Genomic DNA, 141,872 nt, shown 5'->3' on the forward strand with positions numbered 1-141,872 from the left:
GAAGCAGAAGTTAAGTCTTCCCCCAAGGAAAACGAAGTTACCTTAAATCTCAGATAATTTTTACTAGAAACTTGAGATGTGGTGCTGAAGATCTAACCCAGTGCCTGGCACATGTAAGGCAAGCACTCTACCACTGAGCTCCAGCCCCAGCCCCTTGAATTATATTTTTTAGCATACAATCAAAAGTAACCAGGCCTAAAAGAAATATGGTCATGTGAACAAAAATCCCCAGAAACGACGGACAATGCAAATGGTCTTACATGGATTCCAGATATTGGAGTTATTAGTCATAATTCTTAAAACAACTGTGTTTACAAAATTAAAGGAGATATAAAAGAGAAAATTAGGAATCTTGCCCTAAAACTGAGACTATAAAAAAAGACATAAGCTTTAGCAAACTAATCTAAATTGAAAACTGAAAAATACAAAAATGGAAATTAAGAATTCAAAGGATATGTATTTTTAAAAGCTGGGAGAAAGGATTTTGAATGTTTTTGCCATAAAGAAATGATAAATATTTGAGGAGATATGCTACCCTGATTTAAACATTACACAACATATACATGTATCAAGACATCACATGGGACATACGTATAATTTAAAAAAATTTTTCTTAGTTGTTAATGGACTTTATTTATTTATATAAGGTGCTGAGAATTGAACCCAGTGCCTCACAAAAGTTAGGCAAGTGCTCTACCACTGAGCCACAGCCTCTGCCCTAATTTTTATGTTTATTTCTTTACTTATTTTCATTTTGGGACAGGGTCTTGCTAAGTTATCCAGGCCATCCTTGAACTTGCAATCCTCCTGCATCAGACTCCCAGGTAACAAATATATTCTACAGCATCCGGCTAACAGGTACAATTCTTATATTTTTATGCATCAGTTAACAATTAATTAATTTTTAAAAAGAATTAAATGAATATTGTCTCATGCCCCAAATCCCAGCTACCAGGGAATCTGAGGCAGGAAGATCACAAGTTAGAGGCCAGTCTCTGCAACTTATTGAGACCCTGTCTCAAAAATTTTAAAAAATTTTAAAAAGAAAAGAGGGCTGGGATTGTGGCTCAGTGGTAGAGTGCTCACCTAGAACGTATGAGGCCCTGGGTTCAATCCACAGCACCACATAAAAATAAATAAAAGTATTGTATCCAATTACAACTAAAATAAATAAAATAATTTTTTTTTTAAAGAAAGAAAAACGTCTGGGAATATAGCTCAATGGTAAAGTGCCCCTGGGTTCAATCCTCTGTACTGCAATCAATCAATCAATCAAAAAATTAATGAACTAGGGGCTGGGGATGTGGCTCAAGCGGTAGCACGCTCACCTGGCATGCGTGTGGCCCGGGTTCGATCCTCAGCACCACATACAAAGCTGTTGTGTCCGCCGAAAACTAAAAAAATAAATAAATAAATATTAAAAAATTTTTTTAAAAATTAATGAACTAGAAGAGACAAAAGAAGAGAAAAGGGTTGGGGTGCAGCTCGGTGATAGAGTGCATACTTGGCATGTACAAAGCCCTGCATTAGATCTCTAGCACCACACACACATGTACACACACACATAATAATCATGATACATAAAGAAGACACAGACACAGTGAAAAAGCTCTAACACGAGTATAGGTTGAGTCATAGAAGAAGAGAAAGAATAGGAAAAAGCAATGTTTATACAGAAAAAACTCCCGAAGCTGATGAAAGACGGTTAGTCACAAGTTCAAGAAACTTAGCTGCTAGGCAGGCATTTTTAGGTGGAAGCCCAGAAGAAGGCCCTTCAGAGAAATTTACAAGGAACCAGCCTAAATTCTAGAGTCCTTTAACTCAACACCACCCCCAAACCTCTCACCCGGGCCATAAGTAACCTGGGAATGGAACCCAGGGCCTTGCTCATGCTCTTGCTCTACCACTGGGTCAAATCCTCACCTTTTTATATTCATTCTTTTTAAGTGACCTAATATGTCTTTGCTCATCATAATACTAAAGTCTCTGCTCAGAGGTGTGACTAGGGGTGGGGGGTTGCACTTTTTTTTTTTTTTTGGCAGTACTGGGGATTAAATCTAAGGATGCTCTATGTCTGAGTTACATCCCCCTCTTTTCTTTTCTTCCCTCCCCCTCCTTCCCTCCCTCTCTCCTTCTCTCTTCCTTCCTTCCCTCCCTCCCTCCCTCCCTCCCTCCCTTCCTTCCTTCCTTCCTTCCTTCCTTCCTTCCTTCTGAAGTGGTCTCACTACATTGGCAAGCTGGCCTCCAATTTGCAATCCTCCTGCCTAAGTCTCCCAAGTTGCCAAATTGCAGAGTTCCTGACTACAGCATGTACCACCGTACTCCCCCCTTTCTTTTTTGTATTAGAGATTGAACCCAGGGGTACCTAACCACTGGGTCAAATCTTAAGCCCTTTTTCTGTTTTTTTATTTTGAGATAGAGTCTTGCTAAATTGCCCAGGCTGGCCTTGAACTTGCAATCCTCCTGCCTCAGCATCCTGAGTCACTGGGATTGCAGGAGGCACCTCCACATCTGGGGGCATGTTTTCTTTTAAATATGTAGTATGATCTCAAATTGAACACGCTAAACAATGTTCCCAACTCTACAAGGGATGATGAATCTTTCCTATATGTGAAAATGTATAATTTTCCCTAGTAAAAAATCCCTTGCTTTCTAAAATTGTTTGGGTAGAACACTGCTTTGAGAGTTGTCTCTAACAATGTCATTACTTGCTGCAAAAAGTCTTTGTTTATCTTTTTTTTTCTCCTGGTTGTGCTTATTGGCTTTGCAACTCACCCTAGGGTGAACTTGGGTTTCAAAACTATTCACCCTAGTATAAACAAAAAGTTTACAACCAGTCACATCAACTGTCAGTCTAATTGTTTGAATTTAAGAGGTCCCTTTTTCCTCTGGCTGGCTATAAACAATTCTTTAGATGTCTTTAGAGCCAGTTTTATTACCCTGCTGCATTCTTCATTCCTGGGCTAAATAACCTTTGATTCTGTGCTTATTTAATATTTATATGAATTGTTTCTTCTTTGCAGTCCTGGGGATTGAACCCAAGAACTTTGCTTAGGCTAGGCAAGTGCTCTACCACTGAGCTACATTCCTAGACCTTTTTATTTTGTATTTGAAGACAAGATCTCCCAAAGTTGTGGAGGCTGACCCGGACCTTGTGATTCTTCTGCCTCAGCCTCCTGTGTAACTGGGATTACAGGAGTGCCTGGCTGAAAACCATACTTTGAATATGCATGAAACAAAGGATTCATTAAACAATACTTTTTCTTCTTACAGTTTTTTTTTTCCTTTTTGGTACTATTTTATTCTTTTCATTTTATTGAAAGTAATCTTTATCACAACCCACTAATGCTGGTCTCAATTTGTAGTTTGAAACATCCTGCTTTAGCGGATGGGCTGGGGAGGTGTGCATTTTAAAACTTCACTAATATTTAATTTCTTTGTTCGTTTTCCCAGCTCCAGGGGTCAGATGACCTTGGCCGCTGGACCTTTTTGGCTTTTTCCTAGCTCAGCGCTCCGATTCCAGGATCTCTGCTGGAGACCAATAGGAAAGGCCAACGGGGCAGCCGAGCCTCGGAGCCGGTTCCAGGTCGGTCCGGGAAGTGCGGACCGCTGGGGCGATGGCGCCGGGCCCGCCGGCGAAGGCGGATCTCACGGGGTGGGGCCTGCGGCTCTTGGAAGTGGAGGGCAGGACTCCCGCCCACGGTTCAGAGCCAGCGAAAAGTTTTCCTCGGGCGTCTGCGGCAGCGTGGGCTAGGGAGGAGGTGGGGGAGGCAGGCAGCGCCGGAGCGCGGTGGGTCCCGCCAAGTCACCTTGTCCCCGGGCCCGGAGCTTCCATCCGGAGAAGGTGGCTGCAGTGTGTTCGCTAGGCTGTCTTTTGCAAGGGTGGGGGCCGCGACAAAAGTGAACAGGAAGGAGCCTGGCCCGCCTTTCCTTGGCCCGCCCCCACCCCCACCCCCGGGTCACCCCTGCCTTTGAATCCGCCCCTCAGTTCAGCCTCCCAGGCTGGCCCGGGTGCCCGGCCTCCTGAGTACCCTCCATGGCTGCGCTGGGCTGCGCGAGGCTGAGGTGGGCGCTGCTGACCACGCAAGCGGCTGGCCGTGGCCTCTGCCCACACGGGGCCAGAGCCAAAGCTGCGATCCCTGCCACCCTCCCGGCGGACGAGGCAGCCGAGGGACCAGGAGCCAGTCCTGGCGATCGGCGGCGGCTGCGAAGCTTGGAAGAGCTCCCAAGGCAAGGGCAGCTGCGCTTTTTTTTCCAGCTGTTCGTGCAAGGCTATGTACTGCGCTTGCATGAGCTCCAGGTAACCAGGTGGGGACAGGAGACCTGAGGGTGGGAGTGGGCAATGGGACCCAGAAGCTGAAGGTGAGGGAGACGTTGGACAAAAGTAAAGGAGACTTAGTTAAGGAAGTTAACTCTGGGCCAAAAGAGGCGCGTCACCAACTGGAAGTTTGTAGGGAAAATGTGCAGATGAGTGGTATGCATAAGAAGGGCATCAGCAAGGAGGAGACTTGGAGGTTAAACTTCAAGTGGATAGGCAAGGTAGCCTGTAATGCCAGCCTGTAATGCCAGCTACTCTGCAGGCTGAAGCAGGAGGATAGCAAGTTCCAGGGCAGCCTCAATCATTGGTGAGAAACTGTCTCAAAATACAAAATAAAAATGTCTGGGGGTGTAGCTCAATGGTAGAGCACTTTCATAGTATGTGTGAATGTTAGGTTCAACCCCTAGTACCCTCCAATAAAAGAAGGGGGACAGAGGTTGGGAGTGGGGAGAGCTGTCTTGAGAAGAGAATGACAGATGGAAGTGTACAAACTGTCAGAGGATGCAGAATCATCTGCAGTGATGTTGGCTGCCACAAACAGTCTTCCAAAAGCAACTAACTTAGGGAGGATCACAGCTGCATCCTCTGCACTTGCCCATGTGGCTGTGTCTCTCTTCAGGTCCCTGTTGGATTCACATTTCTAAGGCTTGGTAAGGTACTGAGAGAGGGTTAAGAAATTACTCCCTGTGGATCTGACTCCTTTAAGCCCAGAAACCAGAGTCCCATGAAGTTCCCCTGGTCAATTCAATCTCTAGAAATATGAAAGGCCCAGTGAATGCCCAAGGCTATGGACTGAGAATTTCTCAGAGGGAGATTGGCTCTAGATGAGCAGCTACCAAAGAAATTCTAGATGGCCTTGGGACAAGGAAGAGGAAGCTGGAGAAACCCCAAGATGTGTGGTCTTTTAAAGGAGAGCCCCCAAAGATCTTGGATCACTCAAACCTGAATTGCCCCATGGAAAATAAATTAGCCCTCCCCATTACAAAGGCTGGTGTAAGTAAAGAGCAGAGTGTTGTACATCTGCAAAACCCAATTGCTCTACTGAGGAAGAGGATGTGTTTCAGTGACATACATGATACAAATCAATTAGAATTGGTTTGGTTACTATTCATACTGGCTTAAAATCTGAAGCACTTTTATATGCTCATAGGATGAAAAACTTCAATAGTTGAATGTCTTTCAAGGGTAATTTCTCTAGAAATTTGTCTTTGTCTTGTGTTGTTGTAACAAAGTATCCAAGTCTGGGTACTTTGTAAAGAAAAGAGGTTTACTGAGCTTGCAGTTTGGGAGGATAAAAGTCCAAGGTCTGCAGCCCCATCTGGTCAGCTCTGGTATCTCTGTGTATGCCACGGCAGATGGCATTACATGACAGGAAGGGTATGCCAGAGAGAGGTCAAAGAGTGAGAGGATGCAAGAGACTAGGAAGGAGCCAGGCTTCCTCTTTCATAAAATCTCGCTTTTGTAGGAACTAATTCCCCCTGTGAGAGCATCCCCCTGTGATAGTCAGGACCCAGACTTCTTCCACTCAGCCCCCCTTCTTAAAGGTCCCACCACCTTTCTGTACTGCTACATTGGGAACCAAGTTTCCGACCCATAAACCTTTGAAGGGACAAAGCACACCCACTACTGGCCCGTGAAGTTCATGTCCTTTGCACAATGCATTCATTCAGGCCAATAGTTCTCGGAATCTTAATTTGTTTTGAGTCAACTCAAAAAAGTCTGAAGTCTCATCTGAGACACAGGCAAACTTCTTCCAGATGTGAACCCATAAAATAAAAAACAAATTTTGTCTTTCTCCGATACAATGGCAGGGCAGGGATAGGATAAACATTTCTATTCTCTGGCCCCCAGCAAGACTGAAACTCTGCAGCACAGACATTAAATCTTAAAAGCTCCCGGTCCTGTGTCCTGTGCACACTGGGGTGGGGAATGGGACTCTTAGGCAGCCCTGCTTCCCCCTCCCCCTTTCCTGCCCCAGACTTCCTGAATTCCAGAGGCTGAGGCCTGAGGACAGCTGGGTTGCAGGCAGGCATTTGTGACCTTCTCAGGTGAGTGCGGCAAGCCACTGGTTGCCCTGGCTGTCTTGGGTCCTGGCGATGGCTTCATCACTTTCGTGGCTCTGTTGAGCATTTTTTTGAGGTACTGGGGATTAAACCTGGGCTGTTCTACCACTGAACTACATCCCTACCCTTTTCCTTTTTGATTTTGAGACAGGGGCTTTGCTAAGTTGCCCGGGGGGGGGGGGGGGCTTGAACTTGCAATCTTCATGTCTTAGCCTCCCAAGTAGCTGGGATTCCCGGTGTGTGCCACCACCCTCAGCTTCTACTGGGCATTTAATGGAGATTCTCTGTGGTGGTCCTGCCCCTGTAGCAAACTTCTGCCTGGCTACCTAGGTTTTTTTTTTTTTTTTTTTTTTTTCTACTCTTGGTGGCAGCTTGTGTGGCCTCACAGCTCTTGCTTTCTGTGTGCCTATAGAATTAGCACCACGTGAACTCTGCCAATGCCTATTGCTTGCATCCTCTGGAGCAGCAGCACAAACTGCACCAGGGCCCATGTGAGCAGCAGTTGCAGTGGGCAAGTGCTGCTCTGGGATAGGAAGAGCAGGGGCCCTGGGTGGCAGTTCCTGAAACCATTCTGTCCTCTGCGTCCTCTGGGACTGTGATGGAAGGGTGTCCTGATGCCCAGCCCCCTTTGTCTAATAATCTCTTTAACAAGTGGTGGCTCACTGCACCCCTATACCCTTTTTTTCTTTTTACCTTTTTTTTTTCTCTTGATATAAGTAGGCTGTGACTTTTTCCAAATTCCCACACTCTCCTTTTCTTCGTATTATCCACCCCTAGGTCATTGCCATTGCTCCTGAATCTTACTGTATATATATTTTAAAGTACCCACACAGCTCCTTCTGTATTTTGCTTAGAAATTTCTTTTGCCAGATACCTATAAAGTCATCACCCTAAATTTGGCCTTTCACAAAGCTGTAGGGCATGGATGCAATTCAGCTAAGTTCCTTGCTACTTAATAACAAGGATGGCCTATTCTCTGATTTCCAATAAGATATATTTTTCCTTTTTATTTGAGACCTTGTCTGCATGTTCTTTACTGTCCTCATTTTTATCATCATTGCAGTCACAACAACTTAGGCAGTCTCTAAGAATATCTAGCTCCTGGGCTGGGATTGTGGCTCAGTGGTAGAGTGCTTGCCAAGCATGTGTGAAGCACCGGGTTCGATCCTCAGCACCACATAAAAACAAATAAATAAAATAAAGGTATTTAATCCATCTACAACTAAAAAATTTTTTTAAAAAAGAATATCTAGGGCCTGGGGATGTGGCTTGGGGCTGGGGATGTGGCTCAATCGGTAGTGCGCTCACCTGGCATGCGTGCGGCCCGGGTTCAATCCTCAGCACCACATACAAAAAAAACAAAGATGTTGTGTCCACTGAGAACTAAAATAAATAAATAAATTCTCTCTCTCTCTCTCCTCTCTCTCTCTCTCCCCCTCTCCTCTCTCTTTAAAAAAAAAAAAAAGAATATCTAGCTCCTTCCAAGTCTCTTTGTTTGCATCCTCACCAGAATTGCCCACAGTGCTTTGTTTAAATAAAAGACCCATTGACTCCAAGCTCTTCCAACCCCTGCTCATTACCTAGTTCAAAAACCACTTTCATGTTCTTAGGTATCATCATAGCAACAATGCTACTCAGTAATAAGTTTCTGTCTTAGTCCATTTTGTGTTGCTGTAATGAAATACCAGAGGCTGGGTAACTTTAAAGAAAAGAGGTTTATTTGGCTTATAATTCTGAAAAATCCAAAGAGTATGAGGTACCGGTGTCTGGTGAGGGTCCTCTTGGCTGTGCCATAACATGGCGGAGAAGTAGGAGAGGAGGTAAGTATGTGTGCAGAGAGAGGTCACATGGCAAGATAAGAAGAAATAGAGCAGGGAGAGGCCAGCTCTGCTCACTGGAACTAAGCTATTTCCATCATGAGGGTGGTTATGACCCAGTCACCTCCCGTGAAGTTTTACTCTTTTTTAAAAAATATTTTTTAATCGTCAATGAGTCTTTTTTTTAAATTTATTTACTTATATGCATTGCTACGGATTGAATCCAGGGCCTCACACATGCCAAGAAAGTGCTCTACTACTGAGCCATAACTCTAGCCCATGAAGTTCTATCCTTAAAGGTCCCACCACTTTTTAATACTATGAGTTTCAGGACCAGGCTTCCAGCACATGAATCTCTGGGGAGCAAGATATAATCGAATCATAGCAAGAGGCATGAAGTCATCAAGCTACAGTTTATTTTTCTGCAGTTCTTTTGGCTCTGCTGTCTTGTAGAAGTTGGTTGACTAGGTTGGCCTGGGTTAATTGCCCATCCTGGAGTCCATCATAATGGCCAGAACAGAGACACATTTTAATTAGCGTAGCCCTATGCAGCTTCACTCCTAAAGCCAGGGTTGAGGCCCCCCACCCAAACTGGGTGGCTCCCACCCAAAAGGGAGAAGAGGAAGGGGTTCAGGGTAGCCAACTTATGAAGTCCTCTGCATCCTTATTTTTTTTTTAAAGCAGAGGTGCTGAGGGCATAGCTCAGCATGTTCCAGGCCTTGGATTTGTTCCCCAACATGGCTGAAAAAAAATCCCCCCAAAACCTCACAAAACAAACACAGACAAACTCTCCACATTATCACACATAAAAATAATACAGTCATCTTCGGGAAGCACTGAAACATTTAAGGGAACTGCCAAACAATGATGTTAACAGTGCCAGAGGGTCAGGGATATAGCTCAGTGGTAGAGTGTTTGCCAAGCATGGGAAGGACCTGGGTTCAATCCCAACACCAAAAAAAAAAAAAAAAAGTAGAAAAAAGAAACATTGACATATGTTAAATCTCTACCAAACTTTTGTCTTTCAAAGATGTTGTTCTGAGAATTGTGAGATTTATCTGCTCTATAGCTCTGATTGTGGGATTGTGGACTACCTGGACTGGACCCTTCTGTGGACCCCAATTGCCTGAGCACATATTTGTCATTTCATGTATCATGTTTCTTGTCATCACCTGTTTACATGGCTTAGAGACTGGGCTGGTAAAGCTCTGGGAGTTGAGCCTACATCTTTTCCACCTCTGTCCCTGCAGCACCAGGCATGGTCTTAGGTTTCAGGAGTAGCAGTGGGCAGTGGACGCTCCTAGTGGTAAACTTCTGTGACACTTGTCTTCCCAGCTCCCTGCTCTGGGTAGTTTGACCTAAGATAGAGTGAAGGAGATACAGGGAAGGAGGAGGGCAGACCGGTTGAGCCTGGCCCTTCAGTTCTTAGTGTTTCTAGTGCAGAAATTAAATTGTCGGGGTGGGGGTTGGGGAGATTGAACCCAGGGGCATTCTACCAGTAAGCTATACTCCAAACCCTTTTCTATTTTTTTTGTTTTGAGTCAGGGTCTCACTAAGTTGCCAGGGCCAGCCTCAAACTTGGCAATCCTCTTGCCTTGGCCTCCCTAATAACTTGCATTATAGGCACATGCCATCACACCTGGCTCAGAAACTAAACTTTGTCAGCACAGTCAGCATGGGCAGATTATTGGGGATTGACTCACATTGACCAAACCCACAGAAATAACTGTGTGGACTGGAGTGCCCCCGTGTTTATTTTGTGAGGCGATCAATCCCCTCAGGGTCATATTACTCTGTCATGCAAACATGCCCTGTTCTGGTTCTGTATTATTGCATAATGAACTATCCCCAAATATAGTGGCTTAAAATAACAAACATTTTGCTGGAGTCATAATCTTGTGGGTCAGAATTTAAGCAGGGTACCATGAAGAGGACTTTTCTCTATTTCATGAGGGAGTCGAGGAGGGGTTCAGTTCAAATGGCTGAAGAATTGCTCAAGTGGAGCCTTATGTCTGGACTTCCAGTCTGACTTTTGGCTGATATGTCACATCTCCTGTGGCTGGAATGACCAGGAAGCCTTCTTCCATGGCATGATTGGTGGCCAGGCTGGTTCAGCCTAGAACAGCTGGGTCTCTGTCTCTCTGCAGGGCTGGCTTGGGCTTCCTCAAAGAATGGAGGTGTTAAGATAGTCTTCTTACATGGTTCTAGCAGTCCTGAGTAAGTGTTTAAGAGACAGAAAGTAGAATTTATCCATTTCTTAAGGCCTGGGCCTGGAAATGGGCACAACAGCATATTCACTATATTTCATTCATCAGAGAAGTTACAGCATCCAAGACTTTAGAGAAGACGTAGACCCTACTTTCTAAGGGAAGAGATGTCCAAGAATCTATAGCCATGTTTAATTCACTACATTGTCCCAAGGATCCAGGTACCTAGGGAGAAAAGTAAATGACTACATTAGTAGACTGCTTGCATGCAAGGACCCAGAACTAAAGGAGTGGAATTGTATGGAAGGAAATTCCACTTAGACCATGGAGAAACCTGGTTGAATGAGCTTCTCAGATGCCCCTCCCTTAGGTGAAGTGGGGCTCTCCCTTGGAGAGTGAGAGGTAAATGCTGCCACAGCCTTGCTGTTTGGCTACCCCTCTTCTGCATTTTGTAACGATCACCTCTCTTCTGTTAACACATTCTCTTTTTATTGATTGAATAGATCTTCTTCCCCGACACTAATGTCACCTTTACACCTACCAGAGCTTATAGGTGTGTTTTTCAGTGTCATTTGGCAGACATGAACAGGTTCTCTATTAGGCTGTGGGAGAATAGAGTCCACTGCCTTTAAGCCTCAGGAATGGGAAATTTGAGGCCAGGTATGAAGGTAAAAAAATGCAGGGCTCATACCAGCTTAACAATTGCACTGCCAGGGTTTTATCTTACAGCACCACTGTGGTCAGTGAGGTACTGAAGAATGTTTAAGGCAGCATTCCATGCGGCTGGGAAAGATTAGAGTGACTTAAATGTTCCATAATAGAAGCCTAATTAAATTATGGCCCATCCACAAGATGGGGTTTTAGGCAACCTCTAAAAAGAATGGGGCAATCCATTGTACAACTCTGAATTGCTTGCTAAGACTCGGGAAGAAGGTAAGGTGCCAAAATATGTAATGTGCCATCATTTGTGGATAAAGAAAGAGTATGAGGCAGATGTGATTATAGATATGTTTGTGTATGCATGAAATACCTCTGGAGGGCTGGGGGTATAGCTCAAGGGTAGAATACTTGCCTAGCATGCACTAGACCCTGCCCTAGGTCCTTGGCACCATGAGAACAACTACTAATGATGACAAAGAAAATCTCTAGAAGAACACACAAGAAATGGACAACAAGGGTTGCCTCTGTATAGGGGTTTTGGACTCTGGACGTGAAAGTCAGGAGGAAGACATCCTTGCCATCATACACCCTTTTACATTTTTTGGATTTTAACTGTGTCCACGTATTTATTACCTTTTGTGATTAAAAACAAAACAAAACAAAAACAATAGCAGCCAGACAAAAATCCCAGTGACTTGAGAGGCTGAGGCAGGAGGATGGCAAGTTTGAGGACAGCCTGAACAACTTAATGAGACACTATCTCAAAATAAAATTTAAAAAGGGCTGGGGATGTAGCTCAGTGGTACAACACCCCTGGGTTCAGTACCCACGAGTGCAAAAGAAAACAAAAAAGCAAAGAAATTGAGAGCAGGAGATAAAACATGGTTGACCATATGTATCTCTGTCCAACATAAGATTTTGGGAATCTTTTGACACCCATTCCCATCCTGTATCTCTGTTGGGCTCTGAGTCTTTACTTTTGAATCCTCTTTTGACCTTTGCCTCTGTTGTTGGTCATCCACTCCTTTTTTGGTATTCTCACTGATCAGCCTGACAGGACTTGCAGACCACGTTGTGTTGTTCTAACCCCCTGAAGTTTCCCTTGGTTGCTGTGGGAGCTGGCCGCAGGGGTGGACAGTGCTTTTGGTTTTCTGAGGGTCTCCCTGAGGGCATCCCAGGTGCAGCTCTTCTTGAATCACTTTGGGATGCTCCCCTACCTTCATCCCATTATATCCCATTGTTTTTCTAGGTCACAAAATCAGGGGAAATTATTATTATTTAAAATATTTTTTTTTAGTTGTAGATGGACACAATATCTTTATTTTTATTTGTTTATTTTTATGTGGTGCTGGGGATTGAACCCAGGGTCTCACACATGCAAGGCAAGTGCTCTACCATTGAGCCCTAGCCCTCAGAGGGAAATTCTTACTGTCCACCTCTCTGGTACACATCTTTATAACTTATGGTAGTTCTGTATTCTTTCAGAGAAACAGAAACTTTTCTGAGTGTTGAAGTAATGACATGCACAAAAATGTCTTTTTATAAGCTTTGTTTATAAAATTAAAAAAAATTATGGCTGGGCTGTGGTAAAGTCCTTGTCTGACATGCAGGAAGCCCTGGGTTCAATCCCCAAACCAAGCAAAAAAAGATCAGAAGTGTGAAATGTCCATCAACAATATGGAAAACTCAAAGCAAAGTTGAGTACAGAATAATATATACAATAGAATACCACTTCTATGATTTATTTTTTGTTTGTTTGTAGTTTGTAGTACTGGGGAAATCGAACCCAGGGGTGTTCTATCACTGAGCTATTCTTCCATCCTTTTTTACTTTATTTGAGATAAAGTCTCACTAAACTGATCATTCTGGCCTTGACCTTGTGATCCTTCTGCCTTACTTATATGAATTATAAACCACACAGAAATTCTATAAGTTATCATTAGATACATACATACATATCCATGTGTATCTACATGTTGATATGTATGTGTGCTTTCTGTGTGTGTGTATAATAAAGTTATATAACCAAATTCAGGGTAGTTGTTACTCTGGGGAGGAAGGGCAAAAGGACTAAGGAAGACTAAAAAGGGGACTTTGTATATTAAATTTTTCATTTAAAAAATATTTGAAGAATATGGGCTGGTGATATAGCTCAGTGGTAGAGCCCTAACCAAAAAAAAAAAAAAAAAGAAAGAAAGAAAGAAAAAAAGTTTCCACCAGATATTATTATATATGTATAAACATCTATGTATAAAGTCTTTTTAAAATGTTTAGTTTCTACTATGTAATACTTAAGTTCAGTAATTCATTTTATAATTTTAAAATAAATACATAAGTATTGAAAAATACTTAAAGCAAATATGATAAATATGAACTTGTCTTAATTTGAGAAAAGTGGCTACATGGGTGTTTTTGACTGAATTTTCAACACTAACATATTCATAATAAAGAATAGTGGGCTGGGGTCCTGGCTCAGTGGTAGAGCACTTGCCTAGCTAGCATGTGTGAGGTACTGGGTTCTATCTTCAGCACCACATAAAAATAAAATAAAGGTATTGTGTCCATTTACAACTAAAATTGAAAAAATAAAAAGAATGTAAGTAATTCCACTCATCATGAGTCCAAATTGCGCCACCAGCTTGCTTTGATCTTGGAGGAGCTCATTGACGGCAAGGTGCAGAGCAAGGAGAAGCTGGGAATGCTGTTAATTATTTGGCACCTCCTGTCACTTGGAGATGTGGATTCCACTTGTGTGAGGGGTTGGGGTTAACTCCTGATGACACTTTGGCAGCACTCAGATGGGCTTTCCCTGCTGTACTCCCCTGCCTGTGACCCAGAATGGGCCTTCTTTCTGTCATCTGTCAGCCATATAGACACTGGTGGCCTGTGCCTGGAGTTAGGTCACTCTTGTTTATCCAACTGCTGGCTGCCAGCTAAAAGCTGATTTGTTGACCCTGGCAGAACAGTGAGTTTGCTCTGGTTGTCAGGGCTATTTCTTGTGCTTTTTGTGTTTAGCTGAGATGAGAGCTTCCCCAAGGAGCCTCTTGCTAAACCAAACAAACCCCCAGTTAGTTTAACAACCAGGAGCAGTCATCAGATTTTTGGTGGGAAGTAGATTTCAGGTAACTTAAATGTTCCTTTTTGTGTTTTGTGGTAACAGATTAAGATAATTACATACTATGCAATTCACTCATTTATAATAATAATTATTATTATTATTTTGTATTTTATTTATTTTTTTAGTTTTATTGATTTTATTTTTTAAATACATGACACATAATGCATTACAATTCTTATTACACATGTAGAGTACAATTTTTCATGTCTTTGTATATAGAGTGTGTTCACGCCAATTCATGCCTTTATACATGTACTTTTTTTTGCATTACAATTCTTTTTTTTTTTTTTTTTTTTTTTTTTTTTTTAAATATTTATTTATTTATTTATTTTTAGTTCTCGGCGGACACAACATCTTTGTTGGTATGTGGTGCTGAGGATCGAACCCGGGCCGCACGCATGCCAGGCGAGCGCGCTACGGCTTGAGCCACATCCCCAGCCCCATTACAATTCTTATTACACATATATACCATAATTTTTCATATCTCTGTATATAAAGTAGGTTGACACCCAACTGGAGTCTTCATACCTGTACTTTGGATAATGATGTCTATCACATTCCACCATTCTTGCTAATCCCCTGCCCCCTCCCTTTTCCCTCCCCCTCTGCCCTATCTAGAATTAATCTATTCCTCCCATGCTCCCCCTCCCTACCCCACTATGAGTCAGCCTCCTTATATCAGAGAAAACATTCGGCATTTGTTTTTTTGGGATTGGCTAACTTCACTTAGCTTTATCTTTTTTAACATCATCCGTTTACCTGCAAATGCCATGATTTTATTCTCTTTTAATGCTGAGTAAAATTCCATTCTGTATATGTACCACATTTTTTCACCTGTTTATAATTAAATGTTTTTTAGAATATTTACACATTTGTGCAACCAACACCCTAGAGAAAAACCTGGTACCCCCTTAGCAATCACCCCTCATTTACTCATCTCTCTCCCAGCCGCTGGTGACCACTAATCTACTTCCAGTCTATGGATTTGCATGTCATGAACATTGCATGGAAATGCAATCTTGCAGCATGTGGCCTTTTATGACAAGCTTCTTTTACTTAATGTTTGCAACAAGCTTTATCCATATTGCAGTATCAATACTACATTTGTTTTTATGGCTGGATAATGTGCCATTGTTTAGCCATTGTCCATTGATAGATATTTGGGTTGTTTCCACTTTTTGGCTCTATCACTTCTTGAGTTCTAAAAGCACACAGAATTCAGAGCTCAGTTGTCTAAATTTGGGGTTTCCCAACACTTTGAAAAGCTGAAAGCTTTTTATTTTTTCTACGTCAAAAAATAAATAAATAAATAAATAAATAAATAAAATTTAAAAAGAGAGTTTGTGCGTATTACGTAAGATTTCAGTTCTACTCCCTGACTTCCAGCCTCTGCACCTCTCCGATTACAACCCTTTGCCTTGGAGGCAGATTAGTGCATTCTGGACACCATCCTTATCATTTAGTTAACAGATTCCAGGGCCTGCTTGGGATTATCTACCCTTCACACATAGGCTAGCCACCATATATCTTTGGGGTCCACTAGTATTATAATTCCTTTTTTTAACTGATGAGAAAATATAGGTAAGCTCATACATAAAAGATATGTCAAAGCCAAGGCCTGAGAGATTCAGCCAGTAAAGATACAAAGAGCCACTCTTAGATTTAGACAGTTTATTACCTACATAGATAGTGAAAAACGAATAAGCCAAAGGGGCCACCCACCTTGTCCCACACACCCCAAATGACAACACCAAAATACAAGGAGACAGATGACTTCAGCATGGATTGTAGGGTGTCCTTGCTGCCATCAAGCCCCTTTCAGGCTGCAGCCAAGAAACTATATGCTCTGCAGCTCTTTTCTGAGGCAGGCGGGGTTGGAAGGCTCATGTCTTGTGGGAACTCACAGGGAGGCAATGAGATGCGGTTTCATGACAGTCTCCCAGGTGAGATGAGGGTTGAGTAGAAGAGGTGGCCTCAAGCAGCTCTTTACAGACCTCCCATCTGTCTTGTTGCAGAGGATCACAGTTCCCCACCCACTCACCACTGGGGATTGAACCTAGGGCCTCGTGCAGGCTAGGTGAATGTTTTACCACTGAGCTATATCTCAGACTTGAGACAGGTTCTTGCTAAGTTGTCCAGCCTGGACTTGAACTTGCTATCCTGCCTCAGCCTCCTGAGTAGCTGGGACTACAGCATGCACCACCGCACCCAGCTTATTCTGTTTGTTTTAGGCAACATTAGATGAAAGTGGGCACGGCCATGACTCCATGCAGGTTGGTCAGGCCTATTTGGAGGACAGACAGCAGCTCAGCACCATTTGGAGTGCAACGAAAGCTGTCATCACCTGCACCTAATCAGCCAGGGGGCAGGAACTGGCTGACAACCTTGGAACAACCTGTGACCAGTGTCCAAAAGAGGCCAACAATAACAGGAGGAGACCAAAGAGACCAAATTTTTTGGGAGGGAGGCACTGGTAATTGAAAGTAACTCACTTTACTTCTGAGCTATAGCTCCAGCCCTTTTTATTTTTTTTATTTTGAAACAGGGTGTTCCTAAGTTACTGTGGCTGGCCTTGAACTTGTGATCCTCCTGCCTCAACCTCCCAAGCTGCTGGGACTATAGAGGTGCCCCACTGCGCCCAGTACTTGTTCTGTCATCTTTTGCAAATGGGACATTTTCTGTGGTCAGTGTCTGTAGGAAGTTTCTATGTATTCTCAGATTCAGATTCTTTGTTTGCCAGCAATCAAGTTGAGAATGGTGCCAGAGTATGTTAGATACCCTGTGGACAAGAGCTGACTGAACTCAAGGGTGCTCTATCACTGAGCTACATCTCCGTCCTTTTTATTTATTTTTAATTTTGAAACAGGATCTTGCTAAGTTGCCAAGGCTGCCCTGGAGCTTATGATCCTTCTGCCTCAGCCTCCCAAGTAGCTGGATCACAGGAGTGCTCCACTGCACCTGGCTCAGTAGTCTTCTTGTTTGCTTTCTAGCATCTTAGACGGTCTCCCACCCTCTGATGTGTGGACCACATGAGGATCATCTTAGGAATTATCACCTTCTACACATGATCGTTATCATCACTATCCATTATTGCCCAAGACAGCAAGCATAGCTGGTGGCAAAAGAAGCACCAAGTTTAAGCCATTCACTTCTTAACTCTATTTGCTACTTTGCAAATTCCAGTAGCCTAGTTTCCTAAGGAGTAAGAATGGGAAGAAAGATAGCAGAATGAGAGGAGTTAACTATCTGGTTTGTGTCTCTTACAGCCAATCAGCTTCTCTTTCCACTTCCTCAATCTCATACTTAAAAATCATGCTCAATGTGAGCTACTCTTATGATGAATTGCCACATTCGTATCCAAATCGGCTTTCTTAAGCATGTGATCCAGTGGCAGTTGAGTCTTGGTGACCTAGTTAATCTTTTTTAGTTTCTCTTTTAACTCATTAAGTCCCAAGTTTTCAATTCTGCAGATATCTCAATGAAATTGACATGGATGCATTAAAATAGGTTGGAAATCATAATCTAGAGCGTATTACATAATTTATTATCATTAATTATATAAATTATGTCATTAATATTATCATGTTATGTGAATATTATCATAATCATTCGCCTATTTTCTCAAAAGAATAGAACTCTAAATACATAAATATTTATTTCAAAGTTATTATGTGGTATATTTGTTGCTCATTTTTAAGTTTTTTAGGTGTATCATGAATGAGATGATGAAAATAATGAGTTAAGAGTCTATTTGTAACTCTTAGCTCGAGGAGATAGTACATGGCTTAGAGTCCCCTGACTGTCCTCTGAAGATTCGAGGAGCAAAGGATGGGTGTGACAGGCTCAGGATTTCTGCACAAGTCATGTCCTTTCTTTGAGCTCTTCAAAGAAGAGCACTTGATATGATGATCTGCTTATGCATTTTGGGTCCCTCTGCACTTGACTCTCAAAAGATGGTAGAGGTACTCACTATCACCACTTTAGCAAGGTCATATATGGGTCAAGTTCAGGCATGTTGCATATGTTGTGGTTTGGGGAAAGCTTATAGGGAGGAGTCAGCAGCTCCTTAACCTGGTCATTGGTGAGAACTTTTTATTTCTAAAAAAAAATTTCCCTCAGGTGGAAACCTTAGGAGAATCAGGGTCCTACCTGCTCTGTCTTGCTGCTGCCCAAGGATAATATAGGGCATGGAAGGTGCAGTCAGTGTCTCAGATAATTACCACTTCTGGGTTCTTTTTGCTATCAAGGTGGCACCATCATCTGATTGGATGCTTTTGGAGAATCCACATATGTACTGTAGTCCATCTAAGGGTCTGTGAATAATTTGCCACATCTACTGTGTGGATGAAAATAATGGTGCCATATTTATAACAGTCAATACCCAGCAGTAATCTTGAGAAAATGGCAAGGGATCTAATAGTTTATTTACAGTACAGGTCAATGCCAGTGCCCCTCACTATGTGTCACAGGGTTTCCCTTACCACTGGCCTGTGTGGCTTGCAATCTGGTCAGATCTGCCAGGCTTTCTTGACCTCATGTGCCGTAACCACTAGATTTTGTTTTGGCCCCCAATCTTGAATTGTACATGAGTTACCATACCCTGTGATGGTGTATCCATGTGACTATGGTCTAACCAGCTTGTTGATTCCACTGATGTTCATCCCTAGGTGACTTTTTCTGTGGGCTTCTGTTTAGATCACAAAGGTAGGGAGAGGTGTAGATCACAAAGGTAGGTCTTGTGTGATTTGCTGCCGTAATGTTTATCTCCAGAGAGGCTGAGACTTGCTCATCCAGTCGATCCTGCTGCCAGGCACCAATCCATATGCCATGAGTCAGTGAAAATGTGATAAAGTGCTTTTCAGTGTTTTTTCCTAAAGCTAGTGCTACAGCTGTGTCCACTGAACAGAATTCTCTTTTCCATGCCAATTTTTTTTGGGGGGTGCTGGGGATTAAACCCAGGGGTGTGCTACTCAGCTACATCCAGCCCTTTATATTTTGTTATTTTTGAAACAGGGTATTACTAGGTTGTCGAGGTGCAATCCTCCTGCCTCAGCCTCCCACGCAGCTGGCATGTGCCACTGTTCCTGGTTTCATGCCAGTTTTGAACAGTTTTTGTTGGGACTGTGCAGTAGCAGTAACTCATTATACCCCACATGCTTTCAACTTAGCTGATCCCTCCCTGAATCAGGCCCTGGAGCCATCAATAATTTCAGTGCAATGAAGTGCCCAAGAAACCCAAAGTGCTGACATAGACCCTGAATCTGGATCAGCTCCTAGAAAATGACTAGCTAATGTTTGGTTTACTTCTTTTTTTCACACATTTTTTTTTTTAAAGAGAGAGTGAGAGAGGGGGGAGAGAGAGAGAGAGAGAGAGAGAATTTTTAATATTTATTTTTTAGTTTTCGGCGGACACAACATCTTTGTTGGTATGTGGTGCTGAGGATCGAACCCGGGCCACATGCATGCCAGGCGAGCGCGCTACCGCTTGAGCCACATCCCCAGCCCTTTTCACACAATTTTTATTGGTGCATTATAGTGTACTTAATGATGGGATTTGTTACATATTTGTATATGCACACAATATAACAATATAATTTGGCCAATATCACTCCCCAGCCTGTCTACCTCCCTTCCCCTACCTCTTGATCTCTTTCCTCTTACTGATCTCTTTTTGATTTTTAGGAGATCCACCCCAACCCGGTTTACTTCTTTCATAGACATACCACTTCCGCTTAAGAAAGAGGCTTAATAATAGTCCTTCCTTATCTACAGGTGTTCATTCCCAGACCCCCAGTGGATGCATGGAACCACAGATAATGCTGAACCCTAAATGTACCATGTTTTTTCCCATATGTAAACATCTATGATAAAGCTTAATTTATGAATTAGGCACAGTAAGAGATGAACAACAATAAGTAAGATAAAAATATAAAATTATAATAATATATTGTAAAAAAGTTATATGAATGTTCTTTCCACTTAATGTTTTTGGACTGTGGGTCCACCATCAACTGAAACCTTGGAAAGTATGGCTAAGGGAGAATTCCTGTGTGTGTGTGTGTGTGTGTGTTTTCATCATGCATAAACATGCAATGCCTCCTTTGTTGGTATTCTCATTTCTGCCCATCCCAGATAGTGACATCAGGGCATGACAATACTTGAACATCATCAGTCTCTTGGTGTCCAACAGTGCTCTATAACAAGCCAGTTATTTTCTCTCAAATGCAGCATTTTGTGGGGGAAAGGGGTGACATCAGGCAAGATCCACCTCCACAACCCTAGAGAGCCATTGGGCTACTAGCTACATCTTTTTGTCACAGATTCCAGCCTCCAAGGTTGTTAGTCACTGACATATTAGAGGACAAAACTCTCTGGGGCTGAGTGACTCAAGTGGCCTGAGTCTCTTCACTCTGAGGGAGAGTGTCTCTCTTTAAAAAAAAAAAACACAACTTTCTTTTAGTTGTAGATGGACACAATACCTTTATTTTATTTACTTATTTTTTTTTTTAATGTGGTGCTGTGGATGGAACCCAGGGCCTTACATGCGGTAGGCAAGCACTCTACCACTGAGCCACAACCCCAGGCCTGCTGGAGAGTTTCTTTAAGCATGATACCTCTACCAGTTCTCTAACAAGGTGGTGGTCTTCCTTTTACCCTCCTCTCCCCTGGCATCCTATACTACTTTATTGATAGATACGTTATGGCTGCACTCAGGGAACTGAGTGGCCTCCCCATGGTTGACTTGACCCCCTACTACTGTTTTGTGACATTTCTCCATTAGGAACATCCCTTACAATCAAGTGCTGTATTCCATGTACTTAACATATCCATACTATTATGTTAAGTACATGGAATACCGCACTTGATTGTAAGGGATGTTCCTAATGGAGAAATATTGGCTCAAATACACATATCAGGGCTGGGGATGTGGCTCAAGCGGTAGCGCGCTCGCCTGGCATGCGTGCGACCCGGGTTCGATCCTCAGCACCACATACCAACAAAGATGTTGTATCCGCCGAGAACTTAAAAATAAAATAACAAAAATTCTCTCTCTCTCTCTCTCTCTCTCTCTCTCTCTCTCCTCTCACTCTCTCTTTTTAAAAAAAAAAAACACACATATCAGCTGTGTCCATTGATTTTATGTGTTCACTTCCATGGCAACCAATTTTTTGGTCAAATGCCAGTCTAGGTGCAACTGCGAAGTGTCTTTTAGATGTGATTAACCTTTAAATTGGTGGTCTTTGAATAAAGCAGTTTATCCTTCATAAGGTGGGTGGGCCTCATCCAGTCAGTTGAAGGCCTTAAATGAAAAGGCTGAAGTCCCAGAAATGGAATTCTGCCTCTGGACTGTTTTCAGACCCTGCATGGACTCCTGCTGGAATCCCCAGCCTGCCCTGCAGATTTCAGACCTGCCACCTCCATATCATGTGAGCTCCTTCCTTACAATAAACCTCTCTGTATGCAAACATCCCATGGGTTCTGTTTCTTTGGAGAAGAAATACCCCCAAATTATACCCGTCCATCGACCAATTGGAAGAGTTGATTCCAAATTCAGTTAAAGTAATTTTTTGATGACACCTATGGAAATTTCTTGGCACCCTAGTGACTTGTGCCTCAGTGTCTGAAAAGGCTGAAAAGGTTTTTAACAACCTTGATTGCCAACAATTCCGCAGGATACCTTGATCGGGACATGAGTCCTCTGATCCTTCTTAGGAAAGGACGGACTTGGGCCTTTGCTCTAGCACTGTTCATTTTGAAGGGAATAAGTCTGGGTAGAGAGGGAACATGAAGGGTCAGGTCAATGCCAGTTCCAATAGCACAGGCCTCAGCAAGGGGATCTGGGTCCTCTGGGTCACCTTTTTGTCCACAGTAAATTCCCAGCTGACAGGATTCTCACTATTATGACCCAGAGCTTTACATTGTGGGTCCTTCTCTTGGCCTGATAAAGGGAATTTCCCTCATAGGACCATCAGTCTCCTCTACAGGGATACCCTGGTGTAATGGCCAGGCCCTATAGTCTTGTAGTCAATATTTGTGTCCCCCTAAAATTCATATGTTGAAACTTAACCCCAAGGTGATGATATTTGGAGATGGGTCTTTGTGAGGTAAACAAGGGCAGACCACTCATGAATGGGATTAATGCCCTTTTTTTTTTTTTTTTATAAAAGGCCCAGAAAGCTAACATACCCCTTCCACCATGTGAAGACACAGCCAAAAGATAGATACCCAGGAACCAGGAAGGGGGCCCTCACCAGACACTGAATCTGCTGGCACCTTGAACTTGAACTTCAAGTTTCAAGAAGTGTAAAAAGTAAGTTTCTGTTGTTGATAAGACACCCAAGCTATGATTTATTTTATAGCAGCTCAAATAGACTGAGACAAGTCTGGATCCTCAGTTGGCCACTTTTCTCTTTGTTAATTTGTTCAGGTGGCCCTAACAGTACCACAAACTAAGTGGCTTAAACAACACAAGTGTGTAGTCTCCCAGTTCTGGAAGCTGGAAGACAAAAATCAAGGTGTTAGCAGGGTTGGTTCCTTGTGAGGGCTGTGAGCAGAGGGTCTGTTTCAAGCCTCTTTCCTTGGTCTGCGGATGTCTGTCCTGTTCCCAAGGCATGCCATCTGCATGCACGTGTGTCTGCCTCCAAATTTCCCCTTTTTGTAAGTGTATTGGTCATACTGGGTTAAGGCCCACCCCAGGGATCACATTTTTACTGGTTACTTCTATATAAAGTTCCTATCTCCAAGGAAGATCATACTTGGAAGTACGAGGAGTTAGGACATCAACACAGGAATTTGGGGGAGGGACACAATTCAGCCCATAATATTCTTCTTATCCTGAGGGGCACTCATTTTGTCCTGTGTTTTCCAGAGCCTATCTCTGGGATCTAATGTAGATTCAACTGTCCCCAATGTGCCCTTTGAACAGACTTGTCAATCTAGCTGAGCATTTGAGTCCTTGTGTTTTTTATTACAAATCCAGGTCAGATTACAGTGGCCTTAAAGGGAAGTCATGGTTTCTGTCTTGACATCCGAGGGGACTCCCCAGGTGCTGGACACTCCTCTCAGGTGGACTGCTTCCTTAGGTGTTTTCCCAGCATTTCTTGAAGCCTCACAATTAAGGGAAGAGGCGGGAGCAAGTGCTGCCCAGTCTCCTGTTCCTCCTCCACTCTCGCTTCCTCAGCTAAGGTGTTCCTGGCCAGGTGTAAAGGGGACCTCAGGGCATCTCTGAGGATCTGATTACCTTTGATGGCCAGGGAGGATTCTACCTGTGGTCACAGCCATGGATCCCAGCAAAGCAGTTTTACTTTCCCAGTGACATAGAAGGGTGCAAAACCACAGAATGCCCCTCCTGACTTTATAAGACCCTCTTTCTTGAACTCTAGACACCAACACAACTTATTGGTCATCTCAAGGACAATGGTCAAGGACTGCTAGCCCCTCTGGTCACTAAAAACATCAGCAACTAGATTTGTGACTACCTGCTAGGATTCTGTCCCCTACCTTGCTAGTTGGTGTCTTGGGTTATGCTGTCCTTTTTCCAAAAGGACACTTCCCTCAGCCTTGGGGAAAGAGAGGGTCAAAAATTCCACAGACTTAATCTGTATTAATCTGTTAGGAACAGGTGGGCAGCTCCCCCCGACAGTGTGCCCCCTTTGGCAGGCACAGTTTCTGTCTGAGGATCATACTAGGGGGTTCTTTCTTTCTTTTGTTTTAGTTGATAAAAGACAGCAATTTTCTTTGTCTGCCAGAATTTCAGTGTAGTGACTCCAGTGTTGTTTAGACAACAAGCCCTGAATCTTGGCAAAAAGCCTCTGTTTGCTAACAAGATATCATTATGCAGTGTAAACTTGGCACACCAAAGGTGTCTTGCCAGCATTTCTTGAAGCCTCACAATTGAGGATTTCAATATTGATCATACCTTTTTGCAAAAGCGCACAGGTGGGATTGGCTCACAGGTCTGTCACTCAAAGACTTGCTTTTCCTTTGGGGTTCCCTTTACTGTTTTTACAGAAAGAGACCAAAGGGCTTTTGCATAGCCCCTCCAGGAGGTCTGCAGTGGCTGGAAGCTCAGGGAATTCTGGGGACCCAGGCAGGGAAGAGGCAACTCAGAGGGAGCAGGTCTACCAGCAAATGCAGATTGACACAGATTTGAAGTGGCAGTTTGTTCAACAAACTTAAGGTGCCATCATGAAGCTGATTTGATGCTCCTTTTGGCTCTGTTGACAGAGTGCATAGGAAGTTGGAAATTCCCTACTCCTCTTCCCTCCTGGACCATCAGGGTCCTGTCTCCTAATCTGGCTTGTGCAGTCCCCGAGAAGGAGGACCCTGGCCCATCTCATTGTTCAGCCTTCCTATTCACAGCATGTGCTACTAGATCCTGGGAACTTATCTCTTAACTTGGCTCATGTCTTCAAAAAGGACATAATAAGTTTATGGGTCCCACGTTGGGCACCAGATATGTCAAGTTCAGACAAGCCAAAGCCTGAAGCAGTCACATGGTAAAGATACCATGAGCACTTTGAGCTTTAGACAGTTCATTATTTACACAGATAACAAAAAGAAGCTAAAGACTAAGGAGATATAGGGAGCTAGTGGGGAGCAAGAAGCATCCTTGAAGCTTCTTGCAGGCCCTTCTCTCCTGTCCTAGGAGGATTGCAGGGCTTCAACCATCAAGACTCAGGGAGGCCTGGGTCCAAGTCTCTGTGTATAAGGACAGGTGCACAGTCCCGAGAGTGCCATGGAAAAGTCACGCAGGCTGGTAGTGCTGGGTTGCAACTAGAACAAAAATCTCATGCCAAGCACTTCCTGACCCTTTAACTGATACTGCCAGCTGTGGATGACTGAGCTGAGATAAAAACACATGGTAATGACACAGGCACTTGTTGTTGTCTATAAAAATTACCCTAGGTTGAGGGTGTTGCTCAGTGATAGAGCCGTTGTCTAGCATATGTGAGGGCCTGGGTTCTATCCCCAGCACTTCAGGGGAGAATATTATCCTTATTTAAAAAAAAATGTAAATGTGAGTACAGGCTATTTTGTGCTTTTGTACCACATTTAAGAGAAAATACTATTTAGACTTATTTGAAATAACTTGCAGAAGTAATCCATGCCTATTATAGAGAAATCAGAAAATATAAAGAAACTAAAAGAAGAAACTCTAATCTTCCATAATTCCAGCCCCCAGCACAAAGCATAGTGCCTGTGTTTCAAGGTGTTTAATAAGCATTTGTAAAATGAATACATAAACACATCCATGGTCTAGCTAACAGTAGTCGTTGCCCACTTCCCATGTATTGTTTTTTTTTTTTTTAAAGAGAGAGTGAGAGGGGGAGAAAGGAGAGAGAGAGAATTTTAATATTTATTTATTTTTTAATTTATTGGTGGACACAACATCTTTTTTTGTATGTGGTGCTGAGGATCGAACCCGGGCCGCACGCACGCCAGGCGAGCGCGCTACCGCTTGAGCCACATCCCCAGCCCGTTTTTGGGGGGTTTTTTTAGAATTTTTTTAATATTTATTTTTCAGTTCTCAGCGGACACAACATCTTTGTTTGTGGTGCTGAGGATCGAACCCGGGCCGCATGCATGCCAGGCGAGCGCGCTACCGCTTGAGCCACATCCCCAGCCCCACCATGTATTGTTGACATATATGTCTGAAGCTTGATAAATACATCTGTCACTCAATATTAATAATTCTCGATTATTTCCTTAGAATAAAACTCCTAAATGAAATTGTGGTAAAGGATTTTCTTTGTGACTTCCATATGTATCACTGCCAAAATGTCCTCCTTAGGAGGAATTTTTTTTTTCTTTTCTGAGATGGATCTCACTATGTCACCCAGGCCAGCTTTGAACCCATGGTCTTGCTTTGGCTCCCCAAGTAGCTGGGATTACAAGCATGCACCACTGCCCCTGGCTATACTTCCTTCAGAAAAGTTACAAAGGGAGTAGTTTAGTGTGTGAGAGAGAGCATGCTCATTAAAAGTAAACCTGCAGAACTGCACATGGTGATGCATGCCTGTAATCCCAGTGACATGGGGGAGGCTGAGGCAGGAGGATTGCAAGTTCAAAGACAGCCTCAGTAACTTTGTGAGACCTAAGTAACTCAGTGAGACTATGCCTCTAAATAAAATATATAAAAGGGATGGGGATGTGGCTCAATGGTTGAGTGACCCTGGGCTCCATCCCTGGTACAAAAATAAGTAAATAAATAAACCTTCGAATATCATAGTTGAAATGCTCTGTCTTTGTGATACATATTCTACATGTTTTTGTGTGAAATTCACATCACCTTCAACTGACTATTTATTGATTGATTGATACTAGGGATTGAACCTAGGGGTACTTTACCATTGAGCTCATATATCTTCTGTTGAAAATTCACTATTCTTACTTTTATATCTACTTTGACAACATGTTTTTCTAATTTTCACATGGATTTCGGCTCCCTCTTTATATAGGAAAGTTATTAATCCTTTCTTATATAAAGTGCAAATATACAGTCCTGAGTCACTAATCACATGGGTACATTCTGAGAATTCATTATGAGGAAGTTTTGTGGTTTTGTGAATATCATAAAGTGTGTTTACAGAAACCACAATGGATACTATCTCACTAGGCAATATAATTTTGTGGGACAGTGTCATCTATGCAGTCTGACATTGACAAAAATAATATGTGGCTCATGAATGTTTTCTTGGGCTGATGTTTTTATAATTTTCTCTCATCAGATCAATCTTTGTACTGTGTTCTTTGAATCTGGGTGTGGTATTGGAAGATTGTACAAATAGAATGCCCATTGGAAGATTGTACAAATAGAATGTTCCTTTGCATTTTTTATGTAGTTTCTTTTTAACTCTTTACCCCATCTGGGATTAATTACCAAGCTTGACCTGAGGTCTGCAGGGCGTAGGCTCCTGACCAAGAGGATAAAGAGCAGAAATGGAGTCTGCCCTGGACTGTGGCCTGGATTACAATGGCATCCTGGCATCGTCTCAGATCAGGTGCCATCCCTCCTCTCCTTTTCTAGTGCTGGGCATTGAACCTAGTAGTGCAAGGTCCTGGGTTCCATCCCAAATACTGCAAAAATATAAAAAAAAATTTAAAATTACATGTCTGTAATCCCAGCTACTCAAGAGGCAGAGGCAGGAGGAGTTCAAGGCCAGTCTGGCCACTTCAGCAAGACTGTGTGTCAAAAATAAAAACAAATTAACAAACAAACAAAACTCTGAAAAATTCTAGGCTTAAAAAATGTTGGGAGTGAAATTCACTTTATATACAACTATTTATTTATTTATTGGTACTGGGAATTGAACCCAGGAGTGCTTTACCACTGAGTTACATTCCCAGTCCTTTTTGTTTTTTATTTTGAGACAGGGTTTTCTTAAGTTGCTTAGGTCTTCCCTAAATTGCTGATGCAATCCTCCTGCCTTAGCCTCCGGAGTTTCTGGGATTACAGGCATGTGCCACATTTAGCAACAGTTGACCCTTTTAGAGCATACAGTTAAGTAGCATTTAATGTATTTTCAATGTTGTGCAACCACAACTTTTTCAATACTTAGAAAAGCATGCCATGTCCATGTTTTTAAAAAATCCAGTTTTTCAAAGAAGAGTGATATTCATCTGGGAAGAGCAGAGTGCTGCAGTAGAAATACTCAAGCCATAGTAAACTAGGTATCTTCAAAGAGGTTGGGGCAAGAGGATTTGTGGGGAGGTACTGGGGATTGAACCTAGGGTGCTTTGCCACTGAGCCACATCCCTTTCCCTTTTTATTTTGAGATAGGATCTTGCTAAATCACCCAGGCTGGTTTTGAATCTGTTACACTGCCTCAGCTTCCAGAATTGCTTGGATTATAGGCATGTACCACTGCACTTGGTCTTTTTGGCTATTTGTATATCGTTGCTAGAGAAATGTCTATTTCAAGTCCTATTTTAATACTGGGTTGTTTGTCTTCTTGTTGTTCAGTTATAATTTTTCTTTATATATTCTGGATATTAAACCCTTACCAGAAATATAATTTGCAAATATTTTCTCCTCTCCTATAGGTTGTATTTTTACATTTTCAAAAATGTCCTTTGATATACCAGTGTTTTAATTTTTTTTCAGTCCCCAGGGATATTTAACCACTGAACCACATCCCAAGCCTTTTTTTTAAAAAAAAAATTTTTTTTTAGTTTCTGATAGATCTTTATTTATTTATTTATTTTAAATATTTATTTATTTATTTAGTTTTCGGCGGACACAACATTTTTTTTTAAAAAAAAATATTTATTTATTTTTTTTTAGTTTTCGGTGGACATAACATCTTTGTTTGTATGTGGTGCTGAGGATCGAACCCGGGCCCCACGCATGCCAGGCGAGCGCGCTACCACTTGAGCCACATCCCTAGCCCCAGATCTTTATTTTTTTAATACGTGGTGCTGAGAATTGAACCCAGTGCCTCACACATACTAGGCACGTGCGCTACCACTGAGCCCCAGCCCCAGGCCCAGCCCCCAAATCCTTTTTAATATTTTATTTAGAGATGGAGTCTCGCTGAATTGCTTAAGGTCTCGATAAGTTGCTGAAGCTGATTTTGAAATTGCAATCCTCTGTCTCAGCCTCCGGAGTCGCTAGGATTATAGGTGTGCACCATCACGCCCAGCCAGAGTTTTAATGTTTATGAAGTCCTATTTAATTATTTTTTTTCTCCTTTTATTGCTTATGCCCTTAGTATCAAGTTTAAGAATCCATTGACAAATTCAAGGTCATAAAGATTTATTCCTGGGGCTGGAGTTGTGGCTCAGTGGTAGAACACTTACCTAGCATGTTTGAGGCACTGGGTTCAATTTTCAGTACCGCATATAAATACATGGTCTATCATATTACCACATATAAAGGTCTATCAACATCTGAAAAAAGTAAAAATAAAAGATTTATTCCTATGTTTTATTCAAAGAATTTTATAACTTCAGATCTTATATTTAGGTTATGTCTTTTTTTTTTTTATGCCTGCTGGATTTATTTATTTATTTTTTCTTTTAGTTGTCAATGGACCTTTACTATATTTATTTATCTGCCATGCTGATAAGTAAAACCCTATGCCTCATACATGCTAGTCAAGCACTCTACCACTGAGCCACAACCCCAGCCCCATATTTAGGTTGTTGATAATTCCATTTAGAGTTAATTTTTACATGTGGTGTGAGGAAGGTTTCCGACTTCATTCTTTTGTGTTTGGTTAAACTGTTTTCTCAGTGCCACCAGTGAAAGAGACTTTTCTTTCCTCATTGAATTGTGTTGGCTTTCTTGTTGCAAATTAATTGGCTAGAAATGTTTGGGTTTATTTCTGGACTCTGAATTGTATTCCACTGGTCTCTATGTCTATCCTTATGCCAGTACCATGCTGGGTTTTTTTTATATATCTTTTTAGATGTGATGAACCTTTATTTTATTCATTTATTTATATGCAGTGCTGACAATTGAACCCAGTGCCTCATACATGCTACAATCCAGCCCCTACCATACTGTTCTGGTTACTGTAGTTTTGTAGTAAAATTTGAAATCAGAATGTGTGGGCATTCCAACTTTGCTTTCTTTTTCAATATGACTTTGGCTATTCAGGGATCCTTGCAGTTCCATATGAATTTGAGGACCAGCTTTTTCCATTTCTGCAGAAAGGTCATTGGAATTGTATGGTCTTTACACTGAATCTCTAGATAGCTTTGGAGAGCCCTGTCATCTTATCAGTATTAAGTCTCCCTGTTCTTTCTTTTATAGTTATCAGTGTATAAGTGTTTTACTTCACTGGCTAAATTTATTCCTAAGTATTTTATTCTTTTGAATGCTGTTGTCAAAGTTGTCAGAATCAAAATGGTGTCACTTTTGTCAAACCCTGACCAAAATAAATAAATGCAAAATACGTGGAGGGGAATCTCATGTACGTATGCCTAAATAACAAGAGCTAGTCATGAAAGAGTCTCCAGAACTATACTGCCATTGCAACTGTATACAAAAAGAATACTTCTATAAGAACGTCTGCCCAACAACTGTCTGTTTAATCTTGGGCTGATGACACTTTATTTGTTTTTGTAGTCAGAATAATTATTTGACAATATCTTATGCAGTCCTCCCTATTTCACACCTAAACATTCACTCTTTCCTCAATCTCTTTGAGTACAGAATAAACTATGTGCAGCCCCATCACAAGGCTGTGCTGTTCCCAAATAGTTATTATTCTTTGGGGATCTCTCTCTGATTATTATTTGGGTTAACACTATGTATTTATCTGCCTGGGCTGTCATAACAAAATACCATGGACAGGATGGTTTAAATAACAGAAATTAATTTTGTCACTGGGGAAGTGACTCAGTGGTAGAGCATTTGTGAGGCATGTGTGAAGCCTGGGTTCAATCCCAGCTCAAAAAAAAAAAATTCTTTTTCTCCCAGTTCTGAAGGCTAGAAGTATAGATCAGAGTGCCAACATTGTTGGTTCCTGAGTGAGATGGTTCTTCCAGGCTTGCACACAGCTGCTCCCATGATCTTTCCTCGGTGCTTGTGAATAGAGAGGGTGCAAGCTTTCTGGGTGTTAATCCTATCAGATCAGGGGCCCTATCTTTATAACCTCACCTAACCACAATGACTTTTTTAGAGGTCCCATCTCTAACTGGAGGTTAGACTTTCAATATAAAAATTTTGAGGGGATACAAATATTTTGTCTCTAAAGAGACTATTATACTCTCTCTCTCTTACTCTTACTCTACCCCTCTTACTCTCTTGCTCTCCCTCTCTCTCTTACTCTCCCCTCTCTCTCTCCCTACTCTCTCTTTCTTCCCCCTCTCCTCTCTCTCCCTCTCTCTTCTCTCTCTCTCTCTCTCTCTCTCTCTCTCTCTCTCTCTCTCTCGACCCCCTTCTCTTCTGCGACTGACCGCTACGGTCCTGCTAATAAAATCTCTCGGAGAGGTAAAAAAAAAAAAAAGAGACTATTATAAAGGGAATTGTTTTCTTTTTTAAAAAAATATTTATTTTTTAGTTGTAGCTGGACACAATACCTTTGTTTTATTCATTTATTTTTATGTGGTGCTGAGAATCAAACCCAGGGCATCGCACACAAGCGCTCTACTGCAGAGCCACAACCCCAACCTGGGAATTGTTTTCTTAATTTCCTTTCCAGATTATTCTTCCAGGTTTTCAAAACAAATGCCCATCCTGGAAGAGCCATTGTTACCAGGCTCCTGGCATTCATTGTCTTTCCCAACTCAAGGTCTGTCCCTGTCTTGCCTATTCTTTGTATTGTCTGCAACTTGGTCCCTCCCCCACTCTGCCCCCACCCTGGTTTACTGACAACTACTAAATATTTATTGTATCTGTTTTATCTATCTATTGTATCTAAGTATTTATTAAGAATCTATAACGTGCCTAACATTTTGGAGTCAAACAATATGGGAGGAAATAAAGAAATATGACGTGGTTTCTGCCCTCTAGGATTTTCAATCTAGTTGAAGGGACAAGACACCCACAAAAATCATTAGAAAATCATTTGGGAGCATATGTAGTCAAATTCTCACCTATCCAACATGCACCAGGATTGGAAACTCTCTAAAGCTAGGTCTTTTCTGTTATGTGCTGTGTCCTTGTCCCCTCAAATGGAATAGAAGAAACAAATTGGGAGTTTAATAAGTAAATGTTGAATGAATTCAGCACTCACTCCCTGGGGTTTCACCAGGTGAGGGCTAGTTCTCTCATTCATCCTAACAGTGGATCTCCATTCCACGGAGAAGCTTGGGCACAATAGTTTTTTTATTTTGTTTTATTTTATCTTATTTTATGTGGTGCTGAGAATCGCCTCGAACGTGCTAGGCAAGAACTCTTCCGGTGAGCCACAAGCCCAGCCCTGAAGCTTGGGCTTCTTAACTGGCTCAGGTTACCACCTAACGGCAGGCACAGAACAAATCTCTCATCGAGTATCCCAGTGTCTTTCTAAAATAACCTCTTACATAAGTTGATCCTTGGTAAGTTCCACCAGTAAACTGAGAAGAGAAATATGAAGGAAGAAGGAAGAAGGCATGGCCTGGACAAAGGGACAGACGTCCTAGAAATCTCCACACTGACAGCCAATAAGTGGTCACAGAGACCATGGATCCCAGGGAAGAAGCTAGTACCCAAGAAAATGAGTCTTCATCCAGTCTTTTTAAATATGACTTTTTTTTTCTTCTGATCCTCAGATCGTGGTAGAAAATTTAAAAAACAAACCACAGTATAAAGAAGAAAATAAATTTATCTACTGATTTACAAACCGCTCTTTGCCACTGCTGAGATCACCAGTGTTCACATTTTTATAAAAAATATTAAATGTTATTTTATTTAAATGTTAAAGGAAAAGAAACCAAAATTTCAGAGAAAGATTTCTTCAAAAAGGCCTATTATTTTCTAAAAAGAGTCCTCTAAAATTAAAAAAAAAATTTAAGAGACATTTTAAGAGGTTGGGTTTGCTGTAAAGATTCTCAAATTTAGGTGAATTGGTATTTTGACAATGTCTAGAGACATTTTTGGTTGGTTGTTGCAACTTGGAAGCTACTACTATAAAGAGGCCAGGGATGCTGCAAAACAGCCTGCTGGGTACAGGAGCTTCCCAGAACAGACTTATCCAACCCCAAAGGTGAACAATGGCACGAGGGAGGATCATGGACACAGTCAATAGGACACAGTCAATTTTCTCAGGGACCAGTGGAGTAAGTGGTTAAGAGTGTGGCCTCCAGCCAGGGGGTCCAAATTTGAACCCCGACTTCCACTTACTGGTAAGTGAGCTTGAGCAACTTCTTTGGGCCTCAGTTTGCTTATCTGCAGATTGCGGTAATATTAAACCCAACTCATGTAACTGTAGTGAGGATTAATGCGCTAATTTAAGTAAGGTTCTTGGAACAGTGTCTGGTTTATGGTCAGCTTCATAGAAATAGGTGCAATTATTATTATTAATGTCTTAAACCAAACTAGAACACAAATTAAGCCTACTTTTAGCATAAGTCTCCTAAGGAATTTAAGAAAAAAATAGATATGTACGTAAAACATTTTTAAGTGGAAATTTTATTTTTTTAATGTATTCATTAGAGCTTTATAGTTATACATAGTGGTTGGGTTCATTCCAATTAACTCATAATACATGGAACTCAATTGCAGTTCATGTTCCCCTCCTTTTTCTGTCCTTTTTCCCTCCTGTCCTCCTTCCCCTCCCAATTCTCCTTCTTCCATTCTATTAGACTTCCTTTTGCTCATCATTTTTTTATTTGTTCTAATTAGTTATACATGACAGTAGAATGCACATCATACATAAATGGAGAATAACTTCTCATTCTTCTGGTTGTACATGATGTAGAGTTACACATATATGCACATATATGCACGTAGCATAATGTCTGATTCATTCTACTCTCCTTCCTCACCCCAAATCCCCTTCCCTCCCTTCACTCCCCTCTGCCTAATCCCAAGTACCTCTATTCTTCCCTAAGTCCCCCATTCTTATTGTGTATTAGCATCCACATATCAGAGAAAACATTCAGCCTTTGGTTATTTGGGATTGGCTTAGCATGATATTCTCCAGTTCCATTTACTGACAAATGCCATAATTTCATTCTTCTTTAAGGCTGAGTAATATTCTTAAATGGAAATATTAAGACAAATAAAACAAAACTCGTTTATTGGAAAATAAATATGGCTAGGGTCTACTTATAGATCTAAGAAGTTTATGTGTGAGTTCAGAGGTTCAACAAGGTTTTCCTGCTTTCTGAAATTATCTGATCAATGCTGGGTGTATTGCTGTTTCAGAAAACATTGTTTTGTTTTCTTTTAGGTTAAAACAAATTTGACAGATAATATATTCTCATAGGTAATATATTCACACTCAAAACAATATAACATGATGTACACTGAGAATATTCTTTGCACTCCACCCCCATCTTCCTGTAGGTAGTCCTTCAGTTGTCATGACTGTCTTCCTGGGAATGGGCAGAATCAGCCTTTATTAGTTCAGGATGGGTTCCGAGCAAGTGGGTGATATATCAAGAGTAATTATGGTCCTAGGACCACGCAACATAAACAATATTGGCCAATAGTGAAAGCCAGTAAAGACCGGCATTTTTCTCACTATAATTTGGGTGACGTTTCCTTCTATAATCTGAATGATAGATCTCTACAACTTCAGTGTCTCTTTATAGAAGCCTTTAGGCCTTATTTCTGTACTGCAACAGACTCTGATTCTCTTAAAAACAAACAAACCCACACACACACACACAAAAAAAAACCCAACCAAACAAAAAGCCAAATCAAAACAAAAAAAGTCTTCAGTAGCGATTATGAAAGAGGAAGTACTTGGCAAACCCCTGTGTTTCTTTTTCTCTCAGTCTGTGGCTATGACTTAGTAAATTTTTGTTTCAGATTTGTGGATTCTGTTTGTTTCACCACCACTCCAAATACCAAAATGTGCTTCTTTCTGTCTCATTCTCAGCAACTATAAGTACATTGTGGCAATGTCAGTTTCATAAATGTGATGAGTATTAGTTACCAAGTGCTTTAGAAATTCTGGATAGTTTTTTGGTTTTGTTTTGTGCTTGGGATCAAACCCAGGGCTTTGTGTACTCTGGGCAAGTGCTCTACCACTGAGCTACATCCCCAGTCCTTAAGACCTGAAGGTAAAATATTTGGGAGTTATGTAATACAAACAATAAATGTTTTGTTTAAAAAATACACACTACATAGTTTACTTCATGCCTTTCTCATCCAGTTTCTTGTTTTTCCTGGAATTTCTCATCTTGTAATGTTCCTTTTTTCTTGTCGATTGCACAAGACATTTTTATTCGTCTCAGAGCTACGAGCTGCAGTAGATTTAAATGCTAAGAAGGAACCATAGGCTTTCTACCTCACTCACTAAAGGGGTCAGTTTTCCTAAAATGCTGCGTCCCAAATATCTATACTTCAACATCCCCCTTTCCCACATATTTTCATTACTTCAAGGTTCTTATTCCTCCAGTTCCACCAGATACACCTTGCTCTCAATATCCTTGCTCCTTGTGTGGCCATTTCCTCCAGAATTACGCCCCCAGAACCACCAGCCCTCCCTCTGCCTGCCTCTTACACACTCCACTCACTAGTGCGCCATGCCCCATCTCCTGCCCCAGAAACCCTGCCTAGTCGGACCTCGGTTATTCAGTGTTGGTTGACTCCCACAGGTGATGAACAAGGCCAAGTATGGTCCGCTGTGGTTATCCAGCATTGGGTCTCAGACCTTGGTGAACCTGGCCAGCGCGCCACTCATAGAGCAAGTGATGCGGCAGGAGGGCAAGTACCCCGTAAGGGACCACATGGAGCTGTGGAAGGAGCACCGGGACCATCAGGGCCTGACGTATGGGCCCTTCACCACGTGAGCTGGGGCCTGAAGGGACTGGGACAGGGCCTCACAGGACCAGGTCAAAAGAGAGTGGACACAGGGCAGCCAATGGGGGGAAGGGCAGAGCTGCATCTCTGCATCCTCTGAACCTGATACTCAGTATGGAGCAGTTGTTGGGATGGGCTGAAGCCCAGGGCCATTCATGGGCTTTTCCTTTAATACATTGTGACTTTAGACAAGTGAATCTGAGAATGATATTGACTCAGCTGCCAATCAAAGTAGATAAATGGGGCTCATTGGTGATAAGCCATTCCCAGTGCCACAGGTTGTAACTGGGAATATTACAGCCATCTTTTTGCTATAGTATGTTAACAGAATTTCAAAAACAGTGGATGGTTTTCCCCATTTATAATCAACTTGACAACCATGTTTTAGTTGCTTCTCAAGGAATGAAAGTTGATCCCGGTGTAGATGATCACACTGCTACAATGGTATATTTGTGACATGGCAGACACCAGGCTGGTCTCTTGACATCCATTGTTTCTTTTTATGTTCACAACAAACCCATGAGTGGGTTGTAATTTTAGATGAAAAAACCGAGGCCCGGAGAGGTTTTACATCACATGTCAGAGGGTGACACCAGTAACCATGGTGGAATAAGATCTTTCTGGTTCTGGAATTCAATAACTTACAACTTTGGAAAGAAAATAAACCGGGTAGAGGGGTCATCTCACCATCCCTGATGGTCACACAATCACTGTCCCATTGAGTGTTATTCTTTCTTTTTCCTGGTTCCTTCATAGGTGGACAGTTTCAGAACTAAAATAACCATTCCTGGGCCCTTTATTCCAAGTTCTGGGAACCGAGCAGCAGATGTCTGGTCTTTAAAAAGACCTCTTTAACTTGACACCTGATCCAGAGGCCAGATTTGGATCCCAGGTTTTCATCATTCCAGGCTACCTCTGATTCAGTTGAGCATCAAGTAGACCCCTTTGTGATCTAAGTACACTTTTTTCCTCTGAAGCCAATTTGCTAAATATATTTAGCAAAATACATCAACTGTATGTGCTTAAGAGCTGTTTTGCTAACCTATGATACTTGGTGTTTGTTTTGTTTGAGCATATACATTTTTGAAATCTCTTTTTATGAAGCATTTTCTCTCAATAAGTGGCTTAACAATCACAGAAATGCTCTCATTTAAATTCTGAAAATCTGATTTCTGCTATGGGGAGAATTTTACTCTTGTAAGAGCACTTACAACCTTAAATTCCAACAAATGGGTTTTTTTGGTTTTATTACTTTTTTAGCAATATTTCTATTTATATATTAATGTATTGATTAATTAATTATTTTATTTATTTTTGCCATACTGGAGATTTAACCCAGGGGTGCTCTATCGCTGAGCTACATACCCAGCCCTTTGATTTTGAGAAAGGGTCTTGCTAAGTTGCTGAGTATCTCATTAATTTGATCAATTTGGCCTCGAATTTACAATCCTTCTGTCTCAGCCTCTCAAGCAAGTCACTGGGATCACAGGTGTGCACCACCTGGTTTTTCTTTTATCGTTTTCTAGCTTTTTCCCAACACAGTAAAGAAAGCTCCTGGGAAAGAGGGTTAAGGTTCACTTAAATAATTTTTTAAATTAAAAAATGTGTTTTATTCCTTAATACTTACTGTAAAAAATTGTATAACAAAATACTAAGTCTCCTCCTCACTCCCATCCCATCTTCCTAAGCTATCAGTAGTGACAATTTGGTGTGTTTTCTGTACTTGGAAGTATGTAGATATACATAGGGATATGTAAGGATCTCCTCTCTTGCTCTTAAAGTTGGACCATATTGCATTTATTCTCTGAAATAGCTTTGGAAAAAAATGGGACTCTCACCCAGCTTGCTTAGGAAAAGTAACAGGTTTGGGCTAGCTGAGGATGAGACAGCCCTGAAAATGAAGCTTCCATGCAGAAAGCATGGTCGGGGCCTGACCATCTACTGAATAACTGTGGCTCAAGGGCTGTCCTCCTGTCCTCTTGACACACTGAGCCAAGCAGAGCATACAGGTCCAGAATCTGAGCATCCTAGAAACATTGCTCCAATTTTATTCCTCAGAATGGGACATCTGCAGCTCCCCCTCATTTCAAATATAGTAGATTCAGGAAAAAGACACTCATTGGCAATATTCATTATGCATTCACCACATGCTGGGAACTGACCTAAACACTTTAATGATCTGCCCAACCCCCCTACGGTGATAGGCATTATTCTTATCCCCAGTTCATAGATGGGAAAGCTGGGGCACACTGGAGTTGAGTCACCTGCCTAAGGTAATCCTCAGATCTGTGATTTGGTCCTAGAAGTTTGGTTATAGATGTCCACCTTATCCACTTAAACTGTGCAGTAGTGATTCTGTCATTGAAAGCTTGGTGATTGTGTAATTCTAAATTCCAGGAGCCAGATTTCCCTCAATTCTGTGGAGGCCTTGGCTGGGAAGATAGCATTTAACCAGATCCCTATCAGGATTACATCTGAGCTGACTCTGTGTCCCACAGGCAAGGAGAGCATTGGTACCAGCTGCGCCAGGCTCTGAACCAGCGGATGCTGAAGCCAGCAGAGGCAGCACTCTACACAGATTCTTTAAATGAGGTGATAAGTGACTTTATGGCTCGATTGGACCAGGTGAGAGCTGACAGTGCCTCAGGGGATCAGGTGCCCGACATGGCTCACCTCTTCTACCACTTTGCCTTGGAAGGTACCCTTGCTGGGACAGGGGCTCAGAGTGGGAAGGGGGCAAGGGAAGGCTGTGCTCCTCCTCTTCATTTCCCCTGGGTTTTGTGTCTCCTGGCTCTGTGTCCTCTAATGGCTTCTGTTCTTCCCAGCTATTTGCTACGTCCTGTTTGATAAAAGGGTGGGCTGTCTGGAGCCCTCTATCCCCAAGGACACTGCGACCTTCATCAGCTCTGTGGGGCTCATGTTCCAGAATTCAGTCTATTCAACCTTCCTCCCCAAGTGGACCCGTACCCTGCTGCCCTTCTGGAGGCGATACCTGGCTGGCTGGGACACCATCTTCTCCTTTGGTGAGGACTCCCAGACTGGGGCCAGGGAAGAAAGTTGGTTGGCTCTCAGGACTGTGCATCTCCAAGTCTCTCCCAGGACTATCTCCCCCATGCCACCAACCATTGGAATGGTTTGACCCATCTTCTGTTGTTCTCCATTGTCCCTGCAGGGAAGAAGTTGATTGATCAGAAAGTCAAGGAAGTGGAGGCCCAGCTACAGGCTGGGGGGCCAGATGGGGTCCAGGTATCTGGCTACCTGTACTTCCTGCTGACCGGTGGACTGCTCAGTCCTCAGAACGCTCTAGGCAGCCTGCCTGAGCTGCTCCTCGCTGGAGTGGACACGGTGCGTGAGCCGGGCTGACAAGGAGACCAAGGACTCCCAGCTCCCATCTGAACAAATCCCCCACTACCCTCTGCCTGATGCTGACCTTGATCCCTCATGTAGCTGCTCTTTCTATAACATGACTGCGACTGTGAAAGGAAAAGAGTCATTTAGCCCAGCTGAGGCAAAAGGGCCGGTCCTTTTGTAAGAGGGATCCCATCACCTCTGGGGGCTCTTTGCTCTCTGACAGCTTGGGAGGGTCATCACACACCTATTCCAGCTCTCTTTTACTGCTTGTCCATGGGCACCTTTGTCTCTAGCAGATTCCTTTTGAGCCCCTTTGTCACATGGGGCTTCTCCTTGCTACAGTCACCTGTAAGGTGCAATTCTTCATTGTATCAGTCCTTATTCCACTCACATTTAGCATCAAGGTGATGAACCCTCATCTGTTTTCCTGCCATGTTTGTGGCAAATTAACTTTCACATTTTGCATGCTCGCACTGTGTAAACCCTCACCTCGCCTCGCTGGGTACTTCTCTAGAAATCCCCTTTCACTTTATCTCCCATTCTACCCCCTAGACATCCAACACGCTGACGTGGACTCTGTACCACCTTTCAAAGAACCCAGAGATCCAAGCGGCCTTGCACAAGGAAGTGGTGGGTGTGGTGCCCACTGGGCAGGTGCCCCAGCACAAGGACTTTGCTCGCATGCCCCTGCTCAAAGCTGTGATTAAGGAAACCCTGCGGTAGGATGTGATTCCCACAAGCTCAAGGTCTTTGTGAGGAGGAGAGCGTGAGAGACAGGAATGGGAAGTGGAGGCTGCTAGTGGGCCAGGGCCAGGTACAGGGGTGAGATGGGAAGAGGGGCTAAGGCACCAAAAGGCGAGGAAGGAGTGGCCACTCTGTCCCTCCTTGGCAGACCCCCGGCATTCTGTTCCTTGCAGCCTCTACCCTGTGGTCCCCACAAACTCCCGGATCGTGGATCAGGAAATTGAAGTTGATGGCTTCCTCTTCCCCAAGAATGTGAGTGGGCCCAGAGTGCCCAAGTAGCCAGGAGTGCCCAGAGCCCTTTGCTGAGGGAGTCACGCTGTCCATTCCTCCCTCGTAGACCCAGTTTGTGTTCTGCCACTATGTGGTGTCCCGGGACCCCAGCTCCTTCTCTGAGCCTGAGAGCTTCCAGCCTTACCGTTGGCTGAGGAAGAGGGAGCCTGCCATTCGTGGAAACCAACACCCATTTGGCTCTGTGCCATTTGGCTATGGGGTCCGGGCCTGCCTGGGCCGCAGGATTGCTGAGCTGGAGATGCAGCTGCTGCTGGCGAGGGTGAGCTGGGACAATTGGGAGCTCGTGAGGGCCAGGGAAGGGTGAAGGAGTCTGAGGGGGAGGAGAGGCAGGGAGGTTCAGAGTCAGCAACTGCAGAGGGGGGCAGTGGATAGAGATCAAGGCTCCAGTCCTACCTGTGCTCTTTCTCTGTCAGCTGATGCAGCACTATGAGGTGGTCCTGGCCCCTGAGACTGGGGAGGTGAAGCCTGTGTCCCGCATTGTCCTGGTTCCTAGTCAGAAGGTGGGCCTGCGTTTCCTGCAGAGACAGTGCTGAGCTGGGCACCTGCCTTTCTGGGTCTGGTCCCAGAGGCCATGTTTCTGGCATAGTAGCCCTCGCACACTGCCAGGTCTTAGATGAGGAGGAAAGGAAGGGGACTGTCCGACTCAGCAAGCTGGAAGAACTCAGCACCTTCCCACAGAACCCGGAGCTTTTGACACATCTGTATCATTGTGAGCAACCCTCTCTCAGATGAAAGGCCATCTCTTACTGCATTGCTATTCTTGGTACAATATAAACTAAAAGGACTTCTAATTCTTTGGAGTCTGTTTTTCTTTTGGACCACTCAGCATCTGAACCCTTTTCTGTTTGGGGAACACCCTTTCTGTACTTAGGAATCATGATGGGAGGCCTTGCTGCCCGCTCCTTGGAGAGAGAGACCCTTGTACGCTTCCCCAGACCTCACAGAGAGGCCTTGGCTTCACATAGTTAGGGCTGCAGCAGGGCGGCAGCAGCGGAATGATTCTAGGTGCCTTAGAGAGCAGCACTTCTATGGTCCTGCTCCCACTGCAGATAATAGAAGCCACCAGCTGGGTGTGGTGGTGCACACCTGCGGTCCCAGCACTCAGGAGGCTGAGGCAGGAGGATGGCTTGAGCCAAGGAGTTTAAGACCAACATGGGCCACAGAGTGAGACCCTGTCTCAAAAAAAAAAAAAAAAAAAAAGAAGAAGAACCCCCCCACACACCCATTTTTAAGGAAAATTCTGAGAGAGAGCCAACAGAATGCCACACGATTTGTTAGAGGAGCTCTGGGCTGGGCTGCAGTGGCCTCTAATAGATATGGAACTGCTCGAGGAGCTGAAAGTCACAATCCAGAGGATGAGAGGCAAGAAACTGTTGCTACAACTGTGCATCGCCTTAGTTGTCCCCAAGCACAACCACCTTGTCATAGACCGACTGTCATGCCTCTCAGTACTCAAAGAACCAATACTGATTGGTTTGCCTCCTGACTGCCCCTGAGAGCAGGAAAAGAACATTATTCGGCCTCATTTTTCACCTTTCAAATCCCTTAAGTACAACTGCCTAGAACCTCAGCTGCAAGGGAGGCTGGGGATTGTAGTTTTTAGATTTGTAGCCTCTGTAGTAAGAACAGGGGTTGGTATCCAGATCAATAACACCACCCCAGCCCCAGCCCCAGCCCCAGCGGTATATTCTTCTGAGTCAGAAAACATAAGAAACTTGATTTTCTTACACTTCTGGGGATAAAACTGTTTTACTGTATTTTAATTTTTTTTAGTACTGGAGATTGAATCCAGGAGTGCTCTACCACTGAGCTACATCCTCAGTCCATTTTATTTTGAGACAGAGTCTCACTATGTTGCTGAGGCTGGCTTTGAACTTGTGATCCTCCTGTTTCAGTCTCCCAAGTCACTGTGTGGGCCACTGTGCCTGGCTTGGAACCCATCTTAAAAATTCAGTCATTGCCTTGATTCAAATCCTTCAGTGGCTCCCCTCAGTCATCAAACCAAATAAAAAATTCTTCCTATGACTTATAAGACGCATCATGCTCGGGCACTGTCCACCCCCACCGAGGACACCCTTGCCCTAGCTGAGCTTGACTCCTTGCATCTTCCAGAGCACATTATGCTCTTTACTGGCTCACAACTTTGTACTTACTGTCCCCTCGCTTGGCAAAACACACTCTTCACCAATTGTCATGTTCTCCTAGGGCATGTACTTAATGTCCCCTCTCTTGGCACAGTCACCTCTTCATCAATGTCACGTTGCCCAAGGGAATTTGCTCTTCCTTGGATCAAATGTCCTGGCTACTGCAGAGCCCTCCTTGACCCCTCCAGGTGATTCCTGTGCCCTCCTCCGTACAGAACCGTGCACCCAACATGTCCACCTCGCTGTAGGCCCGACTGTCTTCCTGGCCAGCTGTGAACTCCCTGAAGGGCACAAATCACCTCCTTTCAGTTTGGACCCAGTCTAACTGTCCAGAATCTAAGAGGTGTTAAATAAGGTTGGTTGACCCTGGTGCCAGTAATCTCAGCAGCTTGAGAGGCAGAGGCAGGAGGCTCACAAGTTCCAGGCCAGCCTCAGCAATTTGGCAAGGCCCTAAGCAATTTCATGTTGCCAAATCCTGTCTCAATATGAAAAATAAAAAGGGCCAGGGATGTGGCTCAGTGGTTTAAGTGCCCCAGTACAAAAATAAATAAATAAATAATATTTGTTAAATGAGAAGAGACTGGAATAGGAGGAAGAAGGAGAGGAGGAGGGAGGAACACAGCACTTTTCACATTAAGTAGAGGAACCTAGATGAGATTGGGAGGGATTTCTGATCACAAGGACATGGCCCTTGACTTTACTGAGGCAGTGGGTTCACCTGTGAGGGCTCTTTATAAATTCAGAGGATGGAGTCTTGGATCAAAGGGTGCTAGGATCTCTGTTACAAAGTCAAACAGAGGAGACTTCTGCCTTCCCCAGTGTTTCCTTGAAACCAGCAGGGCCCAGCTGCTGAAGCCACGTGAACTCCCCAAGTGCTGGCGCTTGGTGGGAGACACATGTGTGATGTGAACTGGGATTGGGGTTTTGTAACAACTGTGCAAGAGCATTTCTATGCTCATGATCTCCAACTTGACTAATGATCTCATGATCTCATAATTTGACTAATCTCACATCAAAATCCATGAAGGTCCCGCCATTACAGAACACAATATGAAGATTCCTCAAAAAATTAAAAAGAGCTACCATATGATCTAGCAATTTCAGAATATATACTTGATATATAGTCAAAGGAAATGAAGCCAGCATATTGAAGTGACATTTGCACTCCCATGTTGCTGCTTTGTTCACAGTAGCAGAGAGACAGTGCTGACCTAAATGTCTACCGGTGGAAGAATGGATAAGGAAAATGTAGTGTAGATACACAATGGAATACTATTCAGCCTTTAAAAAGAAGTATAACCTGTTATTTGCAACAACATGGATAAACCTGGAGAATATTATGTTTCATGAAATAAGCAAGCCACAGAAAGAAGTACTTATTATATGTGGTATCAGAAAAAAGTCAAACTCATAGGAAACAGGGAATAAAATTGTGGTTATCAGGGATGGGGGCAAGGGCAAGGGATTAGGGAGATGTATGTCAAAGGACACAAAATCTCAGGAGGAGTAAGTTCAGGAGATCTATTCTACATTATGGAGACTAGAGTTAATAGCAATATAGTGTATACCTGGGAATGAGTGAGGAATTAGACTTTGAGTGTTCTTACCACACACAAAACATGATAAGGGATAGGGTGTGGCTCAGTAGTAGGGTGCTTGCTTAGTATGCCAAAGGCCCTGTTCAATATCCAGCACGACAAAATCATCATCATCCTGTGCAAGAGCACAGATGTGAAGTGGTGCTTCCACAGAATGAATATCTTGATTTAGCCATTCCACAATATGTCTAAATATCAAAAAGTATTTTACACTATAAATATATATAATTTTCATTTGCCAGTTAAAAATATTTTATAAAGAAAACAAATCCAACCAGGTACAGTGTGCACATCTGTAATCCCAGCAGTTCAGGAGGCTGAGGCATGGGGATCATGAGTTCAAAGCCAACCTCAGCAACTTAGTGAGGCCCTAAGCAACTTAACTCTATATAAAAAAAATATAAAAAGGGCTGTGGGTGTGGCTCAGTGGTAAATCTCCAGTTCAAACCCTGTATGCAGTTCAATAGTATTACTAAAAAAAAAGAAAACAAATCCATATCTATAAAAACCCATAAAGACTGTATATGCATGAATGAATATTTATATGTGTGTAGATATATATATGTGTGTGTGTGTGTGTATCCATAAATAGAATATTATTCAGCCACACAAAAGAAATACTGATTCTTGCTATGTTATGATTCAATCTTGAAAATATATTAAGTGGAAGAAGCCAGACACAGAAGACCACATATTGTATGATTGCATGCATTATGGAATATCCAGCAGAGGAAAGAGAGTAGATTAGTAGTTTTCAGGTGCTGGGAGGAGGGGAGGGAAAATGGGGAGTGGCTGTCAATGGATATAAGGTTTCTTTGGGATGTGATGAATGTTATGGAATTACATAGTAGGAGTGGTTGCACAACCTTGTGAATATAGTAATACTATTGGAGTGTATACTCTGAAAGGGTGAATTCTACAGTATGTGAATTATACCTCAACTTAAAAAAAATCTGTGAAGATCATCTTGGTTAAGATTATTGCAGAATTAGCTTCCAAGCCAGGTATGGTGGCACATGTCTGAAATTCCATCTACTCAGGAGGCTAAGGAAGGAGAATTGCAAGTTGGAAGCCAATCTCAGCAACTTGGGGAGATCCTGTCTAAAAATAAAAATAAGCAAATAAATAAAAATAAAAAGGACTGAGAATGTAGCTTACTGGTAAAGCACTCCTGGGTTCAATCTCTAGTACTCACCCCCCTGCAAAAAAAGCTTCCCATGTAATCGATACCGTTGAGGATCAAGTACCATAGAAAGTTCTGAGGCAACTCTGCCTGGTGTGTATCTCCAGGGCTTATAATCCAAACTCAAATCAAAAATAAAAAATACAAAGGAGAAACACTAGCTAAGTAGACTGGTGAGTGAGTCAAGTCCTTGAGAAGATTAATTAAAGGACATGCTACACTTTCTCACTCTTAGATGTGACATGGGCACAGCTTCAGAGGCTTCCTTCAAAAGCTTTTACCAACAGGGCTAGTTAGTCAGCTTCTCATTACTGCAACAAAATACCTGAAATAATCAACTTATAAGGAGGAAAGTTTTTTTTTTTTTTTTTTTTGCCTCATAGTTTGGGGGATTTCAGTTCATGATCAATTGGCCCCATTGTTTGGGGCCTGTGCCAAGGCAGCATATCATGGCAAGAGTGTGTGGTAGAGCAAAGCTGTTCATTTCATGATGGCAGGAAGCAAAAGAAACTTTCTAACCCCTCCAAGGACATGTCCCAGTGACCTAAAGACCTCCCACTAGGACCCACCTCTTAAAGGTCCCACCACCTCTCAATAGCACCAAGTTGGGGACTAAGCCTTTGAACAACTGGCTTTGAGGGACATTCCAGAACCAACCTACAGCAAGTGCAGAACCCAAGATATAAGTGCTGAGGAGTCAATGACAGAGACATGACACCTTGGCCACAGGGGCTACTAGCAGAAAGCCCACAAATGCAGCAGCAGTGGAGGAGGCGAATCAAAGACTTGCATGCCAAACCAGGAAAAACAAAATACAACGTGGCCAAGAGCTCTGCACTTTATACTTGAAGATTTTTTTCCTTCCCTTTTCTTTCTTTCTTTTTTTTTTTTTTAAGATTTTTGCTTATAGGTAATAGATCAAAAAATACACCCACATTGGGCTGGGTATGTGGCTCACAGGTGGATCACTTGCCTGGCATGTGTGAGGCCATGGATTCCATCCCCAAAACCAGAAGAAAAAGAGAGAGGGAGGGAGGGAGGGAGAGAAAGGCAGGCAGGCAGGCAGGCCGACCCACCAAAAGTGTACATGAAATTCTTTTGCTTATCTTGGGAGTTGAAAATTACCTCTATCTATGCATATTCCATTGCAATGCCTCACAAGACTGCTTTAATGTAAACGAAAACATTACTTTATTTGACAGTGGTTCGTTCAAGCACGCATAAGTGTGACAGGGTGGATGTGATGTCATAGGTAGGTCCCTTCCCTTGCAGCTTTCTCTGTGCAGGGTGAACAGCAGCAGCCCTGTTGGAGGGTTGGCACAAAGCCCATAAGTGGCCAGTAATGGCACCCCCTTCCAGGGTCTGAGAATCTCAGGGTGCCCAAGAGTCACAGCAAAGGGATGTTACAGTGAGGCTCCCTGATGGCCCACCCTACCTGCCTCTATAAGGAAAAATATTAGCAGATGTAGGATAATTGTAGAAAAGTAGACATTGATTCAGCCCAGCAGATACACCTTTAACTGTTACTCCCAGTCCAGCTCATTGGAATTTCTTGGTCAAAGTGGGATCGATATTTTGAGTAAGGTTTTTAAGAGAACAGCTTGTCTTCTTAAACAACTAGCCAACACTCTTGTGATTAAAAATAGACAGGGCGCCGGCATTGCCTGGATGTCTGCTTTATTAAAACACTCATATTCCGTAGACATTTTAGCTCTGAATGCATCTTGGTTTGATAATAGAAATTTTTTTTCCAAATTGTTGTGTATGCTTCTAGTTTTAATATGTCTGTCAAGTAAAAACTTTGACAGCTGTCATCATGGAATGAACAATAATAACATTATACTGAATACTGTTGTGCTTAAGGATGTTGGGAAGAGGATCTGTGAGGAGGCTAATAAATTACATGTCCTTTATAACATGCTGTCATTCTTAGCCATTGCTTCTTGTAGACTTTAGTCAAAATTTAATAATTGATAGATCCCATCATGTGACAATAGACAGGGAACCGCATTGACTTTACTATGCAATGAGACATTCATCCTGCTTTCTCAGCACGCTCTCATGCTCATCATGTGTTAGTAATTGTAAGTTTCTTGTTTTTATAGAAAATAAACAGAGATGCCCAGGCTACACTCCAAAATCAGGAAATGGGTATATCTACGAATGAGTCCCTGGGCTCTGGATTTTACAAAGCTTCCTTGGTGATCCTGAAGCACACCCAGGGCTGAGAACCATTGAGAGGGTTGAGAGAAGAGATGGGGAAAGCAAAGGAGGCCTGAGAGTCCAGCCCTGAGGGCACAGAAACGCAGAGAAGCCTTGGGGGACTGAAGAGGAGCTGGGACAACAATGCTTGACCCCCACCTAGGCATGAGGGGACAGCAGGGCGGACTGCACTTTAGGGAAGGGTTATTCTGAGCTAGGGTGGAAGTGCTTGCAGCCTCCATGGAAATTCTACATCTCTTTTTCTGGTAGCCATGATGGCTGCAAGGGTGAGCCAGAAGCTGAGGGTGGAGCTTGATCAAAAGAGACAGGGAGGTGGGATGGTCCCCCACAAAGCGCCCAAGGAGGGGGTCTGCTGTGTCCTCAGAATGGTGACCCCACACAGGTAGAGAGGTACATATTCTCAGGAAAGTGTGAGGGGAGCCCAAGGGGACCTGATGACTTCCTCAGCCTTGCTATCACCCCTGAAGGCCTGACTCAGGCACAGCAACTCAGAGTCACACCATCAAGGTTGTTATTTACATTCTCCAGAGCCAGCGCTTGCTGGGGGCAGCCCACCTGGAACTCCCCAAGGACGTTGTCACTTGAGAGATCTTCCTTTGGCCCAGACTCAACTGTCGCCCCCTTCTCATCCTCCCACTTGAGCCAATACCTCACACCTTCCTAAGGGACAGAGCAGAGCCAGCAGTGACTCTGGGATCTGGCAAAATGGCTAGTGAGAAAATACCTTCATTTCCTGCCTGACAGATCAAGCACAAATGTCTCCACTCTGCAGCTCTGGGAGGTAATGGGGGCAAGATCATATTTCAGAAATATTAACCTACGCTTCCTGCATGAGACAACTGGAGCTTCGGTGCCCATTGCCACAGGGGAGGGTGACAGAGGAGAAGCCTAGTCTTGGCTTGGAGTTTCAAAAGGCTGATCCTCACAGTGGGTAGCAAGAACTCAGGACACAGACTGTGGATTTGGCCGAATATAAATATGATGGATTAGAGAACCGAGGCCTCCTCTCTGCCCGTTGGTAAAGGTTCCATTGGCTGGGATGGGCTGGAGAAGACAGTGGACATTTATGGGGTCCCTAAGAAAAGGGGAAAAGTCTGAAGGGGAAGGGGTATGTATGATAAATACCTCATACAGGTGAGGAGAGTCTAAGGGTAGAAGAGCCTGGTGCCCCGTGTTCCCAGTAGAGTCTGGAAAAAATGGTAAGATGTAGGGTAGAACAGGATACTAGCTATACAGCTCAGCACATGGGCCTGGAACAGCCTCATAGAGCTTCCAAAGCCCAGAGGGATGGAGGGACTGGAGCTAAAATGTCTTGCTTGCCCCAAGCACAGTCAGGCCCCAACAGGCTTTGGGAGTAAGGGAGCACATGGCAATGTCTGTGACTGTGCACACCAATGATCGACCAACTGCCAACAGGGATGTTTCAGCAGGTACTGGCATGGTGGATGCTGCACTGGGGAACAAAGGCTTATGCTACTTAAAGTTTTCCAAACTTAGTCCCAGGAAAAGATGGGAAGAGACTCCAAATGGACTAGATCAATTTCCACCACCTGGCATGGGGTTCATAATAGAAATTGCATTCAGTGTTAGAAAAATAGCTATTTCTTACAAGCTCGAGTTTTATAGACTGGGTTTTACCTACCATGTAATAAATTAATAAATATTTTATGATTTTTGTTATAAAGAAAAGATTTTTTTAAAAGTCAGTGGAATAACATTCTATGCACAAAAGAAACGCCACTTGCTGCTTTTGTCAATCGTAGACTTTTCCTCCAAGTCTTACATTCAGAAAGCAGAAGGATCTTCAGAAAGTTCGGTTAAACAACTAGCATTTTGAGTGGAATTTATAAAAATCCAAGTTCATGGCTTGTTCTTTTTGCATTTGTGTTTTTGATTGCTCATTTTCAGGGATCCAAATACAAGGCCATCTGTCACTGGTGAGAGATAAGGCATTTTCTGGACTACCATGGAGAGAAGACCCCACACCATCAGACAGTTCTACAAGTAACTGCTGTTCCATTGTGAGCCTAGCAGCCCTGAAATGACCATGCCAAGAGGGTAGAAGGGCAGCGGCAAAGTTATAGGGAACCACTAAAGTGGTCCCCATGGGGAAAGAACAGTTGGGTCTCCCAGGAGCGAGCCAAACACAGTCCAGAAGCCCAGGAATCCAGAGCCCTTGAATAAACCTGCAGGCTACCGGCTCACTACCGCATCCCAACCAGCCCCAATCCAGGTAGGGGAAAGGGATATGAGTGCATATGGGGCACAGATGGCCCTGGGGTAGTCCCAGTGCCTGTGCTTCAGGGACCTCCAGCCTTGACTCAGTTGTTCTTAATTTCATCATCCCACAGTGCACTGGGCATGCCCAAGAACTTTTGGGAGTATAGACAGGGCAAGGACAATCAGGGTGGCTGGAGAAGCCTGTGAGGAAGAGAGAAGGGAAGATAGTGACCAAATAGGGAGGGGAGTTGCCTTCCCAGTAGGAGAGTTGTGCCATCCACTGTCAACAGGTGAAAACTGTCCCCCATCCCTCTGCAAACCTCTAGCCAACGTTACGGGGAAAGAGCCTGCGATCACAACAAATTTACCACGGTGAGCACTAGGTGTAAGCACCCTACTTTAAGTTCTAACTTAGTTCTTACTGAGGATAGAAATTCCATTTGACAAAGGTTTATTAGCTTGCTTCCCTCCAGGGGTTCTGTTCAGCTATGAGAGGGGCCACTGCCATCTTCATGGTGCCCCAGTCTGAGATCTAGGAAACTAAAAAGTTATAGGGGCTGATCCAAGGGCCGGGGGCAAAGCCTACCTGGAACAGAGCTGACTTGGCAAACAGATGGGGAAAGATGAAATCTGGGTCCCCTGCTCCTTTCTTTGTCTTCAGGGTATGGAAGGTGAGGGGAATAGGAGTGAGGACTCGTCTTCTCAGGCACCGAGGGCATCAATGCCAGCAGGGCTCAGCACCAGCGCCTGAAGGATGTCGGAGAGGGAAACCACGCCCAGGAGATGCTGGGTCTCATCTACTAGCACCAGCCGGTGTACCTGTGGGTCACATTGTTCAGTGACTAACCAGGCCCCACCCCACCCCATCCCAAACAAGCAGGGGAAACAGTTTGACATAGCTGGGGGGACAAGAGGGTGTCTCCTGGGAACCAGCTGGCAATGTCTCTGAGCACTCAGTTGACTGGCCCTTGGCAAGAGAACCTCATAGACAGGACCAGGTGCATACTAAGGTGAATGCCAAGAATTGGTCTCGAAATAGGAGGACAGGCCAGGTGTCCACTGTCCAGGGATGGCTGGAGCCCACATGGAAGAACTGGGCCATCTCTATGGGGGCATTCCTGGAGAGGCACAGGGTACCTGTTCTCGAGCAATCCTGTCAATGACTTCTCCCAGGCTCTCGTGGGGCTGGCAGGAAAGGACCCCCTCCAGACACAGTGTCCTCTGTCGCAGGGCTTCTCCCACACTCATGTCTAGGTGGTTGTAGGTTTTCTGGGCAGCCAAATGCTGGGGCAGGGAGAGAAAGAGAGTTCCAAGTCACCGCTTTGCTCAGACTCCCACCTCACTTGACAGCACCCCTTACACACTCGTGAAGTGTGTCCACAGATACTCTCCCATCCATCCTCCTACCACAGCCTCCCTAAGGCACCCCAAGCCCCACAGACACTTACAATCACATCAAAGCGGGAGTAGAGGCCCACAACCTGACCTACAAGGGGAGAGAGGAGAAAGACAGGGAAGAGGGCCGCATCAGGACCAGTGCTTTGCAGAGGGCCTGGGCCAGGTCTTGGAGTGCACTCCTCCATATCCTCCCAGGTTGCAGCTTTATAATGAGGCATCAGGCTGCTCCCTCTAAGCCATGAGTCAGCCTGGCATCACAGAGAGTGAGACCACCTCATCTCCTGCCCCCTGAAGAGATGCAATATGAGAACAGTGCATCACCTATGAAGTGAGTAGTCTAGTCCCCAACGTGTAGGGCCAACTCATCAGGGTTCCAGGAAACTAAAGCAGAGAATAAGGTGAAATCCACCTCTAGGAAGCAAATGGGCAAATCTGGAGGGGAATATTCTCTGGATAACCCATTCAGGCTCTTCAACTCACCTGTGTCAAACAGTCAGGGGAAATGGAACAGTTCTAGATGTAAAGAGACTTAAGGGACAAAAGATAGAAATGCAAAATCTGGACCTTTAGTTGGATACTGGTTTGAACAAATCAATTGTAAAAGAAAAAAAAATCTTGGGAGAAATTGCAAAATGAGAATAAGTATTAAACATTAGATATAACATTAGTAAATCATTCCTGGTTCTGTTAGGGTAGAAAATTATACTCAGAGACATAATATTGTCTGTAATTTAAAATGCTTTAGAAAAAAAGATGAACTGATTATGGCAATACCTTAACAATAGTTAATCCAGGCAACATATATATGGATTCATTATACAATTTTTTCTTTTTTTTTTAAACCTTTCTCTTTTTTTTGAGAGAGAGAGAGATTTTTTTAAATATTTATTTTTTAATTTATCGGCGGACACAACATCTTTGTTTGTATGTGGTGCTGAGGATCGAACCCAGGGCATCGCATGTGCTAGGCGAGCACTCTACTGCTGAGCCACAGCCCCAGGCACTAATTATACAATTTTAAAAAATTTATTTGAAATTTTTCCAAGTCAAAAATAAATTAAAAGTAGTTCTTGACAGGCACGATGGCATACACCTGTAATCCCAGCAACTGAGGAAGCTGTGGCAGGAGGATAACAAGTTCAAGGCCAGCCTTGGTAACTTAGAGAGACCTTGTCTCAAAACATAATAAAAATGGATGGCTGGGGATGCAGCTCAGTAGTGGAGCACCTCTGGTTCAAACCCCAGTACTGAAGGGGAAACCAAACCAAACCAAACACTTCTGGATATCTAGCTTTATTATGGTAAATTTTTTTTTTGGGGGGGGGCTGCTGGGGAATGAATCCAGGAATACTATACCACTGAACAACATCCCCCACCCTTTTTATTTTGAGACAGGATTTCACTAAATTGCCCAGGTCAGCTGGGAACTCACGATCCTCCTGCCTCAGTCTCCTGAGTCACTGGGATTACAGGTCTGCACCACCACACCCAACCAAAGAAGAATTCTTGTTGTCCCTCTGGTCCTTTCTAAAACAGGAAATTGACTCTGGCTGGGGGCCCAAGATTTCATGGCCCATTTTAAGATGAACTGAGACCAAAAAAAAAAAAAACCCAAAAAACTGGTCCTGCTGTTTCACCTCACTGTGCTGATTTTATTGCAACTAATCTTGTAAATCCTGTGAAGTCAGATGTATGGATATTGTTAAGATTGCCATTTCACAGATAGGAAACTGAAGCAAAGAAAAGTTAAGTGACTGGTCCAAGGCTCAAAGCAGGTGACTTCTACCCCACTCCACCCTGGGCACCCAAGTTGGTGCCACATGGACTCCTGCCACCCCACACCCCACCTCATGTTGTCCCCCCACCCTGCTCTTGCTCTAGTGCAGGTACCAGATTCATTGATCACAGGCAGGGCAGACACACGCCGGTCCACGAAGATATCCAGTGCCGTAAGGACGGGCGCTGTTTCCAGTACCACAGCCAAATCTCGGAATGTGCCGATGCCCAAATCTTGGATAGTGCGGTAGAGGAAGGAGGGCCGGGGCAGCAGGGCACCCTGGTGGGGTGGAGACAGGGTGATGATCAGTGGTCAAGCAGCCCAAGAGGGCTCTGGGTTCCTCCATCTCCCATGTCCAGGCTTGAAGACTTAGCCCCTTGAATCACCTTCCTGTGGCTCCCCCTGCCTCCCCCTGGCCCTGGGCTCACAAAAATGTGCAGGAACTTGAGCAGCCGCTTGTGTGTGAGGATGTAGAGCACCGCGCCAGAGACAGGGTCCAGGACTGGAAGGCGATGGATCCGGTTCTTAATGAGGACATAGACGGCTTCGAACAGGCTGCAGAGGTGAGACCAGAGAAGGGGGAGCAGCGTGGGAAGAGACACCTTCTACTCCAGTCCCCGCAGATAGGAAGGAGGATGGGGCACCAAAGTTGTCTCATCTGCCTGCTTCCTAGGATGGGTCAGGGGAAGGGGACAGGGCAAGACAGGGGCTCAGGTAGTTGATGGGGAGGCTTACCTGTCATTGGGAGAGATGGAGACCAGAGGCTTGAAGCAGCCTTGGAGGTAGATCTCTGTAGAAAACGCCAGAGTGAGGCTGAGGGAGTGGCCACTGCCTCACATGCAGCTGGACCCTTTTCTTCCCCCAGGCACCTACAGTACACAATTTCCTCCCTATCGCTTGCACCCTGCAGGAAATCCTCTGAGCTGGCCCTCCCTCTGCCCCAGGCCCTGGGCCCCACCCTCAACCCCACAGCCCCTCTCCCCACTCACCCCTCCAGGTCTCGATTTTATGTTCTTCAATCTCATAGATCTGGACCTAGAGGCATCGGCAGGATTCTGGTTTCAGATGTGGACTTGGCAGGCACCAGGCTCCCTGAAGACCCCCTTCCACCCCAATACTACTGGCACCCAGGGCTCCCGGCTGCTCCTTACCAGGGGGGACCTGTAGTATCTGTGAAGCACCAGGATGAAGTCTGTGATGGTGAGCATCCCTACGGGCAGGCGGGACACAGGGGTGACCATAAGCTTTCTGTCCTTGGGTGTGAGGGAGGTTAAAGGTGCCACTCTCCCAGCGCCCTTGCCATTCCTCACCCCCCCTCCCCAGCCTCTCCTCACCCACAAAACTTTGCTTCTTGCTGTCCCACAGAGGTGCTGCCCGCACACCATTGGCCACCAGGGCAAAGAAGGCCTTCTTGATCTGAAGGATGGGACAGAACAGTGGAAGGGTGAGTCCCAAGAGGCCCTCATACTCCCCTCTTGCTGCCCCTCAGTGGCCACTCCCCTGTCCACCTGCTGTCCTCTTTGCTGTTCCCACCAGAGTCCTTCCTTGGGATCTTCTCCCAGGTTCTCCTCCACAGGAGCCTGCCTGTCTTTCCCATGTCATGGCACACACTAGACCAGATCCCACTTGGGCACATTTACAATTATAGACAAGGCTGCTTGTGGCGGGAGGTACAGGAAGACCCTCAGCAGTTACAGCAGGTTAGAAGCCCTAATTCAGAGTCTCCACTTGGAAATCATGCATGTACAGACACAAGCATAATTTTTTACTAATCTAAATAAGTACTAGAGATAGAATTATTTACATAATATTTACATAGTTTTTGTCTCTGAATAAACTATAAATTGACTCATATTAAACAATACACTCTGTACATGCTGGTTGTATTTTTCTACTACACATTAAAATAAATACAAAGCTACTGAAATGGAAGTATTTGTTTATGAACTACTAGAACCAAATTGTGTACTGTAGGTGACATACAAACCATGCTTTAAGCATTTTACATATACTATCTGCTCATTTACACCAGCAATAAGAACAGAACCACAGCCAGGCATGGTGGTGCACGCCTGTAATCCCAGTGGCTCGGGAGGCTGAGGCAGAAGGATCATGAGTTCAAAACCAGCCTTAGCAAAAGTGCTAAGGTGCTAAGCAACTCAGTGAGACCCTGTCTCTAAATAAAATACAAAATAGGGCTGGGGATGTGGCTCAGTGGTTGAGTGCCCCTGAGTTCAATCCCCAGTACCAAAAAACAAAACAAAACAAAAAACAGAACCACAGACATTTGGTAGCTTAATCTAATGAAAGAGCAGGTACCAGAGATCTTCTAATTTTTTCCATTACCAAGAGTCTCCTGCTCTTCTTTCCTAAACAACTCTGCAATGTCTTAGACATATTTCAAAGTTTGTTTTCACTTTGTACTGGGTTGTCCTGATACTCTGAAACACAGGGGGCAAAGCAGGCATTCCGATCTCCATTTTCAAGATAATGGAGATAAATGGATCAACGCAAAGTTTTGTAGATAGTGAAATTGCAGAGATGGGATGATGGGATGCTCCCAAAGAACAGAATCCCTCCCTCTCCCCACTGGGCTCCGTGGTGCTAAGGAGCTCTTGAAGGGGACTTGGCAGGGCATGCTGGAGGGTATGAATGGTGGTGGCAAGATGGCGTTGAGCATGGAGACCGAGCTCTGGTGTGGCAAGCTGGGTCTCACCTCCAGCGTGGTGTCAAAGATGACCAGCTTGGAGCTGGTTGCCATGGCATCATAGCAGGTGTGCTCCTGCATGAAGTGCATGTAGACCTGGGCCCCAGGCTTCTGCAGCTCGTCCTCCCAGCCCAGGCTGAGTAATGGAGCCTGTGGCGATGGGCATGGGGCAGGCCTCTCTTCCCCAGGGCCTTCAAGTTCAAAGCCCCAGGCTTCTGGGGCTGGGAACTCGATGGCCACCTCCAGATCATCTGTGCTGGAGCTGGCGGCTGAGGCTGCAGAGTGCTGGGGGAAGAGTTCCCACCCTCTGGGCGGGGTGCCCACCCGGGCCAAGGGAGCAGCTTTGGCCAAGGGTGTGGCTTCTGGGAATGTGGCCTCCAGCCCGGTGGACTCAGCAGCTGGCCTGGAAGGGGGACCTGATGGGAAGAGAAGGAGGGTAAGATAGTAGCTCCATCTTCAAGCACGTTCTCATCAGCTCTCGGTGACCTCGTGGCAGCCTTGGGAAGCTTGGATGCTGTGACTTCACAGTGCAGTGGAGAAGCCGAGTCACCCAGGTAGCTGCTTTGTCTGTGGGTCCTAGCTGGCCATAGGGCCCTTGGCTCTGTCCTGCAGTTGTTCTCTCCCATGTGGAGAGACAGAAGTCACAAGATGAGGATTGGGCCCAACTCGGTGTTAGGAAGGGATCCACGGCAGTCCCGCCACCCAGGCTCTGGGCTTCCCCACTGTCCTGGCTCCCACCTCTCCAGAACTGGCCTTGGCCTTACCTTCTTCCAGATCCGGTGGTTCTCCTTCCTCCACAGCCTCCTGCCTCGTCCATCTTGATGCCTTGCCCCCCCGTTTCCCATGGATTATTTCTGAACTGGTGGTCATGGCTGGTGAAGGCCATGAGGAACTGTCTCCTTGCTCTAGGAAGCTCATCTCTGGAAGGGAGAACAGGGCCTGTTTGGTTAAGTGGGCAGTACAACAAAATCAGTTAAAATGTTGTTAATAACACTATTGGCAAACTTCCAGGGGGCTTTTTCTCCATCATATTTCTTATTCTATGCTCATCATCTATAAGGGAGGCATTATTATCATCCCTATTTTATGTGCAAGGGACCAGAAATTCAGAGAGGTTAAGCAATTTGCCACAATCACACAGCTAGGAGGTGGTAGAGTCAGGAGTGGGGTTCAGGAGATGAGAGAAACACACTATGCAGAGGAGGAAGAAGGAACCTCTCCCAACAAAATTCAGGCTAGGGGCTGGGAATTGGCATACCAGAAATGTGGGGGACAAAGGAAGTGGGAGAGGATGCAGACCCGCAGAAAGCGGGCAGTCTACCTACCTTGATGCTCAGCCTCCCCTAGGCTGCTCCAGGACAGGGTCTAGGGGGAGAAGAATGTCTGAAGGGGTGGGAAAAACGCCTCGGGTTCCCGGAACCCCAGGTCTTCTTCCCTCTCACTGTACACATAGGCACACACACAAACACACACACAAACACACACACAAACACACACACAAACATCCAACCACTCCTAGACACACACAGGACTTATACACACTCACACACTATGTATATACACAGGCACCAACATACTCACACAAACAGAGAAAGTGTAGACCAAACAGCACACACGCACACACACCACACACACACACACACATTCACACGCGGTGCCCTCTGTGCTCTCGATTCTTGGGCCCTGCTGCCCCGGTGCCCGCCCCACTGGGACCCCAGTACCCTGCGCAGTGCATGCTCCAGCTCGGGCTCCATGCAGCAGGCCCCAACCAACCGTGAGCAAGTGCCGACTCCCCAGCCGGCCGGGCAGCACTATTCTGGGCCCGGCCTCTGGCGCCCTGCCTTGCCGGGATCGGTTTCTCTGATTGGGTGTCAGGCAGCTGGGAGGGAGGGGGCCACCCACAGCTGCTCCAGCCCAGAAGCCTGGGGGCGGGCTGGGGAGGCGAGGGGCGAACCTGCGAGTCTTGGTGCCTGGTCTTTGGTGGCCTCCAGGTCTCCCAGGACAAGCTAGATGGACCCTGCTGCTGAGGAAGCCGCTTGGCACATTGTGGGGGCATGAGCACTAGGAGAAAGTTGGGTTCTTGCAGTCCCAGGGCCCGGCTCAGCTTTATCAGGCACCAAAGTACTGAAAGTGGAGGCTGTTGAGCTTAACTTTCTTCCCAGTACAAATTTTGGTGGGGGTGATGCTGGCTTAGAAAGAACCAGTGGAGGCTACTGTGCAGGCTGGGGATAAGGCAGGGAGCTCATGGGTGATCCCAGCAGAGCAGCCGGTCTATGCCATGATGCCCTCCATTTGAGTCTGGGATCCTCTCCTTCTCTCAGGTGGAGGAGGTGGAGTGGGTGGGTCAGGCAGGTGGGGAGCTATGCAGGTCACCTCCCAGGCTTGAGGTGGGCTTCAGGCTTGGGGCCCAGGCTTGTCCACAGAAGGAAACACCTGTCGGTGTCTTCCTGTGATTAGGAGATGTCTGGGTGTTCCAGAGCCCCAGCCCCCACAGCTGTGTGTACTGTCCCTATCTCTCCTGGTGCCAACGGAATCCCAGCCTGGCTCTGGTGGCTGCCCACCCCCTTCCTTGGCATTCCAGGAGCCTGAGTCAGCGTCCAAATCAGGAAAGCTGACCCAGCTGCTCCTGCTCCCTTCTCACTCCCCCTCCCTTCCTCCTTCCAGCCTCTTCCATCCCAGTCCTTGGCTCAGGAGTGGACATTCAGAAATGGACTACTGGATTTCTTGCTGAATTTATTAAGCATATTTCCCTCCTTCCCTAGGAGCACCTGCACTGTCTGCGGGGAGGGTAGAGGAGAACAGAGCAAGAAGGGGACTTTACCTTTTCTTGTGGGTCTCAAATAGCACAGGATCCCTGGAGCCTGTCTCTCTGTGGTTCCTGATGGTGGAAACTTCCAAGGCACAGCTAATGGGGACATCTCATACAATGGACAGACCACCAGCATATGATCTATCAAGGCATCACAGATGACAGATATTCCCTGTACTTTGCAGAAATGCAACAATGGTCCACAGCTCACCAGCAGGCAATATTTATCCTTGTCTGATGTTCAATCTCTAATCCTCTGACACTTATTTTAGGATTTTAAGCAGTACCATTTCCAAATATCAAATTCTTCATTAGTTTGCAGACTGAGAAGCTGATAGAGTGGTTCTTCCAAGCATCTTCCATCTTGGGCACAACATGGCCACTCTAGCTCTTGGTGTTACATGAGCATTCCAAGTAGGAAAGGGGGAACTTTTTCTTTTATGCCTAACCTGGAAGTTGCTACCATTATTTACACTCACATTGCATTGGCTGAATTTGGTCAGTTCAAGAGATGTTGAGAATCAAAGTCTTTATTATGGTCAGCTGTGTCACGCAGTCTTTCATTCCTGTGTCAAAATACCTGAGAAAAACAACTTAAAGGAGGAAAGATTCATTTTGGCTGATGGTTTCAGAGCATTGTCAGATGATGCTGTTGTTTCTTGGCCTGTGGTGAGGCAGAGCATCATGGTGGTTAGGAAAGAGAAAAAGAGAGAAAGAGAGAGAGAGTGGGTGGGGGGAAGGGGCTGGGAACAAGATGCAGTCCCCAACAGCACACTCCAAGGGACCACTCCCTTTGACTATCTCCTACAGTCTCCACCACCTCCCAATAGTCCTTTCAGCTGTGAATCCACCAATGGATTAATCCAGTGATGATGTCAAAGTCCTTCTGATTCAGTCACTTCCCAAAGCTCTGCCGCTGAACATTGCTGCATTGGAGATCAAGCCTTCAATATATGGGCCTTAGTGAAACATTCCAGATGCAGATCCAAACTGTAACAGCAGCCCTTTCAGCTGAAACTCAAGCCATTTTATTACTAAAGAAAAAAAGAAACAGACGTTAGGAGGCAACTGGCAGTCTCTGTTACAGAAGCTATTGGAGAAAACACACGTGGGTGTAAAAGAAACTCCCTTTTCATGATTTTCATCTTCATGCTCATAGGAAAAGACTCAGAGAAATCAAGCAAAATTTCCCAAGGTCATAGGCAAGCAAAGGACTGAGCCTAAGCAGGAATCAGGTCTGTCTGTCCCCAAAACAGACTTTTCATCACATCCAGCCAATATATTTTGGCCGTCAAGGGGCCCACAGTTGAACTGGAGATGAATAACATTTGCTTGTGGAACAGCTGGGTGAATGCCAGCTCAACTCTACTGAGATGGACACGCACTGTAAGGAAATGCAACTTGGATAATAGTCAGGGAAGACTTCCCGGAAGAGGAGGCCCTGCTTCTGACCCTGCAGGAAGTAGCACAGAGAATGGAGCATGGCAGTGGTGTGAGCTGAGTCTGCTCTGTGCCTGTGAAGGTGACTCGGAGCATAAGGGGGCAGTGGGCAGAAGTTGGAGGTGTGGGCTCTCTGGGTCCACTGCATCGTGTGTCCTTGTGGATGGTTCAGAGAACCTGTAACTCATGGAAACTGGTAGGAAACACTGAGACCACTGGTGCATGTTGGCTGTAACTTACTGCTTCTAGCAAAGTTCTACAAGAGCTGGCACTAGGGCTACCTATAAGATATGGTTTGGAAGAAGGTGGGACCTGGGCTCCCAGCCCATTCTCGAGCCCATCCTTTTCAGCAGACAGTGGGAACCAGCTCAGTAGGCAGACATCAGAAGAAGGGAGTTTCCTTTACACCCTCGTGTGTTTTCTCCAATAGCTTCAAGATTGCCACCTCCTTAGAGAGAATAAGAATACAGATCCAGAGTATCCCTGCAATAAATATTTGAACCCAATGATAGAAGATGCAGGACCTCCCCAATCCTACCATGGCCTGCCTACCTATCTCTGTCAGTTTTGTGTCACTATAACAGAATACCACAAACTAGGTAATTTACAAAGAAAAGAAATTTATTTCATACAAGATCAAGGGTCTGCATCTGGCAGGGCCCTTTTGCTATATCATCCTGTGGCAGAAGGCAAAAGGCAAAAGAGCCTGCATGGAAAGAGAGAAAGAGAGGGCAATCTGTTCATAACAGATCCACCCTTGAGAAAATGTTTTCCACTCCATGAAAACAGCATTGATCCATTCCTGAGGCCAGAGCCCTCATGACCGAACCACCTCTTAGAGGCAGCATATCTAACACTGTTATTTTGGAGATAAGTTTCCAACATAGGGTATAAATATGTCAAACTAAACTCTACTGTCATCTATAACTAAGACGAACATTTAAAAATATTTCCGACATATGAACTTTTGGGAGACACATTCAGATCATAATCCTCCCCCACCCCCACCTACTTCTGGACTGTTATGTTAAAAATAAACTTCTGTCTTGTGTAAGCCACTGACAAGTGGGACCTTTGCTATAGCATCTTTCTCTAATTAATACATTTACACTGCAGGATTGGTGTAGCACTAGAATTTACATATGTAGATACTGACCCTTGTTTATAGAGAACACTGAACACATCCTAGGCAGTATCCCACATAATCCCTTGCAACATTGTGAAATAATGATTTTATTACTGTAGTTTTACAGATGAGAAAACCGAGGCATAAATAGATTGAAGTAACTTGATCAAAGTATCAAAGCTAAGTGAGATGAATCCAAGAATCAAATCCAGGGTTTCTGAACTCCAGTGCCCATAAGTAACCACTGAACTTTAGGGGGAGCACAGGCTTGGCATGTAATATGTGCTCAGTAAGTGGTTACTATTATTATTACCACCTGCTCCCAGTGACCCCAGACCTCCACTTCAGAGGTTCCAAAGGCAGGCAGGCACGGGAGGGCTTCAGCACCTTAGAGGTCATCTCAATCTCACACTGCCATCAGAGTCGGAGGTGTGCTCCGGCTGGGGTCAGACATCAGTGCTGCTTAGCACTGAGACCAGAATGATTTGCTAGTTTAAAGAGAGTGCTCCTTCCTGCCCCTGCCCTTTGCCTTTCCATCTCCCACACCTGCTCACTGCCAGCCCAACTCCCACCTGTCGCCTCTGGCAAGGCAAATCGGCAGAACATACTGGCCTCAGTTGGAAATGTAGACTTCTTGGGTGATTGATTTTAACCTCTGGTCATGATATTATGTTTCTTGAAATCCTGCTTCATGACTGCCTCACAGACTGTGTGGATAATAAAGACCCTGCACCCTGACTCTAGGGTGAGTTTGGCTGCCACCTCTGGAGAGCCGATTTGTCTAGTACATGGAGTTGGGGATCCTGTTTAAGTGTTATTTTTATATCAGAGAGAGAAAAACAGCTTGAGGAGGCCAAGGGAGTAGCCCGGACGAAACCATGTACTGACAAATCACAGATGGGGTCCCCTTCTGCCAGAGCAGTTGAGAGGCTGTGAGAGTAGCCTTTGCTCAGTGGCCCAGACACATCAGCTCATCCTTCCTGGGGGTGCTGGACACAGCAGCATGTGTGGACTGGACAGAACCAGCACCTTGGTGACAGTTCCATTGGTCCACAGGCCCATTGCTGAGCTTTTCCTGTGAGCTGCTGGGGATGGTAGTGCCCAAATAGTACTTTTGCCTCCGCCCCCCCCCCCTCCATCACAATATCCTTTTGCCCCTTTTTTGGCACACCTCCAAGATTTCCTTCAAAAAACCCCAAACTCCCTGATCTCAGAGCACTTGATTTTTGGAGGGCTCAGCTATGGGTGGGTTCCAAGAAGTAGACCTCCGATTCAGACTAAGCTCATCCCATACTTAGTACCTCTGGCCACAGTAAGTGGGGCATTGGCAGAATTAGTCAAATAAGGGTGAATCCTGGGACTTTTGCTGGAATTCATAGGAACTCTTTCCAACTGGTGAAGTAGGAGGGTAGAGTGTGGAGAATCTGGGGGCTACTATGGAGAGCGGGGCAGATAATAAAGACCAATCCGCGGGCAAGGGTCACGATATGATGGGGAAAGACAGATCCTCCTGGCATTCATTGCATCCTTGGATTAAATTGTACCTGAAGACCTAATGCTCGGCTTTTTCAATTACATAAACCAATAGAAACGTTTGATTATTGGTTGGTTTAAAGAAATTTGAAGTGTGTCATTGGTCATTTGCAGATGAAAGTGTTATAACCAAGAAATAGTGCCCATTTGAGAAAGCAATTAGAGTAAATCAGAAGGTTGTCACGGGAACTTTTACAAGGTGCTTGAAGAAAATAGAATAAAAGGAAGATTGAAATGGAACAGGGTTATTGAAGGAAGACTTTACATAAAGAAGGTGAGTTTGGGCATAGAAACAATAATAAATATTTACTGAGCTGTAAATAGTGTATCTTCATACTTTAAATGAGTTGGAAAGAGTTCCTATGAATTCCAGTATAAGTGCCAGGATTCAACCTTATTTGACTAATTCTGCCAATGCTCCACTCACTGTGGCCAGAAGCACTAAGAGTGTGCTGGATACCAGGTTAAGCAGTTTACATATGTGATGGAAGAGTATGTAAAAATAGGAACAAAATTGGGAAGGGGGTACTTTCTTCTAACCTATTGATTTTTCTCATTCAAACTGGAACGTCTTAGTTTATTGTCGCCAGAAAGAAATAGTACAGTGCAGAGGAGCACCTTCTGGCTTGTGCATTTCTGAGGTCTTCTGGAAGAAATGGAAAACCTTTGATGTAAAAGATTTTGGAGTTGGGGAAGATTAGGTTATTCAGAAAACATGTTCCACTAGGAATAACAAAAAAGACTGGATAAAATATAAAGAGCATTTTCTAAAATAAGATAAGGGCCAACTGAAAGAACGTTAGTGAGAAGTGACTTTTGCTCTAGGGCATCTGCCAATTTTAGCAAGAGCCATTAGATGGGGGTCCAGCAACCCATGCAAGTTGAGAGAAGAGACTCCATCTGTAGAAAGCAGTTATCTCAAAAGGAATGCACCCTCAGAGCAAGTGCATCCAGAAGCAAACTAGCTTTTATGTCCAGACAATATTAAACCTTGAACTTGATGTAAGGTGGGACTGCATCAGTAATGACCCAAGTGCTCAGCAGAAACAAACATAAATATTCTCTGGAGAAACTTACCTTCTCCAAAAATCACAGATTATTCCAAAAATATTTATCACATTGTTGAAGATAATTAGGCACATAAAGAAACAAGGAGCCATGAACAAGAACCAGCACAAAGATGGCAGGAGCAACCCTATATAAACTTCAGAAACTGGAAATATCAGACCTTTTATACATAACATTATACTTACTATGTTTAAAGAAATATAAGGCAAGCCTGAAAAAAGTATGGCACAACTAGCAAACTAAAAAGCAGCTTAGCAAACTGGGCATAGTGGCTCATGCCTCTAATCCCAGTGACTCAGGAGGCTGAGGCAGGAGGACTGTGAGTTCAAGGCCAGCCTCAGCAACTTAGTGAGGCCCTAAGCCTCTTAGTGAGCCAATCTCACAATAAAAAATAAAAAGAGGCTTGAGATGTATCTCAGGGCTAAAGCACCCCAGAGTTCAAAAAAAAAAAAAAAAAAAAGAGAAGAAAAGGCAGCTTGACAGATTTTCAGTTTGAAAAACACAACATAAGTTAAAATTGAACAGATGAATTTAACAATATTTTAGGTAGCACTAAAAAGATTAAACATTGGGTCGGAAGAGGTTACCTAGAGTGTAATACAGAGGGTTGAAAGTATATCCAAAAGACATATGAAAGAGAGTTGGAGAATAAAAGTTAGAGTAGAAAAGACTAAAGCAAATTTCAATAGAGTTCCAGAAGGAGAGTAGTGAGAGAATGGAGCAGAGCATGATGTTGAGGGATTAGCTGAGGTTTTCTGGAACTGATCAAAAAATTACAGTGTCTACGAATGCCAGGGGAAATAAAGGAGAAGCCCACCAGAAGCATCATGCATCAGAGCACCAAAGACAAAGAGAGAACATTTTAAAGCAGGAGGAGAAAAAGACAGGTTATTTTCAAAGAGCCTCATTTTCTTCATGTATTAAATGAAAATAACGACAATGTAATAGCTGACTTCTCAATACAAGGTGGAGATCAGAAAGCAGTAGAATATCTTCAGTGTGCTGAAAATAATCTCCAACTTAGAATTCTATTTATTTAGAGTACTGGGGATTGAACCCAGGGTACACTGCCACTAAGCTATATCCCCAGTCTTTTTCATTTTTATTTTGAGACAAGGCCTGGCTAACTTGCTGAGGCTGGCCTTGAACTTGTGGTCTCCTGCCTCAGCCTCCTGAGTTACTGGGATTACAAGTGTGTGCTGCCATGTCTGTCTCCCAATTTATAATTTTATACCAAGAGAAAATTTACTAAGAGGATTAAAAAATGTATTTTATGACAAATAAAAACAAAGAGTTCATTACATCAGTAAAGAAAATTCTGGAGTTTTGAACAACCAATAAAAAATTTAAAAAATTTAAAAATGAAAAAAAAAAGAAAATTCTGGAGTATATGCTTCAGAGAGGAGAAAAGCAATCTTACATGGTAGATCTGAGCCCTAAAAAGGAATAAAGAGGAGGCTGGGAGGCTTGCCTAGCAGGCTCAGTGCCTAACACTGAAAAAGTAAATATATAATAAAAACAAAAAATAAATACAAATAATAAAATTATAATGTCCTGTGAAGTTACAGAATTAAAATATTGGCAACAGTAACATATAAATTAAGAATGGGGGTGGGCTGGGGTTGTGGCTCAGTGGTAGAGCACTGGGTTCCATCCCCAGCACCACATAAAAATAAACAAGTAAAATAAAGGTATTGTGTCCATCTACAACTAAAAAAAAAAAAAAAATTTAAAGAATAGGGGAGAATGGAGTTAAAGTATTTGAAAAATCTAATGTTGTCTACATGCAAAGAGCAAAAGGTTTTGATTTGCTTTAGATTTTGATATGTTAATCACGCATGCTGTCACACCTAGGAAAAGCATTAAAAGAATAGAACCAGAATTAGTCAATAAAAGAAGGCAAGAAATTGAAGCAAAGGAAAAGAACAGAACAGGTGGGATTAAGAAGAAACACAAAAGATTTAGCAGAATAAGCATGAAACAAGAGGAGATTAAAGTTCTCTTTCTTTGGGGCGTAGTGAGAAAAGTCAGAAGAAAACACTAGGAGCAGCAGATGGGAGGCCCTGAAGGAGAGCGCTCTACCCTCAGCCTCTGGTCCATGTACCCATCACGCCTTACTTCCTGGATGGCGCTCAGAGTAAAAAGGGCTGCAGAGTCTGGGGTGTGGGAATAGCAGAAGCATCCTAGTACCAAGAGCAATACAGGATCACCCCAAGCCTTGGAAACCTTGGGAAGTTTCCTGTGACCTCTCATAGCATCCAGGCAGCAAGATCCTCTGTGTTGTGATCCAGAGTGGGACAGACAGGGGAGGGAAAGAGAAGGAGTTGACCAGAATGGGGACCAACACGACTATCTGTGTGGCTCAGGAACAAGGGCCCCATGGGCGGTGGATGCTGCAGCTGAGACGACGTTTCTCAGAAAGCATGCAGTATTACTGAGGATGATTTCAGACACATGTAACAGAAAATTCCATTCAACTGAGTTTAAATAATTTGGAAATTTATTGGTTCACTGGGTCACTGAGGCGAGGCTGGGCTTCCAAACAATTTAATCCAAGAGACTCTGGTGGATTTTCCCTTGATTTTCTTAGCACTGCTTTTCCAGCTCTGCTTGTCTCTGGTGTCAGCTTCAAGTACTGAGGCAATAGCTGCTCTGAGCCCATGACCTGGGCCCTCCAGAATCCAGAAGAAAAGATACCGTCATTTCTTACACTTCCTTCCAAGACAAGGAAACATTTTTATTTGATTTATTTATTTTTGTGCGGTGCTGAGGATCAAACCCAGTGCCTCATGCATGCTAGGCAAGGGCTCTAACACTGAGCCACAACCCCAGCAGCAAAAAAAAAAAAAAAAAGAAAAAAGTTGTTACAAGGAGAAAGTCTCATTCGCCCGCTCTGAGCCATGTGCTTATTCTAGAAACAGTCCCCATCCTTGGGAGAATATCATGTTTGACTTAGACAAATCAGGGCTCTTTCTTGACTAGAGTCAGTTCTCCCAACTGCATGGCTACTAAAGAATAAGAAGAGATGGAATGGTGTTGAAAAGACAACAAAAGCTCTTCCACTTTAGCTGTCCAACAGTCACACACATCCTCCATGCCAGGTTACATACAACTTTAGAAATGCCTGTGCCTAAGCCAGGCATGGTGGTGCACACCTATAATTCCTGGGAGGTTGAAGCAGGAGGATTGTGACTCTGAGGCCAGCCTCAGCAACTCAGTGAGACTCTGTCTCAAAATAAAAAAAAAAAAATGAAATATGGACTGGGATGTAGTTCAGTAGCAGAGCACCCCTGGGTTCAATACCCAGGACTGCCAAAAAAAAAAAAAAAAAAAAAAAAAAAAAAAGTCAATGCTTAATACGATGTACTCATTCCCTTCTAAAAATGTAGTACCTAAACACCCCATTTTATATGCAGTGGCAAGTTCAGGACCTCTGGGAGAGGTACAAGCCTTGACACTAAGTCAATTACCTACTTGCACCTGGGTTTAAAAGAAACCAGGGGTAGGAGAGATGAGGTGGTTGTTCCCTGCTCTACGAGCTGGGTAAGTTCTAAGCCTCAATTTCTTCCTGAATTTTTTATTAATTAATTAATTAATTTTAACTAGGTATATATGACAGCGGAATGCATCTTGATTCATTGTACACAACTGCAGCATAACATTTCATTTCTCTGGTTGTACATGATGTAGCGTCACACCATATGGGCAGTCATACATGTACCTAGGGTTAATGATGTCAGTCTCATTCCACCATCTTTCCTGCCCCCATGCCCCCACCTCTTGTATATAATGAGAACTGTAATGTCTGCTCTGCAGGGTGTGATGCTGATTTAAAATAAAATAATTATTGATGAAAATAAACCAAAGTGAGCTGTTTACTTGTATCTCAATACTGATAATAAATATGCCACATTTGCAGCTGATATGCCAAATCCTGGAGCTCAAAGTGTTACCCCTTTGATTAAAAGAAAGACCTGTCCCCACAATTTCTTCTTTGAGTCTGAGGACCTTTGACACACAGACCTGGCCGCTGGGACACAGTCCTATTGCCCTGCCGCCCTCTGAACTTGCAGCTCTCTTTTCATTGGCTGAAGTCACTTTATTGTCTATACCAGTGCCTCTGCCATTTCCTTACTTCTCTGACCACAGGCCTCTGTGGCTCCTGACTTTCTTAGGCCAACAGGAATTTTCTTTTTTTTTCTTTTTAATATTTTTTAGTTGTCAATGGATCTTTTGTTTTATCTATTTATTTATATGTGGTGCTCAGGATTGAACCCAGGGCCTCACACATGCCAGGCTCTACCACTGAGCCACAACTCCAGCCCCAAACAGAAATTTTCTGTGCACTTCTTCAGATCAGCTCTTTCAAAGAAGTTTCCCAGGGTTGGGGTTGTGGCTCAGTGGTAGAGCACTTGCCTGGCATGTGTGAGGCCCTGGGTTCAATCCTGAGCACCACATATAAATAAATAGATAAAATAAAGATCCATTGACAACTAAAAAAAAAAAAAAAAAAGTTAAAAAAAAAAAAGTTTCCCACAACCCAGTTGCTGGCTCCTAATAATGCCCTTGTATTACAGAGACTCCTTCCCAGAGTCTCACGGTATATATGTGTATGTGTGTGGGGGGGTGGTGCTGGGTTACAGTGATGGTCAAGTACAACCTCATTTCTCACCTGGATTAGCAGCATTCTCCAACATCTCAGTCTGGCTTGGCTACTAGTATAGCCTCCGCTACCACATTTCTTTCACACACAATGTCTGCCTCAGAGGACAGTCGTATCTATCTCTCCCTCTTCCCCTGCCTCAGTTTGACCTTCAGGAAATCTCACTCCATTTGCTGCATTTGTTTAAATGCCACTCATAAGCCAGGTTCAAGTTCTTTCCCACAGAGCTCCTGGGTAGCCTACAAACTGGAGTGGACACATGTCCTAAGCGGGCCTAGTTCACCAGGATCCCACAGAGAACTTCGGGAGGCGTGTTGCCTTGTTCTTTCAGGATCTCAACAGAGATCTACCCAGCTCTACCAGCCAAAAAATGTGGCTGTATTGCTCTACCCAGCCAAAAGATGTGGCTGTATTCACTATGTGACTTTCAGCAAATCACGTTCATTAAACCTTGGTTTTCTACTTTGCTCAAATAGGAATAGAAATACCTACTTGGCAGGGTTGACATTTCAAATGTAAGACATGCACATTGTTGGAAAAAATTCTAAAGCAATATAGAGAGGTATAATATTAAAAAGAAAAATCTCCCTTTTCCTATAATCTTTAGGCTACCCTTATTAACAGTTTATTGTGGGCTGGGGTTGTGGCTCAGTGGTAGAGCGCTTGCCTAGCATGTGTGAGGCACTGGGTTCAATTCTTAGCACCACATATTTGAAAAAAAAATAGATAAAGGTCCATCAATAACAAATAAAAATATTTTTTTAAAAACCAGTTTATTGTGTTTTCTTCCAGAAATTTACCCCTTAGAGGATTTTTTTTCCACTTAAAGATTTATCCTGGATATGATGTTCCTGCTTTCTTCACTGAAAATATGTCTTGACCCTGTCAGCATATGTAGAGCCTGTATTTTATAGCATTGGCTATAATAAGTGCAATTATTTTCCTACTGATAAACATAAAAATTGTTTTAAGGTGTTTTTTTTGTTTTGTTTTCCTAGTACCATCAATGCCCCAATGATCTATTTTGTTCAAATGCCTTGAAATTACAAATTCACTTTTATTTGTTCTACTTAGTTATACATGACAATAGATTGTACTTTGACACATCATACATAAATGGAGATAACTTTCCATTCTTCTGGCTGTACATGGTGTAGAGTTTCACCTGTCATGTAATCATATATGCACACAGGGTAATAATGTCTGATTCATTCTACTATCCTTCCTATCCCATACCTCCTCCCCTCCCTTTACTCCCCTCTGTCTAATCCAAAGTACCTCTATTCTTCCCTAGCCCCTCCCCCATTGTGAATTAGCATCCACATATCTGAAAAAACATTTGACCTTTGGTTCTTTGGGATTGGTTTATTTCCTTAGCATGTGATATTCTCCAGCTCCATGGCAAATGCATAATTTCATTCTTTTTTAAGGCTGAGTAATACCGTTGTGTATATATACCATATTTTCTTTATCCATTCAGATACTAGATTTCTTTTTTTCTTTGTTCACTTAAAAACTTTTTGTAAGCCAGATACTCAGGAGGCTGAGGAAGGAGGCTCACAAGTTCCAGGCTGGCCTGGAAAATTGAGCAAGAACTTATCTTAAAATAAAAATAAAAAGCTGTGAATGTAGCTCAGTGGTAAAGCACCTCTAAATAAATAAATAAATGTGAAGGACTGGGGGTGTATGTAGCTCAGTGACTATCACGTTCAGAGCCCTGCTTTGGTCTCCAGTACTACAAAAATAAAAAATCCCAACCTTTTTGTTAGCAGAAAGAGAAAAGAAGTCTCATCTTAGTGACCTGGAGGACCTAAAGAGAAGGTGGTGTTGGAACGGAATCTTGCATTTGAATGTTGAGAGTTTTTCTATAATTGCTATTTGCAGAGCGAGAGAAAATGCCTTGTCTGGAGCCAGGCCTCCAGCCTTGGGCTGGTCCTGTCCCTCCTCAGAGCTCTTTTCTCCTGAGCGAATGCTAAGCCACTTTCCCCAGGTCCTGGTGGCTCTTCCTACTTTCTCTCCCATGGGGAGAACTGAGCAGCGCATCAAATCTGCTCCTTAGGGTCTGGCACCCTCTGCTGGTTTCTAGGACTCACCACAATCCTTAGAAGATTTTAGGACTTACAGAGTTTAGGGCTCAATCCTTGTCCACTCCTCCCTGTCACATGGGGAGAGGAAGGCAGCAAGTAGAGAAGAGACTTGCTCAAGAAAAATGCAAAAACTGAGCTCCTGGGCCCAGAACTTGGGTCTCTGACCTTTCTTTTCACATGCCATCTTGGGAGGAATGAGGAAGACACCAAGGGGCTGGGGATGTGGCTCAAGAGGTAATGTACTCGCCTGGCATGCGTGTGGCCCAGGTTCGATCCTCAGCACCACATACAAACAAAGATGTTGTGTCCGCCGAGAACTAAAAAATAAATAAATAAATAATAAATATTTTAAAATTCTCTCTCTCTAAAAAAAGAAGACACCGAATGCCAGACTGGGTGACCAACCTGGGGGAGGAAGGTTTCAACATATGCCTGGGGCCCTCAGGGACTCCAGTCACACAAGGCCCCTGGAATTGGAGGAACAAATGTTCAGCTGGAGCCATCCTTTGATTGCTCAGGGGCAGAGGGCCCTGCTGTCCTCCCTGGTCTGCTGCATTTCTCCCCTCAGAGCGCAGATGAGTTAAAGAACACCCAAGGCATAGGCCATGCTTCTCCAAATGCCAGCTTTGATGGCCCCTTTATGTATTTTTTCATATCCATGTACTACCCAGATTATTATTTACTTATTTTTCTTTAAAATGTCTCACTTTAAGCTTAAAGTTCCAAGGAAATCATCACTCTTCCCAGGTGATGATCCATGCATGCATCTGGTTTCCTGGCAACTGTCTCTGAATCTTCATTTAGTGCGAGAAAGTTGATCCTCACAAAGTTCTCCACTTGAAGCTGGTATCTTTCAGTAGCGACCTTGTTCTGTGCCTTTGCAATGCTATTTAATCCTCATTCCAGCTCTGTGTGGTAGGCATTCTGGTCCTCATGGGAAATTGAGGCACAGACAGGCTAGTTACTTAAATCCCCACAGTTTGCAAGTGGTTGAGCTGAATTTGTTACACCCTGATTATTTCCAATATCAACCAATCTTGCTTGAGTTCTGAAACTAAAAGTAAAATGATACAAAGCAATAATTAAGAAATAATGTCAGGGGCAGCATCTATGCAATAGAGACTCTCTGTGCAGGGGGGACAGAGAGTGGCCCCATGAGGGCAGCAGGTGGGCCATGCTGTGATAGAGGCAGGGACAAAGTTCAAGGTCCAGACACACAGGAGGTTAGGGATTGTGTTGGTGATAAGTCCTGGTTATGGTGGGGAGGAGTGGGTAAGAAGGAGCATCCTGGGTTCTACCCTTGATGTCGCTGATCCTGCTGGATACCCTGTGGCCCCTTTGGTCATCCATCTACAGGCCATCAATAACATTCTCTCCATGGGGGGCCTTCTGGATGGGGTGGCTCACTGGGGCTGGTAAGTGCTGGACCACTGTGGGATAGGCAGGGAAGGGAGGGTTGGGATACAGGCAGAAGCATAAGCTGAGATGATAATACCAAATGATAATGATATTGGCTTCAGTTACTTTATATGCTAAGCATCCTATCCATGTAAACACAGATATGTACCACCCAGGTTCCCCTTCAAGGAAGAACTTGCTGGTCAGCTGGAGGAGCGTGGCCAGCAGGAAGTGTCTAGCTGTTTGCTCCTTTGGGATCAGCCTCAGTGGCAGAAAACACCTCTTATCCTTCCCAGGACTGCCCACATAGCTGATGACTGGATGAGGCACGGGTACAAAGACCTGCCATTTCAACCCAGCAAGGGACACTCTGGGGCCAATCTTCCTCCATGGCTCCAGAACCCTGGATTGGAATTTAGCTCCAATCCTATTTCCTTCCTCTTCTTACCAATGCAGGTGTTGATTCCAAGCAAATCCCAAGCATTATAAACTAAGCCTGTGACATGTCTATTTTATGTGCCTAGGACATAAGAGGCATATAACTAGTTTTGATTAAGCAATTCCATATATGAATTCAAAATGTGAGAATTTCCTTGCTCATTGGAAACCACCTTCTGATTGGTCTTAGATTTAATTTTGGAAAAGCACTGAAAGTAGGCAGCTAGAAAGGTCATTCACAGCTTCCATGTATGGTCAGGCCCTCACAGAACCACAGTGAATAACTTGAAGCCATAGGCCGAGGACACTTCTGGAGAGCAGAAGGGCAATGAGGAAGATGGCCCTTATGGTGGGCACAGCATCATGTTAATTCAGGGGCTCCACAGACATCTACCAAGAGCATATTATGAGCTATGGGTGTGTTAGGAGGGAAAAAATGCTTTGGAGAAACACCTTACAGAAGATCTCTAACACTACTATCCTCTGAGGGACAGTCTTCAGCTCTGTAAACTTTGGGTATTTTCCTAGACAATTCCTTTTTTGTTTGATTTTTTTTACTCAATAGCTGATGTTTTCATAATAAAAGTAAGTATCAACCAAAGAGTCTTTAAATAGACAAAAAATTCCAAGGGCTTCTTCATCCTTTAATAACATTGACTATGAGATTTTCAATCCTCTCCACTGCTTATTGTTGTGCACATGTCTACTTCACAGTCTTTATTATGAAAATAGCATTTGGGGTGCTCTTTCTGTCAATTGGCTTTATTTCAAGAAGTCTGTTTCTTGTTTTAATACAATGAACATATCGCCATTTTAAGGCCTGCACAGTACTTTATCCTGTGGTCAAATCATGCTTGGTTAACCATGCCCTACTTCCAGCTAGTCATTGCAAATGGTTCTAGCTCTGCCCTAATAGAAAAGTTTGTCATGGATATATTTCATATATAGATAGATTCCCCAAACTTTTTTTTTAAAACTAGGGATTGAATCCAGTGGGTAACTTACCCCTAAGCTACATCCTCAGCCCATTTTAATTTTGAGGTAGGATCTCATTAACTTACTAAGGGCATCTCTAAGTTGCTGAGGCTGACCTTGAACTTCCTTTGGAGTCCCTGGGATTACAAGCATGTACTATTGCACCCAGAGAATTTTTTTCCCCTCTTGAATAACTTCCTTTGTGTATCAATCCAGAAGAGGACTTCTACAAAGTAGATAATCAGTTTTGTCAGTATGTTCTCCAGAAAATTTCCAGCTCATCTTCTTTACTAGCACCATCTTCTAAAATGTTGCTAATATTACAAATTAGAGATCAACCTAGTTCTAATTTTTCATGTGCATTTCTCTGTCTTGGAGACCAGCTTTTTCTCTTCAGGAACAGTGTGCTGTCATGCCAGGAGATGGCGCTGTGGTTCTGCACTCAGACTCCCGGAGCCTGCCTTGGAGCTAGTGGTGGTGGTGGGGTGCACCAAGAGAGGCCATGCCAAGAACTCCTGTGGGCTCCCCAGTTTTCCATCTGAGTCCAGAAGACCTGGTTTGGGTGAAGAGGTGTTACTCTGCCTTTTGAATTCCTGCCTTGCTCTGCCCTACAGGCTATCACTCAGTGAGGCCAGACTCGGTTCATGTCCTCCCAAACCACCCAGAACCAATGGGTGGAAATTTACAGACAAAATTCACTCTGGATGCTGTATTTCCTTAAGGAAAGCTATTAGGAATTGGAGGCATTTGCTGCCAGCTATAGGTACCTGAGATCTTGGGGGATGTAGGGGCTGTTTGGTGGGGAGGAGAGCCAGTGTGGGCAGGGGTTGGATCTGAACAAGATCCCCTATCAGCTTGGAGCTCCCGTGGAGACAAAATGCAAGCTGAGGCTAGGAAGACAAACAAGAGACAAACTGGTCGGGTCTCACTTTGGCAGACATACTGAAATTAGAATGATACAGATTAGCTCCACTGCACAAGGATGATACGCAAATTCGCGAAGTGTTCCATATAGAGAGAGGGGAGAGAGGGGGGGAGAGAGAGAGAGAGAGAGAGAGAGAGAGAGAGAGAGAGAGAGAGAGAGAGAGAGAGAGAGAGAGAGAAACAGAAATTGTCTGGATCTCAAGGCCAAGCTTAGAAGTATGGGCTTTATTTCGCAAGCAGAGATGTGCTGATGGAAGACGGAGGTTTTACAGTGAGAAGTTGGTGGGATGGTGTTTGTGCCTTGATAAAATTGGCCCAAGGTTTAGCTAACCCAGTCATGTTCCTCCTGTGTTCTAGAACATGTTTCCCTCTCCTGACTGACGTCTCAGAGAGGCCAGCAGAGTTGTCCGCTTTCTTCCTCCTGAGTGCCCTCTTTTCCTGACTTCTGTGATCTCCCACCACCTCTGCCCCAGCAGCACCCCCTCTGTCTCTTCTGCAGCCTCTTCCCCTTCATCTAGCCATGAAAAACTGCCCTTCATCAAGGCTCCTCTCAGCCTGTCCTCTCCCCTGGGTGATCCAGTTTAATTATACCCTACACAGAGATGACTCAGCCCAGGCCTCCCCTCTGCACTCAGATGCATAGAGCCAACAGCCTGCTTGACAGCTTCTCTTGAGTGTTTCGGAAGTATCTTGAATTTATGTCCCAAAGTTTGCCCGATGCTGGTCCTCTTCTGGTGTTTACTGCTGGGTGGACGACACCAGCATCTATCCTGTTAAATAGGTTAAAACTTTCAGAAACATCCTTGACACCTCCCCTCATTTTCAACCAGTCCCCAGGTCCACTTGACCCTACTTCCCTGACACTAAACTTCCACTTCTTTTCATTTCCTCTGCCACTCACCCAGGTCAAGGCTGCACTGTTTTGCCTTGCCCCCACCCCCCACCCCCGCCTGGACAGTCACAGAGCCTTCTAATTGGTCTTCCTGCTTCCACTTTGGCTGCTTTCCAACCCTGTCTTCACTCTGGGTGGCCTGAACCTTCAAAGCATAGAACTGACCAGTCATTCCCATTGCCAAGGTATGTCTTAAAAAAATCCTTTTAGGGTTAAAATAATGAACCCAGAAAAGAGCATAAAACAAATGTACAATTGAACACCTGTGAAATGACTGACCAAGAAAGGAGATGAAATCTTGCCAGGCTGTCCTTCCCAGGGTGCCCCTCAAAGCAGAACTGTCTCCTTCCCCTACTCCCAGAGCTATGACCCCAACTTTTGTAGCAAATAGCAGTCAGTAGCTACTTAGGGACTGCCCCTGGCTTACTCCACTCACCAGTTGGACTTCATAATGGTGTAAAAGTATATGAATTCAGTAAAACCGTAACTTGACTTTTGACCTTTTCCTGAGCTAGTGATAAGTAGTAAGATACTCTTAGGAGATCTCAGCTCCCAGACAGCCCTACCAGCATGAGGGGAAACAACCAATGCTTTACAGTATAGTACGTTGCCAGCAATTTTTGGATATTGTATTTCCAAACCCCTTCATGTCAATGTCTACAGATGTGTTCACTGCATCCATATATGTTATGGTTTGGATGTGAGATGCTCCCCACCAAAACCTCATGTGTGAAATGATGCAAGAAGCTTTAGAGGACAAATGATTGGGTTATGAGAGTCTTATAGCAATGAATTATCCAATCAATTAATTAATCCTCTGATAGGGATTAACTGAGTGGTAACTGAAGGTGGGTAGGGTGTGGCTGGAGGAGGTGGGTCATTGAGGGTGAACCTTTGGGATACATATTTTGAATATAGCCAGTGGAGCCTCTTCTTTCTGATCATCATGTGATCAATTTCTCTCCTCCACACTCTTCCACCATGATGATCTGCATCACCTTGAGCCCTGAGAAATGCAGTTGGCTGTCTATGGACTGAGAGATCTCTGAAACTGTGAGGCATCATATAAACTTTTCCTCCTCTAAAATTGTTCTTATCGGGTCTTTCAGTCACTACAGCAAAAAAAAAAAAAAAAAAAAAACTAACATATAACAATGCTGGTTTTCAACTTCCACGCTATCTAAATTACTGAAGATATTCAGTGTGTTATTATAAAATAGGATTTGTGTTACAGGATTTTGCCCAGCTCTGGGCTACTGCAAGTGTTACCAGCATGTTCAGGGCAGGGTGGGCTGAGCCACAGTAGGTAAGGTACATCAAATGCATTTTCAGCTTGAGATATTTTCAATTTATACTGGGCTTATCTGTAGCCTTATCATAAGTTGGGAAGCATCTGTATTTTTCTTTGTCATCCAAACATGCATTCCTAAATACTGTAGTTCCAATTTACCTGTTTTGTTCTTTATTTATATGCCAGTTTGGTTTTCTTTAACCTAAAGCTCCCCTTCCTTCTTTTTCTCTTCCCTCTTGAAATTGATACTGTTTTTGTTTCATTGTTTGTTTTGATATTGGGGATTGAACCCAGAGGCACTCAACCACCGAGTTACATCCCCAACTCTTTTGATGTTTTAGAGACGGGTCTCCCTAAGTTGCTTAGGGTCCTGGCTAAGTTGCTGAGGCTGACTTTGAACTTGCAATCCTCCTGCTCATCCTCCCAAGTCACTGGGATTACAGGCATGTGCCACCATATCTGGATCCACTGTTCTTAAAATAAAGAAAAAATATTACCTTCCATGCCTTTTTTGATTAGGTCATCCCAAATCCCTCCAGCCTATCCACCCCACCAGGCTGTACTTTACCCCCTCTTCCAACCTCCTGCAAATCCTGTTTCACCATGTCCCCTGCATGCAATCCTCCCTCCATGCTCAGACAGGACTTTCACAATGGTTATTTCCTCAGCTGGAAATGGCCTTCCCTCTCTGCATCTACCAGTTAACTCCTTACATCTCAGTTGGAGTACTCCCTCCTCAGAGAAGCCTCCCTGCTCCCTGACCTAGTCAGTGCTCACCTCAGCCTCTCAAGGTCCCTCCTTCTTCCTCCCAGCATGTTCTAGGCTGTGGTTTTCCTTCTGTTTGGAAGATGACAGTGTTAATGACTGCCAGCTCCATGAGGATAGGGGTTAAATCTGCCAGCAGCCAGCAATACAACCAGGAGAGAGACTGGCTCTGGACACCTCCTTACACAGAGGCCAGAAGGGGAGAAGCAGCAGGGAGCAGTCAGAAGAGCAGAAGGTGAGGGCTCCTCTCCAGAATGCTGGAAGTCATGCCAGGGCCCTACAGCCCAACAATCAAAACCACAGGAGCTGACCTGAGGGTGTGGCTCAGTGGTAGAGCACTTGCCTAGCACGCACAAGGCCCTGAGTTTGATCCCTGGCACCTGCCAAAAAGAAAGAAGCAGGAGGGGCCAACCACTCCCATTTGGTCCACTGGGGCTGAGCTAATTGAAAGTCAATGTTCCCTGGCTCCCCCCAGCCCAGTTCTGGTGGGCAGCAGTATCCCCTACCTCTTCACCCCTATTCCCTGAGCCCTGCCCCTTCTTTCAAGCTCACCCGGGGTGTGGAAGATGTGCAGGTTGGCTTTGTGGGGAACTAGGTGGAGGTCCCTTGGACAAAGGCTCAGAGGGAGCCTACAGGGTATGGTAAGATGGGCTAAGGGTGAGACACCAGCTGGAAAGGCATAGCCTTAGGATTTCAGGTGGCTGGGGAAGCTTAAGTAGAACTGTCTAGGATGTAGAAGAGAGAGGAAATGAGTCTCTCCTTTCTTTTTAATATTTTTTAGTCAATGGACCTTTATTTTATTTACTGATACGTGGCGCTGAGAATCGAACCCAGTGCCTCACACATGATAGGCAAGTACTCTGCCACCGAACCACAACTCCAGTCCTTCTCCTTTCTTTTTCTAACTTTCTTCTTCCCTCCATCTCTCTAGGGAGTTGGCCTTTCCTCCCTCTGTTCTCCTGGGACTCTGAGACCTGGAGTTCTTAGAATCCTCAAGCCTGTCATCTCCCTGAGAGTGAGACACCCCATCATTGGTGAGGGAGGGAGAGAGAGAAGGAGGGAGGAAGAAGAGAAAGAAAGGTTATTGAGAGGGGAAGGGTCATAAGCCCAAATTCCTGGGCTCCTGCTGCTTTGGTCATTCTGAGAAAGAAAAAGAAGGAGAGAGAGAGAGAGAGAGAGAGAGAGAGAGAGAGAGAGAGAGAAATTTAGAGACAGACACAAATAGAGACCAAATTCTAGCCATGGGAGAAACGTGAAAAGACACAGAAAAGGCAGCTAGAGAGAATCCGACAGAGACAGAGGGCTCTGCTTTCGCCCCGCAGCCATTCCGATGTTATCTGTGTCCAGCTGCTTCTCTCCCCCTCCACAGTCACCACCTCTGCCCCTCCTTCTTCTTCAGCCCCTTAATCAGACACCCAAGTTTCTCCTTCCCTGTCTCTCTTTTGCACAGGGACTAGAAGTGGAGTTTAGAGGTTCCTGGCACTTAAGGCGAGCAATGGGGGAAGAAGCGGAAGAGCTCCGTGCCCAAAGAGGGGTCAGGCTGGCACCTCCCCACTCTTGCTGCCCAGAGTGTCCCTCATGAACATTTCTCTGCATGTGCATTTGTGTAGAAGTGGCATGTGCACGCGCATGCACCTGCATGCAATCTCCAGGGAGGCAGGTATTCATTTCAGCCTGAGCCAGTGCATCTCTGTCCATCTGTACCTGTGGGTGAAAGTTACCCAGCATTGCCTAAGGGGAGGAGTGTGGTTTCCATGGGGTTATCTGCTCGCCTGTGCCAGCTGTCAGTGTGTGAGCGTGCCTACGGAACACACATCTTGATTTATCTTGTGTGCCTTGGTCTGTATCTCCCACTTCCCAGTCCTGCTCTCTAGAAAGGCTACTAGGATGACAGCGGGGAGGTGAAGGCTCAGAAACATCTGAACTCATGTCTCTGAAAATTTGTGGACAGAAGTCATCAATCTGGCTCCACCCAGATACCAAGCAACCCCAGATAAGAATGCAGAGAGGGCAAAGGGGAGTGGGCAGAAGTAAGGTTGCTGCTGGAACCAAAGCCCTGGAAACTGAGGTTTCCTGCCCATCACGGACTCCAGCCCATACCTCCCTGGCCCAAAGCTTGGACAGGCAATCCCACACCAAGTGATTCTGGAGTGGGACTCTTTGGGGGAAGGATCAGAGCTTGGGGAGTTCAGGGATGGCTAAAGATTCTGTGCTAGATCTGGCCAGAGCTAGCGCTGCAGGAGGGGTGGGGTGAGCTGTGTGTGTTTGTAGGAAAGGTGGGGGGTGGGGGCAGAAAAGCTGCCTGCGGGGGAGAAGGCTTCTTGGCAAACGCCCCAGTTTCCTGAGCTGATCCCTGCTCCCTGCCACTGCTCCCAATTCTGTTGTTTCAATAACATCATTTTTATCCACCCCACAGAGAGACTGTATCTTCAGAGGGGGAGGCAAGGGGTAGGGCTAGGGCATGGGGGGTGTGGCAACAGAGAGAGGCTGGGGTCTGGAGTCAGCCAGGACTAGATTTGGGGCGCTCCCTCCTCAGGCAGAGGCAGGGCGGTCCCAGAGCCCAGGTCCCCTGATGACAAAGACAAATACATTAAAATTCTTGCCTCAGAGAAGAATGCAGGATAGGGAGAGCATTTCATAATCTGCAATAACAGTAGCAGGGTGGGGGCAGGGTGGGCAGGGGGTTTGGAACCCAGGCAGTATTCCCCAGGGACTGGTCACTTGTCACCTACAGCCTCCAGGGAGCCCTTGGAGTACTCTGGCTGCCTGTTTAGCACCATCTGGCCCAAATGGATATGTCTCTGAATGTGCAGTGTCCAGGGTTAGTGTTGCCCTGCAGAAATGACAACTGTGAGTACAAAATCACTAGGCATTGGGAAGTTGTTGAAGGTTAAAATGACCACTGTCTCACTTAGTTACTGCCCCCCTCTGCTCCTTCCCTTTTTCCAGAGTACCCCACCCCCTTCAGCTCTCTGCACCAGTACAAAGGACTGGTCAGACCCAGCCTGGACACCAGGTGGGACTCCCAGAAAACCTAGGGGCTTCCTCTGGGCCAACATTTCTCTATTTCTTCTCTTCTCTACTTATTCCTCTTCCTTTCCCAGATCTTTTTCTTCTTCTGGGGTAGGCATCCATAGTCTTTTGTTGCTTCCCCTTGGACAACCAGCCTCATCTTGATCCACTCTTCCCCACTATCTGGGATACTCAGGATAGTGCATTCTCTTATTCACTAGGGGTGTTTGTCTTTCTTGGCAGTGACCTCAGTCTCCACTTCCAGAGTCCACCCCAGACAAGGGAGAGCTTTCTTCCTGGTGCCTGAAGTTTCTGCCACATGGGCTTGAGGTGCTGTATCTGTCCTCCCTTCAAGGACACCCTTAAAATGATGTGGATTCTCTAAATGGTAGTGATAGGGAAACTGGCCCCTGCTGCAGAACGTCAGCACCACCTGTCCCTCTGCACTCCTGGGGTATGTGGGGGGGGGGGGCCTCTGCCCCGAACTGAGGAGCAGGGGCTGCCGCCCCGCTGCCAGCCGCTTGGCGTGATGAATGGAGCTGTCCCTCCTCCCCACCGGGCCTTTGATCTCCCCCTCGTGGGGAGGGGCCCGGGGGCATCAAAGACATTTTTGTGGCATTAGAGAATCAGATAAACGCCATCTCACCTGCAGCTGGCTCTCCCACCCTCTGCCCCGGCCAAGCTGGGGGAGGAACTCGAGGAAGGGACCGCGGACACGCGAGGCGCTGCTGCAGCGAGTTCTGGCCGCACATCTCTGGGAAGTCCGCAACCTCCTCCCTTGCTCTCGCTTACACGTGCGAGCACTCTAGCGCTGGCCCTAGAGAGGCTCCCCTTGCTGTCTAATCTCCCCCCACTCCCGCCCCTGAACACCGGCCTGAAGAGGCGGGATGGCTGGGGAGCTGGAGCGGAGGCCTAGGGCTTCCTCCTTTCCTCCAGGAAAGGTTGAGGAAGGGGCGTGTGGCGCAGAGACGGCGTTCTGTAAGAGGTGATCCCTCCAAGGTCCGCTGGGCTGCCAGTGGAGTTGACACCCCTCCCGGAGCATCCCGCGCCCCAGGCCGACTTCCTCTCCTGGTCCCCGCCAGCACAGCATCTCCCTCTGCACAGCTCTCCCCCCACCACCACCAAACTCCTTCATTCCTGGGAAGTTTTCTCTCTTTACAGTCAACAAACCTGTCAAACGTCTCCCTTCTAGCCAGCCCCCCCTCCCTCAGCTCTTCTTCTTTCCTCCCTCTCTTATCCCTCTCTACTCTTCTTCCCCGCCCCTCCTTGCCCCCGACTCCTAACGGCCCGGGGCGGCGGGGGGCAGCCCCGAGAGGCGGGATGAGGGGGTGAGGCGGGCGGGTCCCGCAGCTAGGAGCGCGCTGCGGCCCCGCCCCGGCACCCGGCTCCCGCCCTCTGCTGCGCTCTGCGCTCGCCGCCCCGGGGCTCACGCTCCCTCCCGAGAGTCCCGCCGCCTGACTGTCGCAACTGCCACCCCCACGGCCCCCCTGCCCCCCGCCCCCGCCCACGCCCGGGCCCCGTTCCCCTCCTACCCCCGCCCCCGGCTCTGATTTCTTCTCCCGAGCGAGCTCGGCAGGAGACTCAGGCACTGGCTGCCCGGTCCGCTCTCCGCCTCCGCCGCGCCCTCCTCGCCCGGCATGGGCCCCCCCGCCGCCGCCGCCGCCGCCGCCGCCGGAGCCATCGCCTCCAGACCGCCGCCTTAGTCGCTGAGCTCGTCCTGAAGCCCTGGCGGCCCAGCGCACCTACTCGTTCTGCAGCCTCGCCTGCTGCCCGCGCCTGCAGGCGATAGACAAGTCACGATGCTGCCGTCCGTGTCCTCCCTCCTCGGGCTGCTGTTGCTGTTACTCCTGTGTCCAGCGCACGTCGGCGGACTGTGGTGGTGAGTGCTGCATTGGGGCTGTCCCAGTGCGGCTCCGAACTCAGAGGGTGGGGATCCGTGGACCAGATCGAAGGGCTCCGCACTGTACTCCTGACTTTACGGACTTTATCTGCTCGCGGAACCCTGCTGAAGGGCAGTGGCCTGGGGACCCTGGGCAAAGGTGCCTGGAGTTCTCCTCACGGTCTCCGCCGGGGGCGCTTTTTAAGTACCACTTTGACGTTCCCAACCCCTGGACACATTCTATTGTGTTTCCTCCTCCCCGGTCCTCCCCTCCCCCCAAGTACTGAGCTCAGTTCAGATCACTAAGAATTGGCGGGTAGGTAGGAAAGAGTTTCTGAGACCGAGATCTGTAATCAGAGATTTGAAGAAAAGAATGAGTGAGGAGGGTTCCGGAACTAGGGGAGGGGGGCTGGATATTGGGCGCTCCCTCCTCAGGCAGAGGAAAAAGGTGGGAAGGCAGAGAGTCAAACAGCTGCCCCTCTCCCCTCTTTGCCTACCAGCCCACCAGCTTCTCTCTGTGCCTTCTTCAGCGTGGGCAGTAGTATAGAGGAAAGGAATGCAAAGGGGGAAACTGAGTCAGGACCCTGACTTTCTCCCCCTAACAAGGAAGAGAAAGAAAAGCAAGAAAGGGATCCAGGCCCCTGGCCCTTCCAGATATGAAGGTCATTGATTAAAAATAAATAAATAAAAGTGCAGCCCAGGAGATGCGGGAACCGGGAGGATCCTGGTGGAAGGGAGAGGGACCTGGTTTGCCAAGGGACAGGGGACATCTTCAAAGTCTTGGCATCTAGTCTTGGCTTAGGTAGAGCAGACACTAGCCAGCGAAGGTTGCGGGAGTTTTGAGCCTTGAGGGATGGGCAGGGCGAGGAAGGTGGGTGCCCGCCTGGTCTGCTCAGAGATCGAAATCCTGAAAGTCTCCCCCCCACACACACACGCTACCCCTTTTCTTAAGTCTACGGAGCCTCAAACCCGCCGGGAATAGCTCAGCGTTTAGAGGGGAGGGATTTGGACAATAGTGCTAATGGATCATCCAATCCTAAGAAGGCAGAAGGTTCTCTATTTGCATATTACCAATTCATTGGTTGAACTCCCACACTCCAGTCCTCGCCCACCTCGCTGGTTTGGAAGGAGGGGTTAGGCAGGCAAATCCTCTCTTCTGGCGAGATAAAGTAGGATGCCCACACAGCGAGTTGCCAGCGGTTATCTCTTCCGTGATGCGGGAAAGACATCCCTCCTGGGTGTCAATAAGGGGGCAAACTGAGGATGATCATGGTCTCAATTGGGAACATGTGCTCTTTGATCCTAGTTTAGCACAATGCAGTAGCACAGACAGACCTGAGATCTCAGCCATTAAATCAGTGATCTTGGGCAAGTCACTTTCCCTCCCAGTCCGGCAAGGTCTTAATTATAAAGTAGGGATAATGATCTTTCTACCTGGAAGGCTCGCTGGGAGGTTTAGTTGGGGAAATTATCTGACATTCAGAAATACTCTTCATAGCCCAGCTTCTCCAGGCCAAGGTCCCCCGGGGGCAAAAAAATGTGATTAATTTAAATTCAAAATCTAGAGTCCCAATTAAAGCTTAGTAAAGGGATCTCTCCTTTCTCAAACACACCTATCCTAACTCTGCCTTTTCTCGAGGTCTGGGGTCAGGGTTGTTCTCTGGTGGCAGTTGCCTTCCCTCTCTTCCCTTCTCATCTGTCAAATCGTTCTAATCCTTACAGTTAAAATTCCACTTTCCTCCATGAAACTGTCTCTCTGTCCTTCAGTTGCCTTCTCTGTGCTCCCAGTGCCCCAAGCATTGGGCAATTACTGCATTTTACTGACAACCATCTGCTGTGGGGTCTCTATCCTGCTTCTGGAAGTCAGAGTCTTTATATCTTTAGGGTCCCCCAGGCCCAAGACAATGTAGGTGCTGAAGATAGGTTTGTGGAATATTGTCAAACTGGTTGATTAGTCTTTCCAGGGATTTGTATCTGTGGGGGTTTCTTTGTTCAAGAGGGACTGCTGGGTGGAAGCCAAGAGGAGCCTGGTCCCTCAGAGACTGACCCTGAAGCTGGGATGCAGGGAGTGGGGGAGGAGCTGAGGAGGGCAGGTGTGGGAGAACACAGAGGCCTTCATGGCACAGCTGCAGGGTGAGCCGGGTGAAGAGTGAGGGGCCTGGGTGATAAGGTGGCTGAGAATGCCTCACTCAGAGGTGCCTCAGAGAGAGCCTGACCCTCCCACCTGCCTCAGCCCCCTCCCTCTCCTGGATTTCTGAAGATTCATTCCTTTGGTCTAAGCCCTGACTCCCATTCACTTGGTCTTTCACTCTGCCTACTCCAGTCCCCACCCCACCTCACCACTGCCCTCCAAGGTCAGGTTTGGTGGGTGGTTAGGCTGGTGGGTGGGATCTGGCTCAGTAGTTGGCCTGAGGCTCTTCCTGTCCCTCCCATCTCACTTTAGCTGGGAGCTTTCAGGTTGTTCTCCGATGTCCAGGACTCGCTCTGCTGGCCTTCTTCTCCTTACTTCTCAGGATGCTGGTCAGAGCTCCAAATGGTAGCCAGGAAAGCAGCAGGACCTACAGCAGCCACTCTGACATACCAGCAGTGGCCAGGCTGGGATCAAAGGGGCCTTGAGGACCTCTGAGTAGAAAGGAGGGTCTAGGCGGAGGGTGACTCAGGCCCTGAAATTGGCTCAGGGACCTGGCTTCAGGTTCCAAAGAAGTTTCCCTTCTGCTCTCCTTTCCTTTCTGCCTCCCCCCCCCCCCCCATCTCAATGCATGTATTCTGGACTCTGCTGCCAGCTTCTTTCTCTGTGTCTCTCTATCCATCTTGTAACCATTATCTTTGTGAATCTCAGAATCCCAGATTCCAGGACATTGGCCAGGCTTTCTTGAGGTCATCTTGTCCAGCTCACTGCCTTCAGGCCATCCACCTTATGCTCTAGTACCAGTAGTCCCCAGAGTGGGATAGAGAAGGGGAGGCTCTGGCATGCTGGCTCACCAGCTCCCCCCTCTTACCCTGCTCCTCTCCTGCTCTCCCCCAGGAAGTTCTTCACAATGTCTGACCCATCTTTATTTATACCTTCAATCAGTGAATGTAGAAAAGAGCTCACTCTTATGGAAGTGCTAAATCAATCTCCCTTCTCTTTTCCTTTCTTCTTTCTGTTTTATTTTTTCTCTGAAAGAGAAAACTAACTCCTCTTGTTCCACTAGGAAAAACACCACCCAGTCCCCTCCCACATCCCATCTTGCCTTCACCACCCCCACTTCACATATGGAAAGGAAACAGGCACCCGGGGCCTAGGATAGCCTCATCTCTGGCTCCACAGGGAAGCAGGGAAAGACCGTGGCCTCTTCCTAACACCCAAGTTTTCCAGCTCTCACCTCCACCCCAGGCAGGACCTGGCCACCCTTTCCAATTCTGTCTTAATCTGGGACCCCTGACCCTTCATGGTCAGTCCTGTTGCTGGCCCCTGCCAAGCTCCAGGGTCGGGTGGGATGGGGGTAGGGTGGCTATCCATTCCCCACTCCAGGCCTCCCGCCTTGGCAGCTTCCCCAAGGGAGACAATGAGGCTGTGAGCAGAAAAGGGCAGGGGCAGAAGGAGGCTGGCTTGATCCAGGCCAGAGCATGCCCTGGGCCCACCAGAGTCCTGGCACTGTGACATTTCCTGGGGGGTGCGGCCCTCCTGCCCCGTTCTCATCAGAAGAGAGGAGTTGGTGGGGGGAGGTCAGTGGGAGGCCTGCTCACCAGGGCCCAGCAAGGGGGATTCCAGAATGAACACTTTGATGGGGAAGTGCAGCTGTGGAAGGGATGAGGCAGGGCTGGGCAGGGCTGGCAGCCGGGCTGGGGGCCAGTAGAGCCAGAACACTAGAGAAAGACCTATCCTCTGCAACTGGTGAGAGTGGCTCCGGACCTCCATGCCCCAGCTGGAACGCCGGAAGAGTTGAGGGAGAAAATTTTGCCACGAGGATTTCTGCCTGGTTCCATCAGCTCTGAGTCCTCTGTTTAAACTAGAAGTAGATCTAAAAGGAACTCGGAGATCATCTGGTCCAATATTCATGGTGGGAGCAGGACGCCCTGGGACAGGAGGTGACTTGCCCAGTGCCCCAGAATACTGGTAGCCAAGAGCTGGGGCTGAGAGTTTGCCTTCTGCTCAGCTCCGTCCTTGCGTACAGTGGCAGGTGGGCATCAGGAAAGGGCCACAAGGCCTTTCACAGGCCCCTTTGCTCCCCTATCCACCCCCAGATGGGTGCTCCCCACCCTACTGGGGAGAGCAGAAGGTGTGCAACAGACTCCTCGTGCATCCACTTAAGAGCCAGTCTGTCCATTGCTTTGCCTCCCAGAGCCATGACCAGTAGGAAACCCTTTTATATGGTGAGGTCTCTCAGGGAAGGCAAAGCCCCAGCCTCTCCAGGAGCCCTGAAGAGAGAGGCGTTGAGGACAGACAGAGGGAACCAAATTGGGTCAGAGTGGAGGAGGGAAGGAATGGGGGTCACTGGTGGACAGTGGGGAGGCAGGGGTTAATGGAGCTGGGGCATCACTGGCTTTGATGTGGTAGTTGGGGTGGGGGTAGGGACTGGGGGAGGGGGAACAGTAATTACTGAGTTAGACAGAGCAGGACAGGACAGGCGGGCGGGCACAGGCCCGGCAGCCTCAGCAGCCGTCAGGCAACATTTTTCTGCCCCTTCTCCACCACCCACCTCCTCCACCTCCATACAGCCCCCACCCACAGCCCCAGGGCTCAGGGCTCCCTCTGCTGGCTCCTGGGAGGTGGGGTCAGTCTAGGGACCTTGGGGGGGGGCGGGAAATACAGGAAGGCCTGCTGTGAGACCCTCCAGAGGAGGCTGGGCACCCATATGGACTGTGGGCCTTTTGGCCTCAATGATCCCATCAGGAGTGCTTGCTGAGGAAGAAGAGGGGCCCTAGAGGGTACTCATATACCTGGGCAGGGCTGGATGAAGGAGGAGGTGATACAGATCCAGGCTGAGAAGTGAGGCGGGGAGTTGGAGAAAAGGGTGTTCTCAGGAAGCCAAACAGACCACCTGCGCTGTGCAGACCCAAGAGTTAGATGAAGTGAATGGGATGACCAGAAGTCCTTGTCTCAACCCATCCTCTGGACAGGTCTTTGGCACAGGTAACCAGGCAAGGAGGTAGGCATTATTATTTGCGTTTTCCAGTTGAGGAAACAGGAGCAGAAGGGTAAGTTTTATCATCCACTCAACAAATACTAAGTACCAGCATCACATGTTGGGGACTCACTCAACTTCATAGAACAAGTAAATGGCAGAGCCCAGATCCCACCCCAAGTCTGATCAATCCCCAAAGCCCTGATGGGCCCTGCTGATGACACCATGCCCTTTGTGAGATTTTTGTCTTTTATGAGTTTTCTATCTAATTGAGAGATAAAACAAGCAAATTTGCTTGCAAACCAGTAAACACCCCCAGGTGAGTGACCGCTAGGACACTTGGGGTGATGAGGAGGGGAGGGCAGGGACTCAGGGGAGGCTCCTCAGGGCCCAGTGGGTTCTGAGTTGAGCTTGGAGAGATGCTGGCAAGGATTTTGATGACTTAGGGGTACCTAGATATTGGCTCTGAGTCTAGTAATTAAGTGGTATGGTCTGGATGGATTCAGAACCCTGCTAGGAGGAAGAGGCGTGGGGAGGAAGATGTGAGAGGCCACCTGGGGTCCTCCCATACCTCACAAAAGTCATTTCCCTCCAACCTTGTTTAGATTTTTATGTCATCTCACTTTTCTTGCAGTGGGGAAACCTCCAATGAGTGGCCAGGGCCTGACCCTTATCTGTGTAACAGGGGTGAGGTGGCTAGGGGTGGACTAGTTTCTTTGACCCTCTAAATAAAAGTGAAAAGATAAGTTGGGATCTAGAACCCTGGGGCTTCTGGAGCTTAGGTCTACAGAGGCTACCAGTAGAAACTGGCTGACCTCTGACAGCATCTTCCTGGGCATTATCCTACCAATTATGGTCCATGGGAGAGAGACCTTAGTGTGATCCAAGTGGCCAAGCTCTTTGGCCTTGATCTTTCTTGTCTGAATTCTGAATTATTTTAGGGACAAGCTCTTTTCTAGTAATGGTAGTTTGATTAGAACTGCAGATTCTATATATTGAATATTCCTACCACCACTGCCCTCTAGACTCTAAAATATGCAAATTCCCCAAAGACATATATTTTCTGGGCTGATCCAGAAGCCCAAAAAACAGAGTTTAATCCAAATCTCCTGATGGGATCATTGAGGAAGCAGAAGGGAAGGAAGGAAGGAAGGAAGGAGGGACACTGGGGAGAGAGGCAGTTAGTCCTGAATCTGGAATCAAATGTTAAATTTGGGGGTGGGAGGATGAGGCTTTCCTTCTAATTCATTTTTCTGAAGCCCCAAGTGGGAACTGATCTGTTCAGAGTGGCTCAGCTCACACAGAGCTGGCAGAATCCAGGGTTCCGAAGCTCTGTACAGTGTTTTGCCCGGGGTGCCCCTGCCATGCCTCTTCTGTTTCATTTCCTATGTCTCTGGGATGGAAGCAAGGATGGGAAGGCAGGGAGTAAGTTGGTCCCTTGGGATTCTAGCTGCTATCACTGCCCATCCCGCCTCCTGACCAGCTCGTAAACAAGTCCAGTTCCCAGGAAGCCAGCCAACCCAGGAGCCAGACCCAGACCAGGAATGGCTCTGAGGCGGCCCCTGGACCTTGTGAAGGGCCAGCCCCATCTCCTGGAGGGCCCTGCCCTGAAGACTCCCCACGATTCCTCTCCTATCTCTAGCTCCTGGGAAGCAGACAAGGTCAAGAGGTTTCTGCCTTTCTCCCTTGCTTGTTCCCACTCCTTCCTGCCTTCCTAGGAGGAGGAGGAGGAGGGAGAGGAGAGGGATGGGGCAGAGTGACCTTGGAAGATAAGTCCAGTCAACCTTGGGAATGGGAGTCAGCAAAGGGCAAGAGGGGGGGGGCTGGGAAACTTAGCAACAGGGGCTGTGGAGAGTTCGCAGAGCCTCACCCAGCCAGTAGGAAAAAAAAAAATATGTCAGGAAGTGAATCAGGAGCCATGAAATAACACATGCACAGTGGCCTGGGCTCAGGGGAGGATTTCCTCCTTGGGAAGATGGTCATTCATTTATTCAGAAACATGTATTAAATGGTATTCATTATTGTATTATATACTACATGTGTTATTCATATGTAACATGATTCATAATATGCAAATTTTCATAGTTAACATTGGGGGTAAATAGAAATTAGGCATCTGAATATCTGCTAGAGAAAGGAAAATGAGACTGTCATAATTTTCATAGTCTTAGCTGCTGACCCTGTATTAGCTATGCTGGAGGCTGCTCAGATTCTTTTTATAACGAGGTGAGATAGGTGAATGGAGAGAGGATAGATGAATTGATAGATGGGTAGATACATAGAGACTGATCAAATCTCCAGGGTCACTGGCATTAAGAACCAGCTTGGGATCTCCAGCTTTTGTCTACTCCCTTCTGCTCCATCTGTCCCTTCTCTGGGATTGGGGAAAGAGAGGGGCTGGTGTTGGGCCGGTCCTAAGCTCAATGGAAGAGTTGTCTGGAGTATAAATCTTTCCATTGAAAAGATAGTTCCTGAACTATCCCTATGTGAGTAGGGATGATGACAGCAACCTAATCCTACCTGAGAGACAGAGATAGATGATAGACAGATAGATAGATGGATAGATAGATAGATCAAGCGATCATAGATAGAGTGTTAGGAAGCCTTAAAATACTGAGCTTACATATCTTCCTACAACACCTCATCCTTAGTGCTGAGTTCTACCTTAAGACCTAAATTCCTCTTGCTATTTAAGATCATTACATCTCAGAACATGCCTGGGCAGCCTGTACTTGTGGAGCAAATGGGGACAGTGGGGCAGATATGTACTCAAGCAAAGCTGAAAAGTAGGTCACCTTGACCTTTCACCCATCTGCCATGATTCTCCTCTACATTTTCTCTGGAGACCCTTCTTCCCAACCAGTCTATCTTTGCCCTTTGCAGAGGGTTTTGGGATGGTCTCAAATTACCCTTCCAAGTGCTGTGTCCACATATTTCTTTAAGACAAGGATCCCAGTTAAGTGTTCAAATAGGAGCCATTTGATTAAACGGGTTCCCCCCAGGTGTGAATTCTTGGCTGACAACCTATGGAAACTAAATGTCAGCTCTCTCCTCAGATGGAATGAAGGCAAGCGCGGAGGGATTTCTGAAAGTGTGTGGAACTTCCCATGAGGTCTTTACCCACCAAGCCAAACACACCCCGTTGCCCAATTGGATATGTCACCCCAGGGCATAGGCCTTGGCTTGCTGCCATCCTGCTCTGGGAAAGCCACAGACCTTGGAGCTGAAGAAGAGTCAGTGTTACCTACTCTGCAGAAATGCTGCAGAGACTCGGTCCCTAGTTCTTTCCTTCTGCTCTTTAATTCAGGGAAACGGAGGATATGGGGGTAGTTCTAGGCTCCCACCTTAGAGATCTAAGCCTACCTCTTCCGTTCTCCAATGAGATACCTGAGTTAAAGAGAGGGTATGACCTTCCCCAGAGGTTCCTTCCCTAGCCATTCTAACATCTCATGACCCTCTATGGCCCTGGGATGGTGCCTCCCTTTCATTTGGTCTGTCCAACATATCCATCTTGTGGTCCACTAAGACCAGATCCTTCCTTGATGCTGTTTACTTTTCTTTGTGTGCCGTCTCTCCCCTTCCTCTCCTGTCTCTTCCCCTCTCCCTCTCTGTGCTAGAGATGAACCCAGGAGTGCTCTACCTCTGAACTACATACCCAGCCCTTTTTTAAATTGTTTATTTTGAAACAGGGTCTTGCTAAGTTGCCCAGGCTGGGCTTGAACTTGTGATTATCTTGCCTTAGCCTCCCAAGAAGCTGGGATTACAGGTGTGTATCACCATACTGGCTCTTTGGTGTCTCTTTCTGATGTATGCTTTCTTTGACAGCCTTCTTGATCTTTCTTTTGCTAATTTCTTCCTTGTCTCCCTTTTGGGCTAGGCCTGTTGAATTTTAGCCTTGGCCTACCTTGTGCCAACTGCCTTCATCTCGAGTCACGTTCCCATAAGAATTTGTTAATTAAGATGTACACAGAAGGGTGAGTGAGACTGCATCTTGCTCTTTAGCAATTTTCAGTCTAGAATGTAGTCAAGAGGGGACACAGACACGGCATGGTAAGGGAACCAGAGAGGACAACCTTCATCCCAGCTGATAGGGAGGCACACCGTAGCTCCTGGCTATGGGCTGGGTGGGGTTGGTCTCACTCTCTTCCAGGCTTGCTCTTTTCTGAGTTACACCCCTGACCTGCTGTTCTATGATCCCCAGGGCCGTGGGCAGCCCCTTGGTCATGGACCCCACCAGCATCTGCAGGAAGGCACGGCGACTGGCAGGGCGGCAGGCTGAGTTGTGCCAGGCTGAGCCAGAAGTGGTAGCAGAGTTAGCCCGGGGCGCCCGGCTTGGGGTGCGAGAGTGCCAGTTCCAGTTCCGCTTCCGACGTTGGAACTGCTCCAGCCACAGCAAAGCCTTTGGGCGCATCCTGCAGCAGGGTCAGTGTGGGGAGATGGCTTGGTGGGAGGGGGGCTGCTTCCTCTCTGCTGGAAAGCTGGAGGAGAGGGGAGAAGTTTGGGGGAGGATGCCTGAGTCCGACCTCCCCGCTGATCTTGGGCTCCCTGGCCCACCTTGCCCCTCCACACCCTGCATAGACCCTGTCTCCCAGACCTCTCCCTGCCGCTTGACTGTCCCTCCTTCATCCACAGACATTAGGGAGACTGCCTTCGTTTTTGCAATTACGGCTGCCGGCGCCAGCCACGCGGTCACACAGGCCTGTTCCATGGGCGAGCTGCTGCAGTGTGGCTGCCAGGCCCCCAGGGGCCGTGCCCCACCTCGGCCCTCCAGCCTGCCTGGCACCCCAGGGCCCCCTGCACCCGCAGGCTCCCCAGACGCCACCGCTGCCTGGGAGTGGGGAGGCTGTGGAGACGACGTGGACTTTGGGGATGAGAAGTCCAGGCTCTTTATGGATGCCCGACACAAGCGGGGACGAGGAGACATCCGAGCGTTGGTGCAACTACACAACAATGAGGCAGGCCGGCTGGTGCGTATGGGAGGGGGTGTGCACAGGGTCAGTGTGGAAATGGTGTGCTGGTGAGTACAGTGTGGGTGGCAGCATGTTTATGGAAGTGTAGGCGTGAGTGAAGAGTGTCGGTGAAGGAGTGTGTTGGTGAGAGTGAACGGGACAGAGGAGGCACTTGGGAAGGTTGGGAGGGACATGGATGCCTGCGGAAGGTGAGAGGAGAGGTGTCCAATCCAGAAGTGGACAGGGCTTCGGAGGGCCTGATGCTGGCTGATAACTCAGAGAACAGCAACCAGGGTCTTTAGGAACCCAAGGTGGGAGAGGACCTCTGACACAAGACAGGTGAGGCAAAGCTGGGGTGGGTAGAGATCTGGATGCCAGGTCAGGAGCAAGAGAAGGAGACAAAGACAGAGGATGGAAGCAAGAATCGAAGCAGGGACAAAGGTATGGGGTCTGGAGGCAGGGAAGTGAGGGAGGCCTAGAAAGGGCCCAGAGCAGGCTGGAAGGGAAAGCAGGTTTGGAAAGGAGTGAAGGACCAGAGGCCCAACCTGGTGGAGGGAGGAAGGGGTCAGGTGGAGGCCTGGAAAGCTCTGTTTCTGGGCATTCCAACAGGTTGCCCAGTAACCCCAGATCAGGTCTCACATGCTCAGAGCCATGGCAGCCCCACCCTACTATTCCCCCTCTGCTGTGAAGAGGGTCCCAGGACTATTGTTGAGGGATAAGAAACCTACCTGGGTCGGATGGTTCTAGAAGTAGGGCAGGTGAGGGTCAGGGAGAGAGAGGTCACCCAAATCTGTAGGTCAAGTTAGCCCCTGACCTCTGAGCTTTACAGTTGATTTTCATGGGCCATCTGACTGGTACATGTGGGATTATGGCTCTTAGACCCCAGCCTCAGACCAAACAACAAAGAAGAGGGAAGCCTCCTTGGTTCTGTTCTCAGTAGTGTATTCACCGGGGCCCTCCTGCGCCCTGTGCCCCAATCCTAGAGTGTTCTAGGGAAACACACACACACACACACACACACACACACACACACACACATTGTGCGTCCCTTAGGGTTCCAGCCTGAGGCATTGGGCAGGGAAGGAGGAGGGGGCCAGGAGAGGAATGTCCGGACAGGCCCGCATACCTGTCAGGAGGGTTGGGAGGGGTGGTGGGGACAGACGCCCAGGCGGGCTCTGTGTCTGCTCAGCCCAGCCTGGGGCCCTGAGAGGCTGGAATGAGAAGGCCAGGTTGGCAGGAAGGCTAAGCTTCCACAGCTGCCCCCTCTCCCCGCCTCTCCCCGTTTCCAGTGAGAATTTCACCCTTGGCGTCCGTCCATTCTGCTTTCTCCCTGGCTTTGGACGCTGGAATCTCTGTGGAACTTACTGACCCCCCAATTTCCACTTCTCTTACTCCGTCCTGTCATTCTACCTCTCGCTTCTCTCTGAACTGTCGCTTCCTTAATTTTCTCCTCCTCGCTTGGCATTCTCCATTTTTAAATTGTTTTTTATCCTCCATTCGGATCCCCCAATCTTTTTTCTGTCTTTCTTATGGGCCTTTCCCCGCCCCGTGCCCCTCATTTGTCCCCATCCCTCCCCTGCTCCCCTCAGGCCGTGCGGAGCCACACGCGCACCGAATGCAAGTGCCACGGGCTGTCCGGCTCCTGCGCACTGCGCACCTGCTGGCAGAAGCTGCCCCCGTTCCGCGAGGTGGGAGCGCGGCTGCTGGAGCGCTTCCATGGCGCCTCACGCGTCATGGGCACCAACGACGGCAAGGCCCTACTGCCCGCCGTTCGCACGCTCAAGCCGCCAGGCCGCGCCGACCTCCTGTACGCCGCGGATTCGCCAGACTTCTGTGCCCCCAACCGGCGCACCGGCTCGCCAGGCACTCGCGGCCGTGCCTGCAACAGCAGTGCCCCGGACCTCAGTGGCTGCGATCTATTGTGCTGCGGCCGTGGGCACCGCCAAGAGAGCGTACAGCTCGAGGAGAACTGCCTGTGCCGCTTCCACTGGTGCTGCGTGGTGCAGTGCCACCGCTGCCGCGTGCGCAAGGAGCTCAGCCTCTGCCTCTGATCCGCTGCCCAGCTCACCATTTACGCAGAGCCGCCTTTCTCCTTTCGGCACCAGCAGGACCTCTGGGCTCCAGTAGGGAGCGCTGTCTGAGCCCAGCCTTTCCTTGGGAAATTTCACCTCCCAGGCTTAGGGAAATTGGAGACAGTGGCCTGGGGTATGCATCCGCCCACGAAGGCCAAGTGCGCCGGACGGATTCTGGAGAGGCGCTCTGGGAGTTTCTGGGGGAGACTATACAAACCCTCTAGGTGGAAACCAAAAAGGCGGTCTCTAGGCCTCTGGAGAGGGGCTCCTCAGAACTACTGGCCATGGGATGGATGGGTGAGTTTAGCATCAATAAAAATATTTAAACCAATAGGACTAGATGCATGGTTCGAGAGGAGGACTGGTCTCCCTCGGGCTGCCAGAAGGCTCGAGAAGGAGTGTGTAAAGGGAGATGGTTTTGATGGAACTAGCATCTTAAAGGTTGTCACCTGGGTACCTGTCTCCTCTGCCACCGTATTGGACTCTCCTGTAAATCCTGTACCTTCACACTTTTACCCTTTTTGTCTCACAATGGGAGCCTGCACGTGAGGAAGAACTAGTGATTCCACTTTAAAGGGACGAGAAGGTCCAGGAAAGGGAGACAAGAAGCCTCTGGTGTGCTCTGCTCTGGGGCCAGCCCTGTCCATCATATTTAGGCATTGTGTTTATTTCTGTGGCCCCTGGGGAATTCAAGGGTAGGCTTTTGGGGCCAGCCAAATCCATGAGATTAAAGCAGTTTATCAACTGTAGAATATGATGAAACTAGGTGATTAGCAACACCAGCTTCTTCTGTGGTCAAAACTAACCTTACCCCTATTTGCACTGAAAAGGCTGCCCACACATTTCTAGTCCTGCTTGGAGGGGAAAAGAGTTTTTTCTTGGCACCCAACCACACCACCTTCCTTCTGGCTCCTTTGAAAGTTGGGGGTAAAGGGATGTGAGCAGTTCTGGAGAAACCTGGGGGAATTGTGGGTATTTGAAGTCCTCACTTTCCCCCGTCCAAATAATGCAATGTAGGACAAAGGATGAGCTTTGCATTCAAGAGCTCTGAGTTTGAAGCTGCTACTGCTTAGTTTATAACATAGGCTAACCTAGCCTCAGTTTATGTGCCTATAAACAATGGGAATATCACCCCATTTCAATTATCCCTTGCTGCATAATGAACAATTTCAAAGAAATTACTTCTCAGGATTCTTCAGGTCAGACATTCATTGGAACTCAGGTGGGTGGTTCTGCTCCATATGGTAGGCCCTCAGGTTGGGGGCTGAGCTGGGCTGGACTGCCTAAGAGTCTTCCTTCCCATATCTAGGGCCTCAGAGCTTCTTTTAGTATTCTTTTGATGTGACTGTCTTGGGCTTCCTCCCAGCATGGTGGCCTTAGGGTTACTCAGATTTCTTACATAAGGCTTGCTTTCTAAGAGAGGGTGTCAAACTAGAAGCAGAAATTGTGTCTTCTTAAAGTCCAGAATCACTGGTACTCTGTATGGGTCACAGTAAGTCATAGAACCAGCCAAAATTGAAGGTGGTGGGCGTGGGGGAGGCGGCAAACAGACTCCACCTTTTAATAGGAAACATGGCAAAGAATTTGCAGCCATCACAATACATCCAAAACAGTTGCCTGGAAGGCTTTTATTTATTTTCTTTAGATAGAAAAAACACTTAGTGCAGCTTTTTTCCTTTTTTTTTTTTTTTTTTTTTTTGTGGGGCAGGGGGTGGTACCAGGAATTGAACTCAGGGACTCTTGACCACTGAGCCACATCCCCAGCCCTATTTTGTATTTTATTTAGAAACAGGGTCTCATTGAGTTGCTTAGCGTCTTGCTTTTTGCTGAGGCTGGCTTTGAGCTTGCAATCCTCCTGTCTCAGCCTCCCAGGCTGCTGGGATTACAGGCATGCTCCACTGCACCCAGCTTAATACAGCATTTGATGCATAATAATTTCCTTGAAACTTACATTTAAGAAATGGTAGCTACTGTGAAAATGGGGATAGAGAATTTATGCTTTGCAGATATTAGCCAGGTTCTGGAGCTGGGGGTGTGGCTGAGCCCTTGCCTAGCCCTTGCCTCCCTGGGTCCAATGGAGGAGGAGGAGGAGGAGGAGGAGGAGGAGGAGGAGGAGGAGGAGGAGGAGGAGAAAAGGGAGGAAAAAGTCTATCAAGTACAGGCTCTGATTGCAAGTGAGACAACTAACTTTTAGATTAGGCTAAAGGGAGTTAAAGAATGGAAAATCTATCAAGTCTGAATTTAAGCACAGCTGAGCCCAGGGGCTCAAATGGTGTCATAGGCCTCTCATCTCATCAGTCCCCTTCCTCCAGCATCTGCTGTTTCTGCGTATCTCTGCTTCTGTTTGCATACTGCCCTCATCCTCCCCTGAACCCTTTCTCTAATACCACAGCTCTCCTAAAGCTGGGGGTCCAAAAAAGAATAGCCTTCCCAGTTATCCCCAGGAGAAATCTCAAGGAAGACCCTGCCTAGTTGAGCCTGGTCATTTGCCTGACTGAACCAATAACAGTGTCCATGGAGATGTAGTACCATGACTGGGGTTGACAGCCCCCTATGACCACTGAGAGGAGAGCAGAGTTCTTCAAGTGGTACAGAAGGAAGGGGTCCTCATCCTGGATGTGAAGGACCCTAGCCATGGCTTCCAGTACATCCACCATTCCCCCAAAGTGCCTCTGCATCCACTCTGTGATCTAGCCAGGCTCAGGCTTCCAGTTTTACAGTGACAGGGTGTTGAAGGAGGGTGTGCAGCAGGCTGTGGTGGGAAGGAAGGGGCATCTGGTATTCTTTCCTGCCAGCTTCCTCAGATCAAATGCCTGGGATTTGGGAAAAGGTCGTGGAGAATTTAGACACATAACCTCTCAACCAAAGTAGGCTCAGTCAACTTTCCCAGGAGAAGAGTGGAACTGGCATTCGGGCCACACCAAAGAGAAATGAGGCTTCCTGAGTGGCAGTGATTATAATTCACAGCTCTGCCTTCCCCAGAGCTCTGCACCGCACTTTTTAATCTCCTGCACTTCTTTCAGAGACCACCAGGGGGCAGGCAGCGCCCAGCTTCCCTATTAACAAGGACAGACCCAAGGAGCAGGACATCTGGGGAACTGAAAGCCCTTGGCAGAACTAGAAGGAAGCAGGAGACCTATGGACAGCTTAGGTCAAGCTGCCAGTGTTCCAGACTTCTGGGACCTATGGGCTCGCCAGACCTAGGGCTGGGATGCCAGTCTCCCAGTCTCTACTGCTGCCTGGACCTGGTGGTGAGACAGGATGGGGTGATGCTGGGTATCTTTCTCCATGATGCCACAGAAGGAAATTTGGGACAGTAGCATGAACCAATACTATCACAAGCAGGTTGAAAGTAATTCCAAGGAACTCGTACAACATAGTGAAAAAGACCTAGTTTACAAGCTTAACTTTGGTTGGTCAGTTAACCTATCTGAGCCTCAGTCTTTCCATCACAAAATAGGTCTTCTTAGCACATTGTGAGAGTTCACTGCAATCTGTAAACTGCTAGTCAACTGTCAGTGGCCCATTTTCTGCAACCAAGCTAGCAGGGGTCTGGAAGCTGTTTTCTGTGACTGGTGACAGTGAAGCCTCAGGAAGCACCATTGGGACAATTAGTCTAGTTCTCTTCAAGCCCAGAATGGCTCTGTGTTCTGCACTGTTGCCTGGGAAGGGGTCAGAAGCAGAACTTGGAAGTGCCCCGACACCACATTTGCTCACCCAGCTGCTCAGCCACAGGCACAGTCAAGGTCCCCTGCTGGCTGAGTGGCGGGGGACACGTGGTACTAGGGAGATGGGGGAAGATCAGAGAGGCACCCCAGATGTTTGCGTGACCACACCAAAAAAAGGCAGAATGCAGGCATATGAGTAAAGAAGCCTGGTAGAAGTCCCAGGATCAGCCTGAGGCCAAGGACTCTGAAAACATCTCCCTTTCCCTTCAATGGCCAAACTTTAGGAGCTTGGGAAGATGGGAGCAGCAAACTCCCCCCTGGCCTAGCTGAGTTCTGGGCAACAGGACAAAGAGCCCCCTTATCGATCTGGGGCTCCTTCCCTCTCTTCACCAAGACAAAATTACAACTGATCAAGGGGACTGGATTGGGTCAGGCTGGGGCTGTGAGGGTCCCACCTGTTCTCACCCTCGTGCCTCCCCCAGCCCTCCTTTCCTCAACCTCCTCCAGAGCAGCCACAGCTGGAACCATTCTCCAAGCTGCCTTTGATCCTCCGTGCCCCCCCCCACCCCCAGTGGCCCTGTAATTGTGGTCTCAGGCAGCGGTGCGGGGGCGGGGGCTGGGGCTGGGCTAAGGGCCAGGGCTCAGGGCAGGGCGAGGGTGGGGACTGGGGGCTGCTGATAGGGGCTTGGCCATGGCGTGGATCATACAGGGCTGGGCCTCAGTTACACACTCTCTCTGGGCCTCATCTACCTACATGTCAAGGCCTTGTGCTCACATACAACACAACACATCCTTGGACTGAGGAGGGGTGCCCCAGATTTGGGCACTCCTAGACATCAGGCCTGAGCTACGCCAGGAGCAAGATCTTGAGAATCAGTATTTGCCTCCTGGGGTTTTCAAAGAAAAGGTCTTTCTCCTTTGTACCTCCATATTTCATGGATAGTGGAGGTGGCAGGGCACAAAGAGACCTTCGCTCATCAGAGGCAGGCCAAAGGGGGAAAAATCAGCTGCTCAGCCAGGTCAGCAGCATTTCCCAAAAGTGCTCCACCAAAACATTTGGGTTATGGTGAGACATGCAGACCCAGAGGGGGCCTGGAAAGGCTGGTTCCGTCACACGGGGTCTGGAGTCTGTACTTTTTTTTTTTTTTTTTTTGGTACCAGGGATTGAACTCAGGGGCACTTTTCCACTGAGCCACATCCCCAGCCTTTTTTATATTTTATTTAGAGACAGGGTCTCCTCACTAAGTTGCCTCACTAAATTGGTGGGATTGACTTTACTTGCGATCCTGATCCTCCTGTCTCAGCCTCCTGAGTTGCTGGGATTACAGGCGTGCTTCACTGGCCCCAGTGGCCCCGCTCAGAGGAGACAGGGTGTGGGAAACACTAGTGTGAGCACTGGGCAGGGAACAAGGAGGTCTGTAGCCTAAGGGTGGTCTTGTCGCCTGCATTGTGTTGGGCCTGTTCTGAAGCCTTCCTGGGCCTCAGTTTTCCCAACAGCTAATGGGAGCTTGACCCCCTGCCACCTGCAAACGCCCTCTCCCACCTTGGGCTCCTGTTCCTTCCTGTGTAGTAGTAGTCTTACCCAGCCCCTACCTCCTTTCCAAACTGTAGTCCCAAGCTGTCCCTGTCCTTGTCCCCGCAGCATGGTGGGGGAGAGTGGGGAGGACAGGGGGTGGCTAGGGTCAAACCAGGCTCTGGCTGACGCAGTCTGCTTCCTGCCCCGGGCTGTTTTCCTGCTGTCCAGCCAGACTGCTCCCCCATGGCCCCACCCCCACCCCCAGCAGCCTCCAGCCCTTAATTCCTGACAGCTGCAGTGGCTGCCGGCAGAGATTGGGGGGCGGGGAGGGAGTGTGTGCCGTCAGCCTGCTGTTGCTCAGGCCACCCCCACCACCTGACAGTGTGGGGACAGGAACACCCCTCCTCTCTCTTCCAATTCCCCCAGGATGGGCAATTCCAGGAATGGGCCCCTTTTGTCTCTGAGCCCAGAGGCTCCAGCAGTTCTGTCCCCAAGCCAGGAGGGGCTCTCTTCAGAAAGAGGGGGCACTGGGTGGAAGGGGTGTGTATGTGTAGAGTGGGAAGCTTGTGCCCACTTTACAGAGGAAGATGTGGAGGCCACAGCAGGAGTAGGAAGTATCAGGGCCCAGATCAGAACCAGAAACAGAAACCACAGCCTCTTCCCCCAGCTCTCTGGTTTTCAGGCCCTTGCCTGGGCCAAACACACTTGCCCCATATGAGGAGGGGCCTGGTGTTCAGCCAGAGACCGGAGGAATAAAAGTGGTCCCAGAGGACCATGTGTGGACAGGGCCAGGGCACACTCAGAGCATCAGTAGGCACAGGCAAGCAACACTCAGTGTAGGGGCCACAGCTGCTGTGCTGGGAGTCAGGAGAATTTTGAATTCAGTTCCCGTTGTTCCACTAATATGCTGTGTTACCTTAAGGAAGTCATGACCCTCTCTGAGCCTCAACATTTTTTCATGACACAATAAGATGACCTCAAAACCCACTTCTTGGATTGAGAGATTTTAGAATCCCCTTTCCCAGCAAGTGCCACCCCCAAGGTGCTAGGCTTCCAAACGCCTGGCATTTTCTCCTTTCCTTGGCTCATTGAACACATGAGGTGGACCTCCTTACCCTCAGTTGGTAAAGGGACAAAGGGTGTCTCCAGGAGCCCGTAGGCACCTGTTTAAGCCAAGCAGCAAAGGAGAGAAAGAGCCAAAGGCTGCCAAACCCCTCCGCAGGACCCCAGCCTGCCTCGCAGGGCAGGCTCGGGGAAGTCCCTCCAGAAGTAGGGGAGGTGAACCCGGGAGAGGACAGCCCCTCCCATCTCGTCCCAGCAGGTGTGTGCTGGGGTGGGGTGGGGCGCTCCCCGGCAGCTGCGTCTCTGCGGGCACACACACCTCGCGGTAACACACCTACCCCGCACAGACCAGCGCACTCTGCGCACAGGCAACTCTCTGCGCAGGGCGCACAGACCCCGACGCCTCTCCTTCCTCCGCCCTCAGCACGCCCTCTCCCACCGCCCAGTCTTGAACCGACGCCGTGGCCTCGGGACTCGTCCACGCCTCCACACCACCCCTGTCGTGACGTCACGTGGGGTAGAGCCCTTAGACACTACACGGGGCGGGGGGGGGGCGCAGAAAGGGAGGCGGCAGCGCTCCCTGAGCCGGGACGGTCACTTACTCTCCAGACTGTGGGGCCAGGCACAGCGCCGCCCCCCGCCCCCGCCGCCTGCCTCGCTCACCTCGGAAGCACAGGCTCGCGGCGCTGCGCTGGGGTGCTCCCCGGCACCCCGGCCCCGAGTCCCCACCCGCTGTACCTCCGGGACCCCCCTCACTCTCGACAGGCACCAGGAGTTGTCGCAAGGGGGCCTTGGGAAATTCCCCGGACCCCTGTGCCAGGAGGTGCCCGGTTCGCCCGCTCCCCCCCCCACCCCCCGAGGGCGGTGCCCGGGGGTGCTGCCCCATGGAGCAGGGAGGCGGGCGCCGTCTGCTCTCGGAACCGTGACCCGAGTCTTGTCGGAGCTGTGTGTCGCGTGTCGCAGACGCCCCGACCCCAGCTGATCATGCGCCACCGCCCCTGGCTCGCCAGGCCCATCGGGCTGTGAGCCCCCCACTCCCGGCCCTTCACGGCCCGGCCCGCGCGCCATGGGCAGCGCCCACCCTCGCCCCTGGCTGCGGCTCCGACCCTGGCCCCAGCCGCGGCCCGCGCTCTGCGCGCTCCTGTTCTTCCTACTGCTGCTGGCTGCTGCTGTGCCCAGGTGAGCCCTCACCTCACGCTCCGCCCTCCTGGAGAGCTGGGACCCCCGGGGCAGGGGCCTCTGGTGCTCTTGCTGGGGCAGGGACCCTGGAATGAGGGAGGGACAAGGCCACTGGAAAGTGCGGGTGCCCCAGCGAAGACAGTGAGCTCTCTCCTAGGAAGGGATTGGACTGGTGATAGAATATGGGCAGTGCAGGGAGACAGGGCAGTGCTCAGAGGGTGATGGCAGCTAGGAGAGGTGTATGTGAGGGGAGCAGGGCCAGCCTGGAGCGTCACTCTGGGGGAGCGCACCCCCACCCCTACCCCAGCAGAAAATTCAAACTTCCTCCTTCCACGTTGCAAATCCCCTCTCCCTGCAAGAGTAGGAGTTGGGGGGCTGGGAGGAGGTATCCCAGGTGGGGTCAGTGAGCGACTACAGCTGAAAAGACTGTGTCATAGAGTGATCCTAGCAAGCTGGGCTGGAAAACAGCCGTAGTGTATGTGTGTGTGAGTGTGAGTTCACGGGTATGTTAAGACAAACATGTGTGGATGTGTGTGTGTAATTGTGTCTGATGAAGTGTGCGTGTGTGTAAGAGTTCCTGGGTCTGTATGTTCACCACAGTGTGTGCAGAAAGTGTGTCTGTGTAATTGTGACCATCTGGAACATGCTCTAAGAGTGGGCTTCTGGTGCACCCTGTGTATGCAGGCATCTGTGCCTAGGGATGTACTCATAAAATACTGTGTGCAAAGGCATAGCCAGGCATAGCGGATGTGTGTGCATTTACACATGTTTGCCTGTGTGGGAGTGCAGCTGGGTGGGTTGCATTGGAAGGGATGATGGTGAGGAGGTCAAGGAAAGGAAGATGTTTAGGAGTGTACTGAGGGGCCCAGCCTTTAGAAGTGGGAGTTCGAGCACAGAGTGATTATGACCTTTGGGAGACAGTGTGTATTATTAAATAGGGTCCTTAAGGTTTCCCCAAAACGCTTACCCACCCCACCCCACATGCCTGCAGATCAGCACCCAACGACATCCTGGGCCTCCACCTTCCCCCGGAGCCTGTGCTCAACGCCAACACAGTTTGCCTGACATTGCCTGGCCTGAGCCGGCGGCAGATGGAGGTGTGTGTGCGTCACCCTGACGTGGCCGCCTCAGCCATCCAGGGCATCCAAATCGCCATCCACGAGTGCCAACACCAGTTCCGGGACCAGCGCTGGAACTGCTCTAGCTTGGAGACTCGAAACAAGATCCCTTATGAGAGTCCCATCTTCAGCAGAGGTAGCTGCCACTCACCCCTGCTCCCCTTCCTGTCCCATCCAGCACCTCCATCCCAGAATCTATCCAAAATCTACACTCTCAAGCTGGTAGTCCCTGACCTCTCACATCTGCCCAGCCATGCTACTTTTCTGCCTCTTTCTAGCCTCAGAAAAGTCACGGGGTGGACAAATGGGACAGATGTGTCTCTGGCCAATGGTGGCAGGTTTCATTCATAGTAGGGAACTAGACTCCTGGGTTATCTGGCCTTGTCACTAACACCAAAATCCCTCAAGTCTGGGAAATTGCACTGTCACCTGCCTCAATTTACCCTCTACTTTAGTAAACTACACTTAGAATGGAGAGCCTGTGAGAAGGTACTTAGCAGTGGCATGAAGAAGGATGATATTCTGCCAAATAGTGCGGGTCGGGAGCCTGGGCAGGTAAATCAATGGTCTGTACTTATGCAGAAGCTCTGCTGGCCGGGTACACCACCAGCCTCTGTGTCATCCTCACCACCCCCAAAAACCCTCTCTGAATCAGAGCTCTGGGTGTGTGCTTACTTGTGCGCGGTGGCTCCAGACCAGCAAGCCTGACAGCTCTGCCAACCCCTGTTCCCCTCACAGCTCAGGCGAGTGGCAGCCCATTCCCTGTCCTCTCCTGACTTCTGAGTGGCTCAGAGACCACTTCAGCTTGGGCTGAAGACAGCAGGTGGTTTTATTACTCATTTCTGATTCCTCTCACCTCTGGCCTGGCATCTGGGGCCAGAATCAGGTCCTTGGGGCAAGATGGGGGCCCTGGTTCCTGGATTTGCCTAGCTGGGTATGTCTCTCCTCTCAGCAGCCTGCATAGGACAGTGTGGGGACCCTGTGACCCTAGTTCCTTGGGCTTTGTCCAATTCTAGCTGATGGTGGATGAGAAGGGGTACCCTTATACCTGGAGTCCGGGGCTTCTGGAGGAGTCAGGCCCCTAGGAACTCCAACTTAGGACCTTTGGTTTTCACCAGGACTCCTGCATGTGTCCCCTGGGCCTCCAAGTCAGGGCCACCCCAACCTCCCCCAGCCCAACCCCGGCTGCCCGCCCCGCCCCCGCGCGCTCCCTCTTCCCTCCCCCGCGCGCCCGGGGCGCTGTTTCTCCCCGGCGGAGCCCAGCCCCGCGCGTGTGGCGGCATGCAGCCGCGAACTAATCCCCGCGGGCCGCGGCAGACGGCTCCCGGCCCCAGCCGCGCCGCTCTCCAAGAGGGCGCCCCCCTGCCCCGCACGCCCTCCCTCCTGTCCCGCGCCGGATCCTTTCCCACCGTCCAGGGGCGGCTGCTGGGGACCCCCAGCCTACAGCTGGCCCAGCTCCCACCACGCGCCCCGCCCGGCCCCGCCACCCGCGCTGGCTGACCCCGAGTGGCGGGCCTCAGTGTCTTCCCGGCCCAGGCCAGGCCCGGCCGGCGCTCACCGCCCCGCGTGCCCGCTCCCGCAGTCCGGTTGCTAGGTCCCCCGCGCTCCCGCAGCCGCGTACTCCGCAACCCTCCGCCCTGGAGCAGAGGGTCCGCACCCCATGCTTGGGTTTCCGCTCACTGGGGGCTTGGCCAGGCGCTGAGGTTCTCACCCCTGACGCTTTGGGCGAGGCGAGGCAGGGCAAGCTCTTCAGCCCTCTCCCCGGCCTCGGGTCCCCTCCGGTCCTCCCGTGCCCTCTAGACTGAGTGAACCCAGGCGTCCTGGTTGCTTTCCGATCAGGCCTGTGAGGCCTGATGAAGAAACTGGGGTCTCTGAAACTGGGGGCGAGTTCGGAGTGGTGGAACCGCGCTGGGTTGGCGCGGGGCCAAGCACTCCTGGGTTCACCCACAGTTTAATAAGCAGGAGGTGAGCTGGGGGGACGGGTGGGGGGAGAGGTTAGGAGTGGAGGGGGGAGACTTGCCGGGGCTAGCCGGGCGGGGCGGCGCCCAGCGCGGGGAGGGGGCGGGACGGTGGCTTCTGGGCCCCGCCAGAGGGGCTGGGCTTCTTGCCTGTGCCGCCCTACCTCCGTCGCTTCTGCAACACCCCCGCCCCCCACCCCTCACTGTCCCCCCTCACTGTCCACCCCCCCCCAGCCCCGCACACAGTCGTTGCTCATTTCTATCTCTCCCTCTCCGGAGGAAATGAATCTGAGCTTCCGGAAAGAAAACTGCCACTCCCCCACCTCACCTCCATTTGGCCTCCACTAGCCCCTGTTCCACTTCACATCTGGATCCACCCTCCTCTAGGGTTATTTCCTGGTCCATCTTGATCTGTCTCCTCCAGGACTAGCTAAATTTGTATCCTAGGAGGCCGCTTGTGGTGGCACCAGCCCCTGGTGGTCTGGTTCTTATCTGAGTCTCCTTTTCAGGGTCCATTGAGAGTCAGGTGACTTCGGTTTCCCCCAAGTGGAATATCAGGGAGCTGACCCCTTTTCTGACCCAAGCTGCCAAAAGATTTCTTTTAAAGTGGATTTTTTTTTTTTTTTGGACAAGTTTCAATTTCAGAGACTGCTTGGGGTAGGTGGTTCCTTGGGTCTTCTTTACTGCTGCTACTGTCCTCCTGTGGTTCTGTCATCTTCCCTGAGATGGGTTGTGCTGGTGGGATGGGACTGATGAAGGAGGGAAGGGAAAAGGTACATCTGGGTTCCACAAGCCTGGGAACATACCCAGGCTTTACCTAGCCAAAGAGAGGTGCTGCAGCCTGGTGGGAAGATGGGACAGGAATAGAGGCCTCCAGGGGGCTAGAGAGGGTCAGAAAAAAGCTGCACCTATGGAGGATATAAGCCCATGTTGGCAGCTTTGCCCAACCCAAGGGCACCAATGATCTAAGTAATGAGGGCACTGGTACCCCCCCCCAGCTTTTTGTACTGAGGACCCAGACAGGCTGGTGCCTGGATGGGGTGCTGAGTATAATACCTGTTACATGAGGCATTTCTCACTCAGGAGGTGGGGAGAGGAAGGAGATGTGAGGTGGGAGCTCCTGAGCTCAGGCACAGGGATGGGCAAGGATGGGAGGTCAGGGAGAGGCTAGATGGAAGAAATGTAGTAGATTCACATAGAAGATCCTGGGAGCTCCCACACAGTTTGGGCACTGCCCTCCCTAAGGCCCATACCCATTTGGAATGGACGTATAGAGGGGGCATGAGGCCCTGCAGCTAGCCAGGCTCCAGCCCCAGGGAAACCAGAAATGTAAGTGTCCAACCTCTCATCTCCAAGGTCTGACTTTCTTTTCCCACCCTACCTTTAATATTCATTCTCTCAGGGAATCATGGTTTTACATCCAGGCCTCCAGGGCTTGGAGCATGTGTGCAGTGGCACTCAGATGGGGAAACTAAGGCACAAACAGGATTAACTATTATTCTAATTCTATTATTCTAATGACACCCAGTAAATTAGCCAGCATGTACTAAGTATTTGCCATGTGATGGGCATTGTTCAAAGCACTTTGTCCATGCTGAAGCGTCCTCAAACAGTCCCCAGGAGGTAAATCCTATTAGCCTTATTTTACAAATGTAACTAAGAGAAGTTGGATAACTTGTCATTAGTCACACAGCTTATAATCGAGCAGTACAGCCAGGACTCCATGTAGCCAGATGACTTCAGAGTGTGCACCCAGCCTCCTACCATACTGTCTTCCAAGCTCCAAGGCCAGTGTGAATTCCCACTTGTGGCCAAAGATGAGTTGGTGCAAAGAGAGTATATTCTTTTTTTAAAAAATATTTTAAAATAGTTTTTTAATTGTCAATGGATCTTTATTTATTATTTATGTGTGGTGCTGAGAATCAAACCCAGTGCCTCACACATGCTGGGCAAGTACTTTACCACTGAGCCACAATCCCAACCCCAATGAGAGTGTATTCTAAGAAATTAAAATGTCATGTGCACGCACACGCACACACATACACACCTACCCATGTTTGTGCAAATGTGTAGCCCCATTGAGTGTCATGCCTAAGTGTTGCCACATGCACTCAATTCATTCTTGCTCTATCACTGTCTCACTCTGCCCAGGCACAAGAGCAAGTGCAGATTATTTGCATGGAGGGGATACAAACCAGACCTTTCCCCTCTCCTCCTTCTTTGACTTGGATGGTCAGGGCTCGGCTTCTCTAACCCCTCCTAGTTCTCACTGCCCTCTGGCCTCTAAGACTCCCTGCATCCAGCCCCTTCCCAGGCCTTGGCTGCAGCCTGTAGCAGCAGCTGACTCTACTTACATGCTGGCAGTCCCTGTCCCAGATCAAAGGCAGGGCGGCTAATTGTGCATCTTAACAAGTCCCCCCCTTCTGCTTCGGGCAGCCCAGCTGGCCATAGCCCCACCCCTTTCCCCCTCCAGCTGGCCAGATGGCACAGTGCCTGTGTCTGCCCCAGACAGTCGGGGCCAGGACCGAAACTGGGGCCCTAAACAGGAGCTGGGGGCAGGCTCAAGTAGGATGGATTTCTTTGAGGCTTGGATGCCTGCAGCAGAGGGTGGCCATACAGGCCCTACTTGGTCACTTCTACACGTGGCTGTGACAGCTGTCAGAGGCCATGTGGGGGAAGGCATCTTGAACTGCATGGGACAGGGATGTTCTTTTAGGGCTATGGGTTACAGTTCTCCAGATTCCTATGGGTCTGCTCTTGAATGTGGCAGAGCCTGGGGGATGGTGGTTGACCCTGCACATGACCCCAAATCAGCCTTGTGCTCTTTCCTAGTGCCAAGTGTGCACAGGGTCTTAGGAACTGGAAACTGGGTTACCTGGGTTTCTTTCTAAGCATCAAGACTTCCTTGGAGCTAGTGTCCTTCAGCAGAAAGTTGTCACTACTGGAACTGGATCCAGCTTCATAACCCCTGTGACCTTGAGCTTTTTCATTTTGCATAGTGCATGTGTATTTGGTGGTGGCTGTGGTGTGTGGAGGGTGATTTCTAAGTTGCATTGGAGGTCTGAATATTGCCATGTGTCCTAGACTGGGCCAATGACTCCTCCGTAATAAGAGAAGTGCTCAAAGTTCCAAAGATAAAAGGCAAGGGATAAATGCAGGGTGTGCTTCCCAGGGACTTTGGTCCATCCTCCTTCTCCAGGTCCTTCCAACCCAAAGTAGTTTCTGCTCCCCTGCCAATTCCCAGCATCCCCTTTGAAGTCTCCAGCCCAGTCCCCATCCCTTTCTGTCTGATCATAGCTAGGCTCCTTATGAAAAAACATACTGAGATGCCATGAGCTGGAAATAGATTATATAGAGAGGGAGCTTCATGAGCTGCTAGTAGCCCAAATGATTTATTTTAGAATGGGTTATGAACTGCTGGGCTCTGTCCTTGAACAGGGGGAAACAAAGAATAGTTACCTGCTGGGTGGGGTGGCACATGCCTAAAATCCCAGTGGCTCAGGAAGCCCAGACAAGAGGATTGCAAGCTTAAGGCAGCCTCAGCAACTTAGTAAGGCTCTGTCTCAAAAGCATTACATTTTAAAAAAGAACTGGGGATGTGATACAGTGGTTAAACACCTCTGGTTTCAATCCCTTGTACTTAAAAAAAAAAAAGACCTTAAAATGCAGAAGTGAGTGAAGTCAGACTGTAGGAAGACCTTCTCAATAATAGCTAATGTTTATGTAGTAACTAATATGAATAAGGCACTATTTTAAGCCTTTAAATTTAATAACTCACTTAATTCTTGGATGAGGCAACTCTATTTTACAAGTGAGGAAACTGAGGAGGTTAAATCACTTCGTCAAAGTCACATAGCTTGAACCCAGGCAATCTGACTCCAGAAATCAGTTCTTAACTACCAACCATCTTATCTTATCATCATCATCATCATTTGTCTAGGCAGGAAGAGGAGGAAAGTGCTCTGTGATACAGGGGTAAGAGTTAGAGGAGGAGTGGTCCATCCTGATTGGTTCTCCAGTATCTGTGAGGCTGCACAGAGAGTAGAAGGACCCAGACAGGGTCTTTGTTTCCTCTGAACCTCTGGCCTCTGCTGAGGTCATCAGCCTCCTGCCAGGTTGTGGGCTTCTTAGGGGATCACAGTAGCACTGGTGGATTTTCCTCCCTGGGTGGGGGGCTATTCTTGTTCTTGGCTTCTTTCACTCCTAACCTCTCTCTGAAGTCCAGAGACTGGTCCATCTTCTCCTTTCTCAGATGCAGAATAAGCAAGAAGTAGCCTGCAGATATGAGATCTAGTAGGTCTCCCTCTGCCACAGGCACTCCAAGAGGAAGGCTCAGGCTGGAACACTGAGAGGGAAAGCAGTACAGACAAGTATATGGCCTGGATCTGAGCCACTGAGAATTCATGGGTCAGGAAGGGCCTTGATGTCTCCTGAGCACCTAGCAGAAGGTGTCTTCCCCTATACCATATGCCAGACCCCAGTTAAGATGCTGGACTTGCCTCTATCATCCCTCAAACATCTTTAACTGATCTAAAGGATTTTGTTCTTTTATGTTGGTAGTGGGGACAGAACCCAGGGGCTTCATGTACCCTAGGCAAGTGCTCTACCATAGGCAGAGCAGCTGGGGGGGTATCCATTCTTGAGTGATTGTGTGTCCTGTGGACAAGGATGGGGAGCATCAGGGAGGGTTCTGGGCTGGGTCTACCACAGGTGCACACTGGCAGGCAATCTGGGGGAGGTCACTTTAGGAGCAGACCATCTTCTCTTACTTATCCTTCTACCCACTGGCATCCCTGGGGACTGGAATTCCATCACTGGTCATGTATTCTTTAGGTTAAACTTTGCAGGGTAGTTTATGCAGATATCACCATGAAAGGTAATAGATGAAATCCCTGATCTTAAAAAGAATGTGTTTACCAGGTATTTTCTGCCCTACAGGAGAGATTTAAGCACAAGAATTCTGAACTTGCTTGGGTGATGTTAATGAAAAGGGAAAGGCAGGGCAACAAGTGTGTTATCAAGGAGAACTATCCCTTTCACCTTGAATCCTGTGTGGTGAAGGCCTGGCTTCTGCTATAATTTCTGTTTGCTCTCCCTCCCTCCCTCCCTTCCTCTGTGTCTTTATATCAGGCCCTCCATACTGGGACTCAGTTTCTCTGTTTGATGCTAAGGTTGGGCAGGCTGGGCAGGGGGATGGGATGTCGAGGCCGCATCAGAATCTGTTTTCTCGCAGGTTTCAGAGAGAGCGCTTTTGCCTACGCAATCGCAGCAGCTGGGGTGGTGCACGCGGTATCCAACGCGTGCGCCCTGGGCAAACTGCGGGCATGCGGCTGCGATGCATCCCGGCGCGGAGACGAGGAGGCCTTCCGTCGCAAGCTGCATCGTCTGCAGCTGGATGCGCTGCAGAGGGGTAAGGGGCTGAGCCACGGGGTCCCGGAACACCCCGCCCTGCCCCCTGCCAGCCCTGGCCTGCAGGACTCCTGGGAGTGGGGCGGCTGCAGCCCTGACGTGGGCTTCGGGGAGCGCTTCTCTAAGGACTTTCTGGACTCCCGGGAGCCTCACAGAGACATCCACGCGCGCATGAGGCTCCACAACAACCGAGTTGGGAGGCAGGTGAGAGCCCTGACCCCTAGACCTGCTCCAAATCCCTCTACCTATATCCCACCTCCCCCCCCACCCCCCCCACCCCCCGTCCAACTTTCTTCCCTGGGACCAGCTCAGCGACCTTTTCTTTGCCCCCTCCTAATTCAGTCAGCAAGCATGACTTGAGGACCTACTTTATGCCAGGCACTGGACTTGGCCTGGGAAATACAGGGATGAACCCCTGCCCCCTGCCTGGGATCAGCACACCCCTGCTGAGCAGTCTGTTCCTCCCATTTTCTCCAGTATCACCTGACAGGACTGAGCTGGCAGTCAGGACCTCAGGGATCTAGGCCTGGGTTGTCACCCTTTCTACTCCCCTGTAGAGTCAGAAGGTTGGACTAGATCATTGTCAAGTCCCCCAGCTCTAATGTTTCATGGTTCCATGTGACTCTGACTTCCTCTCCCAGTCCATAATGGGGGATTCCTGGAAAGTGAGAGGGATAAGAGGTTTCTAGGGGCCCCCTTGGACCTGTGTTATGATTGCCTTCATCCCTTCTTCCCTCCAATATTCATTGAAAATAAATTAAAGAAATACATGAAAAAAATAAAAAGGAGAAGGAAGGAAAAAAAGGAATAGGAGCCTACATTTATTGAGTGCCTACTGTGTGTTAGGCCCTGTCCTGAGCATCTTATTACATATTAGCCCATTTAATCTGTACAACCACCTATGATGTGAACACTATTATGAACCTCATATTCAGATATGGGAACTGAGGCACAGGTAGACAAAGAAGCTTTGCTAGAGCTGATGTAACTAGTGGAGAAAGTGGTAGAGGCAGGATCCATGCCCAGGCAGTTGAGCTCTGAACCTGTGCTTGCTTGTTCTATGGAGTGGAGTCTACTTTCTGGACACATGGTACACTCAGTGTGAACTCTATATTCTGTACATGTTGTACACTCCGTGTGAAGTCTACACTCTGATGCCTCCTTAGCCCTCATGGTGGCCCAGCACACTCCTCTCCTGGCCATTCTATCCCCACTCCATCTCTGGACTCTGCTCAGTTTGCTCCAACCTTGTTCCTGCCCTCTTCTCAACTCTATTGGGGAGCATTCTCTACTTCACTCCCCTTTCCCTTTAACTTTTAGCCTGCTCCAGTTCATCTTCTTCCTCCACAAAGACTCCCAGCTGATCCAGCAGTTCCCATCTTCACTTAGAGGTGGGGTAAACTGAGGCACGCCCACCCTCAGATCCCATCCAGCTCCCACCCAACCCTGCCCTGTGCATGAGGCTCTTTCCCCAAGCTTCCATACCATCCCAGTCTGTACCAACAGTGCCTCCTCCTCGTCCTCGTTAAACTGTTTAATTAATGGCTGCTGCCTGTGGGAAGCAGATGTTCTGGAGTTGTTGGCCTGGGGAGGGGAGGCATGGGGCTGGTTCTCATGAGGTGCTGACACCACATGCAAGCTGCACAGCCCTATAAGGCCTGAGGGGCAGGGTCCCTCACTTTTGGCCCTCCTGCCCAGCCATAGGGCCCCAGATCCTTGCTGTCTGTCCCTGCCTGAGAATATGTCTTGGGATCAAGTGGGAGGCACCTTCCTGGGGGGACAATGCCAAGGAGTTCTTTGGGAGGGGATCCTAGACTGGTTAAGAGTTAGGTGGCAGGTATGTTCCTCTAAGTACCTCCCCTGGAGGCCTGGCAACCTCTCTCCACTTTCACAGGACTGAGAGCCTGGCCCTCTCTGGGGTTCCTTCTGTATTCAGGTAGAACTTTGGCTTCTGGTGGCACTCAGCACAAGACTGAATGAGTCCCAGTCAGCATAATGGGAGGGGTGGTCTCCCAGGTTCCTGTCCCCTGGCTTTGGATCCTCCAAAGACCTGGGGATGGTGGCAGTGGAATGGGGCTTTCTCAAACTCACTGCCAGCCCGGCTCACGGTCTGGAGTGAGGCCAGAGGCTTTGGGGCTGGCATTCAGTGGGACTGGCACCCCCCTTCTCCTGGCCCCTACCCCAGGAATGGAAGAAGAGGGAATTTCCCTGAAGATCTGGGATCCCCTCCCTCAGGAAGCAAAAGCCTCCTGCCCCAAGGGCTCCCTGCAGCTGCAGGAAAGGCTGGCAGGAGAGGAGGGGAGCAGAGGGGAGCAGGAAGGACAAAATTTCCCCATGGCCTAGCCTGTTGGAGGTGGATGGGAGCAGAGCAGAGAAGCCGGCAGAGGAATTCTGCTTGTTTGACTCGGGAGTTGTGGGGCCCCTACTTTGGGCCTCAGTCTTTGCTTCTGTACAATGGGAGCTTGTTTCAAAAGCCTCTGAGATTTCGAAGGCCAGTCTCGGCAGTGGGAGGAGGGCAGGGGTCTGGCCGCCAGCGTCACTCCTCACGGTGCCTCCTTCCGCAGGCGGTGATGGAGAACATGCGGCGAAAGTGCAAGTGCCACGGCACGTCAGGCAGCTGCCAACTCAAGACCTGCTGGCAGGTGACGCCCGAGTTCCGAGCAGTGGGGGCGCTGCTGCGCAACCGCTTCCACCGCGCCACGCTCATCCGGCCGCACAACCGCAACGGCGGCCAGCTGGAGCCAGGCCCCGCGGGGGCACCCTCGCCCGCCCCGGGCACTCCTGTGCCGCGCCGGCGAGCCAGCCCCGCCGACCTGGTCTACTTCGAGAAATCGCCCGACTTCTGCGAGCGCGAGCCGCGCCTGGACTCGGCAGGCACCGTGGGCCGCCTGTGCAACAAGAGCAGCGCGGGCCCGGATGGCTGCGGCAGCATGTGCTGCGGCCGCGGCCACAACATCCTGCGCCAGACTCGCAGTGAGCGCTGCCACTGCCGGTTCCACTGGTGCTGTTTCGTGGTGTGCGAAGAGTGCCGCATCACCGAGTGGGTTAGCGTTTGCAAGTGAGCCGCACAGGTTTCCCCGGGCCCCGAGAAAGGCTCCCCTCCTGGAGCCTGGCCTCTGCACTTGCGATTTGGCCCAGAGCACCTTGGCTTCCTGGGAGAGACTGGACCACAGGCTCTCAGAAGGACTCCCGGTTCTGCAATCAAGGGACAGTCCAGGGCTTCCAAATCAACCCCTCTGCTCAATTCTGTGGGCTTTAGGATTGATTGGCCTCCCTCCTTCCTGTCCTCAGCTCACACAGCTCAGTTGGGCTGGAGACTGCCCCATACCTTAGGACACACACGTGTCAGGCAGGCAGCCCAGCCCCTCAGGCCTGTCTGTGCCCATCCTTTCTCCCCTTCCCCTGGAGTGGGAGGGAATGGATGGAAGCTGATGGGCAGGGGGAGGAAGATTAAAAAGAAGAACTGGACATGACTGAGCTGAAGTAATTCTATAAAGGCCCCAGTCATCCTCACCCACTGGCCTCTGCCCCTTACCATTTCCCTCATCATTCATTTAACAGATATTTATTTTGCACTCCCTTTGTGGCACTCTCTATGGGGGAGGGAGTTCCGGGATACAGGTGTGCATAAGAGAAAGACACAGCACCTGCCCTAAAGGAGTTTACATTCTTCTTGAGGGAGATGAGCAATAAACCAGGAAACACACAAACAAGGTCATTTCAGACAATGCTATGTGCTGGGTGTACAGTGATGTGGAGAGGGGGACCCCTTCTGATAAAACCAGGGGTCAGGGAAGGCCTCAGAAGTCATGGTACTCATGCTGAGATCTGTGAGGTAGAAAAGAGAGCCTCGTGGAGGTCGAGGGGAAAGGCTTTCCAGGCAGAGGCCTGGGGAATGAAAAAGTTCCAAGAGGAAAAAGACCTCTCCTTACTGGAGGAACAGCAAAGAGTCCACTGCAACTAGAGTGAAGAAATCAAGGGACTGATGGGCAAGAGAGGCGCTCAGAGGGTGGGCAAAGGTCACATCATGTGTCTTTCTAGGCCTAGTTAAGGAGTTGGAATTTTATTTTCGAGGAATGGGAACCTGCAGAGAGTCTTAAGCAGGGGGTGTCATGGTCTGGTTCCTACATGGATTGTTCTATGCAGAACTGGGGGACAAGCTGACAGCTGGAAGGCCACTTCCAAACCAGAGATGAGACCTGGACTGGATGGAGGCAATGGAGATGTAGGAAAGGGACTGAATCCAGGCAGGGTCTTTTGTGCCAGAGTTCTAACCGCCCACTTTGTGCCTGAGCCCTCTGCCACAAGCCAGGGCGAGTGGCTGTGCCCAGCAGCAACCGTCGGCAGAGACAGGAGGCACTCTGAGAGGAATAATCCTGGGCAAGACCCAGCTCAACCCAGCCCATCGCCCGGGGGAGCAGGTGGGGCCAGGAGGTGCGGCTGGGAAGAGGGTGGTGGGGGAGGGCTGCAGACTCATTGTCTGGATCTCTGGGCTCTTGAGTGCGCAGGAGGAGAGGCAGGGTATGTCAATAAGGATCTGGGGGACCATCTTTCCTGGGCCTTGGTGCCCTCAGAGCCCCAGCTCAGGGTGCCCCTTGGCAGGTCAATAATCCCTCTTAGTAGGTCATGCCCCCATCAGGACACTGCTGAGCTGGTAGTTTGAGTACAGGGTTGTATTCTTGTTGTAGATTTTCTGGAACAGACCCTCAGGATGTCAGGGAAAGAACAATTTAACTATTTCAGCCAGGCTTCCTTATGCTCACAGTTAAGGTCCCTGCTGGTTGCCTGTTTTTCGCAAATGGCATCCCTCTTGATAAAACAGACAAGGACAAAATCTTGTTCCCCAATTGTTAGCCTGCAAAAATCCCCCACATTTCCCTACCTCAGCTCCATGTCTCCTTACTCATGGGTGGAGTAAAAAAGAAAAGGAGGTTATCAGGGTGATGCCCATTGTGGGCCCTCCAACTGGGAGATTTGCCTTCCCTAGCTGGCTGCAGCTCCCTGTGCTTCCTCTGCTGGCACCCCAGCAGCTCCCAGGCATGCCCAAGGCAGGAGACCCTTCCAAGGGCTCAATTCCATTGCCTCGGTGGAGAACAGGGTTTCTCTCCCCATCCCCCCAAAGACAGGCAGGCCTGTGAGAGTCCCCAGGGAGGAGGGGTAGGCAGGAGCAGCCAGACACACCTGCCTCATTCCTTTCCTCTTGTTCACTCCGGAGAGGGCTGTGGGGGCTGGGTTCCCTGCCCCCTTCCTCCCTCCCATCCCAGGAAGGAGGAGAAGCAGGCTGGGGGAATTGCAGTCCCTAGGGCCCTGGGGGGGGGTTTACCCCCACCCCTAGTAGTGTCCAGTAGGGCATTGGCCTTGACCTCACCCTCTGCTGCCTCCCAGCCTTATGCAGGACAGACCTGGGTGTGGGGCATGAGGCGTGGGGGGGATGGACTGGAAGTGGGAACTCTAGGATCAAGTTGGGGGAATAAGGTAGGAGCCCCAACATTGTAGAACATGCTGCCTTGGAGGCAAGGGTGGGTGGCAAGGGAGACAGGGGACTGGATACTGAGCTGTAGGGGAGGGGACCTGTTCTAGGCGTGAAGTCATGGTGATCTATGTCAGCCTGAGCCATAAAGAAGGGGAGGAAATGTTCGTTCGGAAAGGGACAGTATAGGGTGTTGGTCATCCTCCCATCCTCTCCCTGGGCCAGAAGTTGAGTCCTGGGACCAAGGCTAGAGTCACAATGAAAAGGGGTGTGTGGGACTTTGCAAGGGTCCTAAAGGGAGACATGAAAGTGATGGGGGATGGGGAAATGGGGCCTGAGAGGCACTGGGCTTATGCATACTGGCTGAAGGGTATTGATGTACATATTGGAAATAGGGGAAATAGGCTGAAATTAAGTGGGAAGGTAGAGTTGAGATGAGGAGAACTTACCAACAGCTTGGGGAGCATCAGGGTGAGCCTTAGAAATAGGAACAGAAAGTGGCCAGAGATCATTCAGAGGAAAAAAGAACCTCTTTTACCCCCAATACATTTCACCTGGTGGACACTAGGTCACGCCCTTGTGGGCAGAAGTAGTAGTAGATCCTACTGGATCTAGATTGTCCCCAAAGGAGTGAGGGAGCAAACAGGGAATGAGTGTGCTGGACAGATCAGCAGGCAGTGCCGGGGTTAAGGGTCAGGTGGAGATAGTCAGGCTGAGTAGGATCAGAACCTAGGCTTCTTGCTTTTCAGGCACCCAAGGAACCTGGGGGAGGAGGGGAGAGGCATTCAAAGGTAGGCCATGGGAATGCCATGGGAATACCCCATGAGAAGCAAGGTCAGGGTCATCCAGGCTTCCCTCCTTCCCCCGAATTAATGCATACCCAACTAGCCCCCCGGCAGGGGGCCTTCCGAGTTGGAGAGTGCCTAGGCCCTAGTCTCGTGGCCCAAGTCCTCCCCTCTCACCCCCCCTTCTCATGTGGTTGCCGGCAGCTGCCTGCGGTCGCCCCAGCTCCTGCACGGGGACTTTCCAACAGGGGAAAAAATGACTTAATGAGAGTGGGAGCCGGGGGCGGGAGGGACAGGTCCCTGTAATCACCGCTCTGCTGTGGGGCCAGCACGCCTCCGGGCTCTTCCCTGGCTTCCTGCTGCCAGCGCCCCCCTTGGGTTCTGCTGCGGGAGGGAGACAGAGCTGGCGACAGGGGCTCTCTTTCCAGGTTCCAGGTTCTCTGGGACCCTCAGGCTGCCTGTTTCTCCTGGACTCGCCTCTGGAGTCCTAGAGGCCTGGACACTCCACTATCCCTCTCTGGACCTTTTCCTTGAAATTGGGGAGGGGGTGTCTTTCCCTGGAGCTGGGATCCCCTGCTGGTGTGGTAGAAGGGTTAGGGGTAGTGAAGAGAGCCCCTGTCCATTTTGCGGCTGCGTACTTCCAAACGCCACTGGTTGCTGTGGCAACGAGGACAGCCGAGGTGTGTCCACCGCTCTGGGAGGCGCTCCCCCCCACCACACGTACACTTTGCAGCCCGCTGGGCCAGGCCCCGCCGCTGTGGTACGCGGGGGTGGGGGTGTGCCGTTACCATGGCAAGGGTGCGCTAGAAGGGCACATTCTTCCCTAGGGTGGGAGCGCCCTGGGGATATGAGAAGGGGGGTGACGGGGGCGGCAGAAAGGGGAGCAGCGGTGGTCAGAACAAGGGAGGAGTCTCGGACAAGACGAATGGGGCTTCTGAGGTTGGGGTGGGAAGTCTGCAATCGGTCCCCGTCCTGCAGCTCTTGCCAGGCATTCTCCCTCCCTCACCGCCCCCCACCCCACACCCTTGCTGGGGTTCAACGTCCCAATTCACCGTTTGCAGAGAAGGGATCCCCAACTACCAACCCAAAAGGTTTCTTCCAAGGCCGGGCCTGTGGAGCTTCTGGGCCTGTCCCCTCCCCCCAGGTGGGGCTGCGGCCCAGACTGCTTGCAGAAGCCCTGCAATTAAGCCCCTCGCCCGCCCCTGCACCGCCCGCCTGTCCTCCGCCAGGCCCGGTCTGCACCACCAATTACTGCAGAGCGCAGCAGCTGATTACCCTGGAGCCTGAGGAGTGGCTGGGGGTGGGGACAACAGGCAAGTTAAGGGGTGGGGACCCTGGGGTTGTCACTGGTCCTAGGGTCGTTAGCTGTGGCCCTCTAGCCCCACTTCTCAACTCTAGAGGATAGGGAGGAAGGGTCTCTCAGTGCTCCGTCCTGCAGAGCCTCAATTTTTCACTCCGTGAATGCACACGGTACCAAGGGCAGACAGAGCTCTGGGAAGATCTGCTGCGCGCGCTCACGCCTGCGTGCATGTATGTTGGAGCGTCTGGAATCTCAGGTTGCGTACTCAAAAAGTTCAAGGCCCTCAAGACCAGCTTTCTTTCCCGCCGCCGACTGCCGCGTGGGTCTCTCCTGGTCCCGCGCCCCGCCCATTGGACCCAATTAGGTCTTGCTGAGCCAGCCCCGGGCTGCTGCCAGCGCCTTTTGTGGGAATCAGAAAACGGCGCCCTCTTTGGGAAAGAAGCTTCCCATTTCTACAGAAGACAATCCGGTAGTCTACAGAGCAGCGACAGTGGATTTTTCTACCACCATCCTTGCCCACTGCTGTCCCTTCTTCGTTCTGCCCCCGCCGGCTAGTCTGCAGGGACTCGGGTAGAGCTTCGCGCCTACCGCAGTCCAGCTGTCCACATCTGGCCGACAGCTGGGAGCCGCCCACCACAAACTGATGAGGACACGGCGCCCTCTGTTGGTGCAGAGCTGCAGCGCACCAACTTCAGGGCCTGGACCTCCCTCCAGCTGCGGCGGGGGCTGGAGGTCTAGCTCCAGTCAGGTGGGTCTCGGATTCCACCATTCAGTGTCTTTGCTCTTGGGAACTACCCGCTCTCTGCCTCGCTTCCAAGTCACAGGCCCTGTGCCCTCCGCCCGTCACAGCTTTGTGGACTCTCTTTCCTTTGTCCCTGCATACTTAAAACCCCGTTCAGCGACCTAACAGTTCCCAGACCTCCCAGCTTCTTTCCCTAGACGTCGGAGCGCGGACCGCACATTCTGCGAACCTTCACTCCGCGCCCAACGTAAAAGTCCTAAAATAGGAACATGATTACATAAGACACCGCCCGTTTGCTCAATGGAATTCCTCGCTGTGTTCTTAAAAAAAAAAAAAAAAAAAGAGGTGGTTGAAGTATATTTAGTGACTGAGACAGTGTTTGCTCTACTTTGGGGAGGAGGATGCTAGGCACATAATATAGCACAGGGCAGGATCCCTCTTTTACTGCAACAAAAATGTATAGATGCGATTTCCATTTTAGAAGTCTAAAATAGGCATCAAATGCTAATAAATTATTTTGGATGGGAGATTGTAGGTGATTTAAAATGTGTTCTCTATTTGCATTTTCCTTTGTCTATAACGAACCCATATTACTTGGGCTCAGCAATGAGTCCATGTGCAGAACATTTTGACCCAAAATGGAGCATCAAATTATTAGAATATTTTTAAAACTAGGTTTTGGAAAATCTGGTTGATAAGAGCTATGATTATGCTATTGGAATTTTCTTTTAAAAATAACAATGATTTGTAGTGAGAAGTCCTGAATTCCTGCACCAGGAAAGCCAAGAAGCATCCTCAAACCCATATGCACATCCAGTACTGTGGGTCATTATAATAACTGATTTATTTTTTATTGTACTACTTATGTACAAAGATGTTGCCATGATTAATAATACACAAAATTTATAAAAATGTTAACACCTTTTTCTCAGTTCCAGTCCTTTTCCATGTCTTTGCAACATTGCATATCTGTAACCACTCTATCCTTGGGTGTAGGCAATCCTTCCACCACCTTGAATGATGTATGGCCTAGTCCTCCTCATTCTCCACTGCCTCAGAAACTTCATTCACTCTTTGTCTTTGTCTTTTTTTGTGTGTGTGGGTCAGCTCCATTTAATTTTATTCATAACCCACATAACATATTAAGCTGAATGTGGAGAAATAAAAACTACCTTTGCACAATGATCTAAAAATATGGACATTGGGCTGGGGATGTGGCTCAAGCGGTAGCGGGCTTGCCTGGCATGCGTGGGGCCCGGGTTCGATCCTCAGCACCACATACCAACAAAGATGTTGTGTCCTCCGAGAACTAAAAAAATAAATATTAAAAATTCTCTCTCTCTCTCTCTCTCTCTCTCTCTCTCTCTCTCCTCTCACTCTCTCTTTAAAAAAATAAAAATTAAAAAAATAAAAATATGGACATTTCTCTAATACACAATATAAAAAGCAAACAGATGAGTTTGATGGTGACAATAATTGATATGGAGCACTGTTTGTATTCTTATGAATTTAATTAGGTTGACTACCTTCCATATTTTTCACCTTTGACTTTAATATTTGTACCAAGCACAATGTGCCTAGGTGTGAGTGTTTTTTGTCTTTTTCTTTTGAAATAATTTTGAAGGTACAGAAAAGTTACAATGGTACAAAGAACTTCCCATGTCCCTGAACCACATAAGAGTGAGCTGCCTACACAATGCCCCATTACTCTTTAATGCTTTAATACATGTTTCCTGCAAATAGATATTCTCCTTCATTACCTAATACAATACTCAAAACCAGAAAATTAACATTGATGCATTAGTACTAACTAATGCCTCTAAGACCTTATTCCATGTTCAGCTGTTAGCCCAATAATGTCCTTTATAATAAAATTCTAGTCTAGAATTTTTTTGCATTTAGTTATTATGTCTTTGTAGTCTCTTCCCATCTGACCCACTTTCTAAGCCTTCCTTTATGTTCATGACCAGGACAGTTTAGAAGATTACAGACCAGTTATATGGGATGATGTCTCTCACTTTGGGTTTATCTATTGTTTCCTGATTTGATGTCATCATGTGTCTTTGGCAACAATATCACAGATGTTGGGTGTTTTGCTCATTGCCTTATTATTGGTTCTAGAGCTAAAATTTCCCAGTTTAGTTCCAGTTCAGCCAAGTCCTGTCTCAGGAGCATTCTGCTTTGGGAACTACAACCCATGGTCTCTAGGGGCTGTAGCTCCTTAATTATAAATAGTCCTCTGCCTTCCTGGTTCACTTACTGAAGATTCAAAGTTCTAAGTGGGAACATTGATTTGGCTATGCCCTTTCTGCTCAGGATCAGGGGAGCAAATATTTGACTTCCCACTAAGACTTATTCTAAGGAGGATCCACCAACATAGGTCAGGGGCTCGGATGCTGGTCAGCTAAAGACCCCAGTGCATATTCACATACAAGTTCCTGAGAACATCACTGAGACCTCCACCATCTGCCATTATCACCCCTCTCTTTCTCCCCTGCATGCCATGTTCCACTGAAACATGACTGCATGCAGTTCCCTTCCTGCCTTAGCCTCTGTAACAATTAGCCTTCAAAGATGAGCCCAATGAATCATGTGTCATACCTCTGTATTGTCCCCTCCCCTTGGATCTGGGCTGGTCCTGTAATTCATTTTCATTGACACAGGCTGTGGAAATGGTCCTACATGACTGCTTTAGTCTCTTGGAATGTTCCTTTGGGGGAAGCCAGTCACTATGTCTGAGTTCCATCTACCTAAGACCATCATGCTGTGAGAAAATTTAAGCAAGTCACATGGAAAGGCTGCTTGGAGAGAGAATAATGTCTGGCCAGTCCCCATCTGTTTCAGCCAATTCAGATGAGGTGCGAGACACACGATTAAAAAGAGTTATCTAAATTGGAGGATCAAAAGTTTGAGGTCAGCCTGGGAACTTAATGAGATGCTGTCCCAACTTCAAAAATAAAAGGAGGGCCTTTTCTTCCTCCTCATGGCGGCGTGTGTTCCCAGGGGGCCAGTCTCTGCATTTGTCCCCTGCTCCTAGAGGTTAAGAACAAAAAAGATGCACCTGGACTTTCCCCAGAGCCTTCTACGTTTCTAAGCGTCGGTGGAATTTGAGGTACTCTGGCTGCAAGCTGCGCTTACTTGATGAAAGAAATCACCCCTACCTTCCTCAGTGGACAATTTGTTACCTACTTTAAGTGTCTCCCACTGAAGGCATCCATCTTTCCTTGAGCCACAGAAACCTGTGTCCAAGCTTGTCTGACATCTGCCTTGTCAAGTGTCCATGATGCTGGGCCCTGAGGGAGGTGAAGGTTTTGTGGTCAAACTCCGTGGCCTGCCCTGGTCCTGCTCAACTGAGGACGTGCAGAACTTTCTCTCCGACTGCACGATTCACGATGGGGTTGCAGGTGTCCATTTCATTTACACTAGAGAAGGCAGGCAGAGTGGTGAGGCTTTTGTTGAACTTGAATCAGAAGATGATGTAAAAATGGCCCTGAAAAAAGACAGGGAAAGCATGGGACACCGGTACATCGAGGTGTTCAAGTCACACAGAACCGGGATGGGTTGGGTGTTGAAGCACAGTGGTCCAAACAGTGCCAACACTGCCAATGAGGGCTTCATGCGGCTTCGGGGACTCCCGTTTGGATGCACAAAGGAAGAAATCGTTCAGTTCTTCTCAGGGTTGGAAATTGTGCCAAACGGGATCACATTGCCTGTGGACCCCGAGGGCAAGATTACAGGGGAGGCCTTCGTGCAGTTTGCCTCACAGGAATTAATTAGCTGAAAAGGCTCTAGGGAAGCTCAAGGAGAGAATAGGGCATAGGTATATCCGAAGTGTTTAAGAGCAGTCAGGAGGAAGTTAGGTCATACCCTGATCCGCCTCTGAAGTTCATGTCTGTGCAGCGGCCGGGGACCTATGACCGGCCAGGCACAGCCCAGAGGAGGTACATTGGCATCGTGAAGCAGGCGGGCCTGGAGAGGATGAGGTCTGGTGCCTACAGTGCAGGCTATGGGGGCTATGAGGAGTACAGCGGCCTGAGTGATGGCTACGGCTTTACCACCAACCTGTTTGGGAGAGACCTCAGTTACTGTCTCTCGGGAATGTATGACCACAGGTATGGAGATGGTGAATTCACAGTGCAGAGCACCACTGGCCACTGTGTCCACATGAGGGGGAGGCCCTACAAAGCAACAGAGAACGACATTTACAACTTCTTCTCTCCACTCAACCCTGTGAGAGTCCATATTGAGATTGGCCCTGAAGGTAGAGTGACGGACGGGTGAAGCAGATGTTGAGTTTGCCACCATGAAGAAGCTGTGGCAGCTATGTCAAAAGACAGGGCCAACATGCAGCACAGATACATAGAACTCTTCCTGAATTCAACAACAGGGGCCAGCAATGGGCTTATAGCAGCCAGGTGATGCAGGGCATGGGGGTGTCAGCTGCCCAGGCCACCTATAGTGGCCTGGAGAGGCAGTCAGTGTTATGGGGCCGGCTCTAGCGGTCAGAACAGCATGGGTGGATATGATTAGTTTTGTAGTAACATTTGAGTTATTTCAATCAAATTTTCACAGGCAGCCAACAAGCAGTGAAAAGCAGTTTATAACTAGAGAAAGCTGTGGGACCCATTTAGCACCATGAGTTTGTGAAATCTGGATTAAAAAATGACCTCTTCAGTGTTTTCTCATGCAAACTTTTCTTCTAGCATGTGATATTGAGTAAACTAAAAACTATTTTCTTCTGCTTTTCTTGATTAACATTTTGGTAGTATACTTCAGAGTGATGTTATCTGAGTTAAAGTAGTTTTAAGTATGTTAAATGTGGATCTTTTACACAACACCACAGTGAACACATTGGGGAGATGTACTTTTTTGGAGAACTCAAAGGTGCTAGATCCCTAATTCAAAGAGAAACATTTCTCATGTTTGTTTGTTCTATTTTTTTTTCTTCTTCATTTAAAATTTTTAGGTTAAGATTAAGCTTTTTAAAGTTAGTTTTGAGAACTGAGACACAATACTAATACTGTAGGAATTGGTGAGGCCTTGACTTAAAGCTTTCTTTGTATTGTGATTTCCTTTTGGGTGTATTTTGCTAAGTGAAACTTGTTAAATTTTTTGTTAACTAAATTTTTTTTCTTAAAGACTTTTTCACACACAAAAAACAAATAAACAAAAGGAGGGCTGGGGATGTAGTTCAGTGGCAAGGTGCCCTTGGATTCAATCCCACATACTGAAAAAACAAACAAACAAACAAATACAAAACAAACAAAAATACCAACCCTACCTTTGACAGTCAAGTTGGTGGACCCTTCAGATCTTTAGATAGTCCAGTACCAGCTTCCATCTAATTGTAACTGGTTGAGTTCCCCCCAAGTAAGATCTGCCTAGCAGAATACAGTCAACCCATGACTGTGAGAGATAATAAAAAAATATTTTAAGCCACTAAATTTTGGAGTGGCTTGTTACTCAGTAATGTTACCCTTTTGTGGTACATGTTTGGCTTTCTAGGGAATGTTGCCCCACTGTCCTGTCCCAGACACATGATCACTTATATCTTTGCTTGTCAAAATCCTTCTGACTAGTGTGGCAAAGAGCAGTTGAAAGAGCCAGGGTTTGAAATCAGCCTGTGGGGTAGAAGGGTTGAATCAGTTTTATCTCAGTTTTGCTGGAGGGGAAAAGGGCAGACTGAAGAGTTTCTTCAGAATAATATGAGGCTGGGCATGACCTTGGATTTCCATATCAGCACCTGCTATGTGGTAATAAAATCACCTCTCTCCTCGAATTGTTTTGAGGATAAGCTATAACATATATGTTATCTACCAGTCTATTTTTTTTTGTCCCTGTTAGTACCATTGAATGATGATACCCAGACTTGTAGACCTGCATTGAATGGCACTTCTGAGGTACATGCCCATCATCTAAGAATTACATGGCTTTAGACAAATCCCTTAAACTTCTCTGAGCCTTACCCTCCTCTTGTTACATGGATTTGATGATAATATCTGTGTAATGGGGTTTCTGGACAGGACTGCCTTGTGGTGTTAGGCAACACTGCCCTCTTGAGGCAGAACACCCACACCCTTAGGCCATATCCTTTAACCACCATGGCATCAGGAATCCTTCAGGTGTCCACCATTGGGGCTCCAGCATGAACAGACATGTCTGGTGGGCTGGGGGACTGTGGTGAACACCAGAATGCAGACAGGATCAACAGAAGCCTCAAGAGCTCATTACCCTGAGGGAAAAGAGATTTTGCTGGAGGGGAAAGGGGCAGACAGAAGAGTCTTCTTTGGAATAACAAGAGGCTGGGCATGACTATTCATTCCCACTTCCTCCGGGCTTTCTTGATGGAGAAGGAAAAATTTGGGGTATGAGGGCAAGGGAGGGTTACTAGGACATAGTTGTCTCTGTTGTAGGAACTCCTTATGAAAGAGTTGAGAATAAAAAGCTTAAGGTGCTTTCTCACCTTAGGTGGTGAGAGAGACAGAGAGACACACTAAAAGGGAAGTATGCCAGACTGCTGGCCACTGGCAGGCAGAGAGGCAGTAGGTGATGGTGATGAAGAGATGGGTGGCATTGGGCAGCAGACCTGACCTGGTGAAAGGCAACTCTACTGGTTTATTTTTGGACTTCCTCTGATGGATTTCTGGGATGTGATGGGAGAGTGCAGGCTGTAGGATTCCAGTTAAATCCAAAGCAAATTCTGGCAAAACTAATGTATGCTGTTATAAGGCCAGAGAGTGGTTACCCATGCAGGGGAAAAAGTGACCAGAAAGGGGATTCTGGGAGCTGATAATATCTTGTTTCCCCATCAGGCTCCTACTTACACTGCATTCATTTGGTTAAAAACTTAAGTGCCCTTAAGATTTGTGCACTTACTATTATATTACTACTTCTTTTATTTAATGTTACTTCAATAACAGATTCATATTCTTTCTCCACCCCACCCACACCATTATTTGAGAAAAGAATGATGAACAGACATTTATCACTGGAAGCCCTTTCAGATAGTACTACATCCCAGAAGAGATTAATGGTTGGAGGTGAGGACCACCTGGTGTCTGGCCAGAATCATGTTTTCCTCCATTCATTCACTTATGGTTTACTAAGCACTTCCTACACATTGAACAATGTACAACATGTAAGAGAATTAAAGATTAATAACCATAGTTTCCAATTACTGGGAGTTTATTATGGAGTAGATCTGAATATACATCTAACCTTCACAATAATTCTATGATGTATTATTATTATCCCATCTATCGGCTGAAGAATGAGTCTCAGAAAGGTTTAAAAAAGTTGTCCAAGGTCACAGAACAAAGGACTTATCTGGATTTTCATATGCACCCAGTCTGTGAGGACCCAAAGCCCAGGTATTTCTCACTGAGCTTCAGGTCACCCAGGAATCTAGGGGGTAAAGGTCCTGTAGTGAAGTTGCTCTGTCTCAGAAATGAGGCCTTAGAGCCGCAGCGAGTCTGAGTTCGAACCTAAGCAACCTCGTTTTCTCTGCCTCTTGGCAGGTTTCTTAATTCTTTTGAGACTCTTTCCCCAGTTGTATAACAAGGGTTAAAAAAAAAATCATGCCTTTCTCTTGGGATCATTGTGGGCACCAAGGGGCGCGGTACAGCCCGGTGCTGCGCACACAGTGAGCGCCTAGAGCTGGAAGTCACTGGCATCTGTGAGACCTTGGATCACCCCTGCAAGGCACAGCCCCACGAGGGCAGCGGTCAGACTCGACGCTCCCCACCTCTCGCCTCCCGATCGGAACCTTTCGGGCTGGGTTCAGTTGAAAATGAACCGGTGGCCTTGATAGCCATGTTTGAGTTGCTCCAAAACCGACCAGGGAAAGAGACTCGAGACCCTAAAGCCAATGGAGGAGCCAGCACCCGCAGCCCCGCGTGGGCGTTGTTCCGGGTGGCTCCCTCGGGAGAGAAGACACGCTATCGCGAGATCTAGCGAGATCCAAGGTAGCGCAGACCGGAAGTGAGGGGCGGGCCCCGGAGAGCGCGCTCCTTTTGAAACTTGAGACCAGCCGGGGGTCCGGGTACGTCGGAGGTCGAGGTCCTCTCTGGGAAAAGAGCGGGAGCCGCAGGTGGGCAGAGCTGGGTCAGCGGGCACCCTTCTCGGGGGTTTGGTTGGGAGAACAGCATCATGCCTTGGGCAGCTCCCTTGGACCTGCGTGTTCTGGGAGGCAGGTTGGCGAGGCCTCACTTTGCCCTGGCATAGGTCCCGAACCCGGGAAACGCTCCAGCTCAGCCCAGCCTCTCTCCTGCTCTATAACACCCCCTCCGTTTGGCTCGGCTTGTTAAGAGTATTCGTGACCCAAGAAATGTTTTGCCCCAACGCTAACGTAGCTACAGCTTCTGACCCTCTAGTCCATGCCCCTTCCATGGCCTTGGAAAAGGGTCTTAGCAACTTACTCAACATGGTTATATTTGTAGAAAACTAGCAAAACGAAGATACTTTATTCCAAATCTGCTAACACCACTGCCTCTTTCATTGTGAATTCTCCTATCTAGGGGCAATTGATGTGTCTGTGGATGCTTTTTAGGTATTTGGGGGTAGAGAATACTCTGAATTTGAGTTTAGTGGGATGAATTCATATGGCTCCTGTGTAAACTTAAGTTATTATTTTTACTTTTCCAATGGGAGTACTCCCTAATCCACATTGCACTGAATTACTAACGTGGTAACCTAACATCCAAGAGGTTCTTGGTCCTAGGACTTCCAGCATCACAGAATTGGGAGCTGTAAAAGAGTTGCACTTCATGGAACAAATATGGAATTCCCTGAAATTATAGCTCATAGGAAAGCTTCATAGAAATTACTACTCCAAATTTGGCAACCTTCCTAAAATAAGGAGTTGAGGGACTGAAAGAATTTTTTTCTGAACTAGCAACACATTAATTCCCACCCCCTTTATCCCATTTGCTCAGTTTTAGCTGCCTGTGGACAATTGTGGTTTTAATATTAGTGGAAAATTCCAGAAATAAACAATTCAGTTTTAAATATCTTTTATTATAGTATATTATAATTGTTCTATTTTGTTATTACTTATTGTTGTTAATCCCTCTCTTTCTTCCCCTGTCCACACCCCAGAACTGGAGATTGAACTCATGGATTCTACTATAGCTACATCTCCAGTCCTTTTTGTTTTTTGAGACAAGAACCTGATAAATTGCTCAGGCTGGCCTGGAATTTGCAATCCTCCTTCCTCAGCCTTCAACGTAGCTGGAATTACAGGCATATGCTGTCATTCCCCAGTGTTAGCCTCCTACTGTGAGTGATTTATAACTTTATCATAGGTACATATGTATAGGAAAACAGGGTTTGGCACTATCTATGGTTTTGGGCATCCACTGGGGGTCTTAGAACATATCTCCCGAAAATAAGGAGAAACTACTTTAGTGAACAAATTTTGACCAACCATGAGAGGAAAGACTAAATGAGCTTCCTATTCTCTCCATAGAAAATTGTTGCTGTTAAAGAGGCATTGAAAATATATACATAATCAAGCCCAGCCTCATGGGCACATCTGTAGTTCCAGCTACCTAGGAGGCTGAGAGGGGAGGATCACTTGAGCCCAGGAATTTGAGACAAATCTGGGCAACATAATGAAATCCTATCCTGCCACTTCTCCCAAAAATATGCAGCCAGAAATGTAGGGAGGAAAATATATAGTGGCCCATGCCAAGCATGGTAGTTTGATATAATTTTTTTCCTCAAATATTCACATTTGTACCTACGTGTGTGTGTGTGTGTGTGTGTGTGTGTGTGTGTGTGTGTGTGTGTGTTGCTGGGGATTGAACCCAGGGCCTTGTGCATGCAAGGCAAGCACTCTACCAACTGAGCTATATCTCTAGCCCCTGTACCTATTTTTGTATTTTTAATTTTTAATTCTTTTTCTTTATGAGCCCCATGAAATTACATAAGCTCTGGCATCAAAATATCTAGATTTGCCCTTGCTTGGTTGTTGCTTCCTCCTAACTACTCTGATTAGGGCAGGGCATATGTTTCTTCTCTTAATTGTTGAGAAGATGTAAGCCTAGAGTAGTTAAGTTGCTTGTGCCTGGCTTTCCCACTGTGAGTGGCAGAATTAGAGCTAGAACATAGCTCTTTCTGTTCTCCTTTCAGACATCTAGTCACACCAAGGGCAAGTGCCCTATTCCAAAGCTTCTCACTGCCTTTCAGTGGGTAGGGCTTGAGTGTATCCATTTGGTCTGCTTTGGGTTCTGGGTTGTATGTGGTCCAGATGAGAAGCCTGATAAAGCTAAAAGGGAAACAAGTGTGATTTTGAAGTGCTTCCAAATCACAAACCATAGTGACCTTTCTCTATACCCTTGCCCATCCTTCTCATGAAGAAAGGCTACCATAGGGCTGAAGAACTATAGCTATGGGTCTTCCTTCTGTGTTAGGGTGAGAAGTGTGCAATCCTTGAACAGAATCAGAATCCACTGGTGAACCGGCTGTGTGTGAATATGCATGGGAACATGTCTTTTGTTACTTCTTAAGCCAAGTATATTTTTGGTCTGTTTCCCTGGAAACTTATATGGAATAGGGAGAGACCTTACCAAATGTAGTATAATTTTACCATTTCTACTTCCTTTCCAATTCTCCGAATTAGTCACCCCATCTCTACCTGGACTGATTTTTCCAAGGTCACTAACAACTTCTTTGTTGCTAAATCCAACTTTTCAATCCTTAATCGATTCTCCTCTGCTTTCAGTGTTATTTTCAAATGTAATCTGATCCACCTCCATTTAAAATGCTTCAGTGGTTTCCTCACTGCTTTTAGGAACAGTAGGACCTATTCTACAATGTCATTCCAGTCCATACATGTTGATCTTTGATTTTTCCAATGGGCCATGCCCTGTCCTGATACTATTTAAACCAACTATTTGCCAGCCATTGTTTTAGTATTGGAGATACAATGGGGAATAAATCAGTCAAAAATTCCTGCCATTCTGGAGCTCACCTTCTGATTATTTTTTTGGATTTTTTTTTTGTTGTTGTTGTTTTGCTGAAATGTCCCTTTCCTTTAAATTTGTGTTTTCATGGTAGAGAGTTTGAGTTTTGTTGATGTTTAAATAAATTTATTTATGTATGATTCACAATAATTTAAATTTCAAGAGTCTGGTAGATCACGCGTCTAGCACATGTGGGGCACTGGGTCCTATTCTCAGCTGGGAGAACTGGAACTGGAAATCCATATGCAACAAAATGAAATTGAATCCCTTTCTCTCACCTTGCACCAAAGTTAACTCAAAATGGATCAAGGAGCTAGGAATCAAACAGAAACTCTGTCTAATAGAAGAAAAAGTTGGCTCTAATCTCCATCTTGTGGGGACAGGCTCCAAATTCCTTAATAGGACACCTATAGCACAAGAGTTAAAATCAAGAATCAACAAATGGGATGTATTCAAACTAAAAAGTTTTTTCTCAGCAAGAGAAACAGTAAGAGAGGTAAATAGGGAGCCTACATTCTGGGAACAAATATTTACCCCTCACACTTGATAGAGCTCTAATCTCTAGAGTATACAAAGAACTCAAAAAATTAAACAACAAGAAAACAAATAACCCAATCAACAAATGGGCCAAGGATCTGAACAGACACTTCTCAGAGGAGGATATACAATCAATCAACAAATACACGAAAAAATGCTCACCATCTCTAGCAATCAGAGAAATGCAAATTAAAACCACTCTAAGATACCATCTCACTCCAGTGAGATTGGCAGCCATTATGAAGTCAAACAACAACAAGTGCTGACGAGGATGTGGGGAAAAGGGTACACTTGGACATTGCTGGTGGGAGTGCAAATTGGTGCGGCCAATTTGGAAAGCAGTATGGAGATTCCTTGGAAAGCTGGGAATGGAACCACCATTTGACCCAGCTATTCCCCTTCTTGGACTATTCCCTAAAGACCTTAAAAGACCGTGCTATAGGGACACAGCTACAACAATGTTCATAGCAGCACAATTCACAATAGCTAGACTATGGAACCAACCTAGATGCCCTTCAATAGATGAATGGATAAAAAAAATGTGGCATTTATACACAATGGAGTATTACTCTGCACTAAGAAATGACAAAATCATGGAATTTGCAGGGAAATGGATGGCACTAGAGCAGATTATGCTAAGTGAAGCTAGCCAATCCCTAAAAAATAAATGCCAAATGTCTTCTTTGATATAAGGAGAGCAACTAAGAACAGAATAGAGAGGAAGAGCATGAGAAGATCACCATTAAACAGGGATGAGAGGGGGGAGGGAAAGAGAGAGAGAAGGGAAATTGCATGGTAAAGGAAGGAGACCCTCATTGTTACACAAAATTACATATAAGAGGAAGTGAGGGGAAAGGGGGAAAAATAAACAAGAGAGAGAAATGAATTACAGTAGATGGGGTAGGGAGAGAAGACGGGAAGGGAGGGGAGGGAAGGGGAGGGGAGGGGGAATAGTAGAGGTTAGGTTAGGAAAGACAGCAGAATACAACATAACACTAGTATGGCAGTAGGTAAAAAAGCGGATGTGTAACAGATGTGAATCTGCATTATGTATATAGGGTAAAAATGGGAGTTCATAATCCGCTTGAATCAAATGTATGAAATATGATATGCCAAGAACTTTGTAATGTTTTGAACAACTAATAAAAAAATTTAAAAAAAAGGAAAGTTGGGAATGGAACCACCATTTGACCCAGCTATTCCCTTTCTCAGACTATACCCAAAAGACCTTAAAAGAGCATACTACAAGGCCACAGCTACATCAATGTTCGTTCATAGTAGCACAATTCACAATAGCTAGACTGTGGAACCAACCCAGATGCCCTTCACTAGATGAATGGATAAAAAAATGTGGCATTTATACACAATGGAATATTACTCAGCACTAAAAAATAACAAAATCATGGCATTTGCAGGGAAATGGATGGCATTAGAGCAGATTATGCTAAGTGAAGCTAGCCAATCCCTAAAAAACAAACTCAAAACAGCAGGGAGGAAGAGCATGAGAAGAAGATTACCATTAAATAAGGACAAGAGGTGCATGGGAATGGGAGAGAGAAGGGGAATTGCACCGAAGATGGTAGGAGACCCTCATGGTTATGCAAAATGACATATAAGATGGTGTGAGGGGGAAGAAAAAAAGAGAGAGAAATGGGTCACAGTAGATTGGGTAGAAAGAGATGATGGGAGGGGAGGGGAGGGCAGGGGGGATAGGAAGGGCAGCAGAATACAATAGACACTAGTATGGCCCTATGTATAAACATGGCTGTATAACCAGTGTGATCCTGCAATCTGTACACCTGGAATAATAAGATTAAGAACCCCATTTGAATCAAATGTATGATATGTCAAGATCATTGTAATGTTTTGAGCAACTAATAAAAAAATTTAAAAAAGAAAATAAATATTGTTTCCATCTACAACTAAAAATATTTTTTAAAGTGTGCAATTCATTTTAGAATATTCAGCATCATGCTTCCATCACCACAATCAATTTTACATCTCTGTGTGTGTTTGTGTATGTATGTATTTTGCTGTGAATAGAACCCAGGGCCTCCTACTTGCTATGCAAGCACTCTACTATATCCCTAGTGCATCACAATCAGTTTTAGAACATTTTTACCACCCATTAATAGGCACTCTTCCTTTCCTCCCAGTTCCTCAGCCCTAGGCAACAAATCTACTTTCTGACTCCATGGATTTGTCAATTCTGAATATTTCATATCACTGGAATCATGGTCTTTTGTAATTGGCTTCTTTCACTTAACATGCATTTATGTGCTTTGTTGTATTGCCAAATAATATTCCATCGTATGATACACTATAACATTCTCTTTATCCATTTATCAGTTGAAGGACAATTGGATTATTTCCACTTTTAATAATTATGAATGATGCTGCTATGAATGCTTCTGTATACCTTGTATGAGCATGTTTCCGTTTTGGGGGGTATAGAATTAGGAGTGAAATTAGGGTTATATGATAACTATGTTCAACATTCTGAGAAAATGCCATTCTGTTTTTAAAAGTGGCTGTACTGTTTTACATTCCTACCAGCAAAATATGAGAGTTCCAATCTCTCCACATCCTTGCTGTTATGGTTGAATTGTATCATCCATTCATATGAAGTGCTAACCCCAAGTATGTTAGAATGAATTTATTTGGAAATAGGATCTTTTTGCTGTTGTTATTTCCCACCTTTTTTATTGCTGCATTATAGTTGTACATATTGATGGGATTTGTTGTTACATATTTGTAAATGCACATAATATAGCAATATAATTTGGCTGATATCACTCCCCAGCATTTCCCTCTTCACTTCCTGCCTCCCACCCCTTGGTCCCTTTCCTCTACTGATCTCCCTTTGAGTTTTAGGAGATCCACCCCCAACTTTCTTTTCCTTTTTCTCTCTAGCTTCTGCAAATGAGAGAAAACATGCAATCCTTGACCTTCTGATTTTGACTTATTTTGTTTATCATGATGGTCTCTAGTTCCATCAATTTTCCTGCAAATGCCACAATTTCATTTTTGTTTATGGATGAATAAAATTCTATTGTGTATGTATACCACATTTTCTTTATTTATTCACCTGTTGGTGGACCCCTAAGCTGGTTCCATAGTTTTGCTATTGTGAACTGTGCTGCTATAAACATGGGTTCGCATTCCTCACTACAGTAAGATGACTTTCATTCTTCAGGATAAATACTGAGGAGTGGTATACCTGGGTCATATGGTACTTTCATGCCTAGTCTTTTGAGAACCTCTATACTGATTTCCATAGTGATTGTACTAATTTTATAGTCCCACCAACAGGGTAAAAGTGTTTCTTTTTTTCCCTACATCCTCTCCAGGATTTATTATTTGTATCTTGATGACTGTCATTCTGACTGATGTGAGATGAAATCTCAGTGTAGTTTTGATTTGCATTTCCTTAATTACTAGTAGTGTTGAACATTTTTTCATGTATTTGTTGGCCATATGTATTTCTTTTTGAGAAGTATCTGTTTAATTCACTTGCCCATTTATTAATTGGGTTATTTGATTTTTTTGGTGTAAAATTTTTTGAGCTCTTTGTATATTCTAGATATTAAGCCTCTGTCAGAAGAATAGCTAGTGGAGATTTTCTCCCATATTGTAGGTTCTCTCTTCACATTCCTAATTGTATCCTTTGCTGTGCAGAAGCTTTTTAATTTGATGCTATCCCATTTATTAACTGTTGGCATTATTTCCTGAGTTTTAAAAGTCCTATTGAGAAAGTGTTTGCCTGTGCTTAAAAGCTGGAGTGTTAACCCTATATTTTCTTCTAGGAATTGCATAGTTTTTGGTCTAATTCTGAGGTCTTGATCCATTTTGAATTGATTTTTATGCAGGGTGAGAAATAGGTTCATTTTACACATAATTATGTAAGAGGAGGTCATGATTAGTGTCCTTTATGGAAAGGAGAAATTTGGACACACACATGCACTCAAGAATAGCATGTGAAGACTGGAATTATGCTTGTAGGGGTAGGAAAAGGGTGATCCCTGTTCTCACTGCTCATAAGGTTTCTTCCATGATGGAAAAGCTAACATGAGGAAAGCATAGCATATTTACTTAATCAGAGTTTTGTGTGACATGGGAGCCTGTAGAATTAAGATCAAAGATACAGGGAAAGAAATTATCTGAAATAATGTTTACTTTGGGTAGAGCAGGGACAACTGTGTAGAAATGTGATTACACAAAAAGGATATGAGCCAGGCACACTAGCACATGCCTGTAATCCCAGCAACATAGGAGGATGAGGCAGAAAGATTGCAAGTTGGAGGCTAGCCTCAGCAACTTAGTGAGGCTCTAAGCAGTTTAGGGAAACCCTGTTTCAATATAAAAAATGAAAAAGGCTGGGGATGTGGCTCAGTAGTAAAGTGCCCCTGGGTTAAGTCCCTAGAGACATGAGCTAATGGAAATGGACAAGTGGGAAAGAAATCCAGCAAAGCTTGTTCAGATTCTTCTTGGCTTCTCTGGTGTAACATCTCTTTCATTCTGGTATGAGGTAGGATCTTTCTGAGAATAATGATATTAATTTCTTTATCACCAGATGTTACACAGATAAAGATGGAATAGGAGGTTAGAGTAATATTTGCAGGTTTTATGGCTTGCTTTGGGGAAAAAGATTCTAGTTTCTCTGACCTGCTTGGGGAAGAGGAATTCTAGTTTCTATGGCTTGCCTTCAAGGAGAAAGTGAGGACAAGAAGCAAAAGGGCACTAGAAGGTCAGAGAGACACTTCACTTTCTGCGGCTTTTTTGTTTGTTTGTTTAAAATACTGGGGATTGAACCTATGGACACTTTACCACTGAACTATATCCCCAGCCCTTTTTATTTTTTGAGACAGGGTCTTGCTAATTTGTTGAGGATGGCCTTAAATTTGAGGACCTCCTGCCTGCACCTCCCAAGTTGCTGGGATCATAGATGTGGACCATCACACCTATACTGAGGCTAATTCTAAGGCCTTCTAGGTTGTTTTAATTTAAAGTATTCTGTATGCCAAAGTGCCATACTTTGGGTATCATTTTCTGAGTATAACAAATGCCACAAGCCAAGGAAATATCAGAAGCTGGGAAAGAATACTGAAAATATCCTCCCATAGCCATCTTTGGGGAGCCTCCCTATTGACACTTTGATTTTTGACTTTTCTATTTTTATTTTTCCTAGCCAGTTTAAATTTTTTCTAGGTGCTAAGTCAAAAATCAAAGTGTCAATAGGGAGGCTCCCCAAAGTCTTTTCTATTTTTATTTTTCCTAGCCAGTTTAAATTTTTTCTATTTTTATTTTTCCTAGCCAGTTTAATTTTTCCATTTAAAATTCTTTCCCAGCTTCTGATATTTAACTCCTTTAGCAAGTTAATATACTCTCTGATACTTGTTATTTTCCATTTTTAAAATTACTACAATCATCCTACTGGATGTAAAGTGGTATTTCATTTGATTTTTATGTGCATTTTCCTGATGCAAATGATGTTGATCATCCTTTCACATGCAGGTTAGCCCATATATCTTCTTTGGCTAAATGTACACTCAAATTCTTTGCTAATTTTAGAAATTGTATTATTTATCTTTTATTATTGAATTTTAGGATGTCTTGACAAATTCTAAATAGAAGAAGTCCCTTCTTAGACATATATATTTTGTGGACTTTTCCTCCTTGCTTAGGTAGTCTTTTTACTTTCTTGGTCTTTTTTGTTTGTTTGTTTTTCTCCAGTGCTGGGGATGGAACCCCTCATGCATGTTAGGGAAGAGCTCTACCATTAAGTTTCAGCCTCATCTCTTGATGGGTATCTTTTGAAGCAACAAGTTTTTAATTTTGAAAAAGTACACATTTTGTAATTATTGTTGCTTTTGTGTTTGAGTTTATATCTAGTCCCCTTCCATCTTGGTGTAGTTCAAATGTCTCTTCCTCAGGGGAGATTGCATTCCTATGATACATGTTTTTGCAAAACTATCTTTACTGGACTGGGGATATAGCTCAGTTGCATAGGGCTTGCTTGGCATGAGTGAGGCCCTGGTCTACCCCCAGCACTGCAAAAACAAAACACAACATCCTACTTTGTGATTGTAAAGTTTTGGGTTTTATTTACCTGATAATCCTTCCCTCCAGACTATAAATTACTGAAGAGTAATTTACATTGTGCAGCAGGTATGCTCAGATTTGCTGAATGAATGGATGCTCCCCTGATCCTGTGGACCATTCCCTCCATGAAGCATTCTTCATGTAGCTTTGAGAACACCCCCAACCTGCTCCTCCTCCTTTAGCTGTTCCTCAACTTGCTCTGCTGCTGCTTCTTCCTTGGTCATCTAGGCACAGGCCCTTGTTTCCTTTCACACTCCTTACTCTTTGCCTCCATTTCCATTAATTGACAGTTTTAGGCTAATGACTCTCAAGTCTGTTTCTTACCTAGATAGCTCTCCTTAACTGCATACCTGCATATCAAACTACCTACTGTATGCCTATATTAGAATGGCTCACAGACACTTAACATGCAATATGGCTGTGACCTTATCTTCCTCTATTCTCAACCCCATCCCTGTTTATTCTTTCTCAACCTGTTGCCCCAAACCTGAAATCTGGGCATTGCCTGTCTTTGATCAGATTTCCAAGAAATAGATTTGAGGCAAGGATTAGTATGCAAGTGATTTATTAAGGGAGTGCTCCCAGGAGAGAGCAGGAAGGAAGTAGAAGAATGCCAGTCAGGGAACATGTTAAAAAAAAAAAGCAAGGGTGTGATTTTAGATCACATCCCAAGGAGGTACTTGAACTTGGTCCCACAGGGAAACAGTTAGTTACCCAGCTCCTATCAGGTTATTGTCTGGAAGAGTTTGTGTAGAATTGGTGATATTTCTTCCTTTAAATGCTGGTGGAATTCACTAGTGATGCCATCTGGTCTTGGAGTTGTGGGACGGTTTTTAGCTACATATTCAGTTTCTTGAACAGCAATAGGGCTGCACTGATCTTCTATTTCTTCTTCAGAGAGCTTTGGTGAATGATGTGCATTAAGGAATATGCCCGTTTTGTCTAAATTGTCAATCTTATTAACATAAAGTTGCTAATCAAATTCCTTTATTAATCTTTTAATATTTTAAAATCTATTTTAATACCATCTCTTTTATTTCTAATGTTTGAAATTTATGTCTTTTCTATTTTTATTTTTCCTAGCCAGTTTGGCTAGGAAAGTTTATCAATTTTATTGAAAGAAATAATTTTTAGCTTCATTGCATTTCTCTATTGTTTTTTATTTTTATTTTTCTCTATTTTTAAATTTTTCTATTGAATTTAAAATTGACTGGATCTATTTTGAGTCTATTGAATTTGAATTTTAAAAATTCTTTATTTTTAAACTATATTGATTTCTACTTTGATATTTAATATTTCCTTTTCTATTTTCAGTTTACTTATTCTTTTCATGGTTTCTTAAGCTAGAAGCTTAGATCATCAATTTGAGACCATTCTTTTTTCCTACTATAGGTTCTAAGTGCTATGAATTTCTTTTTAAGTGTTGCTTTTAGCAGCACCCCAAATGTGTTGACATGTTTTATTTTATTTTATTCAATTTAGAATACTTTTTAACTTAACTTCCCTTTTGATTTATTTAGATGTCCCCCAAGCTATTTAGAAGCATGTTATTTAATTTTCAAATATTTGGGAGATTTCTGAGGGCTTTCTGTTAATGGTATCTAATCTAATTCTGTTGAAAAAAGACTTGAATCATTTTAGTAATAATTTTAACATTCTGGGTGTGGAAGTGTATGCCTGTAATCCCAATTACTTGGAAAGCTGAAGCAGAAGGATCACAAGTTCAAGGTCAGCCTTGGCAAGTTAGTGAGATCTTGTCTCAAATAAAAAAAACTGGGGGTATATCTCAGGGGTAGAATGCCCCTGGATTCAACCCCAGTACCACAAAAAATAATTGTAATACAATTTTAATTGTCTTAGGCCCAAAATATGGCCTATATTGGTAATCATTCCATGTGTATTTGAAAAGAATATATATGCTGCTATTTTTTTATAATTAATAAATGTTAATTAGATCAAGTTGGTTGATAGTATTGTTTATATCTTCTGTAGCTTCATTGATTTCTTGCCTGCTTTTCTGTCATATATTGAGAGAGGGATATTGAATCTCTGAATATAACTGTGGATTTGTCTATTTCTCCTTGCAGTTCTTTCATTTTTTTGCATCATGTGTCTTAAAAATGATTTTAGATGCATAAACATTTGGGACTGTTACATTCTTTTGGTAAATTGACTCCTTTATAATTATAAAATTGTATTCTTTATTTCTATTACATTTTTTTCCTGAAGTCTATTTTATCTAATATAACCATTCTGAATTTCTTTTAGTGTTAGCGTGTGTATCTTTGTTTTTTACTTTAACCTGTTTGTTTTTCCTTTAAGTAAAATACAATTGAGTTAATAAAATTCAGAGTGACATCTATGCCATTTAATTAATTGAATTGCATTTAATGTATACTTAAAAAATAATGTTAGATTTGTTATCACCTTGCTATTTGTTTCCTATTTGTCCTACTTGTTCCCATTTCCTTTTTCTACCTTCTTTTGGATTGAATTTTTTTATTCTACTTTATTTCCTTTACTGGTTTATTAGCTGTAAGTATTTTTGTCATTTTAGTGGTTCTGTAGGATTTATAGCACATCTTATCACAGTGTGTGTCTTCAAGTTCACTAGTCTTTTCTTTGGTAATATCTAATCTGCTAATTTCATGTGTCTACTTAACTTTTTTTTTTTTTTTTGGTACTGGGTATTGAGCCCAGTGTCATTTTTACCACGAAGCTACATCCCCAGCTCTTTTCATTTTTTATTTTGAGACAGATTCTTGCCAAGTTGCTGAGGGCCTTGCTAAGTTGCTGCAGCTTACCTCAAATTTGTGATCCTTCTGCCTCAGCCTCCCAAGTTGCTGGGTTTACAAGTGTGTATCACCAACCCTGGTCCTAGTTAACTTTTAAACATATGGAATACAATTATAATAGATGTTTTAATATATATCATAATTATTTAATTATATATTACACACACACACAAATACACATATATAATTACCAGGGATTGAACCCAGGGGTGTTTAACCACTGAGCCATATCCCTATCCCTTTTTATATTTTTATTTAGAGACAGGGTCTCACTAAATTGCTTAGGGCCTCACTAAATTTCTGAGGCTAGCTTGAACTCATGATCCTCCTGCCTCAGACTCCCTAGCTTCTGGGATTAGAGGTATGCATCACCCAGCCTGGCTTGTTTTAATATTCTTGTTGGCTAATCTTAACATCTGTGTCAGTCCTGTGTTGGTTTTCACTGATTTTTCTCCTCCTTATAGGTGGTAATTTTCTGCTGCTTTGTAACTCAGATGTGTTAACTTTCCATTGCTGTGACAAAATACCTGAGATAATTAGCTAATAAGGAGGAAAGATATATTTTGGCTCATGGTTTCAGAGGATTCAGCCCATGGTCAGTTGGCACTGTTGTTTTTGGACCTGTGGCAAAACAGTAGGTACATCATTAATAGGAGCACGTGGTAGAGTAAAGCTGCTTATCCCATGGCATCCAGGAAACAAAGAAAGAAGGCATCAGGGTCATAATATCTCCTTCAAGAGTGTGACCCTAATGACCACCTTTCTTCCACTAGGCTCTACATCCTAAAGATTTCACCACCTCCCAAAGGCACCACAGGCTGGTGACTAAGCAGTTAGCATATGAGCCTTTGGGGACATTGAAGAATTAAACCATAACACCAGGTGATCTCTAATCAAACATTGTGCCAAACATTTCGAATTTTACTTTTTTGGATGCTGAATGATTTTTTTATTCCTTTAATTATGTTTGATCTTTGTTCTGGGATACAGTCAAGTTGCTTAGAAATAGTTTGATCCTTTTAAGTCTTATTTTAAGATAGACCATGAAGGAAATCTCAACAAGTTTATAGGGATATAAATTTCTGACAAATTAAGCTAGAAATCAATAACAAAAAATAACCAGAATAATCATCAAATATTTGGAAATTAGGAAATACACTTATTTAAAAAACAACAACAAAAAATAGAACTTCATGAGTCAAAGAAGAAATCACCACAGTACTTCAAGCTAAGTGCTAATATATGGTATATCAAAAGTTGGGTAAAACTTAAAATAGTCTATTTTAATAAGTGTTCGATATGCACTTGTAAAGAATATGTAGTTTTTAGCTGTTGGTGTAATAGGCATATGTCATTTAAGTCAGTTTTGTTAATCATATTTTTCAAAATCTCCTTGTGCTAATGGTTTTTGTTTGCTTACTGTGTCAGTTATTGAGAGAGCTGTATTAAAATTTTTCAGTTATGAAAATTTCTCCTTCTAACTCTGTCAGTTTTTACTATATGTGTTTTGAGGCCATGTTTTTAATTGCATATTTGGTTGAGTTTTATATTTTTCTATTAAAATTTCACTTTCATCATTATGAAATGTCTCTAACACTAATAATATATATATATATATATATATATATATATATATTTTTTTTTTTTTTTTAAAGAGAGAGAGAGAGAATTTTTAATATTTATTTTTTAGTTCTCGGTGGAGACAACATCTTTGTTGGTATGTGGTGCTGAGGATCGAACCCGGGTCGCACGCATGCCAGGCAAGCGCGCTACCGCTTGAGCCACATCCCCAGCCCCTATATTTTTTTCTTAAAGTCTATATCAGTGCAGATACACATTAGCCTGTTTTTGATGCTTTCATGTTTTTCAAAAACACCCTTTTAGTTGGGTGTGGTGGCACATGCGTGTAATCTCATTGGCTCCGGATGCTGAGGCAGGAGTATCCAGAGTTCAAAGCCAGCCTCAGCAAAAAGGAGGCACTAAACAACTCAGTGAGACCCTGTCTCTAAAAAAAATAAATAAATAAAACAGAATAGTGCTGGGGATGTGGCTCAGTGGTTGAGTGCCCCTGAGTTCAATCCCTGGTACTACACCCTCTCCCATTCCACCCTGCAAAAAACAAACACCCCCCCCCCTTTTTTTTCCCTTGTGATGCTGGGGATCAAACCCAGGGCCTTGTGCATGGGAGACAGTCTACCAACTTAGCTTTATCCTCAGCCTGAAAAACACCCTTTTACTTTTAACCTTTCTGAATCTCTATAAAAGTATGACTCTTACAAGTAGCATGTAGTTATTTTGTTTCTTGTCTAGTCTGATAACCTTTGTGTTTTAGTTGAAGTAGTTATTTGATTTATATTATTGTAATTTCTGATTCTCCAGTGTTTAAAATATTCCATTTTACTATTTGTCTCATTTGTTTTTTCTTTTTACTCTTTCTTGCTTCCTTTTCAATCAATATTTTTTCTGGTTATTTCACTTTTCTCCTTTATAACTTTGGTTATATACTTTATGATTAGTTTATTACCCTAGATACAACATGCATCCTTGACTTAATCTCCTTAAAATTAGTACTTGTGCCCTTTCTAGACAGTTCAAGTACTTTAATTCTGCTTGGCACACTCCAGGGTTCATTGCTATTGTTGACAAGTGTTTTTTCTAATATGTTATAAACCTCACAATAGATCATTTCAGTTATTCCTAAAAATCACGATTCAATAAAATTTTCCTTCAAAATTTCCCTTTCCAATGCTTTCCATTCTTTCTACATTTTGCTTCTCTCTGGGAATTTGGTCCTACAGATGCTGGTTGCCTTGGTTGCTCTCCAAACATCTGTGTTTTACATTTTGGGTAGCTTTAATATTTGTTTTCAGTGGGATGGTTATTCTTATACTAGCTACTTTATCATAGCCTGAAGCAGAGCTCCATTCCTGGGTTTTAAATCTTTCTGCTTAGCATATAAAATCATGTATTCACAGCTTCCTAAACAGTCAGTCATTTCAGAGCTCTGTGCCTTTGCTTATACTCTTCTTTCTTCCTGTTCTCAACATCTCCTTGTTTCATAACTAAGACTTAATCACCCTGAAGTCTCAGCTCATGCTGACTTCTCTAAGAAGTTTTCTGGGATCCTACCTCTACACCTGCATCTTGGGTCAAGTTGTTTTATCAGTTATTGTGTTGTACTGTAATTGTTTCCCGTAGTCAATATTATCCTTAATATTGTGGATCATTTAGGGATTCCTACACCTAGTGTGTTGCCTAATTCAGTATAGGTAATTTGTCAAGTGAATGACAAGCATATTCTTTGGATGGTCTTCTTTTTTTCTTTTTTCTTTTTTTTTTTGGTGCTGGGGATTGAACCCAGGCCCTGTGTATGCAAGGCAAGCACTCTACCAGCTGAGCTATATCCCCAGCCCTGGATGATCTTCTTAAATCCTGTGTGGGTTAGGGTCCTTAGATTGTAAGGGATGGAGATTCCCCAACCCCATAATTTTATTCTGATGATAGCAGTTTATCATAAGGGTATACACCAGAAGGAAGGAAAACATAAATTTCACAAGAGCAGCTAATCCTTACATGGCCTGGGACATAATTTGAGAACTAAAGTAGTTTTGGA

The 141,872-nt window shown here is 46.4% G+C and overlaps 4 protein-coding genes and 2 pseudogenes across 16 annotated transcripts; 5 read left to right on the forward strand and 1 right to left on the reverse strand.

Annotated features, from left to right (window-relative positions):
* Positions 1-3,702: 3,702 nt before the first annotated feature.
* Cyp27a1 (cytochrome P450 family 27 subfamily A member 1) lies at positions 3,703-40,792 on the forward strand. Of its 4 annotated transcripts, none has more exons than XM_026390356.2 (9): positions 3,703-4,300; positions 35,385-35,575; positions 38,088-38,287; positions 38,415-38,612; positions 38,762-38,934; positions 39,493-39,659; positions 39,858-39,936; positions 40,022-40,234; positions 40,389-40,792. In XM_026390356.2, exons 1-9 carry the CDS (start codon positions 4,037-4,039, stop codon positions 40,506-40,508), a joined length of 1,605 nt encoding a protein of 534 aa, XP_026246141.2. In that variant the 5' UTR covers positions 3,703-4,036; the 3' UTR covers positions 40,509-40,792. The 4 variants fall into 4 exon arrangements, with proteins under 4 accessions (XP_026246141.2, XP_077659745.1, XP_026246142.2 ...); XM_077803619.1 differs by having other exon boundaries at positions 4,288-4,308; positions 40,389-40,789; XM_026390357.2 differs by lacking the exon at positions 3,703-4,300 and adding an exon at positions 6,257-6,366 and having other exon boundaries at positions 40,389-40,789.
* On the reverse strand, positions 38,672-58,252 carry Prkag3 (protein kinase AMP-activated non-catalytic subunit gamma 3). Of its 10 annotated transcripts, none has more exons than XM_026390363.2 (17): positions 58,047-58,252; positions 57,180-57,672; positions 56,551-56,590; positions 55,990-56,145; positions 55,235-55,641; positions 53,853-53,934; positions 53,670-53,728; positions 53,508-53,553; positions 53,254-53,308; positions 52,947-53,073; positions 52,632-52,797; positions 50,792-50,829; positions 50,481-50,627; positions 49,930-50,162; positions 48,249-48,310; positions 40,369-40,490; positions 38,672-38,755 (listed from the first exon to the last, which is right to left on the reverse strand). In XM_026390363.2, exons 2-14 carry the CDS (start codon positions 57,279-57,281, stop codon positions 50,046-50,048), a joined length of 1,542 nt encoding a protein of 513 aa, XP_026246148.1. In that variant the 5' UTR covers positions 57,282-57,672; positions 58,047-58,252; the 3' UTR covers positions 38,672-38,755; positions 40,369-40,490; positions 48,249-48,310; positions 49,930-50,045. The 10 variants fall into 10 exon arrangements, with proteins under 10 accessions (XP_026246148.1, XP_077659747.1, XP_077659748.1 ...); XM_077803621.1 differs by having other exon boundaries at positions 48,249-49,544; XM_077803622.1 differs by lacking the exon at positions 48,249-48,310.
* A 15,432-nt stretch (positions 58,253-73,684) lies between these two features.
* Positions 73,685-73,779, forward strand: LOC113183939 (U6 spliceosomal RNA; annotated as a pseudogene).
* Positions 73,780-81,366: 7,587 nt separating this feature from the next.
* Wnt6 (Wnt family member 6) lies at positions 81,367-93,826 on the forward strand. The gene is made up of 4 exons (XM_026390448.2): positions 81,367-81,525; positions 90,835-91,055; positions 91,266-91,600; positions 93,172-93,826. The coding sequence occupies exons 1-4, from the start codon at positions 81,446-81,448 to the stop codon at positions 93,631-93,633; spliced, it is 1,098 nt and encodes a 365-aa protein (XP_026246233.2). The 5' UTR covers positions 81,367-81,445; the 3' UTR covers positions 93,634-93,826.
* Positions 93,827-100,966: 7,140 nt separating this feature from the next.
* On the forward strand, positions 100,967-112,626 carry Wnt10a (Wnt family member 10A). The gene is made up of 4 exons (XM_026390436.2): positions 100,967-101,079; positions 102,071-102,333; positions 109,389-109,768; positions 112,129-112,626. Exons 1-4 carry the CDS (start codon positions 100,967-100,969, stop codon positions 112,624-112,626), a joined length of 1,254 nt encoding a protein of 417 aa, XP_026246221.1.
* Positions 112,627-120,874: 8,248 nt separating this feature from the next.
* On the forward strand, positions 120,875-122,391 carry LOC144255262 (heterogeneous nuclear ribonucleoprotein F-like; annotated as a pseudogene).
* Positions 122,392-141,872: the final 19,481 nt, after the last annotated feature.

This window comes from Urocitellus parryii, chromosome 1 (assembly GCF_045843805.1).
Source record: "Urocitellus parryii isolate mUroPar1 chromosome 1, mUroPar1.hap1, whole genome shotgun sequence".
Lineage (NCBI taxonomy): Eukaryota > Metazoa > Chordata > Mammalia > Rodentia > Sciuridae > Urocitellus > Urocitellus parryii.

Excerpts from the sequence above, each read along its gene's own strand:
- Prkag3 (XM_077803622.1), bottom strand. The coding sequence starts at position 57,281 with ATGCCCCCACAATGTGCCAAGCGGCTTCCTCAGCAGCAGGGTCCATCT. Across the intron at positions 53,309-53,507 it reads TAAAATCGAGACCTGGAGGG|AGATCTACCTCCAAGGCTGC; the intron begins GTGAGTGGGGAG and ends CGTTTTCTACAG. Across the intron at positions 53,074-53,253 it reads TCCATCTCTCCCAATGACAG|CCTGTTCGAAGCCGTCTATG; the intron begins GTAAGCCTCCCC and ends TCACCTCTGCAG.
- Wnt6 (XM_026390448.2), top strand. The coding sequence starts at position 81,446 with ATGCTGCCGTCCGTGTCCTCCCTCCTCGGGCTGCTGTTGCTGTTACTC. Across the intron at positions 81,526-90,834 it reads CACGTCGGCGGACTGTGGTG|GGCCGTGGGCAGCCCCTTGG; the intron begins GTGAGTGCTGCA and ends TATGATCCCCAG. Across the intron at positions 91,056-91,265 it reads TGGGCGCATCCTGCAGCAGG|ACATTAGGGAGACTGCCTTC; the intron begins GTCAGTGTGGGG and ends CTTCATCCACAG.
- Cyp27a1 (XM_026390356.2), top strand. The coding sequence starts at position 4,037 with ATGGCTGCGCTGGGCTGCGCGAGGCTGAGGTGGGCGCTGCTGACCACG. Across the intron at positions 4,301-35,384 it reads TGCGCTTGCATGAGCTCCAG|GTGATGAACAAGGCCAAGTA; the intron begins GTAACCAGGTGG and ends TGACTCCCACAG. Across the intron at positions 38,935-39,492 it reads TCCTCGCTGGAGTGGACACG|ACATCCAACACGCTGACGTG; the intron begins GTGCGTGAGCCG and ends TCTACCCCCTAG.
- Wnt10a (XM_026390436.2), top strand. The coding sequence starts at position 100,967 with ATGGGCAGCGCCCACCCTCGCCCCTGGCTGCGGCTCCGACCCTGGCCC. Across the intron at positions 102,334-109,388 it reads GAGTCCCATCTTCAGCAGAG|GTTTCAGAGAGAGCGCTTTT; the intron begins GTAGCTGCCACT and ends GTTTTCTCGCAG. Across the intron at positions 109,769-112,128 it reads ACAACCGAGTTGGGAGGCAG|GCGGTGATGGAGAACATGCG; the intron begins GTGAGAGCCCTG and ends CTCCTTCCGCAG.